This window comes from Talpa europaea (genome assembly GCF_964194135.1).
Source record: "Talpa europaea genome assembly, chromosome: 7".
Classification (NCBI taxonomy): Eukaryota; Metazoa; Chordata; class Mammalia; order Eulipotyphla; family Talpidae; genus Talpa; species Talpa europaea.
The window spans coordinates 42,180,223-42,324,401 of record NC_140074.1 but is presented as its reverse complement, the minus strand read 5'-3'; the positions used below and the strand labels follow the sequence as shown (position 1 = coordinate 42,324,401).

The 144,179-nt window shown below is 38.5% G+C and overlaps 2 protein-coding genes across 2 annotated transcripts; both read left to right on the top strand.

The window, feature by feature from the left end:
- Window positions 1–2,143: 2,143 nt before the first annotated feature.
- On the top strand, window positions 2,144–7,069 carry LOC311174129 (uncharacterized protein C9orf40; the record flags this gene model as incomplete). The annotated part of the gene is made up of 2 exons (XM_084238289.1): window positions 2,144–2,569; window positions 6,911–7,069. 2 exons carry the CDS (start codon window positions 2,144–2,146, stop codon window positions 7,067–7,069), a joined length of 585 nt encoding a protein of 194 aa, XP_084094415.1.
- Window positions 7,070–30,286: 23,217 nt separating this feature from the next.
- On the top strand, window positions 30,287–135,865 carry TRPM6 (transient receptor potential cation channel subfamily M member 6; the record flags this gene model as incomplete). The annotated part of the gene is made up of 39 exons (XM_084239203.1): window positions 30,287–30,319; window positions 48,995–49,074; window positions 51,857–51,895; window positions 56,588–56,765; window positions 60,163–60,376; window positions 62,585–62,709; window positions 64,289–64,460; window positions 65,562–65,730; window positions 67,050–67,173; window positions 68,603–68,675; window positions 68,791–68,891; window positions 72,120–72,254; window positions 73,022–73,075; window positions 75,236–75,376; window positions 77,635–77,769; window positions 79,335–79,612; window positions 80,676–80,904; window positions 83,769–83,921; window positions 84,945–85,091; window positions 87,534–87,662; window positions 89,008–89,259; window positions 90,848–91,022; window positions 91,211–91,325; window positions 95,283–95,476; window positions 98,525–98,657; window positions 103,112–104,241; window positions 104,345–104,457; window positions 105,484–105,604; window positions 107,316–107,407; window positions 109,172–109,230; window positions 110,761–110,786; window positions 116,449–116,499; window positions 117,991–118,056; window positions 120,070–120,356; window positions 120,635–120,717; window positions 121,483–121,688; window positions 128,483–128,534; window positions 133,113–133,219; window positions 135,732–135,865. 39 exons carry the CDS (start codon window positions 30,287–30,289, stop codon window positions 135,863–135,865), a joined length of 6,105 nt encoding a protein of 2,034 aa, XP_084095329.1.
- Window positions 135,866–144,179: the final 8,314 nt, after the last annotated feature.

Genomic DNA, 144,179 nt, shown 5'->3' with positions numbered 1-144,179 from the left:
CATATATGTTGTTTCAAAAAAACACATTAAGTATAAAGATAGACAGGTTTAAAGCAAGGGGGAAAAGATACAATATGCAAACAATAAAATAAGAGGGCTGGGGACAAGTATATTAATATCAAATTAAGACAACTTCAAAGTGCATTACCAGAGATAAAGAGGGGTAGTTTCTAAGGATTAAGTGTTGACACATCAAAGATATAGCAATCATAATGTGTGTCTAATAAGAGATTAAAAATACATAAATAGAAACTAATGGACTCAAAGAAAAACAGAAAAGTCCATCATCATAGTTGGAGATTTTAACATTCCTTTCTCAGCAATCAATAAGAACAATTATTTGTGTTGCTGGTTTGAAAAGAGCAAACTCTTCATTTGTTTGAGACAAATGGGTTGTCACTTTCATTGGAAATCCAATTTCATTAGATTGTTGGAAAAATCAAACAAAAGAGCTATTATTTACTGTCCTAACTTGTTACATTTTTGTGCATACTAAGTAGCTGCCCTATTCTCTCACAGTGACCTTGAGATGTGTAGGGGCCTGGGGTAATTAATATACACGCAGTACCTTACCAGTTAAGTTACAACTCTCTTCCTTGCACGCTTTTCTCCCTTCAAAGCACTATTTTTATGGTATAACTTTCCTCACATTATTTACTGTGTTTATCATACCATTAAAATGAAAGTGGTAGTAAGCGCACTGCCCTTGTTCCTTCTCATTTTGCCTTACAGCAAACACAATTCTGCTGTCAGAAAGGTCTTGGAATCTCACTTTTGGCCACAGGACAAAGCAGCAAGGGCCCCGTGCTTCCCACAAAATTTAAGAGCTAATTATAGGTTTCAGTTGTAAAAGAAACAAACTGTGCGCCAAACCTGGCTCCACAAACTACTCAGCTATCCGGGATGAGCAGGAAGTCTCTGCAACTTCACCAACGAATTTTTAATCAAAAAACCTTTGCGAAACGTGGACCCTACTTCACTATTCACAGCAACCTGAGCAAAACATATGCTTCCTTGGCTTTTTGCGATTTTGCGTGTTAGGTTTCGCTACTTCCTTCATCCTGTCTCGAATAATCACTTTACATAGTGCCTGATTCTTGTAACACTAGCTTATTAAAAGTTTGTGTGATCCTCAATGGAATATTATTCAGCAATCAAAAAGATAAACTCATGCCATTCGCAGCAACATGGATGGAGCTAGAAGGAATTGTGCTCAGTGAAATAAACCAGAAGGAAAAAGAAAAATATCGGATGGTTCCACTTATAACAGGAATATAGGGGAACCAAATCAGACATCAGTGTAAAAAAAAAAAAAAACAATAAACAGTACAAAACACAACAATGCATAAACAGACAGTTATAAACCAGAGACATACTGCAGGGGAGGAGGAAGAGGGATCAGAGGGAGGGAGGGAGGAGCACAAGGGACTGAGGTGATGGTGCACAGGTGCCTTGGAGAAGGAAATTTTCTATGGGGACTCAATCTGAGGGAATGGGCGGAAGCAAATAAAGTTTTTTTAAAAAGTATAAAATCTTAAAAAAATAAAAAAAATACTTTTGCAAAAAAAAAAAAAAAAGTTTGTGCAATCCTATGTCAGTCCTCTGGAGAAGCCCCAGTCGCCCCAGAACTTGAAGAAAATGTTAACACATACACTTTTAAGAGCTTAAACCACCGCTTTCCCGAACTCCAACTTTGCATAACCCCAGGGGCTCCTCAGGGCGCGCATCTCCTCGCTATGCGCGAGCAGCCCGACCGGACCTTTAATAAACCCGCCTCTGCCTTCCCACCGCCCCCCGGGAGGCGCACTTCCGGCCGCGGGGGCGCTCGGGAGCGCGCCCCGCGAGCCTCCACCAATCAGCGGCTCCGCTTGCCCCGCGCGAGTGCGCGCGCGCACACTTGTGCGCAGGTTCGAATCTCCGCAGCTTCGCGGTAGCTCCCCAACGTCCGGTCCCACTCCCGCGGAGGCCGAGGCACCCCGCGAGGACTCCGCCCGCCCCGCCGCCCCGCCCCCCTCACCTTCCCGCGGCCGCCGGGCCCCCGACCTGGTCCTCGCCCTCCCTGGCGCGCTCCGCCCTCCGCCCTCGCAGGTCCCCGCGCTCGGCCTCCCGCGCCGGGCGGGCTCCGCCCGAGTCTCCGGGGCCCATGGCCAAGCGGCGTGCGGCCGAACCGCTGACGTTCCACGTGCCGTGGAAGCGGCTCCTGCTCTGCGACTTCCCGGAGGAGCCGCCGCCGCCGCTCTGGATCCCGCCGCCGGTGGCTTCTCCCCCCGCGCAGCCCCTCGGCGTCCCGGAGCAGCCCCGAAAGCGCAAAATCGACGCGGGGGCCATGGCCGAGCCTTTGACTTCACCCAGCAAGCGCCGCGACGGCGGGGACACGGGCGCTCACCGGGGCGCGGAGCGTGAGAGCTGCGGCCTGGAGACGGGCGAGCCGCCGCTGCAGCCGCCGCCAGGGCGGCCCCCCGGAACCAGGGAGGAGCCCCGGGGCGCCCAGCCCCCGAGGGGAGGTGGCGACGACGGGGCGGGGCGCGCAGAGCCCCCGCGGGGAGACTGGGGGCCCTCACAGCGCCAGGTAGGGGCCGGCGGCGGGCGGGGCGATCTGCAGGACTGGCGGGGTCAGGGGGGGAGGGTCACGTTTGTCCCGGGCTCTGCGCGCCCCGGAAAGGAACAAATCGTCCCCCTGTGGACTCGTGTTGGTCTGGAAGCCCCCAAAGGCGAAAGCTGGGGTTCCGGCTGCAGAAACAGACGCCAGCCCCCAGGCCACACGCTGAGGGCCCCAGCGCCCACCCTTGGCAGCTTTGGGGGGAGCTTCCGTAGCACTTGGCTGCACTAGGGGGACAGACCTTAGGATGAGGTCTTAAAGCTGGAGGGAAGCTAAGGAAGAGGGGTGAAGAGGGGTGAGGGTCACGGCCCCGTGTAGATCAGTGAAGACGTTGACTGGGAACCGCTGTGGGCTCAGCAACCGACGAACGTCAGAGAAAGTTGTAGCGCGCTTTCCTTGGTTGGACCGTGATTCACCCTCCCTCCCCTCATCCCGAATTCGTGGTAGATTTCTCTTTCTGGAGAGTGTGACCAGTGTGGTAGCCATCAGGTGGAAGTCACTTGGGCAGGGCACAGGTCTTTGGTGAAGAGGAGCACCTCCTATATCTTGGTGAAAGGCAGTGTTGAAGCAGTTTAAGTGAAAGTATTAGCTCAGATCCAGTGGCAAAGGGTCGTTGTTGAAAATTAATTTGGGTCCTAAGGTAAAGCATGGATGATGTTCCTCCTTGGGAAATGATTTTTTTGCACATGAGAGCTAAGCCTGCCATGTGAAACAAGTGAACACTTGAAAGGTGACGAGACCAGATTAAGATGTACGTTAAGTGTGAAATACACGCTGGAGTTGGAAAAAAATCTCCAAAAATGTTTATGTGGATTACACGTTAAAATACTTTGGAGATACAGACTTCAATAAAATTGTAAAATTAACTACCTTCTTTCCCTTTTTTAAGTATGCCCAATAGAAAACTTAGGTTTGTGACTCGCTACATGTTTATTGGACAGCTTTGGTCTAGACTCAGAAATTCAAACTGTGTTTTGGCAGTTCTGGGTTGACTTAGTAAGAGATTTGGGTATGGAAGAATCAAATGTGGGGCTCAGAATTCACCAAACTTCAGTCACTACAGGATAGTATCCACCCCACATTTCTCCATAGTATCTTGCACTGGCTTCCCATTGCCAAAATTAAGGATTCTTTGTCATGGCTTTTGTTAATAAAAATCCGAGTTAAAAAAGTGAGAATGCTACCGTTGGGAAAGATTTTCCTGTGGTTCTGAGAAATTAGACTTCATCATGTTGAGCATTTCTGGGTGAAATTATAAATTGTAAGTAGTTTATTATACTTCCAATTTAGAAATTAGAAAGCATGAACCTTACTTAGACTTTCTTCTTCAGATTGCATTTAGAGGTTTAAAATCGACTTAAAAGAGAATGATAGTCATCCAGACTTACTTGATACCAAGATAAGTAGTTACTGGGGTAAGCAGTGCACACAGGTGGGCTCTTGAGTTTCCCATTCAGGAATGTAGTGAAAACTCAAGACATTGGGTAACAGTTGGAGCAGTGTAGTTTACTTAAAGCGAAAAAACTAGAGACAACACTAGGGGTGCCACTTTTAAGAGAAGAGGCTTCTTACCTGGGTTTTGAAGGCTGTAGAACTTTTGCCAGGTCTCTTCCTCCCTCTAATCTTCTGGTTTGTGGTCCCTCTTCCAATTAGGTGGTAGGTAGACCTGGGATAAACTAAAAATACACCACTAGCCCTCTAGCATCCTAGCAAAGATCTTAACAGGAACATTGCAGGCTATTAGTGGTAGGGCTATGCAGCTCCCCAATTCTAGGGGTGGGGGGGGTGTCTTTCCACTAGTGCCTACTGCTAGTGATTTGGTAGCTTCTCGACTTCTATCCTGTCTCTCACACCTGTCCTTTCCATACTGGGTACTCTGAAAACCTTTCTTTTTCAGGTCATTTTTCATTTGCCACCCATATATGGCCTTGGCTTCCCTACTGCTGCGATATGTTGCACATTGATAAGAGGGAAATATGGAAATGGCAGCTACTCAAAGAAGAGTTTTCTTAGTAGGCTAGTAAAAGTGCCTGCATAGAATCTTACAGACACACACATCTCTTACATTATAGCAGCGACTCCTGGTCTGGAACCTTTCTGCTTCCTGTAGTCACTTTAAGCCCAAGACAAGGGAATAGCAAGTACTAGGGGTTGTCCCACACCAAGACTAGTCCCCCATTCTATTTACTTGGCAAAAGCCCAGGAACTCTCATGTTCCTTTTATCAGGTCTGTTTCATGAGCTGCTTCTCTCCTGCAAACCAGAGTTAAACATGGTTTCTGCAGCTTCCCTCCTTCCTGCTTTATAGACACAGGTTTTTGTTCACATGTTTTACAGTTCATTACTATGGGTTACAACAAAAACATGCATGTCGAAGTTAAAAAGCTTTTTAAATTCATGCAGTAATTGTCTACCTGGTTGCTTTTGCCCTTATAAAACTTTAATTCATGCTCTCACCTTTGGGATCTCATGCAGGAAAAACATTTGTCAAATAACTCCTTTCTATGATGAAATCTAGATAGAATAATGCTACCTCTTTTCAGTCCTAGAACCTCAGAATATTTCCTGAATTGTTTCAGATGTTTTCTGGAAAACCAGATATTCATTAAATACGTTATTTTCTCAAGTTAGTGCCACTAGTCAGTGCTGACATTTAGATATATTTAATAGAAGGTAGGTAGAATGTGTTTCTGTTACTGGAAAGAAAATGATTTATAGACTTCTTGGGCTATAATAACTAGCAATATTGAGCAATATACTAAAGTTTAATTTGCACTACAGTCCTGCATTTTACTAAAAAGGAAACAGATCAAGAGTAGAGTTGGGTGGTAGCGTTATCATGTAAACCAAGTCTTTATGGTGGCTGTTTGTGATCTTAGCTACCAGATTACATTGGTGTCATTAGGGAGGTTTTTTTGGCCCATATTTATACTGGACTAACCAATTTTTCCGAAGGCATAAAAACAGATCCTTGTTTTTAACTTGATATTGTAACGGGGAGGTTCCAGGTTCCCTGCCCCACCCAAGAAGGAGGGTGGAGCTGAGCAGGGAACCTGGAACCTCCCCATTTCCTGGGGACCACCCTGTTACAATTTTACTTATGAAAGTGAAAGTTTTCTTGGCATCATTTGAAATACATTTTTATCCCAGTATTAAAGATTATTTATTCTTAATATCTTAGTGCCTAAGACACTGAATAAACTTCATTCCTTATAGATCTGTGCTTTGCAGTAAAGTAACACTGCAACTTGAGCATTGGCAGGTGTGGGTAGTACTGGCAGTTGCCAGATTTTGAAACTTCGTATGACAAGAAGAATGTAAAATATCTCTCATTACTTTTTAAAAATATTGACTGCATGTTGAAATACAATTTTTTACATATTTGGTCAAATAGGATGTTCAGATTAATTTCATCTCTTTATTTTGATTACTGGAAAATTTGAAATTACAAGTGGCTCCTGTTAGCTTTCTGTTGGAAAGTACTGGCATAGCAAGTATGAACCTAAAGTAGGATAGTAGAATAGTAGAATAGATATATAAGCATAGTAGAATAGATCTATAAACATCCATCTGGGAGGCGTGTTACCCTCCAAAATGATTATTGTGGAAGCGCCTGTATGTAATCCCAATGCTGGTCTTTTGCACAGGTATTTTTGAAGCTTTAGAAATTATTGTTTGCTTTGAATTTCATTGGGACATCAGCTTCACTTCATAATTACTTAAAACAATTTTATAGTTATTCAGAACAAGCTATTGAATTGTTAAGGGGCTGGTACTCAGATTTATGGATTTTGTTAGATTTTAAAGTTAGTTATGTGTTTTAGTCTTGCTACTTGCCATGTTTATACTTTAATATTTTATGAAAGGTTGTTAAAATGTAAAATTAATCTCTGAAAGTACTAAAACTCAAGGAAAAGACCAAAAAAATTAGTATGTATGTGTGCTTTTAGTTTTTCTACTTAAAAATAAATAAATAAAATTGTTTTGGGATTGAAAATAAAATAGCCAAAGGCTCTTTCTTTAGTTGAAAATAGGAACAATTTGTGGAAAGAGATGCTCTCGGAAAAATTTTTTTAAATTTAAACTACTTACAAGAAATATGCAGTTTAATGAATATGAAAAATATGAACATTTGATTGAATCCAAATAACTGATTAAGCACAATTAAAAATGTATTTGTTGATGATGAAAAGTAAAAGACTACAAAATCTTAAGTGAGTTTATTTTTAAAAAACTTTTCTTGAGAGGAAAAAAAAAACCAGTTTTTTCTATACTACTGATGTACTTTCATCTCTTTCCCCCACCCCTAAAGCTCAATGAAGAATTTTGGCAGTATAACACCTTCCAGTACTGGAGGAATCCTTTACCACCTCTGGATCTGGCAGACATTGAAGACATAAATGAAGATAACCTGACAAAACCAGCGCTCCAGGGCAAGAATGAAGTGGTTGAGATTGACATGGAATCCTGACAAAAGGAACTAAAGAAATGGGTTTTTCTGAAGCTGAGGAACCTCTTTAAATTTATGTATTCTTAAGGAAGAGTTATTTTCCATACCTAATGTGATATGGTTCCCAATCCTGAAAAATGAGGAAAGGTGGTTTTAAAGATAAATGCCTGCAGTCACTACTGAACTTCCCAGTAGGGATTTATCAAGAATATATAGTGCAGTTATAGAGGAAGTGTTCTATGTATGCATTCCTAAAGGAAAATTTTGTTCAGATTCTAGCTTTGAAGATTCTGATCTTATAAGAAGAATTCTGACAGTTTGAGAGATAGGGAAATACTCAAATATTCCTATCTGCACCAAAAAGTTAATGGTACATGAAGTAAATATTGTTTTATAACAATTGTTATTAATAAAATGCTTTCTAATACATTTTATTGACTTCTTAGTTAAATAGCTGATGTAAACATCTATGCAAACTTAAAATGTGAGGCATAAGAGTTTTCTAAATGTAAAGAATTTCAATTTGGGTAGCATGTTTGTGTAACTTTCAATATCTGGTGTTTGTTAAGCTCTAATAAGGGCAATCAAAAATGGATAAAAACAATGAGAAATGAATAGGTGCTTTCCCTTTCCCCAGGATAAGAGGAAAGATATTTATCATATTTAATTTCTTACTTTTGAGTTGCTTTAAGGGCATGATTTTTATTGCTCACTAGTTTAAACTTTTTAGTTTAAAGGAGAGAACTGATTTGAGCTGAAGCAATGCCTCTTAATTAGCTTTGTTTTTATTTGTTAATGGTTTTGTTACAACTAAATTATTGTGTTACTACATTTCATAAATAAAGTACACAGTTGTGTTTGAGTTATATGAGTATTGATGATTAAATTAACTTTTGTACTGCATTCAAAATGTTGACTTTGTAATTGAGTAACTCTACCTTGCTTTTATGTTTTTGTTAATGACATTAGATCTAAAATTCAGGAAGGTTGATAAATGCCAACTAGAGAAAAAAATACTGTGTGTGTACTGCAGCATTTAAGTATGGGTTGACATGAGAATAGAAGAAAAACTAGAATTGCTTTTAAGAGTCAAGACTTTGGAGTCAGAGTTCAACGTCTTGTGCTGCTGTTTTCTATGTATTAAGGAAGTTATTTTTCATCTCCAGGCCCCAGATTCCTCACTTGTAATATGAGAAAAAATAAATAGTATCTACCTCAGAAAGACTGTGTTGTCAAACAGTGTACTTTAGATGCATCATCTTGCTTAACTCTCAGAGGTTAAAAAAAATTAAGGGCCTCCCCTGGTGGCGCAGCGGTTGAGCGCTGGGTTGCGATGCTGCCTGCAGCCTCTGCAGCACCAGTTCAATCCCCGGCCACCGGCGAGGGTCCCACCCAAAAAAATTTTTAAATTTAATTAGGGGCCTCCCTGGTGGTGCAAGGGGTTAAGACGCAACTATGAAGCTGTCAGTAGCCACTGCAGCAGGAATTCGATCCCCAGCCAGGGAGCAACCCACATGGTGCAGCAGACCTCTCCTGACTTCAGCCACTGCTCCCCTCAGCAGTGTATTTCAGTCAGTCTGCCTTTTCTGTTCCCTACTCTGTCTCTGGTGAATCCTCTCACTCTGCACTTCTGACCTGTACCCCAGTTCCTGTATGCATAAATAAATCTTGGGAAAAAAAAGTTAATTAGAATATACGTGCTTGCTGTAGTTGTGCTTCATTTTGCTTTAAATTGCTATCAAATGCTTCAGGGTAAGAATTGGAATTAAATAGCAAGGATAGCAAGCAAGTGGTGGAAGCAGTAGTACTGTGCAAAATTGGCAAGCTTTTTATTTTTTTAATTTTTAAATGTACTATTTTCTTACATCATTGTTAATCTTTGGACAACACATGATTTCTCTCAGGTGTGGTTGCTGTAGTTCCCCCACCATGAAAGCACCCATAGTTCATCACTGTATTCCCTTGTGCTCTTCCTCCTTCTCCTCCCCTCCTGAATGCCTTATATCTATGGTCAGCTTTTAAGGTTTGCCTTTGACTCTTTGTTTTTTCTATATTCCCTTTGTTTTATTCTATATACCCTTTGCTTTTTCTATATTCACATAAGTGAAAACATTTGATATTTACCTTTTTCCTTCTGACATTTCACCCTTCCAGCTCCATCCATGTTGCCACAAATGACATGAGTTTATCATTTTTGATAGCTGAGTAGTAGTCCACTGTGTATACCCTATCTTCTTGATCCATTCATCTGCATTTAGGTAGTTTCCATTTCTTGGCTATTGTGAATAGTGCCGCAATAAACATAGGAGTGCAGGTTTCCTTTCAAGGAAACCTTTTTTCGTGTTCTTTGGCTAGATTCCTAGGACTGGAATAGCTAGGTCATATGGCAGAGCAATTTCTAGTGTTTAGAGGAAACTCCACATAGCTTTCTATAATCGCTTAATAGTTTACATTCCCACCAGCAGTGTAAAAGAGTTAAAATTGGCAAGCTTTTTTCCCCTTTCTGTTTATCCTTGAGTAGAAATATGCCCTTTTTAATTCATTCCCTTTCCTGGTGCCCAAAATAGTACCATCACACACTAGGCAAATATTGCATGGAAAAGTGATTTGCCATTGTTACCTGTTGATGGGAAGGTAATATCAGCAATTTTCTGGAAACATAACAAAGGCAATTTTCCCAAAGGTACACATACAAGTTTACTTAACAAATACCAATAATAAAACATTGGAGATATACTCAATGTATTATATAATGTAAAGATTAAGCCTTTATTTTTACCTTAAGATGTTTTATTTGAGGATTTCTAAGGTTCAATGAAACTTAAATGCTTGGAATTTTTATCATGCTCTATATAAATAGCTCAATATTTGTAATCAGCTCTTTTAAAAGGTGTTGGCTTGCCCTTTAGATGAAAGGTGGTAATTATCAGAATTACAAAGAAACATTGTCACATAATTCTGTAATACCTATTAAAATTCAAAGAGTATTTTTATTTTTAATACGACAGGTTTTCTAACTTGAGCATGTAAAACTGCAGGTGCATTTAATAAGGTGGGTGTATTCAATAATGTCTAATAACATTCTAATCCTAAGCTTTATTGGCATTATTTGATTACTGTGTTCATTGTTTAAAAAGCAGCTGCAAAGTCTTGGAGGCATAGGTGTTAAGCTAATACACAAATCTCTGCACATAAGTAAATCAGTTTTTAAAATAATGCATACTCTTTATAAGGCAATAGCCAGACAATATCCACCATGCAAGAACTGAAGGTCTGTAGCAACTGGGCACTCTTCAAAAATATTGCTCAATTAAATCAACAAAAAACTATGAACCAGAGACACTTTTTGGGGGGTGGGGGGCGGGAGGGGAGGGATTGGGGTCAGAATGGGGGGGGCTACAATTGTATGGGGAATATAAAAATAAAATTTATTATAAAAAAAATAAAAAATAAAATAAAAAAAAATCCATCACAACAGAAAAAAAAATATTGCTCAATTATTTTAAACAACGGAAAATGAAAGGAAGTGTTCTTGGTAATACACTTGAACACCAGTAAGTGCCACAGTGAAGCAATATCTGCATTGTTCTTAGGGAAAGATAGGCTAACTAGAAAATTTTATACCAACCAAGATGTAATACAAATATAAAATTAGGGCAAAGGCACTAAACAAGCAAACACATATAAACATGAACTTTTAAAATATAGAAGTATATATTAGCCAACCTGAACATACAATTTTAATCCCCTAAAATAGATGGGATATGGTTAAAAAAAAAGTTAACATTTATGTATAAAACTTAAAGTAAACATTGAAATTAGGATTACAGAGAGAACATTAATGTTTTTAAATCAACAAAGTAAAAATAACATACATATAGAAGGGAAATAGAAAAATGCATAAGAATGATAATTCCCTTGTCTTAATAAAGGATATGAATATGATCTGAAATTAAGACATCTATTTTACTGCAAATATTTAAAGAAAACCCCCTGGCAATTTATCCTGCACACACTTGTGTATATACAGGAGTCAAAAGTCAGGTGGGGCCCAACACTTGATGAGTAGTGTGTGCTTATGGAATCAATAGTACTAACAACAGGAAATTCAGACTCCCCTGAAAAAAAATCTTTCAACAAAATTTCTACAGATCTGTTAACTAGCTTTTCTTTAGACGTGTGCACTCACACCTCAACCTACACTTACCAAATTTACCAATCTTGAGCCTCAATCCAAGATGCAAATAAAAAAAAAAAATTCTCACTTGAGTCAGGGGTACTGTCTTGTACACAAATGAAGCATTTGCTTTCATTTACTTTCTAGACTTGAACATTTTCAATTCCTAACATCTACAGATTCAGAAGTATGAGAAGACTAACATTCACTTAGTATATGAATCTTGGTTTTTTTAGCTCATTTTTTGCTGCTCACCAAGTATTTCTCCAACTATGTCTCTATTATTATGGAGTAGTGATGGTTCTATGAAATAATTAGCTGTGTGCAAATGATCATCAAGTGACCAAGAATTATGGCTTCACTGAGCCAAAAGTCATTCAGTGGTGCCAAGTCAAAAGAATGCCTGAAGAAATGCTTTGGCAGCAGAAAATTCACTCATGTATTGCAGAATCATAATTATAGATTTTATTTACTCTAAGTAAATATTTGATAGTGTTGTATTCAATGACTTCTCAAGATTAAATGTGCCAAAGTACATCTCCCCTTTAGGGGGAAAAAAAAAACCTGAAAATATGACTGACATTATGAAAGAGTCATAAGTATTAAAGTATTCACAATTCTACTATTTTGCTACAAAGCCAGAATAGTGTTTCTAGTTGTAGACTCCAGACCCTTGCAATGATAAGTCTCTAGAATAGCTCACTTTATAGTATGTGTGTATAGGTTTTCCCTGCTACCCAAAATAGAGTGTTTTTGTGAAACTTCTTTTCAACTGAAATGGTATTAAGCAAAGCAACTATCAATAATACATGGAGAAACTGCTGAGTGTTCCTAGACCCCCAAAATTACCTATCAAATGATACCAAACAACACATAAAACCTAAAATGAAACTGTCATTTAGTAAAAGCAGGAATGACAGGATGGAAACCTATGAAGTCTATATAAAGTGGTTCCTGGGAATGAATTGGCAGTGCCATTCTCACTGCTGCTTCATGTTGCTGCTGTTTTAGTGTCACATAACATGCTGAATGCTATTTGTGCTTTTCATTGTAAAGGTAGAAGTACTCTTCAGCTCTCTTTAAGCTAGTGAAAACTGATAGGAATGTAGGCGTTTCATTAGAGTGAAGTGGTAGAGAAGAAAGTGGGGTATAGCCAACTCTTAAGGGATACCTGTATAACACAGTGCCAAATCAATCAAATGTAGGATAAGAGGATAAGAGAGCAGGTAGGTAGCTAGTCCAGTGGTTTAGAAATAAAGGTTTGTACCAAATGAAATCAAACAGAAGTTATAGGTAAGACGTTGCAAATTAGAAAGTTCTGGCATTCTTCCTAAGTGTACTATTTTGAGTCTGTGAAGATTTGGTCTGTCCTTTAGAGATAATTGTAGCGTTGTGAAAATGGATGTTCAGGCTGGGGTTTATCTGAACTGACTCCATCTCGTGCATCAGCCTCCATCATACTGAATTTTTAATCTAAAAAAAAAAAAATCCTGAAACTATTTACTGACTGACAAGAACCAGTTTCCAGATCGACATTTCTTTCCTGAAAACTGTGCAAACATAATTTTTCTTTTTCTTCTCTGCATAGTAACTAAAGCCAGTTTGATTAAAGCCAGTGGATTCTATGGAATATAATCTATAATCCATCCTAGTTCTCGACAAACAGCCTCTACAGTCCCTCATTTTTTCCCTTTAAAACCCCTGTAAACAAAGACCCCAGCGAGACACTGAACTAACACCTGAATTTGTACGCCCTAGTTTGCAAATATAAGAGCAAATATAAACACAATTATTTTGGCATCGGCATGTTTTCCTCAGTGAACAGTATCTACATTATAGTACTGTTGTGAGGAGAAAATAAGAAAATGAATGTAAAGCAAGTATATGTGTTTAATGGATGCTCCTTAAACAATGATAAGTAAGGTCCCTCTTACACATTCTCTCCAAAACATTTGCTGAAAATGTGCTTGCTTTAACTCATGCGGAAGGAATGTTAGATAGGATAGAAATTGATAAACCAGATGGAGTCTTTCTAGGAGGGAAGGAAGTATATAGAAAGAAAAAGGATTGATGCCCACCCGATCCCCACCCATCTCTTCCCCAGGCAGTTACCTCAGCTGTCTGTGAGGAGCTCAGCAGCTGCAAGGCTAAGGGAGCTAATATCCTTCCAGGAGCAGACAGTCCTTGCTTGAGTTCAGTTGTGAGTTCTAGGCCTTCATTCCCCAAGGGATGAAGATTTTCTGCCTTCCTGGTTTTCAGCCCTCCTGGTTTCTTCTGAACCTGAATTAGCTTCCTTCTCTCTGCCCAACTGCTGGTTACGCAAAGTTCATTTCTTTGGAAATTTCCTGCAATCCAGCATCAACTAACTAATATGAACAAGGATGACTCAGGTAGCATCTGAGAATGATGCCTAATGCTGACATTAGGATTATTGCATTTATCAATAAATTAAAGTACGAAGAGAGATATTTGATTTGACCATGAAAATTAATGCTAGCTTCAGGCACTTACTTTATCTCATCATTTGTCTAGTTAGCATATCAAAAGTATGGCTATCATTAACCAACTCTGATTTAGTTGAACATGCACAATGATCACTGCTCATGTGTTTTATGATGCTATAATGATAATAGCCTTGCAATATTATTAGCATGCAACCATGGAGTATGCAGGCCCCCTCCCCCAAACTTATTCTAAAGGGACCTGACTCTGTGGTGCAAGGGCAAAGCAGACTGTTAGTGTGATAGACCTTTAATGGTATTAGGGAGATAGTAGAAGAGGCAACACAAAATTACTTCTCTCTTGGACAAATGCCCAGTCAAACAGGGTTGGCCTGAAGAGTGGCCATGAGACCCAAAAGCTTGCCACCAGTCTAAGGCACCCTCTGGCACGGAACCATAGGAAAGGTGTTCTGAAGAGGGTCACAAAAAGTAGACAAAAAGAGATACCACAGCAAGATAACATCTGTTATTGTCAGCTTCCCCACATTTCTCATCTGCCTGTCTCTTCCAGGAGTCTCTACATGTCTCTCCCCTATGTAAACCCAGGGTGGAAATTGGGCCACAGGAGCAGAGCTCTCCCCTTCTTCTTTAACCTGCCTGCCTTCCATGTGCCTTAGCTTCACCTGGCTGCTCAGCTCCACCCCCAGGTGCCCAGTAGCTAGACCAAGGTGGCTGCATGTAAGTGAGGGTGGGGAACATGGTACCCCATTAACAATATCTGAACTGTTCTAACATGAAAATAATAGTAAATGAAAGAATATAGGAAAGCAATTGTTATTAAAAAAAAGGATTAGTGACATTGTATGCTATTCAAATATTTAATATTGTGCTTTGCCATATTATGGAGATAATATAATCCTTTCCCGAAAGTTTCTTTTTTTTTTTTTTTTTTTTACGATTTATTTATTTATTTATTTATTTATTTATACAAGCACTGAGTATGGGTACAGTCAGAAGAGCAGAAGGGTTAGAGAATTCACCAGAGCCAGAGCGGGGAACAGAACAGGTAGACTGACGAAATACACTGCTGAGGGGAGCAGTGGGCTCAGCAGGAGAGGTATGTGCACCATGTGGGACCCTCGCAGGTGGCCAGGTATTGAACCAGTGCTGCTGAGGCTGCAGGCAGCTTCTCAGCCCAGCGCTCAAATGCTGTGCCACCAGGGGAGGCCTTTTCCCTGAAAGTTTCAATTCAGAGAAGCCGGCTTTGTAAGTCTACCCCAGGAGACTACCTGTTTTTTACTACTTCTCAGGGGTAATGGATCTTGAAGTCCTTTTCTTTTTGTGTCATTAATCAATTCTCTTAAGAATTGATGAACCTAGATGGTATTTTCCCCAGAAAAAGGAACACCATGGTAAATTGTACATACAAGTTAAGGTGGTCACAGAAACACCACCCACTCTCCTCACCCCCATTCCCTTCAATTATGAGAGCTTCAATTACGAGAGATTATTTTTTTTTCATGTGCTTGTGGATACTATCCTTTCAGCAATTGAGTAACACTGGCAAGTGATTATTCAGTGCTTACTATGTGCCAGACACTGTTATAATGATAAACAACAAAGGTAATTCAAAGGATGTATGTGTGTGTGTGTGTGTGTGTTGTGCAGTCAAACAAAAGCGGTTAAGAATGTAAAGCACTCACCATTTTGGCCATGCAAAGAATATTTAAAGCTCACTCAGAGCATTTGTTAAGTTTCAGGGAAAAAATCAATATAGGGGTGCAGAGGAAAAAACGAGTTGAATTTAGTAATTATGCAGCACTGAGATATTTCAAACTTGCTTTTTTTATGGAGTGGGGGAGATGCAATTGAGTTATCAGAAAGGTTGATAAGAACACTGGAACTCTGAGTTATCAATTTACTTTGAAATCAGCAATCTAGGGGTTATGAGGAAAGTGAAGTTTATACCATAATAAACACAAGGAGCAGTTCTGAGGCACTTCACACAGCACCGTGTTTGAGACTTGGTTTGCTTTTCCTCAGCCATCTGATAGGATATGCACAATCTCCTTTGCCCTGTTGGTGGAGTGGAATTCCACCATAGAGAACCTTGCCTCTGCAGTATTATCTCAGTCTCCTGCCCACAAGACACTACACAGAAATTTATCTAACCTCTGCTATTTCTGTCTCATACTTTGATGAGATTTTTTTTAATTAAAAGCAACTTCTAGAAGTACTTATGAAGGACCAGTTATGTTGTTATTCATTACATAATAATAAAGAAAAAAACAATCCTTTGGTGACTTTCTAATGTCTCCAAGTTAGGTGCACTGATGAATCAATTCTCTATTTTTCCATGCTCCTGGTTTCCAGAAGAGAACTGGCACTTAGGACGCTGAAGTTTTTAGACATGGTTGGGAAAAACAGCTTCAGGACAAGACTGAAGAAACACAAATATCCTGCTAGCGTTGTTTATTAAACTTTGGAATTTTAAGAATAAGCATCTAAGTGATGATAATCCAAATTTTAAGGTGGGACACAGAAATGAACAGTAGAAATAAAATCTTTTATAACAATAGTTCAGTTAAAATAACTACTAAGGAAGTAAGCAGAGGTTTTAAATACATTTTTCATTTAAAATAACCTGACACCGAATTTGAATTCAATGTGTTAAACGCCAGCTGGGGAGCAAAGTATATTTACAACACACATACCTAGAATTGATAAGGCTCCCTCTGCCCATTTCCTATGACTGGGGAGCTCTAGCGGATGACGACACAAGTGTTAAGTGTTAATCATTTCCTAACTAGGCAATTTTAGTCACAAGTTCCTGCTGCAAGTGAAATCACCCCCTCAGGTTTTAAAAACAGCTAGAAATTTTTTACTCAGTTCACGTTGCAATTTCTGCCTTTTAGGTCAAGCACATGGAAATTTGTTCAGCAATTCTTTTTACGGTACTCTTTCCATTAGCTGCTCCCACAATTTGGGGTTTATCTGATTGTGTGGTAAATGGAAACTTCAGAATAAAATTCAATGGCCGAAGGCTGAGTGAGGTTTACCCAGGCTGTGGTTATGAAGAGGGTAAGTAAATGAACCTCTTTGTTACTCTTATGTTTACCTTTTCTTTTAATAGATTTTATATTCTTTAAAATGAAAAACGCATAATTTTGCAAGTACAACTAGCCACTTAGATTTGCTTGGTGATTGTAAAACAATTAAGCATACATGCCAACAAAGCTGCTTCAGTTTACTTTTGAAAAAAATTATTTTTTATTAATTAAACAGCTTTTGCAGTTAGTTGAACTGTTATAGAGATGTATTTCTGCATTCACGGAAGGGTAGAGTGCTCAGCTCAGCAAATAGACTGGGGACAATTTTAGGTGAAAAGATATAACATTATATTTCTTGTATTTTGAAACAGTCATAACAGTTTCATAAATGAATCCTATACTGATATTTCCCTTATATTCTTTTCTTAGAAAAATTATACTTGAGTGTACTAGAAAAACTTTCATGAGTAGAGCATTAATTCTGTTCTTGCATATTTCAATTGTGGTGACCTTTTATTTCCAGAAATACATAGCTGTCTTTTTTCTTTTTTTAAAGATTTAATTATTTCTTTATTCAAGAACCGGGGTACAGGCCAGATGCGCAAGAGGGTGAGAGGATTCACCAGAGACAGAGCAGGGAACAGAACAGGCAGACTGACGAAATACACTGCTGAGGGGAGCAGTGGGCGAGACAGGAGAGGTCTGCCCTGCCATGTGGGACCCTCACCAGCCGGCCGGGATCAAACCGGCGCTGCAGAGGCTGCGGACACATAGCTGTCTCTTTTTTAAGGCCTAGAACAGTCTTAGGCACATAAAAGCTACTGATTATTTGTGTTTGCACTCATAATAATAGATCTTAGAAGATATTTTCTAGTGATTTTTGTAAAATCATATTAAGCACTTAATAAGTCAGAGATGAATAGCAAAAGGAAGCAGGAAGGTTTAGATGGCCTGAGAACGGGAAGAACACAAAGGAGTTATTCATTGCAATGTATAGTGGGCTAACTTGAGAAGAGCAGCTCCGAAAGGAGCCTACTGCAGCAGGAAGCAAGAGCCAACAGGCTTGTGGTAAATTGGAAAGGACTGGTTCAGGTAAATTGGAAGGGACTGTGACCTCTTGAACCATAGAATTTCAGATTTCTTTCTATAAAGGCCCAAATATGAGGAAAAACTGCTGGAAGTAATATACAAATTGAGCAAGAATGGAAAATAGATAAAAGTCCAAAAATAAAAGGTTCAGATAAAAGTCAGGTAAGGGAGTAGAACCAGGCAATCTCAGAATGTGGTCACCATATTTCTTCATACTGCATGAGAAACCAGTGAACACATACACAAAAAAGCAATCCTGAACATCTCCTTGTAAAATCTCAGGAAAAATAATTTTATATAGAATGAGTGACAGAAGAGTATCGAATTCAAATCTCATACAAAATTACTCTAAGAAAAATAAGAGAATAAGGACCAGAATAACATCCCAAGAGACAAAGTCACCATTTCTAGGATACAATCAATATATTTTAACGTGTGAAGAGCAGTTTAAGTAAACTGGTACTTTTTTGGGAATATACTCTCTGAAGTCAGTAGCATATGTTTTTAATTTCTCAATGCAGAGAAACCATTTATACTGATTCGGAAGGAACATATTTCTCATAAAATTTAAAATTTACCTGTTCTTTTTCTTCACCCAAGTTTGCAACTTTAAACAAACCTGCTAACCATTATTCAGATAAGATTACCTGGGGGGAAATGTGGATTCTAGAATTAATAAAGTGTTTCTTCAGCATTTCTCTCCATGAGAGATATTTTATAGCAAGTGTTAAAACAACACACCTGTGACTAACCTTTGTTCTTACTTGATCACTGCCTGTTTATGGTGATAATAGAGATTAAAGCAGATAGATTTAAACTCTGATCTTGAGCTAGTAAATGTTTTCTGAGTGCCAAATTGTATCCTATAAAACAAAACAAAACAAAGCAAAAAAAAAAAAAAAACACCTGGCCAAGTGTTTTAACTAATCTCTTTATTTCCTTTAATATTTTTCAATTTTCAGTCACTTAATGATGCATTTATTGATACCTACCATCCTGCTAGCTGTGAGCACTGCCATGGGCTACCAAGGCAGGAGACACAAAGACAACATACTGTCTTTTTTTTTTTTAAAGAGGCATGTATATTTATTTATTTATTTGTTTGTACATGCACTGGGTACAGTCAGAAGCGCGGGAGGGTGAGAGAATTCACCAGAGCCAGAGGGGGGAGCAGAGCAGGCAGAAGGACCGAAGTACACTGCTGAGGGGAGCAGCGGGCGGCAGGAGAGGTCTGCGCGCCATGCGGGACCCTCCTCTGGTGGCCGGGGAGCAGCCGGGGATCGAACCGGCGCCGCAAAGGCCGCGGTTAGCTTCGCAACCCAGCGCTCAACCGCTGCGCCACCGGGGAAGCCTGACAACATACTGTCTTGATGGGGAATCTTAATGTAGACATTTGTGAAAAAATACAGTGACTAAGACAGCATTGTATGTATATAAGACTCAATGTATGTAAAAATGTGTAAATATACACTATATGTAAATATATATGTTATGTTAAGCAGTATGGTACAGATAACTAGGAAATAGGCAAGCTAACAGTATGGAAATTAAGTGAAGGGACAATTAGTTGAAAGGTGATGTAAATCCAGTTGTCAGTCAAGACTGCTGCAGAAAGTTCCAGAGCTTTGTTTTTCTTTCTCTTTTGGAATAATTATAGACTCAGAAGAATTTCTATAGTAGTATAAAACAGTCCCATGTACTTTTTCCGCACACCTTCCCCTAGTGGTAACTTTTTATTTTTAATCAAGGGAACACTGGCTTACAATAATGTATATGATTTAAGGGTATAGGGTTCACCTCTCTTCAGATCTAAGTTACCACACCACACCCATCACCTAAGCACATCTTCCACCTATTCCTGCCCTCCACCTTTCCTCACTCCCATTTTCTCCCTATAAAAAAATCCTCAATTTTATATTCATATTTCTAGGGTTTTGGGTTAGTTTTGCTTGTCCCTCTGTTTTGTTTCTTTATCTTCCACAACTGAGTGCCTAGTGGTAACATCTTACATAACCATAGTACAGCATCAAAACTAACATTTGACTTTGGGACAATCTACAGGTCTTGCTTGGATTTCACAAACTTTATATTCATATACTACAATGGAGCTGAGTGTTTATAACTCGGTTCAGACAAAGAGGAATGAGGAAAAATAGTTAAACTCACAGAGCAGTTACTTTGAAGGACTCTTCTCTTTTTTGTTCTTAACCATTCCACATAATCCTGTGTAAACTTACCACACTGCTTTCCTCACCAATAGTTTGTTGTTTCTTCTATGCAAGTGTTATCCAAGCACTATTCTTGTTCTCTTGTTTCATGGATTAAAACACAGGCAGTCTCCCTCCTAGAAAAAAATTGTTTTCTATTAACTAATGTGTAAATAGTTTGCAACCCACGACAGATTTTCCTGTGAAGAGAGAGATACCTAGTCTATGGGTTCTCCAGGTTATCTCCAGGCCTATGTAACTCATGAAGTAACTAAACTACACACAGCAATATTTATCATTGCTGTACATGATGCTAGTGGTGGGCTTGCTGGGAATTAGAGTCCCTGCTACGGCATAACAAGTACCATTCTATTAGTACAAACTTCCACTGCGCACAATGGCTAATATTAAAAAAGAAGCCCTTTTCTGATACTGTTAATTCCACAAAATAAAATCTTTTTGGGCCTCCCCTGGTGGCGCAGTGGTTGAGCACTGGGTTGCGAGGCTGCCGCAGCCTCTGCAGCACCAGTTGGATCCCTGGCCATCGGAGAGGGTCCCACAAAAAAAAAAAATCTTTTCAACTTCAAGCATTCAATCACGTAAAGGAGAAGGCAGAGGAATGCAAAATGGGGAGATGAGGAAAACTAGACAGTACGATACATAATAAGAGCTTCTAGAAGGAAACACACCGGAGTATACTGTGGTTTTTACTGGGAGGTAGAGTCACTAGGGATTCACTTCTCTCCCTCCCTCTCTCCATCCCTCCCTCTCTCTCCCCACTGTCCTTTTCCTTTTTTATTCACTCACTCCCCCCTTTCCCATTCTCTCTTCCTCATTGTCTCTTGCCTCTTTCTGATCTGTCAAATCACTACAACTAGGCTATATTGCTTTTATAATCAGAAAATCAGGCTGCTTATGGAATAAAGAGTTTTATTCTTTTGGAAGCAGTTCCTAGTGTGTCAGAGGGAGAGCAGGTTGAATACAGAGCCAAATACTCCTTAAGGCTGAAATGTTTCTAGGACCAGCAGTGTCACATGGGAAGCTGCTGAGGGAGCACAGGCATGTGCAAAATTCAGAGCTTTACAGAGAAGCACTAAGCACACAGAGAAGAACAAATGCCGACCTTTCCTTGGTTTCCCCAATAAGATAAGAAGCTGCTGCTGACACCTTTGGACCAGGTCCTGGTGGAGTCAAGAAATGTGCCTGTGGAGCCACTGGCCCTTGAAACCCTGGACTTACATTTACATTCCAGAAAATGTGATCCGGAGAACTTTAAACTTCTGTTAAGGGAATGTTTATAAAGCCTAGCTTTCTTACTCCCAGCTCTAAACCTGGTATCAGCAAGTACTCATCTATAACAAGGGAGAAAAGGGGGCAAGTATTCAAATATCGCTGAATAATATTTTCCTAAAATACTTTCCTTTTCCTGGTTGTTCCTGGGACTGATTTTAGTCCAATGATGGTGAGCACAGATCCTTTTCCATTTCTGCACAGAAATCAGTGATTGGGCTTCCTGGGTCCTCTCTATGATGTCCTTGATGGGACTTTAAGTCCATATGGTTTGGAGCCTACATGAAGTTCTTTTCTTTTCTTTTAAAGATTTATTTATTTATTTATACAAGCACTGGGTACAGTCAGAAGCGCAGAAGGGTGAGAGAATTCACCAGAGCCAGAGCGGGGAGCAGAGCAGGCAGAAGAACCGAAGTACACTGCTGAGGGGAGCAGCGGGCGGCAGGAGAGGTCTGCGCGCCATGTGGGACCCTCGCCCAGTGGCCGGGGAGCAGCCGGGGATCGAACCTGAGCTGCAGAGGCTGCTGGCAGCTTCGCAACCCAGCGCTCAACCACTGCGCCACCGGGGAGGCCCTACATAAAGGTGTTTTCTAATCTCTGCTTATCTCAGTGATGAGTTGCATTATTTGTAGTAATCATCCTCTGGTTTTGATTTCCATTATACTACTACAACTTTGTAAAATATTTTATGGAAATGTGATACTAAGATCTGTGCAATATGTCAACCTTCCCCCTGTAGATACAATCACACTTGTATAAGCACATTAAGGTTTAAAAAAAAAAAAAAAAAGGCTAAAATGCTTCCTCACCTTGCTTATTCTTCATACTTTAAAAAAATGACATGACCGAGTCCCAAAAAGTATAGATACTTAGAAATAACTTTTTAAAAAAGATTTATTTATTTATGCATATAAGAGCTGGGATACAGGCCAGAGATGTGGGGGGTGAGAGGATTCACCAGAGACAGAGTGGGGAACAGAACAGGCAGACTGACAGAAATACACTGCTGAGGGGAGCAGCGGGAGAGATAGGAGCTGTTTGCCTCGCCATCTGAGTTGCTCCTTGCCTGTCCGGGGATCAAACTTGTGCTGCAGAGGCTAGGGATTGGTTCATGGTGCGGTGCTTAACTCCTTGCGCCACCAGGGAGGCCCAGAAATAACTTTTTTTTAAAAAAAAAAGATTTATTTATTTATTTATACAAGCACTGGGTACAGTCAGAAGTGCGGGAGGGTGAGAGAATTCACCAGAGCAGGGAACAGAACAGGCAGACTGATGAAATACACTGCTGAGGGAGCAGCTGGCGCAGCAGGAGAATGTGGGACCCTCGCCAGCAGCTTGGGATTGAACCGGCACTGCAGAGGCTATGGGCAGCTTCCCAGCCCAGTGCTCAACCGCTGTGCAACCCAGGGGAGGCCCCCCAGAAATAACTTTTACTTCCCTGGTAACTCTTAAAGTAAGAGAGGACAGACTGATACTTCACTAAGGAGTAAAGTTAACATAGTGTCTACTTCAATTAAACTGGGTTAAATAATCATTTTCTTGTGTGATGGACATGTAAATGCTAGGTGATGCAAAAGTGAAAAAGAGCAATTTATATCTTTACAAGGTGTAGTCTAGTCAAAGCAAAGCAGAAATTGATGAAAGCTTTTAAACTGTCCCTTTTGTCATTGCACAAGGGAGGTCTGTAACATTCAAAGATATCAGAGTGCATTGTGAACATGTTGGGTGAACGGAAGTGTGTTGTGGTTAGTTTGTGGATAGCACGAGAGGTGTGGTGACTATATACATAGACACTCTTGAGAGTAAAAGAGGGTGCTATTAATATTTATGCTTATGCAAGAGGTAATTTGGATTTCTTTTAGGTCAATATGGAGTTATGGTGCCCTTCATTAAAAGAAAGGGTTTAGGTGAATTTCCATGAATCTAGCTAATAGGGAAGTGTGTTGGTTTGCGAGGGCTGCCATAACTGGATGACTTAAAGAATGGAAATTGTCTTCTAGTTCTGGAAGTTTGAACTCCAAAAACAAGGTGTTGGCAGGGTTGACATGCCAACAAAGACAATTCATTCTGACTATGATGGGAGAAGGCCTATCCTAGGCCTTCACTGTGGCTTGTAAATGGTTGTCTTTTGTCTTTTCACATCATCTCCCCTCTATGCATGTGTCCAAATTTCTCCTTTTCATAATGACACCTGTCATATTGGATGAGGGGCCTTCCTAATGACCTCATTTTACCTTTTTTTTTTTTTACCTCTATAAAGACCCTAACTCCAAACAAGGTCACATTTTAAAATAGTATGGATTAGGACACCAACATATCTATTTTTGGGGGGGAGTGATGAAGAGATAATTCACTTACAACAGGAAGGATGTTAGAAACTTGACAGGAACTCCAAAAATAGAAGAAATGTTTCATCTGGATGGTTAGTGGGTACATCGTGATCAGGACATAATTCTATCACGGACTTTAATAAGTTAAGATGGGTAGGGGAGAATAAACAAAATGGGGGCTCATTAGTGAAGTGGAGACTTTTAGTTTGAGAAATTGTTAGTGTTCCAGATGGACACTAAAGATTGGACACTGGCAACAGAGGGACTTCAAGTTGTAACTGACTAGAGTTTACGGAGCTGTGTTAGGGATGCCATGTCTGAGAGGGGCCACAAAAAAAAAAAAAAAAAAGCACTGGCCAGCTTTTAGCATATTAGTTGCTAATTTTGTGCTATGAGACATACTTTTTTTTTTTTTTTTTTTTAGCAATGTGGCTTTTTTTTTCTTTTCCTTACATCATTGTTCATTTTTGTACAATGTTTGATTTCTCCCCTCAGGTGTAAGCCCCATGGAACACCCACTACCACATCACCATGAACCATTTTCATGTATGATTTTAAGGCTATTTTTTTCTCCTCCCATCCTCAGGGATTTTATGATTGACAGAATAATAAAGACAATTCATTCTGAGCTTTCTGGAGGAAAGGCATTGAGTAATTCCAAAGTGTTTATAATAACAAAAGTTTTTGGACACATTCAAGAAATTGCATATGAAACCCAACACTTGCACTTTCAAAGAAGAATGTGGACAAGAAATTAGGAGAGGAATACATATGTTGTTTGATTTATGTATTTAAGGGATTGCATATAGAAATAGACAGTCTCCATATGCCCGCTAAGTGCAATCTGTGTCTTTGTGCTGGTACTGTGAAAGGTCACTGGGAAACTTCATATATTATGATTAATACATAGTTCATACATAGATAATACATAATTCACATAGAATGATTTTCTTTCTTATGTTGTTGCTCTTTCTTAATTAGTCTAGAGCCTCATAAGTGTAGATAAAATAGTGTTACACTCATTTCCTTGGCAAAAAAGATTTTGGTATCATGGTTGTGTGTTCAGTTAAACAGCTACAGCCAACAAAATTGTCCTAGATGATATGTCTAGGAAGCACCAGGTAATTCAGTGTCTTACATGAATCATAAAACATGAAAAAGTAACATCGGTACTGGACTTTTGGCTCCTAAGATCTAGGGAATTAGTAAAATACTAGTTTTATTAATCAAGAAGAATACTTGATAAAAAAACATAATAAGGGAATTTCAGGTATCTTATAAGTCAGTATAAGATATGTGGGATTTTTACTGTTTAATTTTAAACTTCTTTAAAAAAGAAATCACATTATAGAATACTTAAAAAAAAAAGACCTTTCTACTTTTTCCTATGTAGCTTTTGACATAGTTATAAAATATATACAATGTTCTTGCTCCTTTTAAAACTAACCTTCATTGTTAACATTTTCACTGCTATATATGATTACCCACTTATTACTTCTATAAAAATAGATTTTAAGCAAATTCTGAATGTATTTTGTAATTTTGATATAAATATCTTATGTAAACTTGCATTGTATGTAAGGAAGTTTTTTTTTTTTTTTTGGAGGAATTCTAGATGTGATCTCTCTGGGTCACAGGTTTATGAGGTCCATGTTCTTAGGTCAATAAACTAGTTTCCATTTTACCAGATTCTAAGGTGACTAAATAAATTTTGTGGTTGAATTGTAGCAAGTCTGAATTTAATAGCTAAACCTAATAACATCTCAAAAATGTTTGCATTATCGTACTGTCAAGGATACTACAGAAATGTTTTGCCATCAGGGAAATGACATGCAATTTATTTAGAGAAGGATGTAATCTAACACTCTCACCTTACTCTTTTGCTGTGAGGACACGCTAGTGTACTGAAAGGTGGTGAAGAAGAAAGGGGTCTTTGCCCAGTGTTTATAAACACTTACGTTGAAGTAATGTTTGAAAAAATTTTAATGAAAACCAAAATAAAACCTTACTAATAAATGAAAGTTGAGGTGATTTTATTTTATTATTATTTAAACAAATATTTATTTTATTTATTTATACACACAGATGTGGCCAAAGGTGTAGGCCAGAAGTGCAGGGGGTTGAGAGGATTCACCAGAGACAGAGTGGGGAGCAGAACAGGTGGATCTACTGAAATACACTGCTGAGGGGAGCAACAGGGGAAACAGGAGAGGTCTGCTATGCTATGTGGATTAGCTCTCAGGCCAGGGATCAAACTTGTGCTGCAGTGGCTAGCTGCCGATATCTTGATAGTGCTGAGACTTAACCCCTTGCACCACCAGGGAGGCCCTGAGGTGATTTTAGCTAGGAACTCTGATATGATGGACATACCATACCATGGGCCTTGGAGTCAAACTGTGTTTGTAATTCCAGCTCTGCCACTTTCGCAGTCTATGATCTTGGACAAGTTTTGACTTTTTGGAAACTCAGTTAATGTGTAACTGGTACTTAGTAAAGTGTTCCATAAAAAGACGGCTTGCTGAACAAGTTGAAGGCTGAAGCTGCAGGACCACTTCAGACCTAAGTTCAGGAACTTAAACCGTGTCACTTTGGCCACATTTATTGGCCATTAAGTCTATCTCAGATTTGAGGTTGTAAGGAAGAGACTGAAGCATAGGAGGGCTGCATAGGAGGGCTGTTGCAAAGTCATGGTTGCAAGATGGTAGGCTACAGGGATAATGGAGTTTGTGGTCATTAAAAAAGCTACAGTATTGGGCCTCCCCGGTGGCGCAGTGGTTGAGCGCTGGGTTGCGAAGCTGCCCGCGGCCTCTGCGGCGCCGGTTCGATCCCCGGCTACTCCCCGGCCACCAGAGGAGGGTCCCACATGGCGTGCAGACCTCTCCTGCCGCCCGCTGCTCCCCTCAGCAGTGTACTTCAGTCCTTCTGCCTGCTCTGCTCCCCGCTCTGGCTCTGGTGAATTCTCTCACCCTCCCGTGATTCTGACTATACCCAGTGCATGTATAAAGAAAACAAACAAACCAACCAATAAATAAATAAATAAATAAAAATGCCTCTAAAAAAATAAATAAATAAATAAATAAATAAATAAAGCTACAGTATAACTGTAGTGTTTGTTTTAAAGAACTTGAGGAAGACGTGTCTATAAGATTACACAGCCCTTTGTTAGAAACACTCAACCAATTTTAAAAACTCCCCATTTCCCCTTCATGAATCATTCAACATAGAATGTGAAGGTACAAGTTCTACAGGAACATAGGTTTGATGTCACTGTTTGAAATGCACATTTTCAAAGAGCACCCCCAGATGCCTGAAGCTACCAATGTAGGCTCATCTAACAATCTTGCATGATAAGGATGCTCAAATTAAATTTGAATTTCAGATAAGCAGTGAATAATTTGTTAGCATGACTTCTTTTGTTAAGAGTTGGCATATATTTCTCTAGAACTTCCTGTGAATATTCCAACCCACAAATATGCTTTTTCAATATTTGATTTTTTTATTTGCTATGAAATAGATTATTTATCCCGTTGAAAGAAATTTATTTAAAAACCAGAAGAGGGCCTCCCTGGTGGTGCAAGTGTTAAGACGCAGCCTGTGAAGCTGTCCACAGCCTCTGCAGCATAATAAATAAATCTTAAAAAAAAAAAAAAAATAGAAAGCAGAATAAAAGATATTGCTTCATTTCAAAAGGAAAATTAATTTGTAATTTTCCTTTGTACTTAAGAAGAATAAATGAATGGAATTAATATTCAACACATTGGATTTGAATAGGATGGTATGAAAACAGAAGGTTTTACAGGAATAGATGGGAAAGCTGAATTTCATCCCTCATCACTGACAGTATACCTTTAACTGACTTCTTAAATTAATAACCCATACCTTTAAACTTCCCTCACAGTTTCCATTATTCCTTTCAGAATTACCACATTTGTTTTATTTCCTTTATGTTTCTGAAAGGAAAGTGGGAGTGACCCAAAGTGAAGGCCACAAACCAGAAATAATATATCACAAGCTATCATGATATGTCATGATGGATTGGAAAAGAAGTTTCCTATGTCCTTGCTGCTTCTTGATGCAAGAAAGAAAGAGAAAAAGAAAAGAAAAGAAGAAAGACAAGAAAAGAAAGATACTTATTTCTCATTTTTTCATTGGGCTGTTTAAAGAGGCTGCAAAGTATCACCTTGCAAAACCCCCCAACAATCTCCACTCCAGGCCAAATAAAGCAAAATAAATCAAATCCAAGCTTGCAGTAGTTTTCTCCAGGGGAAGAGCATATGCACAGTAGTCCCCCCTTATCCACAGGTTCAGTTTCTACCCTTTCAGTTACCTGTGATTGACTGCAGCCCAAAAATATTGCTTAGAGTAAGATATTTTGAGTGAGAGAAGAGAGATGCCCCATTCACCTAATTTTTATTATAGTATACTATTATTGTTATTGGTAATCTCTTACTATGCCTAATTTAGAAATTAAAATATATGATAAATATGGGTGTATAGGCGAAAAACAGCTTATATATGATCCAGTGCATGGTTTGAGGCATCCCTGATAATGGCGGTTATTAGAAACCACCCCATGGTGGCCTCCAATAACTGGGTCTTAATAAGATTTTCACACATTAAAAATAATGTTGTACCCACTTTTCTCTGCTGAAGACTCAGTATTCCCCTTCATTTTGAAATAATTACATTGTGGTTAAAAGTTGGAGCATGTTAGGTGAATAATAAAACATTTACAAAGTCTAGGATAAAAAGGGAGGTCTGACAAGGAAAACATACAAGGAAAAGAATGAGAAGATGAAGAAAGGGATTAGGGAGGGCAACAGACTGAGAAAACAAAACCCTGTTTATTTTTGTGTTACCAATGGTAGCCCAGGTACTGTTTCATTTTTGATTGTTCCTCCTCCTACAAAGCTGAACTCCTTGTAGACTGGACAATGTCTTATTCATCTTTGTTTCCCAGCACCCAGCAGGATGCCTGACAAATAGTCTGTGTTCAGGAAATATTTGTTGGCTTGAAACAAAAACACACTAGTCTTCTAATAAACATTTGAAAATTTAAATTTCATAGCTAGCCTCTGGGCATAGGTATATTTGTGGGCAGAAGACTTTTATAGAAAAACCCTTCAGTTGATAGAGGTGATTGTGAAAGATACTGATTCCTGGGCCCCACCTTAGAAATTCTGACACAAGAGATCTGGGTGGGGCCTGGGAATCTGCACTTTCAACAAACGTCTCAGGTGCTTGAACCAAAGGCTGTTTGTAAACTAGCACATCAGATGCCTTAAGCCCTGGAATTTCCCAGGCATTTTAAACTCTATGTGCCTTTAAGTGCGATTTGAAAAGACTATATGACCATCCTAACAGGTAAATTTACCAGAGATTAAACTAAATGACAGGTAGGGTGCACTAAGACTCTTGGGTTCCAAATTTCCAAATGTCTAGTGTTTTCAATGGGCCTGCAAGACCTAACAGACCAGTTATTTGGCAGACCATCAATCAAGAGGTATTTCCCTTACAGGGGATTTTGAACTTGTTAATTATTTACACATTGTTAACCTTTAGTAGGAGATGGGTCAGAGAGAAGAAAGATTAAATGTGTTAACAGCAAAACAAAATATTAATTACATATAGGAGATGTTCAAATTTTCTAAAAAAACAAATAGTCATTAAAACCACATGAGATTGGAAAAAAATGTTAACTGTATCTACCAATATGAACTCACTGTGCAGAAATACAGAGTGCACTAAATGGATAGATGCCCTCAATTTTCAGGGATGAATGGTTAGCATTGTTAATTATAACACTTGTAATAAGTGAGCAGCACTTTGGCGTGCTTCATGTCACCTCTGTCAACACCCTGAGATCCACCTATATGACTGACAGCAGCTTCCCAGGTGGCGCAGGGGCTAAAGACACAGCGCCATCAAACTACTGCCTGCCAGCCAGGGGCCTGACCCACATGGCCAGCAGATCTGCCTGTTCTGCTCCCCACTCTGTCTCTGGTAAATCCTCTCTCTCTCTCTCTCTCTCTCTCTCTCTCTCTCTCTCTCTCTCTCTCTCTCTCTCTCTCACACACACACACACACACACACACACACACACACGCGCCCGCACCTCTGGCCTGTACCCCAATTCTTAGATGCATAAATAAATAAATCTTTACAAAAAATTAAAAAAAAAAAAGATTGCCTAGCCAGAGGAATTCACAAAAATAAGTTACATTTGCACGGTACTTCTGCACAGAAAGCACATTAAGTAATTTTGCTTGTTCAGTCCAGCCAATGAGGGTGGTGGGTTTATTTAACTACCATTCCCACACCCAGACAAGTAAACTCAGGCCCAGAAGGGTCACTTGACAAGTCCAGCACCTCCTAAATAGTAAAAACTGTTGGGTTTCATCTCCTGTGACCTTTCAATAGAACCTACACAATCTAGTAAAATAGGTCTGCGACGTGGGGAACAGTCCATTTCCCCTCACTACACTCCTTTGCCCTAGGTAAGGTCGGAATCACCTTCAAATACAAGAGATAACTGAGGCCAAAAGGAATCAGGACAAACCGACACGGCCGAAAAGGCTGCGTGTGGAGGTGGGGCCCAGATCTCATTCCACAAGTCAGAAGCTCACATCAGGCTTTGGTAGCAACACACCAACGATGAAAGCCCGACCTGGCGCGCAGCGCTCACAGGTAGGCTGCGCGTCCCGCTGCCGCCGAGCCAAGACCCCTGACGCTAATTACCCAAGCTGAGCCCGAGCCCGGAAGGGGTGGGTGGGGCCCGCCGCTCTGGGATCTACCTGGATCTCGAATACCTAGGCTTTGCGAAATACCTGCTCCAGGTGCTTTGGTCTGACCCCAGGCGGACTGCCCCGAGGTTTCGTCTAACGTAGGGCGACTACTAAAGGGCAGGTCCACAGCCCCCATCGCGGAGCTGGAAGGCGGCCAGCGCGGAGGTGGTGTCGGAGCGGACACCTAACGGGGCCGCGGGCTTAGCTCTGGACGGTGGGGACCCGGGGAGAGGAGGCGCGTTCAGGTTGCGCTCCCGTTCGCGGCGGGCTGCAGAGTAGCCCCGAGCTGGCGAGAGCCGGCAGCCGAGAAGAGGAGGCGCGCCTGGAAGCCGCCTGGGACGCGTCTGGCTGGCGGGAATCCGGAGGAGCCGGGTGCCGCACATCCCGGAGGCGGCGGGAGAAGCTGCCTGGCCGCCGTCTGCGCCGCTGGCGTCCCCGCGCGCCCCGCGCCGGAGTCCCGGAGCCATGAAAGTGCAGGTCAAAGTAAACGCCGCCCCGGGGCCGCGCCTGGCTGCCCCCATCACCGGCGCCCGCGCCCCGGCCGTCCCGGGGGCTTGGAGAGGGAGGGCGCCTCAGCAGCGCCGGACGCGGGGGGAAGGTGTGAGCTTGGGGTGCCGTGGAGGGGAGACCCGGGCGTGCCGCGTGCTCTCCTGTATGGCGGCCAAACGTCAAAGCGGCTGTCCTTGAGCTATTTTGTCTGGTCTGACGCGCACACGCGGCGTGAATGCCATTTTGGAGCGCACTGCAATGCGCGCTTAGTGCAGGAGGCTTGGGAAGGGTGAGTTCGTATCGGCGCACCCTGGTCGTGAAGAGCACTTTCTGGGGAGCCAGATCACCCTGGAGGTGTCAGGGATCTTCCCCTTGTGTGGATTTTCCAGCCCGCGGCGTGAACACTTAGCTCTCGTTGCCCTGCGCCTACCACTTAGCATCCTCCGTGTACCTTCCATCCATCCTAGGAATACGGTTATTTGACATTTTTAGTTTGTTCCAAGGGTCTTTTGCTACCGACGTAGTAGTAGGAGGGAGTTATATAGTATGTGATTACATTCCCTTTTTAACTTTTGTCCTCGCCTGGAATTGTCTTTCTCTGTGTTAGCAGGGGGTTCTAGGGCGCTCGCATTAGTTAATTACAAATTCGTTGCCAGTTGCCTACCTCTTTTCTTAAGATGTTCCATTGTGTTCACTATTTGAATTAATTTTCTCTTCTTGATTTCGGGTTTTCTGACCTGCTTTGCCTGACCGGACAGGTTACCCGAGGTGTTTGATTCAAGGCTTTTTGGGGGCTTCTTTTGCCATTATCCGGGTGATTCCTTTAGCATCTCTGTTATGCTGGGTCCTGTTTCCTTTACTTCTCCCTTCCCCTTCTCATATCTTTCTTACTTTTTGCCCATCATTTTGATGGGGTACATTTTCCAGTAGCTTTCTATGAAAGGGTACTTTTGAGGTATATTAAATCATCCCTGTCTTATAACAAAATTTCTTTTCAGAGGGTTTTTTCAATTAAAAATTTTCACTAAAAATACAAAAATAATTTTTTGTGGTAAATAATTAAAACACTACAAACAGAAATTCGAACAGACCGTTCCTGTTCTCTTATCCCCAGCGCCTTCAAAGTGAGAGGTGATCAAAATAGTGGATTTAGAGGATATTACTTAAGTGTAGTATTATATACAGATGAAATCATTGTTTTGTATTTATTTTTACCTAATGGAAATCACACTGTGTATGTTGATATGCAACCTAATTTCTTTAAAAGTAGTTCCTGGAGATCTTTCCATGTCCATAGGTATTGATGCTTTCTTAAAAATTATGTTCAGATGAGTTGGATTAATCAAGATCATATATCTAGCGTTTTTCGCACCATTGTCCTTTTCTATTCATGACCTATCACTCTGCTAGTGCCAGCTTTGTCCTATGTCCTGTTCCAGAACCTGGACTATACAGTGAGCAGGACTTTTAATTTTGAAATAGAGAGGGATAGTGAGATGTTTCTGGATGATGGAATTGAGCCTTTTTTCCTTTCTCTTGGAATACAAACGTCATATTGTCAAGTCAGTCTCCCTTTCCCTCTCTGCCTCTCCCTCTCTCTCTTTCTCTCCTTTGTACCCCTCCTACACCAAACCATTACAAATTGAGCTCCATAGCCTATGTGCCACCAGAACAACTATATATTTAGGAATATACTCAACAGTAATAAACTGCACACTTATAAATGGTTAAGATCATAAATTTTACATTATGTGTTTATTACCACAATTAAATTGACAGCAAAGAAAGATTTTTCACACAAGCTTGATTAATGTGATTTGGACTATACTTTGGTGTCTGTGATTGAATCTACTTTTTGCTGGGTTCAGCTTTTGCCTGGAACCCATGGCTCTTCTGGGTTGTGGAGAGGGGGTAGCCTCTCCCTGGAAACTTTCTTCTGGTGGACTTGGCACTAGGGAGTTTAGTATGTCCTGTTGTCAAGGGCAGCCCAATGCTGTTTTCCCTTATTCTGCACAGGTGTTGGTATTCCCACATCTCTGGGGAAGAGGTTCCTCAGTTATTTGTAGGGCAGATAAACTTTGAGAGTATTTCAGTGTTTCACAACCCACTGGAAGCAGTGAGGATTGGTTATTTTCTTTTCCTCAGAGGTTACATTCTTTCTCAGGGTTTGTAAGGCTGTGTCTCTACAATCCTGATCTATTTTGGTTGGAAACAAAGACAAAACATTTACTCCTTAGCACAGACCCTGAATTTCCCTGTATTTTCCCTGCTGGCTGGGGAGTGACCCTTTGCCATTTGCTGCCTGTGATTTTTGAAACAATACAGGCCAGCATCAGACATACCGGGGTTGCAACTGTGCTGTGTGTTTTGACTGGAGACATCAGACTGGTGAATTTGGTGGTTCTTTATTTTTCCATCTCTCTATAAACTATGTGCAGTCATTTTACAAAATTTTCTTTCAAGTAGACTCAAAACCCAGTGGGATAACTGAATGTGGGCAACCAAGTTTCTCTCATTTTATTGATTGTGGGCTGGGAGCTTCTTATAAATGGTCATTTTTTTTTTTTTTTTTAATGTAAGGAGACCATCTGACCCTAGGGAGGAAATACCCCTATTTGTCAGAAATTTGTTCTTTCTATAGCAGGTGTGCTGGGAGAAAACATACTTTATTATTATTATTATTTTAATTAATTAATTATATTCTTACATAGTTGTAGTCCCCATGATTTTCCTGCCATCATATCACCCATAAACCATCACCATATTCCCTTCTGTTCATCCCTCCCTTGTTTTACTTTTCTCTCTCCCTTTTCATTTGCTGTATGCCTCAGTTCTATGACCAGCTTGCTAGTTTTGACTTTTTTTTTTTTTTACCATTTGTTTGGTTTCTCTATATTCCACACATAAGTGAGACCATCCTGTATTTATCTTTTGCTTTCTGACTAATTTCAGCTAGCATAGTCCCTTCCAGCTCTATCCATATTGCTGCAAATGGCATCGTTTGTCTTTTTTGATCGCTCAGTTATATTCCATTGTAGAAATCTACCACAACTTTTTGATCCCTTTGTCTATTTTGGCCATTTGGGTTGAGAAAATACAATTTCTTGAGATTCCTCCTTCATCCCAACACCAGTGTTCAAGTTTAACACTCTCTTTATCTTCTCTACTGTCAGGGTGTATTGAGATATGGGCCAGGGAGTCAGGCTCAAACTGCTCACACGGGCAGTGACTTAGAGGTTGGCACAAGTTTCCTTGTGATTGGATGATCTCAGAAACTGAGAAGCAGATGCTATTTTTGAATCTGTAGTATCTTTTTTCCTTTCTTACTGATTTCACTCAGTTATAACTAAAGATAAAGGAGAATTTGGTAATTATAAATCCTTTAGAAATATTAACAAGGAGGGGAAATGGTGCCATTTAATGTCATCCTCCCCTTTTATGGAGATGCATTCTGTAACACTAAAACGTTATGTTCTTCTTTGTGAAAAGGAGATAATAATTACACCTATTTCCCTTATGCTTTTGGTCAGAGTTAATATAAGCAAAGTATATTGCCTTGTGCAGATGTGTACTTGGAAAGTGACCAATTAGTTGTTAACGTGCTGCTGTGGACAGAATACCCAAAATTCTTACATTGAAACCATAATCCCCAATGTGATGGTATTTGCAAGTGGAGTCTTTAGGAGGTAATTAGGTCTTGAGGGTGGAGCCTTCATGAATGGGATTAGTGCATGGAAATCTAGTATCTCTTTGGATTCTCCTAGGCTGACAAATAATCAAACAAGTATCTGAAAGATTATAAGAGAAAAAGTCAAAAAGAAGTTTTAATAACAACATGTAACCTCCTGTAAACATGGGAGAGACCCATCATAACTAAGTAACTAGCTCAAATTGCGTCAGAAGCATTTTAAATAGATGGGGGGATATGTAGGGTAGCAGGTGAGAATGAAAGGGAAGACACCCATTAAACAACCTTTTGTGGGTTTAGTTCTGTCTTCTCCATGGAAAAAGCATAAGGAAAATAGGACTTCTAGGAAAAAGTCTACAGAGAAGTTCACATGTAAATATCTTTTTCAAAAACAGTCTCCCCCCAAACTCAGAACCTCTCCCATCAAGTCAAACCCTCACCAAAAAGACATATTTAAGAGTGGGAGATTTTAATTCCTGGCAATCTCTCCGCCTGTGAAAAGCTGGAAAGTGACTGATGTAAATCAGGAAAAGTGTCCTACCATAATTTGATCATGCAGGTACTCTGATATTGGACTTTTAATTTATAAAACTTTGAGAAATAAATGTTTGTTGTTTAATTCTCCATTCTATGGCATTGTGTTAAAAGGCCCACACTAAAGCACCTGCTATAAGTATTATAGAATAAACCAGGTTATTATCTTACAGTGAACCGGGTTGGTCTTAGAGTTTGAAAATATCTTCCTTTCTGTAGAAAATAGATATCCTCCACTGATCTTTTAAAGAGCCAAGAGATTGTTGTTAATTGAATCTTGTAATCTTAGGAAAGAGAATTTCCCTCCCAGAAAGATTTAAGTCCATAGGGTATTTTCAGATTCTTGGCCTGGATCAGCTAATCCTCTATTACCTTTCTCACCACTGTTAAAGTGTCTGTTTTAAAGCGATTTGAAAAACAAAACAAAACCAATCGTCATTGTCTGGCTTAGAGAAACTAAATGTGGGACTTGCAGTTCCCACAGTAGGTTTTGTTGAATTAAAAGTGAAACATATGTCCAAAGTCTTAAAATCTTAACTCTTTGTAAAATTTGCTCAAGTTTTTAAGTCAGTCTTAAGAAAGGCTGAACTAGGAGGGAATTGTGAATTTACAGGTTGGATGTTTGTTCTTGAATGAAATACAGAGGCAAGCCACTCAGGCTTGTTTTGGTTTCTCCATCTTACAGCCACTGCCTTATGGAGGAAAATTGCATTCTTGAGAAACAACCATTAAGCAGAAATATTTCAGCGAGAAATTGCAGCTTGATAGCTGGTGTTTGGGTTCAGCAAATATGAAGTTATGAGTATAAGTATGAAGCACTTCATATGAGTGTGAAGAGCTGGGTGATAGATGAAGGACTAGGAGTCACGTGTCCCGAAGGAGTTCTTTAAGGTCCTTCTTTGTAGGTCTTCTTGATGCATATGTCTCTCCTTTTAGTTGAACTGAAGGGGAAAAAAAAAAAACAAACAACTACCAATAACCGATGGGAAGAGCTCTATAAAGTTCATATAAGAGATACAAGTGGATTTCTATGTGTTTCTGAGAATTCTGGTGTTTTTGGTTTTGTTCTTTGACTTACAGATAATAACTTTTGTGTATGTGTGGCCTGGGTTTTTTAGAGGAAATATTTTTATGATGCTTGTTAAAGATGGTAATGAAAATGTGACTCAAGAGGGGTTACTATGATGGGGGTTTGCATTTACAAGGTCCAGTGGAACTGTATAACCATGAGTGGGGGTCAGTAAATGGAAAGTGACTAAGAGGAGACTTGTAGATGTCATGGATTCCTGCTAGGCCAGTTCAACAGGATTGTTGCTGAAGGCAGGCTAGGGTGATCAGATGCCAAGGGTGGGCAATTTTTGCTAAAATTACTCAGGATTCTTGCTTATGCTCTACTAAATGGACCAAGGGCAGACTCCACAGTTGAGACCTGCTCAAAATGAGGACTCAAGTCAGAAAGTGTCTGATTGAAATTTGATCAATCAGAGAGGACTTTTAATTACTATAATTTTTCATTGAGGTAACATTGACTTATATACTGTATACGATTTAAGGGTATAAAGTCATACCACTTCAGATGCATGTCACCATACCCTCTCCCAAGCACCCATAAACGGAGAGTTAGAGGTTTTTTGGGTCAGTTTGCAACTTGAGGTAGCTGCGGTAGGATGTTCCTCTTTATTGTGAGCGTCTGAGTGGCACTTACTTAAAAGAGGAAAAGCTGCTTTTCTTTTTTTTATCCCTCTTACATAATTATCTTTTTGGGTCATTTCAAGGGCTCTTCCTTATAGTTAGGATATATCCTCTTTTTACAATCGCAGAAGAAATTAAATACAGAAGAAACATCTTAATAATCAAAACCTATGAAAATGGAAAGCTGTCCTGTTTGGCTTCTTGGTGACTTAGAGAAAGGCATTGTATGGTAGCTGTGTTCCCTTTTCCTTCCTGCATTGCGCTGAAAGTACAGTCCGTCTCTAAACAACATTAAAACTTTGAAAATCAAGTATAACAGCCAGAAACAGAAGTTGGAAAATTTTATTCTGGCAAATGCTAGGATATTTCACATCTGCCAAATGCTGTTACTCATGGAATTCCTGGCATCCCATTGGCAGACTTCTGCTTTTCAACTTCCTGGACCACCCTCTTTCTATTAAAACATTTTTCCTCCCAGAATATCAGAAGAATTTGTTGTGATTTGGGACATAAACTTTATTTTTCTGAAAAAAAAAAAAAGTACCCTTCCCTAAATCTTTTGACTTAAACGAAGATAAAAATCTCAGATTTCTGTCTTAAGTTAACGTCTCAAAGATTTTAAAATTAATTAAAAAATGTAAAGATGAAGATAAAAACCTTACATTAAAGTATAAGATTCAAGGGAGGAAATATTCTTAGTTGATAACTAGTAGCAACTTCTTGGGAAGAAAACTTCCCTAAACTGCATCCTATGAGAACAAGTGTGTGATACCCTCAGAGATGATCCGTGGTCAAATATATTTAGGGGAACAATGGATAGTTTATACCTTCTAGCTTGTTATAATACAGGTATAAGTTTATATGGCTACAGAACATTTCTTTTTTTTCCCATTTAATACATTTATATATGCCTAGAACTCAACTGCAATGAACAAGATAGTTCCCTGCATTCTGGGGCTTACAGAATAATGGCATTAGGGCAGACTGAGGGATTCCCTGGGACCCCAAAACCTGTATGCTCTAAAGAGGTTCTGCCATCTACCACATGAAGACAAAGCATATTCTTGGTATGAAATAAATTTAATAGAACAGTGTTTGTATTGAGAGAAAAGAAGGAAGGATAATAGTTTCCCAATGAAAGATCCAAAGTTATGCTTTCCCTCATGGGTAAATGTCCAGCCAAACGAGGTTGGCCCAAAGCCAGTTATCTGAAGTCCAAAAGCTTGCTACATGTCCAAGCACCTTCTGGCAGGGAATCATAGGAAAGGAGCAAAAGGGACCAGGCATGTCTGGGGAGAAAGGAGCAAAATCGAAGTATGAATCAAGATAATGGCTGCCATTGTCAACCTCTCCTTGGGTCTCTTACCCACGTAGTTCTACCATGTCCCCCAAGTCCCCAGGGCAAGTCCAAAGCTGAGAAGCAAGAATGCCCTCCTTCACATGTCACTGGGACACATGCCCCATGTGTTCGCCTTCCTGTGTATTCTTCCCATGTCTCTGCCAGTGTCTGTTCTCCAAGTGTTCCATATCTTCACCTAGCCACTCAGCTCCACCCCTCCTTAGGTGGGGAAAGAAATACAGAACCTCCCCCTTTCATGGAGATCACTCTCTAACTGTGGGTCTAAATAGTTCCTGACCATACAGGGCATGGGGGAAGTACAGAAGGTTCAGAAGCACACAGAAGGAGATGCTGATTCAGAGATGCAGAAAGTTCTCAGACAGGGATTCTAGAAGATGTGAAAGGAAACAAAATATGAACACAATGTGGGCAGAGAGTAAGCAGAGGCAGAGTCAGCGGATGTGGGCCTGCAGTGACAACCTGCACTGAGCCTTGTCATCACCCATCAGCCTGCACCTGAATTGTCACCTGAAGCCTCTCCCCTGGAGTGACCCACTGACACCTGACTGAAAGGCACTTTCCTTATGACAAAACCTTATATCTCCTAAATTTTTGCCTTTCTCATATGCCAATTGCCTACTGGAGATATATATTACAGATAGATATAGATATAGATATATAGATATAGATATAGATATAGATATAGATATAGATATGTCCCTGTCTGGGTATGCATATTGCCCTGTCATACCTTAGCAAAATAACGTAAGCCTTAAACAAAATGAAAGCCTAGGACAGGCTAAAGCACCTTCTGGCAGGGATACATAGAAAAGGGTCAGAAAGTCAGACAAACCTGGGAGGAAAAGAGCAAAATCAAAATCAAGATAAAAGCTGCCATTGTTAACCTCCCCACTGGTCTCTCACCGGCATCTGTTTCAACCAGTCCAGGACCAAAAAGCAAGGGCAGTTTCTTCACACATCCCTCTGCATCATGTGCCTTCTCCAGGTCTTCTTCTTGCTCTCCATCCTGCTTCCTTCCTTCCCCAGTCTTCTCTCCAGCTTCCTCTCCTCCCTGCTTAGCTCTGCCTTCTCTTGGGTGGGGCAGGAAACCCGGAATCTCCCCTTTTCCTGGGGGCCACCCTGTTATAAAACTAAAGGAATGTTTCAGAAAATTTCCAATGGGACAGCCGGAAATTATTCTTACAACCTTTGGGGTCAATCACCCAGAGAGAACAAAATCTCTCCAGTTTGTTGATAAATATTTCTTACAGGCTAGAGAAAAAGCAAAATTACCTTGATAGTCCTTCCCTCCTCCTTTCCTTCCATTATATTTTGCTCTGATTTATTCACTTGCCCACTGGTCCCCAGTTACATTCTTATTGTTTACCCCAAATTCCTGTTCTCTTAGCATAGTTGTCTGCAGACCCACGTGTTCTGAGACAGACATTTTTCAGTTGGCATATTAGGAACACTCCTGGAACACTATGTGGTAGCTTTCTCCATAGGGTGTCCAGTGGGATACTATTGTGCTTCCCATTGGTATATTAAGTTAGGCGGATTCTCTATTGAGAAAACAATGTGCTTATGTGCTTATATGCTTTGTGGCCCATAGAATGGACTTTGGGAAAAATGGTATTGTTCTGTAAAGTGCTGGTAATGAAAAGGGACCCTACGGCCACACAGATGCATCTCCTAAGTTTTTTTCTTTCTTGGGTAAGAGGAGTAATGATGATTGTTAAGATTTATAGCCTTCCAAGCTCAATGGGCTACCACCTTCCATAGAACATAGACAATAGGATCTTGGACAAAATTACAGAGAATGACAAGCGTCTCAGCTACTCCATTCCTTTGTAGTAGAAGTATTTTCTTCCAGGCTGTCTTCCTCTTTGGTTCTTATCATTTATTTCCCTTCCCTAACTCTCAAGGTCTCTGACATTTCATTCTCTTGTGAATTGTCTTTCTCTTTTTATTGACATCTCTTTTGTCTACAAACAAGGTACAAATTTTCTCAACATGAAAGAAACGTTCTCTCAACATTGCCTATTAAACTTAGCATGAAAGAGCTCTGGCAATTGTATTAGTTAGAACCTACTTAACTGTTCTTCTCTAAAGAGGTAATAACAATTGTATCAGTCACATAGCTGGCATATCTCTATCTTGAGCACATAAAGGATTTAGCATAGTCCTTGGTGTATATGAAAAGCTACATCAGGGCCTCCCCGGTGGCGCAAGCGGGTTGAGCACAGCTCTGTGAAGCTGTCTGCAGCCTCCGCAGCGTTGGTTCAATTCCCGGCCAGCCGGCGAGAATCCCACATGGCGAGGCAAACCTCTCTTGTCTCACCCGCTGCTCCCCTCAGCAGTGCTTTCAGTCTGTCTGCCTGTTCTGCTCTCTGCTCTGTCTCTGGTGAATCTCTCACCCTCCTGCCACTCTACCCCATCTCTTGTATAAATAAAAATAAATCTTAAAAAAAAAAAAATACAGTCTTAAAAAAAAAAAAAGCAACATCAGTGTTGACTTTTGCTCTTGTTGATACCGTTCATATTGTTGCTTTGTTGATATTTTTAATATTGTTTCTCCAGAGAGCATCTTATATTAGCCGTCTCTTCTGCTCTACATCCTATTTCTTGACTCTTTCTCAATCCGTTCATTCATTATCGACAAAATTACCACCCTCCTCTTTGCAGTATTAAACACACTTTCTCAGTTTTTCTTTGAAAAGTACTTTTGAAATAATGCAAACGTTTTTATTAAAGAGAGACACTTTCTCCCTTTGCTATGTGCATCCGGTGTCATGTGATCATCCTGATATGTAAATCTGTTCTTCTTTCTCTGAAGTCTCTTCCATAGCCTGGGCTCAGATGTTTGGGAAGGTTCTTGTCTCTTTGATCTTCCCAATTCTTTGTTGCCTAGTGACCTCAAGGCTTTACAATACCTTAATAAGGGTGTTCTCTGAATTCTGAAAGCCACAATCTTTCCATTTCTAACAAGATGAAATTCCATCACCACTTCTCAAAATCTTTGTCATATTTTAAGGACATTCCTAAAATTTCTCCTCCAGAGACCCCCACAGCCTGCTCTTGTGCCATACTTGATATCTGTTTGTAAAGTCAGTGTTTCCCATTTGGTGTTGTCTTTGGGACACGATTTTATTTATTTTTATTAGAATAAAATTATATGCTAATCAAATAATTTGTAAATGAATAAAGCTATTATTAGAGACATCAGTACTTTATTTTTTTTAAAGATTTATTTATTTATGTATACAAGAGCTGGGGTATAGGCCAGAGGTGTAGGGAGTGAGAGGATTCACCAGAGACAGAGTGGGGAGCAGAACAGGCAGACTGACTGAAATACACTGCTGAGGGGAGCAGCAGGCAAGACAGGAGAGGTCTGCTGCGCCATGTGGGCTGCTCCCTGGCTAGCCTGGATTTGAACTCGTTCTGCAATGGCTGCAGACAGCTTCATAGGTTGCATCTTAACCCCTTGTGCCACCAGGGAAGTCCCAAGACATCAGTATTTTAAAGGAAGAGTGAATGGACTACAGAAATTTATCTTGCTTGTGGTTTCTGAAGGACTGACCCCCTCCACCCCCAATCTTTATGCTTCACTGAAATCTTTGAGGTGGTAAATGTGATAGGTACCAAACTTGACTTTAAAGTTAAAAGTGGAATACAATAAAAGTTATCCTTCAGAAGACCTTTATGTTGCTTGTAATGTATAACATAAAGATAGGATCTCTGTTTGCTTTTTCTGTATGTTGGAACTTTCTTCAGTTGAATATCAGATAAAATAGGGGGTGTTGAGACACAACAGTGTGTTCACTGAGATGAGATGTACTAAGACATGCAAGTGGGACTGGAGACCAACTGGGCAGCAACTGGGCCTGTCTCTCACTCACCCTGGTGCCTACGTATAGTCGCTTGTGTGCTGTGGTGGTTCTGCACATGTGGTCCGCCAGTCCCCAGGAGCTTCTGGCATCCTTTCAAAGGTCCTTCCTCAAAGTAAAAATTATTTTTATAATACTGGTAAAACATTATTTGCCTTGTACTCATTCTCTCATGAGTGTACAGTGATGTTTTCCTAAGTTTAAATGATGCATCCACAATTAACTAAAAAGTCTGTTTTTCTTGGTATACGTATATTTTTCTATCATTCAAATACTTCAACCAAAATAGACATTATAGAAATTTACACAAATATGAGACAATGTTTTCATAAATATTCAAAACATTTTTTAATGATAATATATTACGTATGTTAACATGTAATAGGTTTATTAAATCTTTTTAAAAGTCTTGTTTTAACTTTTAATACATAAAGATACACTCACATAAATGAAAGCTTTTTGGAGGACCCTGGTAATTTTTATAAATATGAAAGGGTCCTAGGCCAAAACTGCTGCTCTTGGGCATGAGAAATTTCTGAAAGTAGAATGACATTAAAATTGTCCACGTTTAAATTTTTTTCTTTCTTCTCCCCTTTTGTCTTCGTATCCTCTTATTTTTTAACAAACATTTTGAATTTGTCTAAGTTAACCATGCTCTATATGTCTTCACTGAATTTTAAGCAGTAAAATCCTATTGCAGTATTCTTTCTGCTGTGTTTCCCGGAGAAAATCAAAAAAGTAATCTCCAAAGTATTTATAGACCTTATTATGCATGACATAAATAAAATTGTTTTTAACCTGTAATTTCTAATAAAGGGATTATTGTCCCAGAGGATGATGGGTTTCCCAAAAGTCAATAATTTAAGATATAAAAGAATATAACTTCATGACAAGAAAGTTTTGTTTTTTCTTTGTTAAAGTCTTTGTTCTGGGTAATTTAGCAAGATATTTAGAGAATAAATAAAGACCATATGTGTAATGGACAATGAATTTGTGGATATTTTGCTGCTTCAAAATTACAGATTACTGAGAATATCTAATTTGGAAATGTTAACTGAATAAAATGGTTAGACAACAAGCAGGCCAGCAATCAGTTACACTGTATTTACTACCGAGCTAAGACGACTCATAAAGGATTTTTCTGTTTTTTTTTTCCTTCTTATCAAAATAATTTAATAATATTTGAAATTGTAAACATATTGTTTGTACGTTGTACTCCCCTGGAGACTGGTCAGGGTTGAACTCTGTGAGAAGTCTCACTGCTATTTGAAATTGTGATTTTATATTGTCATAATGGGGGTTTTCTCTAATTTGACATCACTTTAGTTTGAAGCTTTGTAAATGTTTCACTTGTGGGTGGGATCACTCTTGAATACATCTATTTTCCCATTAGGCTCTGTGGAAAATTCATAAATGTTTCATTCATATATCACATGATTTTATATGATCCTAAAATTTATCCTGAACTTCTTAGCACCTTTGCTTAACAAAGTAGTATATGAAAATGTTAGTAAAATTCTTCACCTGAATGGCAGAAATGGCATTTTAAGAAATTGTGAGTTTTCTAGTTAACATACCAACTTAAAAGATGTTATAAAATATAATTGCATTATCACAAAATAGTGCTCATCTTTTACTATCAAAAAAGAAAAAAAAGTAAGGTTATTTTGTGTTCTTTAGGAAGTACTCCTAATGCTGACTTCTGGAAAAGTTTTCCAGTAACTAGAGCTTGGGGTTTTGGTTATTGTTGTTTGGCTATCCTTTGCCTGAGAGGGTTAATTTTGGATTGAGTCCTGGGAGATGTCTCTGCAGAGTGTGCATAGAACCTGTCAGCAGACCCTGAGCTGACTCTTTGAGTGGACAGGCGGACTTTGCACTGCTGCAGTTTCCCCTCAGTGGACAGATTGTGTGTGGTGGACAGTCCATCTGCCTGGCACTCGGTTTGAAGAGGCCTTTGCTCCAAGGCAGGACTGTGTAGTAAAAGTAGGGTGTTGATCTGGAGCATGAGACTATTTTCTATTTGATCAATCTGGTATTTTGCTGAGCGTTGTAGATGCCAGATACATAAGATACTGCCCTGTCTTGAAGTATATTATAATAATGTTAAGAGAAAAACAACTGAGTGTTATGCATGTGAATACAATGATGTGCGCATAAGATAGAATGGGGGAATAAAAATGGGAGTGAGTTGTCAGTTTTAGCTCAAGAAGTATTTGTTAGTAGTTAGTTTTTTTTTTTTTTTTTGTTATTTTTTAACTACAAGAAGCTTTAAAAAAAGAAATCCGCTCTCTATATTCCCCTTCACTCCCAATCACACAGCCCTCTGGATATTTAAAAAAATAATGCACATTTTTTTAAGTATTTTGAAATTCCATCTTTATTTATTTATTTATTTATTTATACATACATACATACATACATACATGCAAGCACTGGGTACAGTCAGAAGCGCGGGAGGGTGAGAGAATTCACCAGAGCCAGAGCGGGGAGCAGAGCAGGCAGAAGGACCGAAGTACACTGCTGAGGGGAGCAACAGGCGGCAGGAGAGGTCTGCGCGCCATGTGGGATCCTCCTCTGGTGGCCGGGGAGCTGCCGGGGATCGAACCGGCACTGCAGAGGCTGCGGGCAGCTTCACAACCCAGCGCTCAACCGCTGCGCCACCGGGGAGGCCCAATAATACACATATTTAGAATGATTTCTTTTTATTTATTTTTTTCTGGGCAAATTGCAACTCTCAGGCATCCCAAAAGTTAGCGGATCACCTTAGGCATGACCTTCACTGGCTCAAAACTTTGTCTTCATTACTAGTGAGGATATTGGGGTTACCCTGAATCAATATTTTCCTTACTCATAATTTTATGGCATAGAATTTCTTTTTAAACTGAAAGAATGTCTCTAAGGTGAGTTTGTTATTTTTCAAAGATTTCACAGAGAGAATCTGTTATCTGAAAATGCTGAAAACCTCAATGTAGAAATACTTTCCATGAGGCAAAGGATTAGTTCATGTGTACTGCTTATTGGAGTATAAGTCTTTGGATATTTCTTTGTAATTCCCCACCCTCACCTCAGACCTGAGATTGTGTGTAAAATCTGTAAATGTTTTAGGTGAAGCCAATTGTTTATAGCCAACACGAAGCCTGAGACTAATAACATAACATATCTCATCTTTGTCTTCTCCCTGTCCCTCTATCAAATCATAACAATTAAAAACAACCAAAGTATATTAAAAGCAACCAAAGTATATCCCCAAGTATATTAAAAAAAAAAAACAACCCAAAAACCCAGTTCATAAAGATGGTCAAGATAGCTGCAGAAATGGCTTCATCTCCATTGTCAACTACCACCTCCAGGAAAATTTCCTTATATAGTTTGGGGTAATTGAATCAGAACCAACAAACATTTGGTTCCTAATAGTTCTTTGTTGAACTGAACATGGGGGCCTCTTCCTTGTCTGAAGCACTGGATTTTGAAAGGTTACTGTTATGAGGTAGGGAGATAAAATTCTAAATTGAGAATTGTTGAAAACACTTGTAAATTAAGTCCACTTTTTGTTTTCTCATAATTTTGAGATAAGATATGGGTGTTGCAGGACAAGTTTCCTCTTTCTTATTATGGCAAAGGTTTCCTGTTTACACCTTTGGAGAGAAAATGCATACACAAGTCCCAAAGTTCTATTTTAAATGCGTTAATTTCCTTGCTTATTCAGCAAGCAAGGCGGTAGGCCCTAGGGCTACAGAAATGATAGGTAATGGGCCTGGAGGAGGTAGTCTAGTGAGGGAAAGTAGGCCTGTAAAAGGCATTTAATTTGTAGTTTGAGAGGTGCTGGAGGGAGATTTGGAGGTCATCTTTGTATGGAAAAAAAAAATCAAAGTAAGTTTCTAGGTCACCAACTGAAAGCCAATTTTTATCTTGGATACTACTGGTTATAATAGCTAAGCTTTGTTGTACCTTGGTAAGTCCCAGGGAGAATTCTAAGTCTTTAAATTATCAATTCCTTCCAACTGTCCAATGAGAGAGATTATTATTTCCATTTTTTATATATGATCAAATGAAGAAATTAAGTAATTTACCCAGATAGTCCTCCTCCTGGAGTTGGCTATCTACCATTCTAAAAGAAGGGAATGTTTGAAATACAGCTTGTTTAATTTGTATAGGAGTCTCTTTTGGAGCTTTTTTTTTTTTTAAAAAAGATTTATTTATTTATAGAAGAACAGGGGTACAGTCAGAGGTGTGGGAGGATAAAAAATTCAGCAGAGACAGAGCGGGGAACAGAACAGGCTGACGACCAAAGACACTGCTGAGGGGAGCAGCAGGAGAGGAGACAGGAGAGGTCTGCTGTGCCATGTGGGTTTCTCCCTGGCCAGCCAGGAATTGAACCCGCCATGCAGAGGCTGCGGACAGCTTCACAGTGCTGCACTCAACCCACTGCACTACCGGGGAGGCCCTGGAGCTGTTTTTAATAGCTAATTGGCACACAATAAATTTAATGTTATCAGTTTATTGTCTATTTTTTCCCTTTTGTATTAAGTTGCTTCAGAGCAAAAACCTTGTTTTTTTGGTAAGTACTTCCCAGCTTGCAGCATGAGGGCCTATCCTGAAATGTTTGTTGAATGAATTCAGATGTTTTGAAATTCAAATGAAGAAATATTTGAGACTCCTCCATAACATCTTTTTTAGTTTTTTTGCAAAAATTAGGTATTTAATACATACTCAGAGAATGCATAAATGAAATTATTAAGTTTCTTGAAGAGGGGCCAGGCTTACTGATTGTAAAAGATTGAGTCACTTATGTTATAATAGATTTTAAATTTAATGTTTAGTTCTAAGTTCTGAGTCTAGATTTTTCCTAGTTTTTAAAATTTTTAGTGAGTGGTTTAGTGAGTATCTTTCAACCCAAAAAAATTGCTGTCCACACAAAAGGGATAAGAGGGAAGGATGACTTAAGATGACTCTGGACTTGATCTGGGGAGTTTTTCTTGTATATAGGTAAGTTTAAAATGCACAGGAACCAACTTTTCTGTGTTCCTGTGCCTTTGTCCTCCTCTCCACCACACCATTTTTAATTAATTGTTTATTTATTTATTGAAGGATTTATTTATTTATTTACACATACATACATGCAAGCACTGGGTACAGTCAGAAGCGCAGGAGGGTGAGAGAATTCACCAGAGCCAGAGCGGGGAGCAGAGCAGGCAGAAGGACCGAAGTACACTGCTGAGGGGAGCAGCGGGCCGCAGGAGAGGTCTGCGTGCCATGTGGGACCCTCCTCTGGTGGCCGGGGAGCTGCCGGGAATCGAACCGGTGCTTCAGAGGCTGCGGGCAGCTTCCAACCCAGCGCTCAACCACTGTGCCACCGGGGAGGCCCCATTTTTAATTTTTAAACAAGATTTGTATTCTGAATATGTATTTAAAGTTGGTGCATAAAAGAAGATCCATGAATTTAATATTCAAGTATGTAAAGGACTCCATAAATGGCCTCTTTTGCATTTATAGTGGAAGAAAAATTTCCTCTGCCCTCTTAGGTTTGATAATTGAGTCTGTGAAATAAACTGACAAACCATAGGCAGAGTAGAAGAAAAAAATAGTATTTATTAATTTTTAATATTTTGTACATGGGGGCACTACAGGTAGGTGAAATATCCAAAACAGTTGAGCTTTGGGAACTAAATAGGGGAAGGAAAGAAGGCATGTAAGCACTTACAGGGAGAAAAAATATTTTTAGGAAAGATGTATGGGCCTTTTGAAGACCCATGGGAGATATGATGGTTTGTAACAAAGTTGTTTAGGTGGGGTATTAGCTTCTAATCTCCTTTCCTGTGATAAGAATCTAGCCTATCTGGTTGGTAAAACTCCCAGGAAGGGGATTTATAACAATTGAATTCCTTTTAGAAGTTCTGTCGTTAGGTAGATAAACTTTAGGGCAGTTTAGAAAAAGCTTCTCATATTTGCTGTTTTAAAGTTACTTTTAGCTCAAAATGAGCAACATACCAAAGAGGCAGATTTTGGGGTGGTATGTCCTGAACTCCTTCATAGTCATCTGGGTACCTGTTGAGTAGTAATGAGGTTTCACAGATGGCTTTGTAACATGTTTTCTGGTTCAATGCATTTCCTTCAATTGTAGACTGGGAGTAAATAGGAGTGTGAGAGGAAATGCATTAACATGGAGTTTGAAAAAAAGCGTCCCTGTAGATTTTGGTTCACTTGCCATTTCATTACTGTTCTAATACATATGTGTATATAGTTATGGCCACTTCATTTTTTATACCAGATACAGTTAAATTTTTTCATATTAGGAGAAAGCCAAGCTCATCAGTTGATTGGGTTCAACTGTGGACTCAAGAGTTCTCTGCTTCTAGACTTCTACAGCTTCTATAACAGCTCGGCTATGATTTGAGTTTGTAGAATGAGATAGACTATTAGGAGGACTGTGAGTATCAGTGTTCCACTTAGATTTAAAAATTGAGTTACAGGATGTGCAACATGGTGCAACATAGTTAAGGGTAGGCCATACTTAATAGGTGTATCAAATCTCCCTTATACTTTTTCCAGCTTCTTGTAATCTTAAAGTAGGGAATTTATGAGTGAGAATTTTGAAGTTTGATATTCACTTTGTAGGACTATGGTACAAGATATGAAAATGACTTTTAGCAGAATTAAGAGAAAACATCAATTATATCTTCTTTGGTAGATTTGTACATTTAGGGAGCTTTCATTTAAGATGAGATTATAGACCAATTAACTGTGAATATTTTTGTGTTCACATTTAGTTTATTTATGTCTATTATTATCTGTTAGAGAAGCCAGTAAATGCTTAGCATGTTTGGGGGTCATCTTGGCATTTTATTAATGTATATGATATTTAAATATATCATGCTTACCTCAACTACTGGTGGTTATACTACTTTTCCAATTAATTAGTATGTAAAAGTAACAACACTTTCTGTTCAGTCCCAGAAATCCTGGATTGAAGGAGTGTTTGACAAGAGAGAATGTAGCAAAATCATACCCAGCTCAAAAGGCCCTCACAGGTACAATTTTTAATTTTATATATATATATATTTTAAAGATTTATTTATTTATTTATACAAGCACTGGGTACAGTCAGAAGTGCGGGAGGGTGAGAGAATTCACCAGAGCCAGAAGGGAAAGCAGAGCAGGCAGACTGACGAAGTACACTGCTGAGGGGAGCAGCGGGCGGCAGGAGAGGTCTGCGCACCATGTGGGACCCTCTCCCAGTGGCCGGGGATCGAATCGGTGCTGCAGAGGCTGCGGGCAGCTTCGCAACCCAATGCTCAATTGCTGCACCACCAGGAAGGCCCTATGTTTTTCTTTTTAAAGCAGCACTGCTGGAAACTATTTGGGAAAACCTAGAGAATTTGGTAATATCTATGATATTAATATTTAAAATACATGTTCCTTTATTCATCTTCATAACAATAATGCATGACTTATAAGGACAGTATAAGAACAGGAACCTTGTAAATTTGTACCCCACTCCAAATCCAGCAGTAGGGCAGTGACTGCCATGTATAGTAGGCTCCTAATAAACCTCTGTTCAACAACTTAATACAATAAAAAGAATAAAAAGTTCATCATAATGACAGCACCCTGATGGATCCACTGTTAGTATTGGGGCAGTTTTCACACTGTTGTTGTATCTTTGATTCCCCTATTATTCTTAGTGGGAGGATAGATATTAGGGAAATATCAACAAGCATTTCACTGGGCTTGGATATACTTACAGCTTCTAAATATTGACTATTCAAAATATTGTGAAGCTTATCTCTAACAAAGGTGTCTATTGAAAATAGTGATTGGGATATTTCAGAATGCTGTGCTCACATTACTCAAGCTGTTAGTTTTAGGTCCATTTTTGTCTCATAGGCCTTTCATTTGAGGGGATAATGGACAACAAAATGGAATGATTTGAGTTTGGTTACTCTGAGTTCTTGACAACTCCTTGGAAGCTCTACTTACAGAACAAAGTTCAAAATAACAGCCAGTGAAAGACAGGGGAAGAAAGGGCTATGGAAAATTTCCCAGCATAATTGAATCCATGAAATGAAGACTGGGTGGCATTGCCCTTGGGGAAAAGAAATTAAAAGTAAAGGAATTCACCTTCATAGAATTACCTGTGGCTTGGAAGTCCTGTGATTGGAAATTCCCATTTTACTTGCTTATAAAATGTTTACAGAATACCAAGGTAACCTTGCTTTTACCCTTCATCTTTTATGGCATCTTTTAATGGGATGTGGTTGCAGTGGAAGGCAGAATGAGCTCTGTGAAGGAAAATCATCTTCACAATCACCTTGAACTTTACGAAGAGTGATAAACTATACATCATTCGCACTAGATTCAAGAAGAATATTAGTGATCATAATTTCATGAATGGTTCAAGATGATCCTAGTAAGATTATCAAAATTGTGGGTTTCATGAGGTTTTCTTCCTTATGATGCCTAGGAGAGAAGTGGTGATTTTCTATTTTAAATTTAATAAATTATCTCTTTGTAATTCCTGATAAATTAATCTGTAGGCTTCATTGAAATGTCTTTTTCTTCTTATTTTGAATTTATAGTTGAAATGAAATGTTCAAACAAAAAGGCAGGAGCAATTGAAAAGATTTATATTTGTTTCTGAAACATCTAGAATGACACAATTTTATAAGGGCTACCTTTCATTATTTTAGCTAGAGTTCTCTAATTAAAATTTCTGTACACCTAAAACATGATCATTGATGACCATATCCAACCCCCAAATCTGAAGGTTCTTTTGAATCATAAGAGAAAGATTAGTAAGGATAATATAGTCACAGTAACAGTTCCTTGATTTATTGGGGGGCTCTCTGGGCTCTCCTCCATACTGTCCTCTGCCACCCCATCCTCTGTGACACTGACCCTATCCATATTTCAGTCTCCAGACTCAGGTACACCCACTTACTCATGCCCACACCATGCTCCAGGTGTCCACCACCAGGCATTTGTAACCTGAGCCCACGCTCCCAAGCGCCTCCTGCATTCAAGGCTGCAGGTGATAGCCACAGAGGCCAATGGCACAAAAGCCTGAACCATCTTCATTTACCCTATAGTATCTATTTTCTTACTTGATCCTCAGAATTCTTAAGAATTGTCTTATTTTCATAGTGTGATAACACCAGCTGCCATTATTATACACACTGCAAGGTACCAGTGTGCAAAACAACATATACATCTCAGATACATATTCATATACATCTTTTTTTTTTAAAGATTTATTTATTTATGCATGCAAGAACTGGGGTACAGGCCAGAGGTGTGGGGGGTGAGAGGATTCACCAGAGACAGAGTGGGGAACAGAACAGGAAGATCGACTGAAATACACTGCTGAGGGGAGCAGTGGGCTAACCATGCGAGGTCTGCTGCCCCTTGTGGGTTGCTCCCTGGCCGGGGTTCAAACTCAAGCTGCAATGGCTGCGAATAGTTTCAGAGGCTACGTCTTAACCTTTTGCGCCACCAGGGAGGCCCAGATAATCTTTTTAAAAACCTTATAGGACACAATATTATTTTCATATGTGAGAACTGGGGCTTGGAAGAATCAATTAATGAAATTTAAAACCAGGTATTTTGACACCAAACGCAGTGTTTTGTCAATTAAGTCAAAGTTGCTGCAGCATAATTGTATTTGTTAAATGGCTATGGGGATATTTGGAAAGTGATAGATAAGTACTGAGAAAGCCCTGATTTCCAGCCCATTGAAAGTAACAGGTCCTTGTGTTAGTATAGATATTACGTATGCCTTCAAATACTAATAAAGTTTTTATTTTTTAAATTTAGATGTACTGCAGGATGCCAGGTCTGCCAGAATTTAATCAGGTAAGACTTAAATAAATAAATAAGATTTCTTTAAACTTTTAGTTCCTGTTTAAAATTCATTGGGGTAGTTTTCTCACGTATTGAATGAACCCATTGAAAGGGCTTTGTTGGTGTATCCTATATGCCTTTTCAAGGGAAGTTTTAAGAATAAAATGACTTTTTTTGAATGTAATAATTATTTTAATTACTGAAAGGTATAAATGGTTAAGGATCATGGCAAGAGTGTCTAACAGTTGAAATACTTGTAAAGCATTATATTTTCATTTTGCTTTGCTATAATGCTTTGCTAAAAATATAAAGCTTTGCTAAAAATGCTTCATGCTCATACAGCACTGTATTTGATCTATGACTTGCAAGTGGTAATGTGTGTATACCAAGCTCCAATTATGACAGCAATCCCAATCTGTGTTTTATTATAATACCATCAAATAATTAACTCAGTTCTGAGACTCTCTACCTGGAGAAAGCTCCAGATCCCACAGGGTAAGGGCTCGATTCTACAAGACTATGCTTTCACTCCTTTCTTTGGACTCCAACACAAATCCAAGTTGTCTTCCTGACTTTTGGGCCATAGTCCAGAGATTCCCATGGCCCCTTCCTCATGTTTGATTAATCTGCTAGAATGGCTCAAAAAACTCAGAAAAACATTTACTTACACTTCTCAGTTTATTGTAAGACATATTTATGAATAGTCAGATGAAAAGATGTATAGGGCAAGATATTTGGAAGGGGCCCAGAGCTTCCATGCCCTTTCCAGGATGTCACTCTCCTAGCACCTCAGTGGTCACCAACCTGAAGCTCTCTGAACCCCATCCTTTTGGGTTTTTATGTAAACTTCATTAAATAGGTATGCTTGGCTTGATTGAATCACTGGCATTTGTAATTTGACTTCCAGCACATTTATTACTCTTACTATTCAGGAAACCCCAAGGCTTTTTGGTGCCCAGTGAAGAAACAGAGATAAAGATCCAATGTATACTTGTTATAATTACAATATTATACAAACTTGTGGGCAAAATGAACTCTTTAGTGCAATATAACCTTTAATAGTGATTCAAATTTTAAACTTTGTTTAAGGCCTATCTGCAAATATAGTCACATTGGGGGTTAGAACTTTAACATAATTAATTTTTGGGTTCATGTTTCCGTGCTTAATACTGGGAGATGAGTTTCCACTTGGTTAACCTCTTTCACCTTTTCCTCGAATGCTTTTTTCTCTATAGCGATTATTTAAAATTTTGCTAAAATTCAAAACAAACATAAGACTATAATGAAAAAAGTGGTCTTTATTGTATTTTATTGAACTCCTGTATATCCTTTAGAGAAATCCTTTTGGTGATGAATTTTTTAGTTTTCTTCCCACTAGAAATGATCTATACTCAAGGATATTTTCATGATATAGAATTCTGGTTTGACAGTTCTTTAAATAAATTGTTCTAGTTTTCTATCCTCCATGATTTTTGAGGAGAAATCTCCAAAAATTCAAGACTAATATCTTATAAATAGTATATCATTTTCTCCAGCTTTTCTCTAACTTTTTTTTTTACCTTATCTTTTGCTTTCAGTGCCATGATTATGTTCTTTCTGCATGTGAAGTTCTTGTGTTTACCCTGGTTGGGGTACACTGATCTTCTTGGATCTATAGATACATCTTTCTTTGAATTTGGGGAGGTTTTGATCATTATTTCTTCAGATATATTTTCTTCACATATCTATACTTACCACAAATGTTAGATTTTGGATATTTTCCTGTAGGTTCCTTCCTGAGGTTCTGTTTATTTTTGTTTTATCTTTTTTTTTCCAGTCTATCTTCAGATTGAATAGTTTCTATTACTTTATCTTGAGGTTCATGAATGTTTTTCTTTATTGTCTTCATTCTAAAATTGAGATCATTCAGGATTTATTTATTTATTGGAGAAAATTTTCCTGGTTTTATTGTATCATGAGGCATTGAATCATCAGAACAATCAATATCTGGGTGACAAGGTGGCTTCTTTCCTCTTCACTTCATTCATTGAAAGGCATGGTTTTTATTTATTTTCTTAAATCTTTGTTAATTTTTGGGTAGTATTTGATTTCACCTGCAGGTGAAGTCCCCATAATTCTCCCACCACCACATCACCTGTATCCATCATCACAGTCCTTTGTGCTCTTTCCTCCCTCCTATGACCCCTCCCTCCTTTGACTCCCTTGCTGCATGCTTCGCATTTTGTCTTTTTCCTGGCCCTTGTTTCGGTTTCTCTATATTCCTCATATAAATGAAACCAGCGATATTCATCTTTTTTCTTCTGACTTATTTCGCTTAGCATAATCCCTTCTGGCTCCATCTATGTGAACAGAAATGTCAAATTTTATATTTAAATGTGATGCATTTCAATGCTAAAATTTCCTCTTGACTCTTTTTATATGCTTCTATTATTTACTGAGAATGATTTTTTAATTAATGTCAAATGTATTTACTTTTACCTCGTGGAGCATAGTTATAATAGCATTTTTAAAGTCTTTGATAATTCCCAGGGCTATCTCATCTCAGCTGTCTGTGTTTGTATGTTATTGATGCCTCCTGTCATTTATGGTGTTCTTTAAATCCATTCATTCTGTTTGAAACATTATCAATGTTTCTCTATCTTCGCTGTATTCTTTCTTTTGTTCATTCTTTGTTTTTCTTGTTTCCACAAGCATAGTGTCACTATCTTGAATTCCTCATCAAGCAAGTTATGCAAATCTGCTCGATTTGGATTTCTTTTATTTGTTTGTTCCATCATTTGTGATATTTTTCTCTAGCTGTTCATTTTAGTTTTTTATCAGTTGAAACAAAGAGCTTTATTTCTTTATCTAGGAAGTTGGCTTTAGGTGTCTTACTTCATAGTCTGACACCTCTGCATTTGTCTATGCTATAATGCTTGCAAGGGGAGGGAGATAGGAGCTGGGCAGCAGGGCATTAGATGGTATCACTAGTGAGTACCTAGAGTTCAATCCTCCTGAGGTTCTGCAGCTACTTGAGATTTTTTTTTTTTGGGGGGGGTACTGTTGTTAAGATAACCACCTCCTCTAGGCCAATTCCTCAGTTAAAGCTTTTCAAATAATTTTGGGCCAGTGTCAACCTCTCTACTGTTGTTCAGTTCTGGCTTACCAGATCTGTGACCAGTTTAGCTCTAGTTTACTGGACCTATGACCATGGAGCAGGCAGGAGGAGGATGAACTGAGAGAACTGAGAGCTGCTGGTTCCCACTGTGAACAGGCTGCTGCCCAGGTTCTGATTACAGGCAAATGGAGACTGTGGGGGGAGTATATTTCTCAAGGTTTATGCTAGTGACTTTATACAAAAAGCAGCATCCCCTGCAGACTTCTCTCAATCATCACTCAATTATTGTAATGCCTGGAGGGGGTTACCGTCTTCCTGGTGTGCTTGCTCCTATTGTTAAAAGTCTACCTGCATTAAACTCTGGTTAATGTCAGTATTCACTGTATGGAGTTGCTATCTTGGCTTTAGCCCCCAGTTGGAGTGAGACTTGGAGATACAAGCTCAAGCTGACAATCATTCCTTATATAGATATTACACTGACGATTACCAAGACTATCAGCTGCCTTCAAACTCCTCTGTTTAGGGGTGTTTAACTGTTTAACTCTGGATGCCCGATTACTATGTGGCAATATAACATCTACCTGGTGTTCTACTTCAAGTCTCTGCTCCCCTACTCCTACTATTCTCTGGAGGTAGATCTTTGTCCTGTATACTGACTATGTGTGCCTCCCCACTCCCAGGTCTGTTCCTGGCTTCTCACATCCCTGATGCAGCCATGGACACTTCATTCAACAACCACAGAGAGGCAGATTTCCGTTTTTTCCTACCCTCTCTGCTATATTGTCCCTCTTCGTGTATACAATAGTCATCTGGTTATCCTCCAGGGATTGTTGTCTTTATTTCATATCATTTATTGTAAATGTGTGGAAAAAGGGAGCTGGCATTTTTACTTTTACTCTATTTTGCCAGACTCCTTCTTAATGACTTTATTGAAGCATAACTGACATAAAGTAAATGGCACATACTTAAGTGTCTAGATCTATAGTGTTAAGTATATAGTCTAGATCTATAGTGTTAAGTATAATCACATTTTAGTGCAACTTTTTCATCTTGAAAAACTGTCTAATTAACAATAACTCCTCATTGGCCCCCTCCTTCCCAGCTCCTGTCTACCACCATTCGATTCTCAGTCTTTGCTGATTTGACTACACTAGTACAACATATTGGTGGGATTCTGTAATATTGTCTTTTACAACTATCATATTTCATTTAGCATAATGTCCTCAAGGTTCATCCATGTTTTAGCTTATCACAGAGTTTTCTAACTTTATTAAGATGGAATAATATTCCTTTGTATGTATATGCCACATTGGTTTATCCATTTGTCTTTTGAACACTTGGGTTGCTTCTGTTATTGATGATTGTAAATAATGCTGCTATGGACATGGGTGTGGAAGGGATTTTTAGTGTTTTTAAAAAGCATTCCTGAAATGGTTCTAATGTACTGCCAAGGGAGAGAACTACTTGAAGGGTTTCTAAACTTAGAGGAAACCCATATTATAAATCGTAATGTGAAATTTAAAAACTTTTAGATTATGTCATCTATATACTACCATTGAAAACTGAAATGTTTTCTCTTTGAAATTGTTTTTTATCCCAAATTTAAGGTGTAGCTGTGGGCGATTTATTGGAGACCATCATGGGATAGATCATGCTTGGACTACCTCAGCTGCCAATGGTAATGAAAATGAACAATGGTCTGTCGAAAAACACACAAGAAAAAGCCCTACAGATACCTTTGGCACTATTAATTTCCAAGATGGAGAACACACCTACCACTCCAAGGTTTGTCTACCACCCCATTATTTCATTGGTTTTTAAGAAAAGATGAAATGTATCTCCAAATTGTATCATGTGCAGGGCATTGTACCTTTCCTAAGTATGATGCAGATTGTTCTTTATTTGACTGACCTTTTCCCCTTAACTTTGGACCTCTGCAAAAGATAATCAATGACTTACTGAACTTTGCGAAAGTTGCTGAAGGGCTGCCTTTTCTTAAGGAATGTAAAAAAGTTATCACCTTACAGCATGCTTTAGCTGAAGCATGGCCACAGCAATAACCAGTAGATTGTGGCTGTTTGACTCTCTTGTGGGAAGAGACTCTCGTGTGGATCAGTTTTTCTTCTGTGTCTGATATGATAATATTGGGGTGAGTTGTATTGTATTGACTGGTAAACTATTTTTGGGGTGTTTTCTTTTGAGCATGTTAGTCACCTACTACTGCTTTATTATGGCAACTTTTCCTGAGAAAATTCTGGGTACTTACCATAGGAAAGCTTAGAACCTGTTACATTCTAGAGTTTGGCCATTAGTTTGATGGATTTGAAGCAACATTTCCTAGTAGTGTAATCATAACAGAAGTTCATCATACAGTGTTCTTTGTAATCTAGATTTCCTACTATTAATTCTCTCACAATGAACTTTGTGTGATGCTTTCTTTAGTTGGCAGAATAACAGTCTTCACTTCTCTTCCGTTTCTTTTGGAAACTCTTTTTTTTTTTTTTAAAGATTTATTTATTTATACAAGCACTGGGTACAGTCAGAAGCGCGGGAGGGTGAGAGAATTCACCAGAGCCAGAGCGGGGAGCAGAGCAGGCAGAAGGACCGAAGTACACTGCCGAGGGGAGCAGCGGGCGGCAGGAGAGGTCTGCGCGCCATGTGGGACCCTCCTCCGGTGGCCGGGGAGCAGCCGGGGATCGAACCTGCGCCGCAGAGGCCGCGGGCAGCTTCGCAACTCAGCGCGCAACCGCTGCGCCACCGGGGAGGCCCTCTTTTGGAAACTCTTATAGAACGCTTGATGTAATTTTTTCCCCTGAGGTTTTAGTCTTCTTTTGATTTTATGTCCTTCATAATCATCTTCATTTACTCACTTTCCATCTATTAAAAAAATAGTTACTGGGTGCCCACACTTTGCTGTGCCCCAAAGAGTATATGTTCATGTGCTTGGCTTATAGACTGGTGAGGAAAATAGGACATATATTACCACAGGAGGTAGGGGTACTTTGAAAAGGGAAAACAAGGTTCTTGGAGAGAATGAAAAGGCTAACTCCTCATGGTGGTGGTGGTGGTGGTGGTGTGTGTATTAAGGAAGCCATCTTCCTTTAGGTATCATTAAAAAGAGATTGGAAAGATGAATGATGTGAGGTATCTGGTGAGGAAGAAGGGAAAGTTTGCATTCTGGGCATTAAGGACAGCTTGTGTGATGGTCAAAGAGAATATGGTGCATTTAGGAGAGCTGAAAATGTGGTTAGACAGATCAGATCAGTAATACATTTTATGTTCAGCACTGGGTTCCTGTTACCTCCTATGTACCTGAATGCATTTTATTTGAGTGCTGAGAAAGGAAGAGACTATCCTTTAATTTAAGACCAGAATTGTGTATCAGGTTTACAGTGGAGTAGGAAGGCTTGTGGGAGCTGATTGTTCTTCTTCCTCCACTGTCTTTTCCTTCTCAGTTGTTTATCCCTCCTACCTCATTTCATAAAGAATTGGGAGATGAATCTTTGCCAGCAGGATTCTAAGGGAGTTAGTTTAAAATAAGGGGGAAGGGAAAGAATCATTAACCTTTAGCTGTGTCTGCTTTTAGCCTTTGGGAGAAAAGACTCTAGTGCCAATAATTTAGTTAATCAGGTTTGTTTATCCTAAAATCTTAAGGAGAAATGTCTTTGAGGACTAAAAGATTTGTATTTGAAAGAGGGAGATTTGGGAGAAAGATTTTGGGTAGAAAGAAGGTGAGCTAAACCATAATTGCCTCCTGTGTCCTTATTCATTATTCAGAGCAAAGCAAATCAGTTCACAAATGTCAACTTGTACTTTTTCCTGCTTCTTTAACTTGCTATAAGTCTGTGGTGGCAGCACTGTCTCCTCCCTTGTGAAGTGAATCCTAGTTATCCCTCCATTCACAGTTTTTTTTTTTAAGATTTATTTATGCATACAAGAACTGGGGTACAGGCCAGAGATGTGGGGGGTGAGAGGATTCACCAGAGACAGAGTGGGGAACAGAACAGGCGGACTGACTGAAATACACTGCTGAGGGGAGCAATGGGCAAGACAGGAGAGGTCTGCTGTGCCATGTGGGTTGCTCCCTGGATGGCTGGGGATCAAACTCATGCTGCAGAGGCTGCAGATTGCTTCATAGTGTGGTGCTTAACCCCTTGCACCACCAGGGAGGCCCTCTGTTCGCTGTTACTCCCTTTCCCCATGGCTGCACCATCCTTATGTTCAGGAATTCTATTTTAATTATGAATTAGAGTGATTATGTTTTAAGAAGTTCAAAGATAGACTGTTATTGTTTTAAAATTGTTAATCAGATTCTGGAGCATACAGATCGTGCAGATAATTTCTATTTGCCTATGTTCAGAGATCTTTACCTTTAGTTATTTTTAGTCAAGTTTTACAGTTTTTGGATTCTATTGTCCTTATTTCTTCCTGTAAATTCAACTTATTTTTGCTGTTTGTTGGCTTGTGTTTGAGGAAGGCAAACTAATCTCAGTGTGATTTTCATGGTTTGTATGTGGCTGTGGTGGCAGCACTATCTCCTTCCTTGTGAATTGAATCTTGCTAGAAAAAGAAAGCTAGTCATATTGCAATTTTAGGCAAAAGGCAGAATGACTCTGAGGTTGCCTGCTGGCATGGGTCTCCCTCATCTTTCCTTTGGTCACATTAACTAGTCAAAGATGATCTGTTGTGAAAAGTATTTACTTTTAGGGAAAAAATTACATTGTTTTTCTAAATGCATGTAGAGGAATCATTATATAAAGGAAGGTAAAATTTATAATAATTTAAATTATGAAACACACAACATGGTCAAGTAAGTTAAAGCCATAGTATTTGTAAAAAAAAACAAACAAACCCATTTTACCTATATATCAAAACCTTTTAAAATGGCTTTGCTGGCGTAGTGATTTTTGCCATTTTGAAGTATTTCTACCTCATGTCATACCTTCTAGAGTACATTGGGGGGCAACCTTGAAAGCCAGAGGAAGTCTTCCTGCTGTGACTTGTAATTCCCAGAAGGAACTTAAAGAGGGGTGTGGGATCCTTTTAAAGTAAATATTTCCATTATTTTGAAAAAGATTTCTGATTCTTCTTTCAAGTTTTGGTTATTGTTACTGTCCTGCTGTGTTCTCTCTGGAGTGTTTTCCCTATGTTATAAACATGTGTCAATGTGCCTGTCTTCCAGTATATTAGAACTTCTTACGATACAAAGTTGGATCATCTGTTACATTTAATGTTGAAAGAATGGAAGATGGAACTGCCAAAGCTGGTGATCTCTGTCCATGGGGGTATCCAGAACTTTAAAATGCTCTCCAAACTTAAAGAGATCTTCAGCCAAGGTTTAGTTAAAGCTGCAAAGACAACAGGAGCATGGATAATAACTGAAGGCATTAACACAGGTAAAGCACAATTCTTAATTCACTTTTTTCTTTTAAATTCCCTCTTCCTAAGTGTGAACCAGGCAGTGCAGCACCTGATCTCTGCTCTCTAGCACCCTGGGATGTGTTGGGGTGAAGCAGAAAGATGAAGAGTATCATGACTGGAAAACAAACCCAGAAGAGTCACAGGCCTTCCCTGAAATGTTTTTACCTTAATCAAAATACACTCCATCTGGCAACGGAAATAGTCTTTTATGAGCTTCTGACTGCAGGAGGTTATAAAGGGCACTGAGTCCATTTAAGTGTGCAGTTCAGGGTCATGGGCATTAACTAAACTCTTGTAGCCATGGTCCAGTGCCCTGACATTGGAAGGCAGTGACTAGTGCAACAGTTGTGTTGGGCAGATTGGCCTTGAGGAGATAATTAACTACATAATTGCCATTCCACTTACTCTATCACTGACTTTTCTCTTTCATGAACCTTAGATAGCTTCTGAATTCCTAACCCTGCTCCTTGAATCAGTGTTTATGAACTGATTACATGTTAAGAATCACTTGGGGAGCTATTAAAAAATACTTATGCATTAGGTCCACACCTGATTAAGTAGGAGTTTCTTAAGGTTGTTTAATGGCAGCTAGGGTTGAGATACAGTGGCACTACAAACCCTCCTCTTTTACCAATCTGTTATTAACCTGTAGTTTGCCATCTTCCTTTCACCACTCCCTCTTTTGATTTGGAATGTCCTAGTTAATATGTCCTATGAAATTCTGCCCATCCTTTAAGGTCTACATTCTATGCCGATACACCATGAATCACTCTCATCAGAGTAAAATTGCTCACTTTTGTTTCTCAATGTCTATAACATTTACTGTCTGTGGCACTTGTAGCATGTCTATATTTTGCCTTCCAGGTACGGTTAGTTTGTTTATGAACTCTGTCTGTGAGCTCAGGGTGTTCACATCTGCCTCAGCATTGACCAGCACACGCAGCAGTACCTATCAAATTATTGACCAAATAATTCCTTTTGACTGAAAAGGCATAAAGGAAGCAAATGATTGAAAAAACAAAGCAAAATAAAACCTATGGTATTTGGTTTGTCACTAATAGATAACCTCAGAGTTCTCCTTGTACATTTGGTAAGATAATTATTGCTTCACATTCTTGGAAGAAAGGGAAGGTAGCAGAGTCCTAAGTCCAATGTACAATACTTAGTTTACTTCCAGTTGAAAAAGAGGCAGAAATTTTGCAGAGTTCAGAAAAAGGTAGATCTGGCCAAGGCCTTTTCTTTGAATAACTAACTATCACATGTTTTATATTACTTATTGTTTAATTAAGGAACACAAATATAATAATAATAATATAAAGACTACTGAAATAGTTTATGTGAACAAAAAAAAATGAGAAATGAGACATACTTGGAACGTCCTTAAATAATAATCTGCATCTGCCTTATTCAGCCACATTTCCTTAGCATTTAACTACTCAAGAGTGGTCTCTGGACTAGCAGCATCAGTCTCCTCTGTCAGCTTATTGGGAATATAGGTTTCAGGTCCTACCCTAGACTGGTGGGATCAGAATCTGTATTTTGACAACATCCACTGATGACTCTTGTGTATACTTAAATTTGAGAAGCCCTGCTTACCAGCTTCTGCCTATTCTTGAGATGCTTCTCAACTCTAATGAAACAATTTTTGGCATGAATTTTTGACATTTCTTAAATTGAATGCCACAAACCTTAAAATCTACTCTGTATAAAGCATTTGGATAGATGTTGTGGATGAAAGGGTGAGTAAGCAAAGTATATTAACTCTTGAAAATGTGTGTATATAAAGCTGTTAATTTGCCCCACTGAAGCAAAGGACGTACTACAGAATGCTGTGCTGGAACAGTAGAGAAGGTTAGAGAAAAAAAAAAAATTCAGTATGATGATGATGTTAGTGCTGGGCTTGCAGGATGTTCTGGTCAGGCCAAATGTCCCAGAACTGAGGTTGTAAGCAGACATTTGGAGGAGAGAATTGTTCAGGTAGAGAGGTCAAGCACAAGAGGAAGAGAAGTTAGCGGGGAGTAGAGGAGCCAAGTTATCAGAACTGATTCTACTGGGTCAGCAACTTTTTCTAATAATGGCCTTTTGCATACATTTGTTTACTTGCCTACTTCTGTCTTTCCGGCAGTTTTGGTGTTTTGCATGATTTGTGAGTTAAATTTGACTTCTAAATTGATCATTCATAGGAGTGTCCAAACATGTTGGGGATGCCCTGAAAGCTCACTCTTCCCAGACCTTGAGAAAAATCTCAACAGTTGGAATCCCTCCTTGGGGTGTCATTGAGAACCAGAAAGATCTTATTGGAAAAGATGTAAGTAGAAAATCCTTTCATAACAAAAGGAAATGAACATGTATCTGATTGCCAAAACTTAGCATTTTCTGTGGCTATCTAATAGACATCTCAAAACCAGCTGCTTACTCCCTTCTACCTCCTGTACTGTGTCTTAGAGGATGACAATCCCATCCTTACACTTGCACAAGCCCCAAACCCTGAACTAATCCTGGAGTAATCTCTGTCTCATGCCTCAAAACCAATCCATCAGTAAATTATCTCAGCTTTACTTTAAAAATATGCCCAGAATCTGACCTCTACTCATGAACTCCACTATTTCTGAATAGGACTAAGCCACCACTTTCTATCACCCAAATGATTGTAATAACCTTCCATACTCCCATCCTTTTTTTTATTATTATTATATATAGTCTGTTCTCACACAATAGCCAGAATGATTCTTATAAATTAAAATTTGATCATGCTACTCTCTGTGAAAATTCCAAGCTTCTTGGCATGGTTTCCAAGTAGTAAAAAAAGGGACACTTGTGGTTTGGCCCTTTCTTTCTCTCTTCCCTCATCCCTCTTTGCTTTGTTTATTCCTGTGTATTGATTCTTTGATCTGATCTTCCCGTGTTTCTAAGGAAATGGACATGTCTAAGAATGTTTATAAGAAGAATGTGTATTTTTGGGCCTCCCCTGGTGGTACAGGCTTGAGCACCATGCTGTGAAGCTGCCCGCAGCCTCTGCAGCACTGGCTCGATCCTGGCCAGTCGGCAAGGGTCCCAGATGGCATGGCAGACCTCTCCTGTCATGCCCGCTGCTCCCCTCAGCAGTGTATTTCATCAGTCTGCCTGTTCTGTTCCCTGCTCTGTCTCTGATGAATCCTCTTACCCTCCCATGCATCTGGCCTGTACCCTGGTTCTTGTATAAATAAAAAATAAATAAATCTTTAAAAAAAATTGTTTTAAAAATAGAAGAATGTGTATTTTTTATAAAAATCTCAGCTATTACATAAAAGTATGAAAGAAGAAAGCTGCTATTAATATTTGGGTGTATATCACTCCAGAATATTTTCTATGTATAGTAAAACAGAAGTTTGTTGTGTTAAAAAAAAAAAAGGTAATAATGGAAGCCCTCAGATATGAATCTGCTTCTAAGCTTACTTATTTAACATAGTTATTTCTTGATGTCAATTGATATACGCACCCTTGTGGCTTATTTTAATGTTCTTTTGGAAAATTTCAAACATAGTAGAGAATAGAGAAAGAATCATAATTACCTGTGTACCTCTTCCAGTTTCAACAGATACAAACTCAGAGCCAATTTTATTTCACCTATTCCCTTATATGTTCCCCACTCTCTGCCCCATTTGAAGCAAATTCTATGTATGTATATAGCCCAGCCACATACTAGACCACATGTTGATCCACAACAAAAGGGAAATTGAAGAAACCCAACCGATCATCACACCTAGCTTGAGAAGCGCTGCTTTAGGTAGCAAGTCAGAGGCCTTAACCCTGAGCAGAGCACTCTAGCACACAGAGTTGCCCATGGAGCAGCTGAGCTTGTGGAGGATCTTGAGCTCTGACTCTTCCTTTTCCTGGCTGTCTCGCAGGTGGTGTGCCTGTACCAGACTCTGGGCAACCCCCTGAGCAAGCTCACCACTCTCAACAGCATGCACTCCCACTTCATCTTGTCTGATGATGGAACTGTGGGCAAGTATGGAAATGAGATGAAGCTCAGGAGGAACCTGGAAAAATACCTCTCTCTGCAGAAAATACACAGCTGTGAGTACTATATGGCTTAGCCAACAGAACCTGGCTTGGGGCCTGCTGTGAGGCAAGGTCCTCTGTTGCTATCTGTACAGAGTAGGGGGTTTAGCCGATCCCTGCTGTAAGTTAACATATGTGAACCCATGGGTGGAAGAAAACAGGATGTAAGGTGATGTGGAGTTGAGGGTGATAGTGGGGAAAGAGGAAGAAATCTTCAAGGGACAGTGTGGTGAGGGGGAGGTTTCCTGGAAGAGTGGAGAATATAGCAGAACCTGCAGAGTCCCTAGGGTTGGATAGAGGGAGGAAGGAGGGGAAATAAGGTTGTGGGAATTTAAATGACTGAGAAGCAGCAAGGAGGCTAGCCTGAGGGCCATAGGGATATGAACATTGACAGTCAGGCAAGACATTTCAAAGGTGGTTGGGTTGGCCACAGGGGGCTTTCAGAAATAGGGGATTTGGAGGAATCGATGTTGTGTTATGCTGGGAGTGGTACCTTGAGATGGCCATGTTGGTCTTCTCTGTAGATGAAAGAGAAGAGGAGGTGCAGAATGGATGGTCATTTTTATAACATGCTAGTCATATTGATCTTTGCTTACATTTATATAAAAAGTATACTTATGTATATGATTTTAAATATCATGAATAGGAGTATAGTATGTGTATCACTCTATGACTTTTTAAACTTAATACTTTAAAAAAGTATGACTCCATGGTCTTTCTCTTTTGTCTTCCTTACTTTAATAAAGTAGTATATAGTTATGATAACAAATTCAAAAAGCGAAAGGTGAAATAAATTGAAATGTAAAGTCTTTGAGGATTGGTCACCCCCTCCCCTCCCATTGGTTATAGAAATAACCACTAGAAGTTGATTGCTTTGACAAAAGTTGAGCATTTTTGGAGAACAGTGATGGCTACATTGGGAGTTGTTGTATCATTTTGTTTTCTTTGAGATGGCTTCTTGGTCTTGAGATAGCTTCTTGGGTCAATGAGGAAAAAGGGGGCTAGTGTAAGTAACGCACCCATGGTAATTAAAGTTTGTGCCTGGCAATCAAAATGGCTGATCTGCCAAGATAGGAATCTTTGTAACAATTTGATACCATTTATCATCTGAAATAGGCTCAAGACAAGGTGTGCCTGTAGTGGGGCTGGTGGTGGAAGGAGGTCCCAATGTCATCATCTCAGTGTGGGAGATCGTGAAGGACAAAGATCCAGTGGTGGTTTGTGAAGGGACAGGCAGGGCTGCTGACCTCCTGGCCTTCACTCACAAACACCTAGCTGATGAAGGGTGAGTTTTGACTTTTGATATATGAAACTATGGTGACTATTTGTTTCTCGATTTTAGTATGTTAAGCTGTGCCTTTGAATGGGCCAGGTATGCTTGGAGGACAGGGTTTGAGAATCTTTAATATACCATTAATGTATCATCAAAGATATGCAAGTTACTATTTCCTTAGCTGCCTCTATCAAGGACACTTGGCCTTGTTTGAGCTTCAGGAAAAAAACATTTCCAGGGGATAGTGAGGGAGATGTTTGTGCAATTGGCCATTATAGCTACAAGAACCCTTCAGTGAGGAAGGTTGCCAGTGTTGACCCTGGGTTACCTTCAAATTTGCTTGCCAGTGATAAAAAAAAAAAAGCAAAAACAGGAGTTGGGGAAATTGAAGTTTACATAGTGTATGATCCCCTTTTTGAGGTTTTAATGATTTCTGCTTCTCAGATAGGAAGGTAGTTTTTTTCTTGCCATGCCTATATCCAGTGTATATCTCCCAATTTAAATTAAAGCATGATATTTTTGGGCCTCCCCTGGTGGCGCAGTGGTTGAGCACTGGGCTATGAAGCTGCCCCCAACCTCTGCAGCACCAGTTCGATCCCCGGCCGCTGGTGAGGGTCCCACGTGGCATGCAGACCTCTCCTGCCGCGCCCACTGCTCCCCTCGGCAGTGTATTTCTTCGGTCTGCCTGTTCTGTTCCCCGCTCTGGCTCTGGTGAATTCTCTCACCCTCCCACGCTTCCGACTGTACCCAGTGCTTGTATAAATACATAAATAAATAAATAAAAATCTTAAAAAAAAAAGCATGATATTTTTACTGTGAGTAAATACAGTGTCTATGGGCTAAAATGTGGACCCCTCTAGTTACTTAATAAACATTTACAAACTACTTAGGTTACACTGCTCTGTGATGTTTCCTACCTTATAAGTTTTCTCCCCTGTAGCACTCTGCCCTCTACTTTCATGCTCTGCCCTCCTTCCTTATCCTTTCAAACCCATCGATTCCCTAATATCACCCTAGGTGAGTGATTTTTAAACATTTTTGGGTTTTATATCCTTTTGATAATGTAATATCCATAATTCACAGTCCCACCCTGAAAATCTGTCAGCTCAAGAACCTGGCCCCTTGCTTTCTCTCCAGCATCATGACAGATCAGTCAAATTCAGACTTCTCTTGAGACTGCTGCTTTCCTTTGCTTTCTGCTCTTTTGCTCTCTTAGCAGAACTGCCCAAAGATAGCTTATTACATGGGTAAAAGGGTTTTCTTGTCCTGTTGTTGCTGGTTTGTTCCCTTTTCTGCATGTGTCAAGTCACAACCATTTATCTTTCTCTCAGGACCCTCCGTCCTCAGGTGAAGGAGGAGATCATATGCATGATTCAGAAAACTTTCAACTTTAGTCTTAAACAGTCCAAGCACCTTTTTCAAATTTTGATGGAATGCATGGTGCATAGGGATTCTGTGAGTATGATGAATTGATGACTCAACTAACTTAAATCCTAATTTTCAACAAGTATAATATTATTTTCATAATTTTAAAAAGAATGGCACTTTGCATTTTTTGTCTTGATTGTATTTAGCTAGCTCTGCAGAATTTTATCCTTAGTTGAATAAATTTACTTCTTATAAATAAATTTGCCTTATAAATAAATTCCCAACTGTATCTGGGAAAAAGCATTTCAATTCAGAAAAAGATTTTAGTGTTTTGAGATACTTCATCAAAAACTTTTTCCAAATTATGTTTATTGAGGTAAAGTAGGTTTATATCTTTATATCTCTTCTGGCTGATTTTTAATCAATATTGTCAATGACCACGATGATCTAAAGCTGAAAATTATAGTAAGTATGCAGATATGCCGTTGTTTACAGTGATTTTTCTAGAACTTAAAAACTGAACTAAATCATACAAGATTTGGTACTATATAGTCATTTGCCTTCAAAAAAACCATTGGAGCAAGTTTTGGCAAAACATGGCTCAGTATGTGAAAAACCCTTTGGGAATTTTAGTTCATTTAATAACAACAATAGTAACAACAGACATATCTACAAGTAACAGTGTGATTTCAAATATTTGTTTTCTTATCAAAATAGCCCCATGTGTGAGTTCAATATGGCATTGATTGGTTATTTCACTTTTGGTGAGGACAAAACTGAAACATAGAGAATTTAAGTGATTTACTAGTAGGGTCATTCCAAAATAGTAGAACTAAAACTTGAGTTCTGAAATTTTGAAATTTTGTCCATAGTCTACTCCATTTTATATTTTTACAATATTCAGTGAATTAAGAAAAGAGCATGATAAAATGATCACCCTTATGTTTGCCTCCTCCTGTCTCTAAGCAGAGTAGCTGGTGAGTGATGCGATGGTCAGGCTTAAACTGGAGGCAGCAGCTAAGGGTTTGTGTATTTCAGGAATTAGCTCCTTAGCTACTGTACAATTGAAGGTTGATTTTACTCATGCACATAGGCTGTAGGGGAGGGAACAAACATGTGAAGTTGTAGAAGCATAATATTTTAAAAATGTTTATGTGAACTTAGAGATTATTTAATGGGTTCCCTTCTCCTTTGAGTGAGGAACCTGAGACTCAGTGGCCATATAATATTTACCCAAGAACGATGAGTTAGTGACATATCTAGGGCTAGAACTTGCTAGTCTTGGCTCTTTTGTATTGAATAGTATATTATTATTTGGAAAGACTAGAATCTATTCATTATAACAGGTGACCTTTTAAAATAATAAAGTCCTTACTTGTCTTAAAAATTAAATCTGTGTGTATTTTGATGAATATTTTTCTCAATTCACTAGCTCAAGAGTGAATTTTGTTGGTACTTTAAAACATTTCATTGCTAGTACCCAAAATGTATGGCTTTCTGTTTTGAACTGTTATAGATTACCATATTTGATGCTGATTCAGAGGAATCACAAGATCTTGATTTGGCAATCCTAACAGCTCTGCTAAAGGGTGAGTGTCAGAATAGGGTCACTATTGTGCCTCTCTTTTCACATTCCATGGCTCTTTGTGCTTTTATGTTGATGTTTTGAAAATAATATGTGGTTGTTCCTTTTGTATATCCTAGGTACAAATTTATCAGCATCGGAACAATTAAATCTGGCAATGGCTTGGGACAGAGTGGACATTGCCAAGAAACATATCCTAATTTATGGGCAACATTGGCAGGTATAAATGAAATGAAGTTATTTGGGAACAATATTTTGTGTTTCGGTTTTTTAGGAAGGATAGAAAGAGGAAGTTGGAGGAGGAATAGAGTGGCTTAGGAGGGGTACAGAGTGGCAACTATGGCTGGGTGCCGAGGGATAGCTAAGACATTTCTCTCATCTACTTTGCCTTCTTGAAAATATGTTTTTTCTTCTGACTCTGCAGCCTAATTGAAGCTGACAGAGGACATTGGAAAAAAAAAAAAGCCAAAATGGAAGGGTTTTTTTTTATTTTTTGAATGGGCATATTTTTATATTGCTGTTTAAAATTTTTCTTTTTTTTGCATTAGAATGTAATACATGCTCACAATAGAAATAAATGGAAACAGAAGAGAGATGACCCATAGTACTAAGGATAATCACACTTAAACTTTCATTAAAAAAATTTACAGTCATGACCATACTGTATGCAGATTATTTTTGAGTCAAATGAATACATTCACTTTTTTTTAAAAAAGATTTATTTACTTATACAAGCACTGGGGTACCAGCCAGAGGAGTGGGAGGGTGAGAGGATTCATCAGAGAAAGAGCAGGGAGCAGAACAGGCAGAAGGATCTAAATACACTGCTGAGGAGAGCAGGGGGCAAGACAGGAGAGGTCTGCTGCGCCATGTGGATAGCTCCTTGGCCGGCCAGGATTTGAACTGACGCTGCAGAGGCTGCGGACAGCTTCACAGCCCTGTGCTCAACCCGCTGCGCCACTGGGGAGGCCCCATTCACATTGTTTAAAAGAACAAATGTGATGCTGAAAGACTACTAAAGACACAGTGGTACCCAGTCTTGTAACAGCCTAATACTTTTGATAATTTCTGGAAAGTGCTAACAATTACAAATTTCTGTATTTCTAAATAATAAGTCACATAGTTATGTGATTCACCAGTTTTGGAGACCTCTCAATATGTCTGTCTCTGGTCCTCCCTGCTGCAGTCTGGACTGGTCATAGACTATTCCTATTGCTGGAATGTCATTCCTCATCTTCTTGGGGTTCCTTCCTGTTAAGAGTGTTTTCTGTACCTCCTATCCTCCCCTTTCTTGGTTTACTCCTTTTTTTGATGACATACGTCTTTCAGTAAACTCCTAAGAAAGGGAATATGAGAGGTAAGCCATTTTGATTTATTTGTTTGGATAGATTTTAATTCAAGATTGGAGCTAATTCTCCTTAAGGGTTTTGAATGCCTCACTTCTAATGTTACTGTTGGGAAGCAAAAGTCTTTTTATTTTTGGATCCTTTGTTTGCCACTATTTTTTTTTCTGGAAGTTCTAAAAATATTCTCTTTTTCGCATGTTCTGAGATTTCACAATGATGTGTGAGGTTGTGAATCTCTATACCCATTATACTGTTGACCAACTTTCCTTTTTTTTTTTTAAAGGCCATTTTTTAAAAAAGATTTATTTGTTTATTTATACAAGTACTGGGTACAGTCAGAAGCTCAGGAGGGTGAGAGAATTCACCAGAGCCAGAGTGGGGAGTAGAACAGGCAGAAAGACCAAAGTACACTGCTGAGGGGAGCAGCGGACGGCAGGAGAGGTCTGCGCGCCATGTGGGACCCTCGCCTGGTGGCCGGGGATCGAACTGGTGCTGCAGAGGCTGCAGGCAATTTTGCAGCCCAGCGCTCAACCGCTGCACCACGAGGGGAGGCCCATGTTGACCAACTTTCAACTTGGCAATCATGTATTTCCATTCTGGGGAATTTCTTGCGCTGTTTTCTCTATACCTTCTCTGAAATTCCAATTATTTAATAGTTGGTCCTATGGACTACTACCCCCATCTTATCTTTGTCCTCTTATCTTCCATAACTTTACTTTGGTAGATTTTCTTGGCTTTAATCTTCATATCTTTTTTTTTTTTTTTTAACAAGAACCGGGGTACAGGCCAGATGTGCGGGAGGGTGAGAGGACTCACCAGAGACAGAGCAGGGAACAGAACAGACAGACTGATGAAATACACTGCTGAGGGGAGCAGTGGGCGAGACAGGAGAGGTCTGCCTCGTCATGTGGGATTCTTGCCGGGCTGGCCGGGATTGAACCTGTGCTGCAGAGGCTGAGGATAGCTTCACAGCGCAATGCTCAACAGCCTGTGCCACCAGGGAGGCCCCTAATCTTCATATCTTTTATATAGATTTTTGTTTCTGGTAGCATCCTGGATTTCTAAGAGCAATTTCTTTGATCCTAATCTCCCACTTCCACCTTTTAAAAAAATAGTGTCCTGAACACAATATCTTCTTTTATGTTGCTGATGATTTTAATCATCACTCTCTTGACATTTTCTACCTGCACTGATTTCTCCTAGTTGAGATTTGATCTGTTCTGGACTTTGTACTTAAGGATGGGCAATAGAGAGCTCATTAGAAACTCTGAGCCTTTCAGACTAACAGTAGGGTGATCTGGACGCCCTTTGTTTGGGGACCTAAGACATATGCATATTTCTGCCTTTTCTCCTGGATTAGACATATTAATGCAAAGTCCTTTTTGCTTTTACCAGCAAGGAAAAAGCCTTCCTGCAAGTGTTATGAAAGTCAAATGGGGGAAGATGGACGATCCTACAGGGTTTCAGCATGTATACATTTATTTCCTCCTGATACTGCCAGAATTCTAGGTCATAGATTTATTTTATTTTTTTGATTCCAGTCTTTTTCCAGGTTCATTTTCTAGGGCCTGCTCAATCAATTACCACTTGACCATCTGCTTTCCAACTTCCAAAATATTGCACTCTTGATCTCCTTGTTCTTGTGGATTCATTTCTTAAAAAAAAAAAAAAAAATCCCTTTGCTACAAGTTTAGTGCAGTTTTAGATTAAAAAAGATAAGCATGATTAACTTGCTATTTATACCCATTAATCAGTTATAGTTTGAATGGAAACATGCTAAATTATTAAAACAAAGCCCAAACACCTTAGGTTTTTATTAGAATTACATTAAACCTATTGACTGATTTGAGAAGAATTGAGATTTTTATAATAGTCAGCTTTTTATCACATAACAAATTCATCCCAGATATCTTTAATGCCTTCAGGTTTACTTTTTATTTTTTCACTCAGATCCTGAGTATATATTAATAAGATTATATTTTATGGTTATTGTGTCTATAGATTTTACTTCAAATAAATGCAATCCTTTATTATTTCTACTTTGATGTTATTTCTTCTTTCTTTGTTGTCTCTGTGCTCTTATTTATTTCTACCTCTTAAAGCCTGGCTCACTGGAACAAGCAATGTTAGATGCTTTGATGATGGATCGGGTAGATTTTGTGAAGCTCTTAATAGAATATGGAGTAAACCTCCATCGCTTTCTTACTATTCCTCGACTGGAAGAGCTGTATAATACAGTGAGTATTGGAACACTTCATCAGTCACCTCCCTATTTATTAATTAGCTTAAGGTTTAGTTTAAGCTAAATCTTGAATGTTGAGTTCTCTTTGAATGTTCCTGTGCAAAGATCGGTTACAGAGAGACAAATTTTAAAACCAAAGAAGAACTATTCTTACTAATTTCATTTTATCGTATGGTCATTGCTGTGTTTTCCATTAATAATTACATAAAATAAAAGCACAAACCAATTTAAAATATAGTAAGTTCACCATGGTTAAAATTCTTCCACGGCACATTAAAAAAAAGCTTTTCTCTCATGTTTTCTGAGTTCTAATCTTCTGTTTTTGTTTGCTTTTTCATCTAAGAGTGCACTCTTTTCTGTTATAAGAGCTCTGCAAATAAAATTCTTTTATTCTTTATTGAATTACTTAAGGACTTGATTGAACATAGTGTTCTGTAGATATTTGTTTATGGAATCATGTGATAGGTTTTATAGTTGTCCAATTTATGATAAGGATAGTTATAAATTACTTGAAATTTATTTCTGCCCTCTAAACAAAATCCTTACTACTAACTTATATACATCTTTCTTTGAAAAATAATTCAAACTGTATCTTATCTTAGGAAATAGTTTCCTTAGAAGTAAGATGGCTTAAGCACCATTACTAAAGATACTAATGAAAAATTTCAATATGCTGAGTTTTTTATGCATTCTGAAAAAACATTTCTTTTCCAGCACATAGTAATTGAGATGAGTAATTCTTCCTTTTGTTCTTTACTATAGAAACAGGGGCCTACTAATATGCTCTTGCATCATCTTGTCCGAGATGTAAAACAGGTAACCTTATTACAAAGGTGTGCAATTTTCTTTGTGTATTGCCTTAGCTTTGCGCTGGAGATGTTGTCAGTTTATAAAATGTAGATTTGGGTTTTCTAGTGAATTATTCTTTATCTGCTACTCTGAACAGTTTCATCACCACACCATACTCTCAATTTTTCCTGTAATTTACTTTGTGCTTTTAAAGATTTGATCTCTCAAATAAATGGCATTAGCTAATAATTTTTTTTCTTATAAAACATGAATTGGAAATATACAAAACTTCCCACCAGAAGCTAATCTCAACATCAGACAACAGTAGGATGATGAAATAATTATACCTGCTGAAAATAGAGACATCTTATCAGTGTCTATTGGAGGATTAACATGATATCCATTGTTTTTGTTATCACTGTTTTGAATACTAGTGATAGTTTGGGGGCTTTATCACTTCTTTTGTGAATCTAAGCATTGTTCTAAGGAGTCAGATGGACCATTGCTTTGTATCCTTGCTCATATTTGTTCATGCTGTTCCCAATGAACTTTGTTTTTTGTTTTTTTTTTAAATGTAGTATTTTTTTTAAAAGATTTATTTATTTATTTATTTATACAAGCACTGGGTGCAGTCAGAAGCGTGGGAGGGTGAGAGAATTCACCAGAGCCAGAGCGGGGAGCAGAGCAGGCAGAAGGACTGAAGTACACTGCTGAGGGGAGCAGCGGGTGGCAGGAGAGGTCTGAGCGACATGCGGCACCCTCCTCCGGTAGCTTGGGAGCATCCAGGGATCTAACTGACTCCTCAGAGGCTGCGGGCAGCTTCGCAATCCAGCGCTCAACCGCGGTGCCAATGGGGAGGCCCTCCCAATGAACTTTGAACTAAGTTAGACTTAATATAAAATTGTCTCATCCCTCATTAGTTACCCAAAATTTCCAGCTTTTTCAGACTTTGTGCCTTAATTTTTTCTCTTTTAATTACTGAGAAATTTTATTCAGAGCACCTAGAAAATTAAGAATGTATTTTATTTGCCAAAATAGTTAAATTCTTCCACAGTGTGTTAAAAAAAGCTTTTCTCTCACTTTTTCCTGAGTTCTAATATCCTGATGGAGAGAGTATGACTTAATGGATATGTTGACAGAGTGTGAAAGGGTTTGGAAGGAATGCATTTAGTTGGCAAATTAGTAGTAAACAAAAGTGTCTTGTTGATGTAAACTTAGTTTACATTAATTTTATGCTAGATCAAAATGATTGTCCTTAAATTATTTCTCTAAAAACTGATTCTATCATGGTGAACTGAAGAAGGAGCTAAATAGATTAAATATGCTCCTAATTGGGAACAAATAAGTACTTTATTTTTGATTTTTTAAAAAAGAGTAAATAAAAAATATAAAAAAGAGAAATTAAGTTTTTATATTTATTTAACTTTATTTCTTGCTTAAAGCTTTGTGAATATGTCACAATATGTTCATTTCAAAGTTGTTGGTCAGTAGTCAGTATGTCTTTAAAAGTTTATTATAAGTTTAGAAATGCACAGCTGTGAAAAGGTACTAAAGAGGGTTTTCAGAGGTGAAAATAGTTTTTATTTAGACTATGATACATGGACTTAGATGTTAACTGCTCATAACATTTATCTTGGCACAGGCTCATATCATGATATCTCATTTGAGCCACTCCATATACCTTATTTCTGGTAGCTCTACCTCCTATTTTTTTTCCTTTGGGGGTATGATGTAGTCAACACAGTGTGAAGTGTTATAGGCATTGTAATAAAGAGAGAAGCTAAAGAGTGAACCCAATGTTAATTTTGGGTCACATACATTATTTTTATTCTTCATTGATTTTTACTTTTGTTGTAGTTATATCCAGTTAAAAATAACCTTTTATACTATATTTAAATGTATGTTATTCTAAAATGTGTGTGTGCATGAATGAGAGAAAGAGAAAGAATGAGTAGATAGAAGCAGATATTCTATGCCCATGAAATTAAAAACATATTTAAGCTGAGTATTTTTTCTAATCTGAAGAGTAGATTATATCAGTAACTGCGTATTAACTGATCAGTTTGCAAAAGTGATTGAAAAATAATGATTCTGTCTCTTTGCAGTTGATTTGGTTGTGTCCTGATGGCATGACCACAGAGAAAAAGAGAACTGCAAGCTATAATTCGTTATGTGTCTTTCTTGCAGCATGCCCTTCTCTCAGGCTACAAAATAACACTAGTTGACATTGGATTGGTAATAGAATACCTCATTGGTGGAGCTTATCGAAGCAGCTATACTAGAAAAAATTTCAGAGCCCTCTACAACAACCTCTTCAGAAAACACAAGGTACCATAATTGAAAAGTACCTTGTAAAATTAAGGATAAGTAGGAGTTATACTTTTACGTTAATGGCTTGGGAATTTCAATGGGAATAGCTCCTAAAATGGACATCCTCTTTATAGACACTTATTGAGGGTTTGTGACATGTGAATACTGTGCTTAGTGCGGACATGCTGACCTGGGATGAACATAAAGATCAAGAATTTAGAAACTGTTAGAGGAAATATATTTGTGAATAACCAGCCATAATGCAAAAGAGGATGCAATATGTGCTATAGTGACAAAGAAGGAATGAGATGAGAAAGGTTAGTGGAGAGATGATGAGTTCGTTCTTTCTTTTTTTTTTTTTGGTGGGACCCTTGCCGGTGGCCAGGGATCAAACTGGCGCTGCAGAGGCTGCCGGCAGCCTCGCAACCCAGCGCTCAACCGCTGCGCCACCTGACGAGTTCTTTCTTTTAAAAGCAAAAATACAGAACTCAAAAACTTAATGGGTTCAGATCTATAAACTCATCATATTCCATATATAATCTAGAAGATATATTGGAAGATATATGCAGAATGTACTTAAAATCATACCTGATGTACACATTCTATTTTCCATCGTATTTTTGAAAGTCTAGGAATGTATAATGAGGTTACTAATGGCTAACCTAGTGGGGAACTTGCATGGAAAGTTAGAAGTGGGTATGAAATTACTTATTTTTTTGATTTTTTTTTTTAGTGAAGGAGTACAGTTTATAGTTTCGTAACTATAGTTTTACAAAGTAAATTAGATTGTAGCTTGGTTTGTAGTCAGAGAGATCTGGGGCTACATCATTGGAAGCTATGTACTTTTCAGTAAGAAACTTAATCAGTTTCCTCATGTATAAGATGGGTATACTAATACCATTTTCATAAATTTATAAAAAGAATTGCACAAAATAATATCTGAAAAACCCATACTGCTGGTGCAAAGAGTCTGTAAAGTAACTGTTAATAATAACCATTAAGTTATCACTAATGATACCATTAATTCTATATCATAATAATAATAATGTATTAATAATGTATTTTAGTATTATCTTTATAGTCTTTTTTTTTTTTTTAAAGATTTATTTATTTATTTATTTATACAAGCACTGGGTACAGTCAGAAGCTCGGGAGGGTGAGAGAATTCACCAGAGCCAGAGCGGGGAGCAGAGCAGGCAGAAGGACCCAAGTACACTGCTGAGGGGAGCAGCGGGCGGCAGGAGAGGCCTGCGCGCCATGTGGGACCCTCGCCCAGTGGCCGGGGAGCAGCCGGGGATCGAACCGGCGCTGCAGAGGCTGCGGGCAGCTTCGTAACCCAGCGCTCAACCGCTGCGCCACCGGGGAGGCCCTCTTTATAGTCTTGACCCCTACTATGTCTAATTTATATCAATAAAACGCACACTAAAAATAAATATAATTCAAAACCTATGGTTTGTCTTGAAATTTTTTTTTAAAGATTTATTTATTTATACAAGAACTGGGGTACAGGCCAGATGCGCGGGAGGGAAAGAAGATTCACCAGAAACAGAGCAGGGAACAGAGCTATCAGACTGATGAAATACACTGCTGAGGGGAGCAGTGGGCAAGGCAGGAGAGGTCTACTGCACCATGTGGGTATCTCCCTGGCCAGCCTGGAATCAAATCCATGCTGTGGAGGCTGCTACTGGGGAGGCCCTTGTTTTGAAATTTTTATATCAGTCCGTTTAAGGGTGCTTTTTTTTGTTGTTTCTCATTCTCAATGATGAAAGCTTCATGCAGATAAGCATTGATTTATATTGTTATTGGACCTATTGGTATGCCAGTGGATACACTTTGTAACACCTTGGAGAAATTCCGTAACTTTCCAACTTAACCTTGGAACTGTTTGTGAATGGGAACTTTTTCTTATCAGAGCTGTGAATCTTTATTGCCCATTCTGAACTTGTTCCAGGTATAGAACATCCATTGAATCTAATGAAATTTCCACATAGAGAAGGAATGCAGATATATAATAGGGAACAAAAGTGCGTGTTCTCTAAGATGTCAGTAAATAGCAGTGTGCTTAATAATAATAAGGAGCTCATGAAAGGCTTTTGTTGGGTGAGTGATTAATAACTTTATTACTGATCAGGATGAAAGGCAGAACCACTGGATATTTGTAGAACCCAGCATTATATTTGGTTTTCATTATTGTCTAGAAATAAAATGTTAATCACTACCACTTTAATCTTCTTTTTCCCTTTTTGTTTTATTTAAAAAATAAAATAACATGCCAGCGAGTTTCCACCATTGCTCAAAGCCTTTCGCAGCACCCACTTCACCAGAGACGCCCCTCAGGAAATAGAAATGAATCTGCAGAAAACACGCTGCATTCCCAGTTCATTAGAACTGCCCAGCCTTACAAATTCAAGGTACTACTTACTTATTGTTAAACTTGAAAATGAAATAGTTCTTGCAGACTGAGATTGTTTCTTCGTTAAACTTAGAGAAAGGGAGTTATGAACAGCAGGACCATTTTGACAGATGGCACAAGTCAAAAGCATAGCACAGTTGTCAGCTAACGACAATGAGAAAAAGCCCAGGACAGCTCATTGGCAACTAAATGATTGCTGGGCCTTGCACTTCAGTTTCTGTTCTTTGTTCCTACCTCCCACCTTGTCCATACAAATGGTGGCTCAGGAAGGCCATTCATGGGATGGTACTAAGAAAACAAATCATTAGTCCAACTCTGCCACATTCACCCCCCTTTTCCCAAGGCTAATTCGATGTGATAATTTCCTTCCCCTTTCCCGCTTCCTCAGACAACCACTCTGCATCTTATTTTTTCCTTTCTGATGCTTTCTTGAAATAAATTGTAGCCTAGTGTTATAGTATGACAGTGATCAATGATAAGGTATTTGTGTCTGTGTGAACAATGTTATTATTAACAAAATCTCATTTTCCTCTGGTGATTAATATTTTTGCTCAAGAATTTCCATATAAATGGTTACCATATAGGCTGAAGGGGGTTTAATTTCCAGAGCTCCGAGAATGGAAAAATATTTTATAAAATTACCCTTAGTCATATCAATACACGCCAACTCTATTTATGGAAATAGAGGAAGCTTATTACAATTTCAATGACCGCCTTTAATGGAAAAGAATAACTTTTGAATCTTATTATTTGCCAGGCATTATGTTGGGTTCTTGGTGGAATTTGAGAGATAGATTGGAGATGATATGATGATGATGAAGAAATGGTTTCACCTTTCTAAAAGTCACAACTATGGTAAAATATGATGAGAATTGAAGCAGGCATACTATACAAAGTGATATAGAAGAACATGGTGGTGGTGGTGTTGCAGGGGAGGTTAGAGGTCAATAGTAAAGTATAAGCTTACCAGGTAGAGAATAGTATTTGTTACTTATCATCATCACTAGAGGAATGAAATCAGAATCAAGAAAACTTAAAGCCAGCCTATTGAGATGTATGTTGACAACATTAGTGATGTTTTTCTAATGGGAAGATAGTGAATCTATTTCTAAGGTGAAATTAGAGGCTTTTTTTTTATAGTTCTCCTTTAACCATTGTTATTTAAACCCATTTCTTCAGGAAATTGCAAGTTGTCGTTTATAGTTAGTGCTCTTACTCCAAAGATGTAATGTTGAATTATTTATTCTCTTCCTTAGACTTTAAAATATTTTTTAAATTTCTTTTTCCTTCTTTTAAAAATTCCCTCCACCAAACCACTGGTGCTCATACCCCACATACATAATGTTTTCAGTTATGTTAAATGAAATTATTTCAGCTTATGGTCCCTATATTGAATAGCTACAATAAGAAATAGATTACTTTCAAAGGCCAAAAAGTTTCTGGTTTTCTATATAAAGTTTTATTTAAAAAAATATCTTTAGGATGTATAAGATATTTTTCATTAGGTAGAATATCATGCATCTGAGTATTTGAAAATTCAATTCCTATTTTATTTTTCAACAGGAAAAGTCTGTTGTCCACAAATCAAGGAAGAAGTCAAAAGAAGAACAAAAATTATCTGATGACCCTGATTCTACTGGTTTTATTTACCCTTACAATGATCTGCTGGTGTGGGCTGTACTAATGAAAAGGCAGAAGATGGCAATGTTCTTCTGGCAGCATGGAGAGGAAGCCACGGCTAAGGCGGTGATTGCTTGTATACTCTACCGAGCAATGGCCCGTGAAGCTAAGCAGAGCAACATGGTGGATGATGCCTCAGACGAATTGAAAAATTACTCAAAGTAGGAGTTCTCTCTTCACTTCATACTAAACATCGACAGTTCTTAGAATGGTTAGACACTTTTATCTCCCTCCCCTTAGACCTTGTATGATAAGTAAATATGTTGCCATGCATTTCATGCATTCCAGCGAGTCTCCTATAAAAACGATGCTCTTTAGACATTTTACAGAGCTTTGTGAAATGAAAGTAGGAGAGATGGCCTTCAAATTAAGAGACTTGGGTCTAGTCCTGTTGCTTACAAGTTGGGCAAGTCAGTTGGCCAGATTTTAGGACTTTAGTTTACTAACTATAAAATGTTTAATTAACGATTTTGAAGGTTCCTTCCAACTCTCAAGCTCTGTTACTAAGTTATGTTAAACCTCTTGTTTACTTTAAGTATCACTTAGGCAAAAAAAAAAAATATATATATATATATTATGTGTTAAAGAGCCAGACAGTGATAGTAGAAGATAGAAAACTTAGAAATGTTTTTGATTTTTTGATCACTAAAGTGTTATAGTGGTGAGGAAAGATGGGAAACTAGAATTAATAGTAACTAATTTATAATAATTAATTTATAATTTTGATTTAAAAATTATTCCAGAGAATGACTGAATCTACTTTGCTAAGAAAACCTTTTGGAAAATCACACAAGGGTGGCTCTAGTTGTAGCTTCTTATTTAGGAAATATACTTAATTTTTTTTTAAAAAAAGAAGATTCTTATTTTCCTTGCTAGGTTAGCTTGGAACAGTCGTCTGTCAAAACATTCTCTATTAGGGCTATCAGGGGGGCCCAAATCAAGTGATATATAGTTTGTTTTGTGGTGTGGATAGCTCATGTGCTCCTGGATAAACCAAATTCTATAAAATGCAGTCTAAATCCTCTACTTCAGTCCCCTCAGGAGAGGGAGAACAATCCATTTTCTGAGAAGCAATCCCTTTAAAACAACTTCTGCAAGCAGATTGTGAAGTTGCTGTTAGCTCTTTTGTATCAGTCTTTTCGGGATCTCCTATCTAATCTTTTTGAATGTTTCTGGGTCCCTCAGCTGCATTTGTTTTCGCCATTCACCATTGTGTTGTTACAGACAGTTTGGCCAGCTTGCCCTGGACGTGTTGGAGAAGGCATTTAAGCAGAATGAGAGAATGGCCATGAAATTGTTGACCTATGAACTCAAGAACTGGAGCAATTCTACCTGTTTAAAACTAGCTGTGTCTGGAGGAGTGCGACCTTTTGTTTCACATACTTGTACCCAAATGCTATTGACAGACATGTGGATGGGGCGCCTGAAGATGAGGAAGAACTCTTGGTTAAAGGTGAAATTTACTTGTTTTACAGAATTTCATTTTTGTTTAGTGTAAAGGTTCGTATTCTTGAGTTAACTTTTTCACTTGTTCCAGAAGAGTATTTTCAGAAAAACTAATTAATAACTTTGATTGTCATAGTGAGCTAAATCTTCCCAGTGAAACCTCTGACAGCTACTCTATTTTCTCTACTACAGTTTCTTTTTAAATATGGGGATGATATTACCTGTTGTGTCCATCACAAAACATATTCGTGTGAAGGGTTAGAAGTTAAAAACATGTACAGACTTGTTTAAGATTTCATTATTAGTTAGTCCTATTGCCTCTGAAATGAGACTTTTAAGTGAAATTTTTCTCATTTTAAGAAAGCATATATATTTATAAGACTAACAACTTCCATCGCTTTGTTCATCCATTGTGTTGTTTCAGGGAATAAGTGGCTGTTTTATAAGGCTGCCCTCAAACATTGTTCACACCACTGACTATCTCCAAATTCTATTATTCCGTTGCAGTTTAGCCTCATATTTCACCCCTAATTTTCAAGAGTAGCTTTGTTAACTACTAAAGACGTTTAACTAAGCCTAACACTTCAGGTTGTAATCAAGCCTAAGAAATATGCAGGGCCTCCCTGGTGGCCCAGGCGGTTGAGCACAGCGCCATGAAGCTGTCCGCAGCCTTTGTAGTGCTGGTTCAATCCCACTGCCGCCCACATGGCAAGGCAGACCTCTCCTGTTTCTCCCACTGCTCCTCTCAGCAGTGTATTTCATCAGGCTGCCTGTTCTGTTCCCCATTCATTCTCTGGTGAATTCTCTCACCCTCCCGCACATCTGGCCTGTACCCAGTTTTTATATAAATAAATAAATCTTTAAAAAAAAAGAAAAAAAAAGAAATACATATGCGTATGAAATGAAATAAAAAGGGAGAAAGCATCAGTGATGATGTAACTATGAGTTACATAGAAAAGGATTTCTATTTTAATTTTATTCTTCATAGATTTTTTTTTTAAGTGCAAGTTTATTGGAAAAAGGAGATACCTGCATAGACATCGGTGGGCAAATAGTTGCATTTTGAAAGGGACAGATTTATTGAGACAAGGAGATGTCTCCATAGGTATAGGAAGGCAGTCTTAGAGCAAGATTTGCCCCTTTATAGATTTTTAAAGAATATGTTGTGCCCCTAGTAAATGACTATCTAAAAATATATTTTTGGTGAGCACAGTATAGAAAGCACAAATAAAGATAAATAAAGTATATAAAAGTGGTTGCCCTTTTTAATTCCCACTAATGAGGATACAGAAATGAGAAATGTCAACCAAAAATTATCTCAAGTTGGAGTTCATATTATAGATTCCTTTTTAACAAAATATCAGAGAAACATTCATTGTTTGCAGCCTCAGAAATGATGAAGTAGAGATTGAATGGGTCCATCTCTGCTTTACAAACTCTGGCAATAACTCTTTAAATGTCCATAGAGTGAGATGGAGTGTAGATAACTGGAAGTTTGAAAAATGGTTTCCTCTATGGCTGTGTCTGTATATACTTTAGTTCTTTCCTAGAAATCCTTAATTAATGATAATTTAACAACTTCTTGCTCCACATATACTTTATATTAAAAAAGAGACTTACATGAAACAAGATTAAATGTTTTGCTTCCAAATATAGTGAATTGACAAAGACTGAGTTAGCTACTTAAAGTCTCTATACTGCAGAAAACCACAATATTTTCTAGTGCTTAGAGCCCACGTAGGGTTATGAGGAAGGGAAAGCTCATTTAAATGTTTTAGGATAACAGGCTCCAATCTGTCCCTTGAAAATAGAATCTTGCTGTCATTAAATATTATTTCACATGTTTCTTTTTCTGTACTACATGAGAAGTGGGTTTAAAATTAATTGCTATATTATCATTGTACCTGGTAACTGTGATATTTCTAGACCTAGGTTGATTGCATATATTTGACAAATAACTAAGCAAAACCATATGAGAACTAGGGAGAGTTCAGAAAACCTTCACAAGAGATTAAGTTTTAAAACAAAACAAGAAAATTTCATTTCAGCATAAAAAATGAAATAGACAAAGGTATGACTTCAGTTTATTTAATTATGGATGATATAAATTCAGGGTTAATTTTATTTTTATCTCCTGAATCCCAGAACATTAAGACCTAGTTTTAGTTTGAAAGATGTCGTGTTCAGTTAATTGATTTTCAGAACATTTGGTAAATCTTCAAAACATTTAACCTTGAAAACCATACAATTTAAATATTAAAATTCTTTCAAAAAGATTATAAATAAATTAAAAATGGGAGCAATATGAAAAATTATAGCTGTCTGGATCTATAACTTTCTTGGGTTTTGCTGGCAGAGAAAATAATTGTGTAGCATGGGAGATTAATCTAATAGAAGGTGACACTTGATATGTTTTTATGGTTTTGATTTTAAAAAGATGAATAAATTTTAATGTGTTTTATTTGATAGTATCTATTTATTGGCTTTAAAGAATTATTAAAGCCTTATGCTCACTAAAACATAATACCTTTCCTCTTCTGCCCCTAGGGATAAATAATAACAGTGTATTATGCATAGTTTCAAACTTTTAAATGTAAACATATATGTGTATGTGTATATACTGAAAAAATTTTTATTACAAAAAATGGGATCACACTGTATATATTGTATTATAACTTGATTTTTCTCATCTAACAATATAACTTGGATAGCTTTTCATTATATTCAAAATTACTTTTGGTTTATTTAATGATTGCATAGTGTACCATAGTATACCCTAAAATATGCACTAAAATTTTAATTATGTTATTTGAATAATACTTGTGTCTTGTATAACCCTTATTACTTATTTTGCTTTGTTTTCTTTTAAAGATCATCATAAGCATTCTTTTACCAACCACCATTTTGACATTGGAATTTAAAAGCAAAGCGGAGATGTCACATGTCCCCCAGGCCCAGGACTTCCAGTTTACATGGTATTATGGTGACCAGAACCCCAGCAATGCCAAAGAAAATGCTTCTACGGTTAGTGTAACATCACAGTGAAACATGTTCTTTTTTTTTTTTTTTTTAAGATTTATTTATTTATTTATATAAGCACTGGGTACAGTCAGAAGCGCATGAGGGTGAGAGAATTGACCAGAGCCAGAGCAGAGAGCAGAACAGGCAGACTAATGAAGTACACTGCTGAGGGGAGCAGCGGGCGGCAGGAGAGGTCTGCGGGCCATGTGGGACCCTTGCCCCCGGCAGCCGGGGATCAAACCGGCACTGCAGAGCTTTGCAGCCCAGCACTCAACCACTGCGCCACCAGGGAGGCCCTGAAACATGTTCTTATGGTACTGATTGCATACTTTCATTTGTTATATCCAGTGACTAGGAATCACTAATTGAGTTCCCAGATGTATGTCTTTCATGGTAACTTCTCTTGCAACCCATTTCACTGGAAAGTCTCCCATATGTTGTCTGTGGATATATCTTTTGCTTTTTAGATTATTGCTTATAAAGTTGTCATATACTGTGAAGTGTAGTAAACATTTTCTCTGGCATTAAATATTTCAATGAGGCATCCTTAGCTAGGATCTTGTCTGATTTAATTTTGCAACCATTTTTGTTCAACTAGGTTTAATTGTTGGAGTCTCAACTTGCATTTCAGAAATATCCTGTGGACTTTACCCTGTCAAAAATGTATATAGAAAACTTAAATAAGGGACCAGGAAAAAGAATAACTATAAGAAAGAAAATATCAAAATCAACAAACAACTATGAACCAGAGACACTCTATGGGGGGTGGGGGGCGGGGAAAGGAGGGATTGGGGTCAAAATAAGGGGGTTGTAATTGTATGGGGAATATAAAAATAAAATTTAAATTAAAAAAATGTATATAATACCTGTGATTTTCTTTTCTTTCAGAGTTAAAACTTTAATTTATCATGTGGATGCCTAATTAATTTCTAATATATCTATTATATTTATATGTTTATTATATTTTGGAAATTTGCAAGTATAAATATTTTAGCTGAGCCCCTGACAATAATGACTGTTTTACAGAAAGACAGTGATTTGGAAAAGGGCCCTGAGGAGAAACTTGATGAAAATCAGCACTTTGATTTTAAGGCTGGGCCCAAAAGCCTTCCATGGACCAGGAAAGTCTACGAGTTCTACAATGCTCCAATTGTCAAGTTTTGGTTTTACACGGTGAGTGTGTGTGTGTGTGTGTGTGTGTGTGTGAAAGGCAGTGGAGGTAGGAATAAGATTGGAGAAGGTGAGGGAATGTTGGAACAGGTCTCTCCTAATGTAGGAGCAAAGAATAAGTTTTTTCTTCTTTCTCAGGTGTTTCCCATTATCACTCCTGGGATTGAACATTTGAAACTTTGTGGAACAATAAAATGAACAACAATGGTTATAGAAATAAGTGATGCAAGTAGACTCTTTTCTTACTTTGGGCCAAAAAATAAGCAGTTGAATCAGTGTTTTTTCTTTATAAGAATATGTATAATATAGACTGAAAAATGCAAGTGTTTGATTTTTTTTCTCTTCATTATCATAGACATAAATATATAGAGGACAATAGAAATTTTAGGAATTGAATTGTAGAAACAAATATTAAATCTAACTATGGATTGTAGAGATACAGAGGAGCTATACTGTAATATATTAAATGTTTTTCACATTTATTTAGTATTTTTCTAATGTTTATTTATACTTAAATCACTCATGGTCAAGATTTTCTCCATCTAAAATACGTGAGGTGAGACAACAAAAGGATGTTTATCTAAGTGTGTGACATTTCAAAATATTTACCTAACCAACCACATAGTCATTTCATGTACTTATTGAATAAGGAGTCTGATCTGTTTTTAAAATCAAATCTCTGTTCAAATGATCAGGTTTCATCATTTTTGTGAATGTGCAACAACATCCCAAAGAGTCTTGATAGTAAGTGTGAGAGAATTATAATCATAGCCACTCCATTGGAAAGAGTATTAAAATATTTCTCTTCCTAGAAATGTCCAATTTACAAACACTTAGAGATAGGAACAAAGTCAAGCAAAAGTAACAATAACAATAACAAAAATAGCTAACAAACAGAACAAATAAACCAGACAGATCTGCCCACCACAGTCAACAGTGTTAGAAGTGAAAACTAGCATAATCTTAGGTATCACATTGTTAGGTTTTGGTGTGTACTTTATTGAAGTAGTGTCTTGCTATACATGTCCTGATGGAAAAATGGAAATGTAAACATTCTTGGTCTTTTATAAAAATTGGAAAAAATAAAAAAGAATCAGAAGCAACAGTACCAATATCTGTAGTATTTTACAGTGTGGTAACCATGAAACTAATAACAAAAATTTTTTAAATGATTTCTCAATAAAATGAATCTTTTTAAATTATATCCCCAATGGATCATTAAATATACCCAGACTTTGAGGCACAGACCAAGCAAAGTATAGAATTAATTTTTACTTGAGCTTTTTTTTATATGCTTCTTTGCTACAACTCTGATTCATTGGCAGTAATGTCCATTATGTGCATCTGAAATACATTATCATAACTAATATCACGATTATATGATCAGAGTGGTTTACACCATATTTTATGTTATCTTTATGTAGAGTTAAACCCAGAAAAAGACTTATGAAACTTAGGTAGTGCTCAAAAATATATGAGAAATAGAAATTAATGATAAAAAAGTGAGTCTTTTGAACATGGAAACATAAGCGCACACACACACATTTTTCTCTTGACTGATCTGGGATTTTTTAACACAAGTGTCAGTTATTTAGTACTTGTGTATTGCCCCTGAAGCTATTTAAGGAACTATGTCATCTCATGCATTGTCAATGATAGTGGAAACTGATAAAACCTTTCTGGTGGCCTATTTAGTGACATCACAGCTTAAATGTGTGTGCCCAGCTATTCTATTCCTGGTAATATATCTTAAAAAAGATAAGAAAATTAAATAAGATTACAAATTTATCACTAAGTATAAATGTATGTGCATTAACTTTGCTTTCATTCTATGAAAAGACTGACGACTCAGTTTCATATACACAGTGATTAAGCATGCATTTATTGAATGTTAACTAAGTGACAGGCAATGTGCTGAGAGTTGGTGATGAGAACATCAACAGTCTTTTTTTTTTTTTAATTACAAGGACTCAGAGTTAGATAATACTTTTCCATTGACCAAATGTTTCAGTCAACATAAAATAAAATTTATAGCAGTAAGTAAATGCCATGATTTGTTATATTTGAAAATAGGCAACTACTGACATTTCTCATAGTATAGACAGCACACTCATCTTCCATTTTAAGTGGAGGGGAAGGTGAATGATTCACTTTGGCTTCCTGTTGCTCTTACAGCGTCCATGCTGTACTGTTCAGGGTTCTGAAAAATTTCTGGTCAGGAGTTCCCAAGATGAGAGTGTTCCCTTCCATTGATTTGAGAACAAATCTAAATCCAGAATTAGAAAACTGTGGATTCTTTTGCTTTGATATTAAGTCATCAATAATATTTTCATGTTATCACATTGAAGTTCATGTGTGTGTTTTGGTGTGACTCAGTCCATGTTTCCTTGGCATGCTCCATTATGACTCTCATTCACATCCAGGGAATGTGTGTCCCCCTCACAGATGGTGTATTTGGCATTCCTCATGCTGTTCACTTACACTGTGTTGGTGGAGATGCAGCCCCAGCCCAGTGTGCAAGAGTGGCTTGTTATCATTTACATTTTCACCAATGCCATTGAGAAAATCAGGGAGGTGAGTTATCCTTTCTACCTTTGACTTCTGCACACCTCTGCTAGAGATGTTTTGAACTCTGGTGGTGAAAATGACCTGGTCAAGAGTGGGTGTGAGGCAGGCCACATTGTTTTTGATTTGCATGCTACAGAAGGGGAATATCTCTGATCTTAATCCTTTATCCTTGCCAAATACTTTCTAGTTGCTGCTCTCTGAAAGCAGTTATTTTCAAAGAAGGTATGTTAGTATGTTTAGTAATCCTAGAGTGATGCCATTTAATTATTATTAACCCCTATCCCACTATTTGATTTCCCAGGAGTGTTTTTTTTTTAAATTAAGTTGGTTTTTACAAACTAGCATCACTTCATATTATTAGTTTTATCTCACAGATTGGCACATATATGGCCAAAGTCGTGGGATGTGTAAACAATTTACATATAGTTTTTGAAATATCCTATTTTTGCAAATTGAAGCTGAAAATCCTGTTGGGGCAAATAGTCCAAGAAACACTACAAAACATTTTATTTTTCATTTGCAATCATTAAAAAAATTAATAGTCCAAGCAGACTAAACTACAAACTCATATGGCTATAACTTACATTGTTTTAGATGTCAGTGTCTGTGTATTTCTATGTCTTTGCATTTACATACATTAATTTTGTCCTAGAGCTAATATGAATGACATTATATATTAAGTAAATATAGTCTTAGTAATTGTACCTGTATTTTCTGCTAGTTACTATTGTGGAGTTTATAGATTATAGAAAACAATTCAGGAGAAAAGCATTATCTGAATTTTACCAATTTTTATGTTTTGAGAAGAATAGTTTTACTATTTTGCATTTCAATTTGTCTGCTATTCTATTGCAGGAATAATTTCTTGTATTAGAGATTTCTAATACCACCTTATTAGTAATTTGCAGCAACTCAATAAATATCAGTAGTAGGACCTGATTATAAAATTCCTTGATTTCAAATCAGTCTTCTTTGCACTCAGCTGTATCTCATGAAATCGAATTGTAGTTACATAGATCCATTGAAATACTGATTTTTAAAATGTCTTAGATCAGTGGTAGTTAGAAAAACTAAACAATTCTTTTGATTGGGTTTTCAAATGGCTGGCTATCACTAGCAGTGACATTAAAATATATTTGTTGAACTGTTTAAATAATTGATTGCCCAAGGATAATTTAAGTCTACAAAATCCTCCTGTGATCTAAGGTTTGTTAGGATACTAAGGACTCTTTAAATGAGCACTTGATGTATTGAAGATCATACTGATGAGACTCAGACTTTACCTTTTTTCCCTTATTAATGTTTTGAAAGTCCCATTATTTGAATTTCTCTCCTTTTTTTCTTATTGTAGGTTTGTATTTCAGAACCTGGGAAATTTACTCAAAAGGTGAAGGTATGGATTAGTGAGTACTGGAACCTAATGGAAACTTTGGCTATTGGCCTGTTTTCAGTTGGTTTTGGCCTTCGGTTGGGTGACCCTCCTTTTCACACAGCAGGAAGACTCATATACTGCATAGACATCATATTCTGGTTTTCACGTCTCCTGGACTTCTTTGCTGTCAATCAACATGCAGGTCAATATGTGACCATGATTGCAAAAATGGTAAGTATGGTTTTTATATTCTTCTGTCCTTTTTAATGGTGCTACTATTTTAATGGTTCATATCCACGAACCCATTAAAAAAATGTCTTTGAATGGCTAATTGTGTAGTTAATTAAGATACTCAGCTTTTCCTTTTGGTTAGGGTCAGTTGACATGATTGAGTCAAATTTGTCTCTGAGCACAGTAATTCCTGAAGGCCATATTTGTGTGAGATGACCAGTCATTTTTATGCTAAAATATTGATTTATCTCTATATCTTTCTCCAACCCTAGTCAACTCTTAAATAGTGCTTACAATGAGCCACACACTGTCTCAAGTACTTTGTATGTATTAATCCATTTACTCTTTAAAATAACTTTATTAGATAGGAACTATTATTATTAGCCACATTTGGCATACAAGATTAGGAAGATTTCCCAGAGCATAAGAAGGGAAGCTGAGATTCAAATACGGGCCACTTGGCTCTGCCTGTCATCTGAGCTCACTGTGTAGCTGTGTTAACTTTGTCCAATTGACTTTGCACAAGGACCTAAGACCTACCCTCTAGGAATTGCAGCCCCTCAAAGTCATCTTGGCTTTTCTTTATAGAATGTTCTTTGGTTGTGAAGGGATAAGTTTTTGAGAAAAAAGGGTAGTGCTGAGACCAAGGAAGAGAACAGAAAATGGAGAGCATCCAGGACTCAAAAAAACATTTTTCTTATTTTTTATTTCTCTTGGGCTAGCAGTATTTTCTCTGGTCGTGATGACATTTTTCTTATTTTTTATTTCTCTTGGGCTAGCAGTATTTTCTCTGGTTTTACCTAGAAAATTCTGCTAAGGTAACCAATTCATCTTAGTTACTACTAAGTACTAACAGTTTATTTCTCCTTAATGCAACATTTGATAGGCGGTGATGTATTCGAATCTACTGTCCTTACGTCTTGTGATATAGTCATGTCAACAATGACTTTCAAAGTCTCCCATAGCAGGAACTGAAAGGATGGAGAAATTCTAACAATATTTAACTATTTTGGACAAAAAGTGAACAAGTCACTATTATTCTGTTATCTAGAGTAGTTCACATGACCCTGTCTCATGAGAGGGAGGCTAAAAAATATAGATCTGATCATGGAATATTTATGGAATAATTGCTGTGCCTCAGTGAATAAGTGGGATTGAGTTGAGATACATTTAGTAAGTGAAGTGAACCTGGATTATCAAATTCTCAGACATGAATAAATTCCTAAATATAATCCTGGAAACTCGGAATCATTTAATCAAGTAATTTCAAAACACTCCTATTTCCCCCCACTTTCCTAACCAATTGATGATAAGTTGGACATGAACAAATTGAAAGTTCTTCACCGTTTATTATTTCTAAAGAAAGAAGCACACATTCTCACCCTTTAGCAAATTCTATTATGAAACACATATTGTGCAGAGAAAACAAAATAATTTAGCCAAAGGAAGTCCAGGTATTCATGGACTTGTGTTGGTCAGTGACTGCCTTGGTCTTATTATTGGCATAAGGTACAGTTAATGCTCTAGTGATTGATTTGAATTAAGTTTCAAGCCTGTAGTGAACTTATTGTCCTGTGCTGTTTTGCAGACAGCAAACATGTTCTACATTGTCATCATAATGGCCATAGTCTTGCTGAGCTTTGGAGTGGCACGCAAGGCCATTCTTTCACCAGAGGAGCCTCCATCTTGGAGCCTAGCTCGAGATATTGTATTTGAACCATATTGGATGATGTATGGAGAAGTCTACGCTGGAGACATAGATGGTGTGTAGGGAATTTTGCCATCATGCAGAAATCAAACCTTTGTAGATGCTCAGAGCAAAAATAGGTTGGAAAATAACCTTAAAATGTCACAAGTTTAAGATATTCTGTTAAATTATGTGCTAATTTTTGTCGAGTCACAGCGTTGTGATTTATCTTATCACTTACCCTTTAAAATTCTTTATTTACAGTTTGTTCAAAAATGTCACCTTGCCCTCCTGGTTCTTTTATTACTCCATTTCTCCAAGCTGTCTACCTCTTTGTGCAATATATCATCATGGTGAACCTGCTAATTGCTTTCTTCAAGTATGTATTTTAATTAAATATGGTTATTTTGTTTAAATCCAAATAGGAGCAGATATTTTAAGTGGATTCACATGTATTTTGAGTTTATTATCTTTGGTGTGTTCTATGTTTTATTACTAAGGTTTTAAAATATGGGCATGAAACTACTGATTGGAAGGAAGTAGAACATAAGAAAAGAGAAAAAACTATAAGTGGAGAGAAAGTATACTAAAAGCAGGATGACAGGGAGTCTGGTCAGTGGGGAACAAAGCAGGAAGGAAGCCCAGTTGTCTACAGCAGAGGATTATGGGTGCCTTGGTGGTGGGTGTGGTGTGGTAACCCTATATCTAAATTGGTGTGCACCTAGATCCCTAAATCATATACATTGTTGTAAACCAGTGTTACCTAAAAAAAAAAGTTACAAAAAAAAATGAGTGAACTTACAGTAAATAAAAGACTGAATATACTTGTTAATATACTTATCTTAGAATAGCTAAGACCTCTTGATTTGCAATTTGTAGTTTTAAATTTTGTTTCTCTATCTCTTAAGGATAACTGATCACAGGAAATAATTAGTAAGCTTCTTGTTAAATTTTTATTTGTGTTTAACTTTAAAAGTTGATTTTGAGATAGTATTGAACATCATAGAACGAAATATATATTATTTGCAAAATACATATTTTTCTTCTTGTTAGACTAGAACTAAAAAAAAATAAAAGCATTGTAATTAAACAGTAAGTTGGAATCATCAAAGAATAGGAGTTGATGTGTTTAACGTTTGGCTTAGGAGTTCTTAATATCCTTTCTTGAACTGTTTTCCAGTAGATCTCATTCACCTCTGCTGCCTAGCTCACTTTTTACTTCTTTTGGTTTACTCTTTTGGATCATCTTCTTCTCTCAACTTTTTAATACTGGAATGTTCCTGAGCCCAGACCTTGTTCACATTTATTTACATTGTACTTGGTGATCTTGTTCAGTTTTCTGTACATGCTGATAAATCCCAATTTTTATCTCCAACTCCAGTCTCTTCCTTGAACTCCAGTTTTGTAGGTCCAGCTGCCCCCTTCCATCATTAGTCAGATGTATAATTTCTAAAATTTAAAACATCCAAATTCTTATCTCTCCTCTTTCCCAGCAATTACTTATTCTTAGTCTTTCCCAAATCTATGGGGAACACTGTATATTTTTGTCAAAGTTCCATCTTTCCCATTGTTCAGACCAAAACCCATTTTAACGCCTCTCACGTTCCTTTATCTCTACATTGTCAGGAACTCTTCTTGACTCTGATTTCAATCTGGTCATCAATTCAACCTCCTTTCACCATTCTACTTCTACCATACAGCCTCCTAATTTATTTTTCTGCTTCTGTCTTTGATCGCTATCTTTGATTTTCTGTCCTCAACACAGTTGCTCTGATGATCCTTTACAAACATGTTAGATGATGTCCTCCTTTGCTTCAAACTCTGCAAGTTTCCTCATTTTTCTCTGGGTAGAAGTCAAAGCTCCTAGAGTGACCTATAGAGCCACAAGTGGTTTGGCTTTCCTGCTACTTCTCAAATCACACATCATGCTACTCTTTCCCTAACCATCCTCTCAACAAGGCGGACCCTCTGCAAGTGTGTTTGCCCTTGTTTCTCTGCCTGGAATGGTCTTTCCCCATTCTTTTACCCCCTTCAAGTCTTTGCTCAAAATTCCCCCTTTTAACTTAATCTCTAGGGATGATATTTAAAAGTTGCCCCCTTTCCTTAGTCATCTCCTTTTTCTTAATATTCACTTTTATTATATATACAAATATATTTTATAATATATGCATATTTCTGTTTTCTGGCTTTTCTACTGGAAAAACTATTGGTTCTATAATGACTGTTTTTCCCCTATCATTTTGTTCATGATTTTATCTTAAATGACAAAATTTCCTAGCATTTATATGTTTAATAGAGAAAAGAAATCAAGTGAGGAGAAACTAGTATATTCTGCATGTCTCTTATATGCCTCACACTGTACTATTTTACTCACTAATTATCTCACCAAAGAGAGAAAGATAGGAAAAGAGAAATCAGTGGAATCTAAATAAATGGAGACAATAAGTGTTGAAGGGGAGCAAAATAAAATCAGAACACACAAAAAAATGACTTGTTGCACATCTATGGGAAGGACATATCTTCCTGCTCATTACAGGGTATTATGATAGCTATCATTTCTATCATTTAAAATAATATTTTCTGTAATATTAAGAGAGGGTGAGATTTTTGTTTTGCAAAAATGGTGTCAGAGAGAGGTTGAGAAATCCTCTTACAGGTCAGCCTTCTCACTTTAGAGATGAACTCACTTTAGAGATGAGGACAAAGAAAGCTAAGAAACTCCAGGTCTGACTGTCCAGGAGCCCTTTGTAGCTTCTTTATAGCATTAATGATAAAGGACTTAGAATACACTGTGCAGATTGCCACCTGCTGGTCACAAGCTGTAGTCCCACTTGGAGTGGCAATAGCATGTTAACTTGGTGGTTCTCAAATAGTTGTTCAGGGGCATCACCTCGAGGCTTGCTGAGAACACAGATTGTTCCAATGGCCCTGCTAGACTTTGTAATTGGTAGCTTGAAATAGGGTCCAAGATTTTGCATTTCTGACATGTTCTCAGGGGAGCAGATGCTGGTGGGTCAGAGACCACATTTTGAGAACCACTGTTAAAACCCAGTTGTCCATGTTTCTTTCGTCAGCTTTATGGACTCAGTGGAACTTCTCCCCACCCATTTTCCTAAGATAGCCTTCTCCAGAATAGTTCTGTTTCTTTATGTTTATCGTTACCCCAGTTTAAAATTGCGTGTATTTTTATTTATTGAATTTGGCTTCTCCACTCAAGTATTGCCATCTTTTTCTACAAAACCTCAACTTTATATTAAACAATATGGTAAAATGGACATTTCATTGTGCTCTCCCCCTGTATCATGTTATAGAAGAAAAATTAAGTATTTAAAGATGATATGTTGTTTTAGAGTATCTCTACCACACATCATAACTTCCCATCGCAAGTTCTGTGATCTCAATATTTATTGTCCCACTTGCATATTGTAATTGGTGTAATTAAAGGGAAAATCCCAAATAAGCCAGTCAGGGGGTTATTTTTTTTGAAAAATTAATGTAAATAATATATTGAGCTTCTAAATAGAAACTCCACTTATTTATTTTAGGATGAATTAGTTCTTTTTCCTCTTAATACTCTTTAGTTTGGGCATTTTAAGTAACATTGTTCTAGCATTTCTTACACTGAACATTAGGAGGATCTCTATGAGGTTAATGATACAGAGGAACGTTAAAGTTGTTTACCATAAAGAATTAGTTATGGACTGAAAGGAGCTTTTGGGTTTTTTTTGAAGATTTTTTTTTTTTTTATTTATACAGTAGCTGGTGTACAAGCCAGAGGTGGGGGGGGGGCGGCTGAGAGGATTCACCAGAGACAAAGTGGGGAACAGAACAGGCAGACTGACTGAAATACATTGCTGAGAAGAGCAGCGGGTGAGACAGGAGAGGTCTGCAGCCCCAGGTGGGAATCTCTGGCCGGCCGGGAATCGAACCCGTGCTGCAGAGGCTGCGGACAGCTTCACAGCGCTGTGCTCAACCTGCTGCGCCACCAGGGAGACCCGGAAAGGAGCTTTTATGTGAGAAAGGATAGTAAACCAAAAATAGTGTTAAGTTCCAGAGGGCAGTTTCTGTTCATTACATGAAAAATATGAACATTTCTTTGCTCTCATTGTAATTTCTAGATTTTGCTTTTTTATTCTGATTATTATATTTTATTGTAGAAGGTGATTGATGTATTTTGTTTGCTGAGAGAAGAACCGTAAATGCAATGGATATTTTTTTTATTGGTTAACTACCAGTAATGTCAGGGGAATCAATCATAGAAGCTGGAAAATAAAGAATCTATTTGCTAAGTTTCGTGATTTCTTATTATTTTTCCCCCTCTTACTACAACTTACAGTAACGTTTATGTCGATATGAAATCCATTTCAAATAACCTGTGGAAATATAATCGCTATCGTTACATCATGACCTACCACGAGAAGCCTTGGTTGCCCCCACCTTTTATCCTACTGAGCCATGTGGGTCTTCTCCTTCGCCGACTATGGCATCACCGAGCTCCAAATGACCAAGAAGAGGGTGATGTTGGATTAAGTAAGTTTGATTTTTATTTTGTTTTTGGGCAGGGGCCATGGCAGGAAGAAGACAGTGAAGAGTGGAGGCATTAGTATTGTCAGTTGAATTAAGGGCACAGGAAGACTCTGGGAGTTAACTGACATTAGGGTATCCACTGCGCACCTGGTTCTAAGTGAATGCATTGATCTCATTATGTGCGGTTATGGTATCTTTGGCCAAAATTAACTGATACTTTGAGAGAAAGGAATAAGTAGGGGCAAAAACCGATGCTGGAATGTGTAAAGGCTTTAAAAAAAAAGATTTATTTATGCATATAAGAGCTGGGGTGTAGACCAGAGGTGCCAGGGGTGAGAGGGATGGTGAGAGGATTCACCAAAGACAGAGTGGGGAGCAGATGAGGCAGATTGACTGAAATACACTGAAATACACTGCTGAGGGGAGCAGCGGGTGGGACAGGAGAGTTCTGCTGCACCATATGGGCCCACTCCCTGGCCGGGGATTGAACTCATGTCTCAGTGCCTGCCCGTAGCTTCACAGTGCTGAGACTTAACCAGAGAGGCCCTGAATGTGTAAAGACTTTATGCTACCTGGATAACCTGTGTTTTACTGTCTACCTAGGAACCAGAAGAATAACTCCTAGAGAATAGTCAGAGAGATGCATACTCAATAGTTACAGGAGGTCTGTGGACTAAAAGGAGCCAGACTTTGCTAAACTTACTAACCAGTAACACTCTTCTCTGGTTTTCTAATCTACTGAGTATGGAGGTGATTCTGTATGAATGTTTCAAATTTTCAAGAATATTAATTCAGGGTGCAGAAATGTAGATTCTATTTTTTTTGTGTGCAAAGCTTAAGTCTGTATGTTTTGGGATTTTCCTAGTTATTTTTGCTTAGCCGTATCTTGACTGCATGATATAATTGTCATAAGAGACTGTTCCTTACTGTGGTTTTGCATATCTTCAAGTGTTCTCTTAAGCAATTCCACAGTTGGTATGTGGCACATTGCCTAGATATAAAGAAAATGGATTGTATAAATCCACAACATTTTGTCTCAATTCTTTTTTTTTTTTTTTTTTTGTGGGACCCTCACCAGCTGCCGGGGAATGAACCGGCGCTGCAGAGGCTGCGGGCAGCCCAGCGCTCAACCGCTGCGCCACCAGGGGAGGCCCTGTCTCAATTCTTAAATCCAAAATATTTCTGAAAATTGTGAGTGTTTTTCCTTCTTAAGTTGGGAAAGACTCATTGGACGCAAGAGGCTGATAGATCTAAGGTGAAGCCATTTACACTATCTCTCATCAATTTTGCTGCTGAAATGATGTATTTGATTAGAGTCCCCCCTAGCTCTAGCTAGGGATTTTACTTCAATTATGGTATATGCACTATATTACCTTCCTAAAACTAGAAAAGTTCTGAATCCTAGAACACACCCAGAGTCTCAGATAAGGGATTGTAGATTATGTATTTTGATGAGCTACAACAGTCATTACAAGACTGACAGGGTGATATGTTTTTACTTCTTGGAAGTTAGTTCACTTTGTGTTGTGTTTTTCACCTCTTGGGTCCCTTTGAAGATTATTATTCTTTTACATTTTCTCCTTTCAAGAGATTCAGCCTTATTAAGGCTGCCAAAGCACAACTGAAATTAATTTAAAGACTTGCAACTATAATATAACTTTTAGGCTTCTAATACAGAGTCATCCCAGGCACTGTCTGTAGAACCACTGCAACTTAATAGAGTATAAACCACTTGAGAGATCCTGGAATTAATTATGGTTTGATTAGATTTCTTAGCACCAAAGCAAACCTTTCCAGGTATCACCTTATTTTGGGCTTATAGGTGATCCTGGTATGAAACTCAAGTTGATTTTCTCATGTATAGAGATGTGTTCACCCTGAAATCAGGAAAATTCTTGAATTTTCTCTGTGTTGAGGATTAAGATGTTTGCATATGGGGCAGTAGTGCCACCTGGTGGAAAGTCTCAAGAACACCCCATATTCTGCAAGCTGCACTTAATGGGTTATTGGTGTTTCTCTTTGAGTTATTTGCTCTTTCGAATCCACAGGAGGTTCACATTGTGATCACATAAACTGTCTTGATATAAAAGATTCTTTAATGCAAACAGACATTTAAGTTGAGGGAGAGGATATTGGATTTTTTTTTGAGCAGCTGAAAGATTCTTATACATAATGAAATGCAAGCAGAAAACATTGTGCACTTGAATTGTAAACATATCTTGTGACTTGAATATTGTTTTCTGTTAGTCATGTTTTTGAACTTTAAAATATTTTTGTCTTTCATTTAATTATAAAATAATGGAATATTGCATTCCTAATCAATTCAGGAGAATGCCAATCCCCCCCCTCAGTTTAATTGAAATGATTAAAGGAAGATAATTTTCCAATTTTTACCTTTTTGTAACACCACTGATATATTTTTCAAATATTAGACTTGAAAAAAAAACTTGATCAAGAGTTTATGTATTTTTCTGTTATGTCAGAGTGAGAGCTAAGATCAAATGTGACTGCTAAGTTTTGACATAGATATTGCATCAGCTTCATAATGTCTGGAAATGATCTCTTTAATGAGTTAGTTAAAATCATTAGATTAAATGGATAGTCTTGATTGAGTGGCAATAATGTCTTTTTTCAGTAGAAGAACCTAATATATACAAACTCTGCGTTACAAGGTAAATCTTTCTTATGCTTCCCATATGGATTCCAAAAGATTTTGATTTTGTCTAACCTTGATTTTAACCTACAGGTTACTTACTGTCATTTTGATAGATAAACCATTTGGCAGAGGGGAAAAAAGACAATTTGAGTCACCTTCAAATCCCCATCCCTGTTTATTGAAGAAATAGAAAAGACCCAAATTGTGCTTCCAGTTGTTTTCTGTACTGATTCCCCACCAATATTAGGAAGACTGTGTGACAGGCAGCAAAGTTTTATCACATGTGCTACAGTTTATCTATTTTCAACACAAGTAGAAAAGTCACTCATATACTGTATTATCTTCCTATTACAGGTAAATAAATATTCTTTTTATGTGCCTTCCTATTTCCACAGAACTCTATCTGAGTAAGGAGGATCTGAAAAAACTCCACGATTTTGAAGAGCAGTGTGTGGAAAAATATTTCCATGAGAAGATGGAGGGTCTGAATTATAGTTATGAGGAACGGATCCGAGTGACATCAGAAAGGTAGAAGATGTATATTTCTACCTTCAATCTGCTACTCAAAATGGATTCTACTAGAATGTCTGAAACAATACAACTAATTTCAAAATCCAGTGCTGCTTTGGGTTCTCTAAAACTTTCTCTAGTATCATATAATATAAATGCAATCATTGCATGTTTGCTGAGCATCTGCTATGTCTCAGGCTTTCTTGTAGTTACTAGAGATCGATGGCCAATGATATGAGAGTTCCTCCCTTTATAGGACTTACATTCTAGTGTGTGGATGTGGAGGGGTGAGAGGGCGAAGGTCAAAAATTAAATAAGGAACCATATAAAGATGGTAGATACTAAAGGAGCAATGAAGAAAAATAAAGTAGTGTACAAGAACAGAAAAAGGATGGTAGTTTGAAACCAGAGCATCTTGATGTGGGGTTGGGCTATTTGAATTGGCCAGTACAGAAAGGTTGCTCTGAAGGATTTGAGGAAGAATGGTCTGAAGGAAGTGAAAGAGATGGGTTAGGCAGAGACTTCTGGTTGGGTGGCGCACCTGGCAGAAGAAACAGCCAGCATAGACACATGAAGCAGTAAGGTATGTCCCGGAACAGCAGGTGGATCTGGAGGAGGCTGAGTGCTGCATACTAGTTACATTGGGGGTTCTTGGGCAGTGGAGTTGATGGGGCTTCACTTAAGTGGGGAAGAGTGATTAAAGGTGGAGTCAGCTATTGCAGGCAGTTTTTGTGAGAAGTTTTACTGCCTGGAAATGAGCATGAGCAAGAAAGAACTGCAGGAGCAGGAGAGAGGAGGTGATTTGCTGAAGTGAAATTCTCCAGGGGTGGGGCAGATTAATGGAGTATCTCTGCATTCTACTCAAGCAGGGGTTACAAAAGGAATATAACCAGAGCACAAGAAGATAAAGCTTGGATGTTGGAAGACTTGTGGTTATGCATGATATTGGCGAGTGTGGGGTAGTGCAGTGTGGACTTTCAGAGGTTTGAGGAAAGAGAAGATGTATTGGAGAAAATGAATATGTGTAGGTACATTCTGTTTGGGAAATGCTGCATTTTAGGAAACATAAAACACTTTAAACATTAAATACTTTAACATCATGTGCATGTGATTCTGGAGAGAGTTGTAGTTTAAGCAGTTTCTGTCATTATTTAGTCACGAAGCCCTGTTGAGGAATATTTGTGATCACCTCCCAAATAATTCATTTAGCACTTCAGGGGACTCTAGGACTCCCAAAAGAACTTCACCTAGATCTCTTAGGAGTTGCTGAGTGGAGCTAGAGTTCCGTGGTTCATGCCGCTGATTATGGAATCATATTGCTTGAGCCTTCAGTCTCTCACTTAGCATGTGACTGGCATGTAACCTTTTTATGAAAGGCATAATAGCCTGTACCTTATAGGGTTGTTTTGTGGATGAAATAAAATAATAATGTAGAGCCTTTCTAAAATACCTGATCATAGTGAACACTTAGCAATTATGATTATCAGAGTGATTATTTTTATTATAATATTTAAAATATCTTATCCAAAGACCCACAATAAAACAATAACCATATTGGTCTCCCTTTCACCCTCAAACATTGCATAGAGGAAATTAAAACGATAAGAATTTATTCTTATGTCAGAATGACTGAAAGGCTAGATTAAATTAATGTAGCTTTTGGTTGAGGAATATAATTAAAATGTTCCGTAGGACTTTGAGTTTTAGAAATAAATATCTATAAAATGAAGAGGACTGGATTTGCAGGTGATCAGGTTATTTATCACTATTATAGCATGCTATCTGTGGCTGTGAATAGTTGCTGGTTTCTATTGTATCCATTTGGATGTGACTGCTGCTAATGGAACTTAATGAGTCTCCATTACTGCTGTTCAGACTGTACTGTTTTCAGATTAGATGAAACAGTGCACTAGTTGAAGAGGCTCTAATTAAGCACATTTGCAAAGGGAATATATATGTATTTTGTGTTCTTTCTCTCACCATCCCTGTCAATTCTAGTTTTGTGGGCTCCAGAAGGTCAGGAAGTATTTATTAAGCCTCTGTTGAGTTACCAAAGTTGAGTTCTATAGCAGAAGCAAGAAAGAGAGGGTCCCACCCATAGAGACTGTAATAAAAATGGAAAATATCTCTTTATTCTTTATTTTTTTTATTTTTTTTAAAGATTTATTTATTTATTATTTATACAAGCACTGGGTACAGTCAGAAGTGCGGGAGGGTGAGAGAATTCACCAGAGCCAGAGCGGAGAGCAGAGCAGGCAGAAGGACCGAAGTACACTGCTGAGGGGAGCAGTGGGTGGCAGGAGAGGTCTGCGTGCCATGTGGGACCCTCCTCCGGTGGCCAGGGAGCAGCCGGGGATCGAACCTGTGCTGCAGAGGCTGCAGGCAGGTTCGCAACTCGGCACTCAACTGCTGCGCCACCGGGGAGGCCCTCTCTTTATTCTTTAATTCTATTTGCGAAGCTCCCTGTAAAAAGAAGTGAACGATTTCTCAAGCCTTGTGATTTGATATATATTGCAAAGAGGGGATGTCTAAATCTATTTGGGGCTTGCTTGGTACACTGAGAGCTAAACTCTTAATGGTACAATCACTACTTCTTACACCCCTAAATAAGACTGGGTATTTTTTATTTTTCATATGGTTGTGTTAGCCATGAAACTGTTGATTAATTAACTGTTTTTTCACTTTATTCCTCTTTATCAAGATTTATATTTTTGAGAAATTGAAAAATATTCCCCCTCCTCCAGTAAAAGACTAAAATAGGGGAAATAAGGAAAGAAAGCTATGACATAAGCCAGAGCCCACTAGAAAAATACTGGCCTTTTTCCTGTTAATGTTCTATATAATTTTAGTTAAAATGTTTGTATATTCTTTTCCCACCTTCACCTTTCAAATATTTTAAAAATATTTCTTCAAATGTTTACAAAACCAATCTTTTAAAGAACTGTGTTAGTTTCCTAGGGCTGATATAACAAAGTACCAAAGACTGGTATCAAAAATCTCACAACAGTGGAAATGTGTTGTTTTAAGTCCAAAATCAAGATCTCAGGAGGGCCATGCTTTATCTAATGGCCCTAGGGGAGAATCTTTCTTTGCCTCTTTAAGCCTCTGATGTTGCTGGCAATCCTTAGTGATCCATCACTCCAGCACAGCAACTTTCTCCAAGTATATCTTCATATTGTTTCCCTTCTATGCCCAAATTTTCCCTTTTTATAAGGTTTCCAGTATTACTGGCTTAAGACCCACCCTAATAGCCTTACTTTAACCTTATTACCTTTGTAAAGAGCCCATTTCTAAATATTCTGGGAATACTATGGATTAGGAATTCAGCATATTGCCTTTGGGAGACACAAAGCAAAACCTATCCTCACACAGAGATATTTAGAGATATATACAGATGAATATTTATCAATATAGTTCTTCATTCTTTCTCTGTAATTCTCTAAATGAAATAAATGCCTTTAATTTGACTCTACTTGTGATTTACATTTTTTCTTGCATAGTTGAAGATGTCTTGTGTTGCTTTTCTATGAATCAAGGGCTGGACATCATAATTTTGAGTTAGATTATTGAAGATAATTAAAAAAAATTTCCTGGGGCCTCCCTGGTGGTGCAGGCAGTTGAGTGTAGCACTGTGAAGCTGTCCACAGCCTTTGCAGTGCTGGTTCGATCCCCGTCGGCCTTGGAGCAACCCACATGGCGAGGCAGACCTCATCTGTCTCCCCCGCTGTTCCCCTCAGCAGTTTATTTCGTCAGTCTGCCTGTTCTGTTCCCCACTCTGTCTCTGGTGAATCCTCTCACCCCCCTGTATCTCTGGCCTGTACCCTGGTTCTTGTATAAATAAAATAAATCTTTTTTTTTTTTAAGAAAAGAACATATACTTAAAAAAATATAAAAAAAAATTTCCATAATGTTTTTCTGCATTAGCTTTGTTTGAAACTTGGGAGACCTGTTTGAACTTAGAATTTTTTAAAAAGGTCTGTACGTTTTTTCCAGTTATATATTTGACTAGTGACTATATTTCTATCCTTTTGATTTCTTCTTCAGAACCTTCTTTCCCTACCAAAAATAGCATGGTACATGCCAATAGAAGATATTCAAATGTTTGTTATATAACTTGACGAGTACATTCATTTATGAGTCTATCAATGACTACAAATGGGCTTACTGATGAGATGGGGTATGAGGTATAATTAGCAGGAAGCTGAGATGTGGTTCTGAAAAATTAGAGAGAAATAAATTCTGGAAATTAGCTTTGTAATTTTTCCTCATTGTAGTGATATTGGGAATTATAAGAGGGGACAGAGTCACCTGATATGAGAATATATATTGGAGGGAAAAGACAGATCACAGACCCAACTTTGGGAAGCCGTTTAAGCTGAGAAGCCACCTAAATATGGAAATAGACAGGAAGAGAGTGAGCAAATCCCTGTTGACTTAATGTGTTTATTGGCTTTTCTCCTCCTCACCTCTAGGGTTACAGAGATGTACTTCCAGCTGAAAGAAATGAATGAAAAGGTGTCTTTTATCAAGGATTCCTTACTGTCTTTGGACAGTCAGGTGGGACATCTGCAGGACCTCTCTGCCCTGACAGTGGATACACTAAAAGTCCTTTCTGCTGTTGACACCTTACAAGAGGATGAGGCTCTCCTGGACAACAGAAAACATTCTATTTGCAGGAAACTTCCACACAGCTGGAGTAATGTCATGTGTGCAGAGGTTCTAGACAGCATGGAGAACTCAGGACAGAAGAAATACCAGTATTATAGCACACCCCCTTCTTTGCTTCGGAGCCTGGCTAGAGGTCGGCATTCCCCAAGAGGACAGAAGGGGACTCTGGAGATAACAACCACTCAGAGGAAGGCTTTAAACAGAAGAGATGACCATGAAGAACAAGAAACAGAAAATAGTATGGTTGCATCTGGGGTGTCCACTAACAAGCAAGCACATTCAAAGTATGGTCAATTTCTCCTGGTTCCTACTTGTCAAAAGCAATTACCTTTTCCTGGAGAATCTGATTTGCCTCTGTCCAGACCATCTGTGGACACATGTATAGATGAGCTGGCAATTAAAAAAATCACCCAGAATCAAGTCTCTGCTCATCTGACTTGGAAAATTCCAGTTGTCTCAGTCCAAGGCTCAGTGACTGAACCCAAGGAGCCATTTGAGCACCTTCCTGACATACCAGCCAGACAAGACAAGGGGGAGCAAGTTTCACCCACATTGAGTTGCAAACCTGAACCCACAAAAGTGACCTCTCTCCCTTCCCAAGCTGAGAACATGCAAACTGGTGGTGGATATGTGAACTGGGCATTTTCAGAAGGTGATGAAATTGGTGTATTTGACATTAAGAAAAAATGGCAAACCTGCTTGGCCTCCACGCATAGTAGTGAGTCCAATCACAATGGACAACGCCAGATGCAGACCCGAGGCCGGTCCATATCTGACAACTGCACAAGATTGGCCCGAAGTAGTGGTTGCTCAGAGGTGGGGCCAGGACTCCAACCAAACACATCATTTTGGATCAATCCTCTCCGCAGAGACAGGCCCTTTATTAGGAGTCATAGTTTGAGATTCCACAAGGAGGAGAAATTGAATAACGAAAGTAAGAAGCAAATATTTTAAAAACTTGGTACTAAATCCTTTGCATTGCTACAACTTACTGTAGCAATGTAACCCATTGTCTCATGTAACCCATTTCCTTACAGATCTTTCAAGATCCTCAGAGATAGGGCAGTCAGTGTGGATCAAAGCAAAAATGCTAACCAAGGGTAGGAAATTGTCGAAGAAAAAGAAGAAAACACAAGAACTACAGGTGCCAGTAAGTGTATTATATATATATATTTTTAAAGATTTATTTATTTATTTATTTATTTATTTATTTATTTATTTATGCAAGAGCTGGGGTACAGGCCAGATGCGCATGAGGGTGAGAGGATTCACCAGAGACAGAACAGGGAACAGAACAGGCAGACTGACGAAATACACTGCTGAGGGGAGCAGCGACAGGAGAGGTCTGTGGCACCATGTGGGACCCTTGCTGGCCGGCCGGGAATGAACCTGTGCTGCAGAGGCTGTAGACAGCTTCTTAGCGCGGTACATGCATACAAGAGCTGGGGCACAGGCCAGAGGTGCGGGGGTGAGAGGATTCACCAGAGACAGAGTGGGAAACAGAACTGTCAGACTGACTGAAATACACTGCTGAGGGGAGCAGCAGGCAATGGCGAGTCAGGAGAGGTCTACTGCACCATATGGGCTGCCGGGGGATTGAACTCGTGCTGCAGTAGCTGCGGACAGCCCCACAGGTTGTGTCTCAACCCCTTGTACCACCAGGGAGGCCCAAAAGATTTATTTATTTATATGTAGAAGAACTGGGGTGTAGGCCAAAGGTGCAGCGTGGGTGACAAGATTCACCAGAGACAGAGTGGGGAGCAGTACACATGGATCTATTGAGATACACTGATGAGGGGAACAGCAGGCGAGACAGGAGAGGTCTGCTGTGCCATGGGGATTAGCTCCCAGGCTGAGGATCAAACTCATGCCACAGTGGCTAGTGATAGCTTGATAGCGCTGAGACAAACCCCTGTGCCACAAGGGAGGCCCACTATATATATATATATATATATATATATATATATATTTAGATTAACATAACATTGCATCATAGCATCATAAGTTTCAGGAGTCAGGTATGCATCGTTATGAACCAACATATGTCTATACCACATGAAGTTTGCCAGTGAAAGGTGAAAGAACTTCTACTCTTCATCATAGTGCCTTAATTGATGTGACTCAAAATGTTTTCAGATTAATCTTATTGTGTTCCAACAAGTGTCTTTCTCTCCAGGTCATAACAGTCAACACCTGCTCTCAAAGTGGTCAGTTGAATTCAGAGTCAGAAGAAAATAACATTTCAGAAGAGGAGGGCAGCCATAACTGGCTCACGGTGTCCAAATTTAGTCAGATAAGTATGTAATAGTCTATACTCTTAGATTTCTCAGAACTCTGGTGTGTAGTTGTCCTTTTTTGTGTTATCTTTGACTCTTTCTGTATCAGAGTAATGTTGGCCTCATAAAATTTGTTTGGAAGTATTCCCTCTTCCTCAGTTTTTTTGGGGGAATCTGAGGGGTATATGTATTGGTTCATCATTAAATGTTTGGTCGAATTCACTAATGAAACTGGTCCGGTCCTGGAGGTTTGCTTTTTTTGTGGGAGGGGACTTTTGATTACTGTTTCAATTTCATTGCTTTATTGGTCTGTTCAAGTTTTCTGTTTCTTCCTGATTCATTCTCAGACAGGTGTATACTTCTTAGCATTTATCTGTTTGTTCTAGGTAATTCAATTTATTGGTATATAGATGTTTGAGGTAGTCTCTTAGGAACATCTGTATTTCCAAGATGTCTATTGTTACTGCTACTCTTTCATTTCTGATTCTATTTATTTGCGTCCGCCCCCCCCCCTTTTTTTTTGTTTATAAGCCCAGATAGATTACCTTTTTTTCTTTTTTACTTTTTTGAAGAACTAACTTTTGGTTTCATTGATCATTTGTACCCTATTTTTTTTCTTTCTATTTCATGTATTTCTGCTCTAAATTTTGTTTTTTCCTTCCTTCTCCTGGCTTTTGGCTTTGTTTTTTCTTTTTCTTTTTCTATTTTTAAAGGTATAAGTTTAGTTTATTTATTTGGTACTGACATGTTTCTTGATATGGTTAGCTTAGAGTTGAACTACTTTTGCTTTTCATGTAAATTGTGCTGTGGTTTCATTTCATTTGATTTTATTTTTTGGTCTTTGCTGGCTTCTTGGTTTTTGCAGTTGCTGAGTCAGCATGGTGGGGGTGGTGGAACTAGAGGGGTTAAGTCACTGGTTTGATCTTGCCTGGGGAGAAGTGCTTGCTTGTCTTTGTTGTACCACCAATCTCCATGCTCTCTGTGGTTTCTGATCTCAGACTCTGCTGTCAGTGCATTTCATGAGATCAGTACCAGTCCTTAGGGGCCAGGGAGGGGGTGTGCTGCGAGTGCACGCGCTCTCACTCTGAATCAGGGCCCAACCTGCGGGGATCACACCAATTCCTTCATACTTGTTTCCCTTTGGTCAAGAGTGTATACATCCACTCTGTTTATTTCTCCCTTCTCCAGCATCTCTGACTGAATCAGCATCCCTACCATCTGTAACACCTACCCCTCCATCCCCTATAATCCCTACCCCAGGCCATAGTCTCCAGGTGTTTCTCTCCACCCACCTCCTATTTGATGAATCATGACTCTGTTCTGTATCTTCTCTGGGCTTTTTGTATTGATTTCTAGTGCCCAGGTAGTATATAAAGTATGCCTCAAGAAAGAGGATTCTGCATGTAGTGTCCTCTGATTAACTGTTAGATACTCCTTTTGGGAACAAAGCAAGGAACTATCACCATCTTGGTCAGTCTCAGTAATTTAATTATTGACTTTGATGGAGAAATATAAATTGTTATAAATGTAAAAGTAGCTATAGAAGAATAAGAATAGAATACATAGCTTTCATTCACTTGAGAGAGAAAAAGGACAAAGGAATATTGGTAAATTTTCTAAATAGAGGAAACCAAACTTAGGCGAATCCACTGTGTTTAGACCTTTCTTTTTGGAACTGTGACTTGCACACATTTCCATGTATTCTCTAATATTTTCCTTTCCTTTTCACAAGGTCTAGAACCTTATATGTATCAGAAAATGAAAACTAAAGAAGTTGAATGGCATTCAGTACAAGTCAATGATTATCTGAAGCAGTCTCAAGAGGTAAAAGTATTTCATCTGATAGTTTTAAAAATGATAATGCACACAATACTTGTCCAACTCTTTGAAAGTGTCTGCTTTACTTTTATGTCCCTTAATTGACTTCTATTTTGTGTTGGTAATATATTTAAATTTCTATTTTAAATCTGAGCTAAGTTGAATCCCTTACCTATTTTTTCCACAATTCTCCTGCCCATTTTATTCTTTTCTTATTGTTCTTCTTTATATAATTTACTTATGTGCCCATTATTTTTTTCTGGGTATTTTTAGCTTGAGAGAGAAAGAATTCAGGAATTTTTGAAGCTGTTTTTCAGATACATGCAAATTGCCTTGTGGAAGAAATATAAAGTTTTTTTTTAAAGATTTATTTATGTGTACAAGAACTGGGGTACAGGCCAGAGGTGCGGGGGGCAAGATAATTCACCAGAGACAGAGCAGGGAACAGAACAGGCAGACTGACTGAAATACACTGCTGAGGGGAGCAGCGGGTGAGTCAGGAGAGGTCTGCTGCACCATATGGGTTGCTCCCTGGCTGGCCGGGGATCGAACTCGTGCTGCAGAGGCTGCAGATTGCTTCATAGTGCGGTGCTTAACCTTGAGCCACCAGGGAGGTCCCAGAAATATAAAATATTTTAATATGTTTTTAAGAGGTAGAACTAGAAAAAAAAGATATATAAACTACAGCCAAACAGATTGCAGTACAATTTGAGGAGGAAATGTTAGCAAGTAGAACTTTGCAAGCATGGAATGGCTTATTTCTGGAAGTAGTAAGTTCCTCAGTGTGGTTAGTCAAACAGACTGAGAAAACCTCTTTTCAGATGTGATAGAGAGGGTTTGGGCATTGCAGGGTAAAAGGACTTTTTTTCTCCAGTGCTGAGATTCTCTGACTTTAAAACCCTTTTTTCTTAATTTCTACTAATATATGCCTGTGTAATTGCCGTTTATCATATGGGCAGTGTGGTCTAGTTAGACTAACCCAAGAAACCTAATTTTGGTGTTGGTGTGAATATTATTTGTATGAACTTGGGAACTGTATGTAAATCCCCTGTGTGAATGTATACCATATTAAAATCCTTAGATGTTATGAGAATGTAGTATGTGAAAGGTAATGAAAGTAAAATATATGACTGCTTGAGGTTGAGGTAGGAACCTGTGTTCAAATCCTGACACTGCCGCTTCCTAGGTTTCAAAGCTATATACATCACCTAACCTGTGAACGTCATTGTCTGTGTCTCTTAAGTGGAGCTATTGCTATCCTTATGAGATAATTGATAGTGGATAGTAAAAATGACAACCAAATAGAGTAGTCCCTGGAATGTACTAGATTTCAAAAAATAATAGTTGAATATAAATAGGCAATAGAATGAGATATATTCAAGGCAATGTTATTTTAAATAATAATCAACTGAAATGATAATATGTTAATGATGTAATTGTCATTTTTGTCTGTCAACTTTGACATTCATTTCTTATCATGAACTGATTTCATGTTTACTCTCATTGCTGTAAAACCTTTATATATTATATTTATTCTTTAGTGTCCCCATAAAAGTAATTTCATTCTATTAAAAGCCCAGCAGCACATGGAGTTACTCTGATATTGTGCTACGGTTATCCATCTTTCTAGCTTCAGTTTGGTATGTTTATTAGAGGAGAAATATCAAGGGAGGGGAAAAAAAGAAATATATCCTCTAAGGAGTACATACTCTGGAAATTTGGGGTGGGAGAATGTTGGGTGAAGATGTGATGACCTTCCTTTCTGTACAGGATCTGAGCAAAAACTCTCTGTGGAATCCTCAGAGCGCCAAACTCAGTAGAGACTCCCCGTGAGTATTTCTAAATGTGTATCTTTAACATCTTTGGCTTCTTCTTCTTTTATTTTTAATATTTTATTTAATTTTGCATAGAAGAAGTGGGATGCAGGCCAGAGGTACAGGGGGTGAGAGCATTCACCAGAGACAGTGGGGAGCAGAACAGACAGATCTACTGAAATACACTGCCGAGGGGAGCAGCAGGGAGACAGGAGAGGTCTGCTGCACTATGTAGTTTAGCTCTCTGGCTGAAGATCGAACTTAGGCCATTGTGGTGGTAGTGCTGACACTTAACCCTTAGGCCACCATGGAACCCCTGGTTTCTATATTTTTTAACCTGATTGGAATAAAGTTTCAATTTGGTCAGAAAATGAGAAAAAAAGTGTGTGTCCAATGACGATATTTTCCTTTTCTTAGCAGTAACAAAAATAATTTATTATATAAGTTTTCCTGTAAACTTTTGGTTAACATCATAGGTATTTGTCAAAGCAGCAATTCTTTGAGTAGTATTGAGACAGAGGGACAAGGGAAGATAGGGATGAAGAGAAAGGAGATAGAGAACTCACAAGGATGTGGAGTTGCGTTTCCTCCTGCAATTTTACTTATTCAGAGAAATAAAAATTGAAAACCAAGAAAACAAAGATTATTACATTTTGCTTGTCATGTTTTCCAAACTTGCCAAGTTACATCATCAGGTTAACTGTCCATACAGCTATAGGAGTAGAAATCAGACTGCCTACACTACAGAGGGCCAGCTGATAAACAAGCAGGTAGAAGGTGACTTTCGGTTTGCAGTTCGCTCTATTTGAGATGGCCTTTTTTTTTTTTTCCTGGAGCTCCCTCCCATCAAGGTCTCTCCATGCAAGCCTGCCTCTAGACTTAAAGTGCACATGACTTTTTTTCTCCCAAAGGTTCAGTAGTTTGTGCTCATGCAGAGTAGTGGGTTATTGCAGCATGAAATTAAACAATAATTGTAATTGTACTTTGTTCCCCAAGGACCTTAAATACTGGAGATATTCTTTGAATGCATTTATTCAGAGATGCCTGTGGCCACTTGTGCACTTGAGCAGGGCAAGTAACAATTTAAAGAGAACTAATTTCAGCCTGTGAACATTTAGGGGCCACGTGGGCTAATGAAACTGATTTGTAGACTTGTCCGGAGACATTCATAGACTCATTTGTAGGCATCTACTTTGCATAGTTCAGGAAACCCTTTAGTTTAATTGATCCAGAACAACACAAACACAGTTAAATCTTATATATGTTGTGTGATCACATTGCTAATTGAAAACAAAAACCAACAACTGCTTTGCAGTTAGCTTAGGGCATGTATAGTAAATGGATTACATGCATACTGGGTACTATTTTTTTTTTTATGAAAATAACTGTAAGACTGTAAACTGCTTCTGTCATGATAACGATATGAGTCAGATATAACTGATGGTTTTCTTTCAAAGAATTATATACATAGACTGCATGTTGCTGTCTTACATATTTTTTTAATCATTACAAGATTTAAAGCATTACTTTTAATTTTTCAAACAGGATGAGAAGTTCAAGTGGAGTTGACAGTAAGTTTTTATATTTAAACATTTTAATTTTTTCATCTTATTAATTGTAAGGTTCACATTCCTCCTGAGAGTTTGTAGTCCTTGAAATTCTATTTATGATTTTTGTCTACCATACAAAGTAAAGAGTTCAGTAGAAAAATAGAAAGTTGAAGATAACCAGGACTTATTTCTGGTTTAAAATTTCTTGAATCACCTGTTTTTATGATTTTCCATTTTTCTCTGTGAGTGAGGGCAAAATCACTGAACTCATTTTAGACTTTCAACAACTCTTACTGTCACTTTTTTACATGTTGCTCACTAAGTCATTCATAAGATTGTATGTAAATGCCTTTTCCTTTATGGTTTCAGTAGGACACTATGGCTCAAATGGCTAAGTTCGGCTAAGCTACGCGAGACAACTTCCTGCTAATGCCACTCTCAACTACTCTTAACCATAGCCACAATTTATTAGCTCTCACTCATATTCTTGACCCTTTGATGAAGACTGGGCACCTTCTCTTTCTTTGTTTTCTTTTTTTTTCCATTGAGGTAACAATGATTTACATTGTTTGTGTTTTATAAGTACAGCCATCTCCCCCCTTAGGTGTGGATGCCACATTGCACTTGCCACAGGACACCTATGGTTCTCCACCATAGTCCATAGTCCTCCTTCTCCCACTTTAGTCTTGCCCCACTGACTCCCCTCTCATACAGACTCAGTTCTACAGTGAACTTTCTTGTGTTAATTCTTAGCTTGACTTTATCTGACACTTTATTTGGTTTCTCTGTATTCCACATATAAGTAATACCAGCTGGTATCTGTCTTTCTCCTTCTAATTTATTTGATTTATTTGCTTAGCAAAATCCCACCATTTTCTTTTCTTTTCTTTTCTTTTTTTAAAGATTTATTTATTTATTTATACAAGCACTGGGTACAGTCTGAGGTGCGGGAGGGTGAGAGAATTCACCAGAGCCAGAGCGGAGAGCAGAACAGGCAGAATGGTGAAGTACACTGCTGAGGGGAGCAGCGGGCGGCAGGAGAGGTCTGCGCGCCATGTGGGACCCTTGCCTGGCGGCTGGGGATCAAACCGGCACTGCAGAGGCTGCTGGCAGCTTCGCAAACCAGCGCTCAACTGCTGCGCCACCAGGGAGCCCCAAATCCCCCCCATTTTCATCCATGTTGCCACATTTGGCAGGAGTTTATCTTTTTTTTTTTTTTTTAATAGAGGCATGTTTTTCTTTCTTTATTTGTTTGCTTGTTTGTTTTGTTTATACATGCACTGGGTACAGTCAGAAGCGCGGGAGGGTGAGAGAATTCACCAGAGCCAGAGCGAGGGGCAGAGCAGGCAGAAGGACCGAAGTACACTGCTGAGGGGAGCAGCGGGCGGCAGGAGAGGTCTGCGCGCCATGTGGGACCCTCCTCCGGTGGCCGGGGAGCAGCCGGGGATTGAACCGGCACCGCAGAGGCCGCGGGCAGCTTCGCAACCCAGCGCTCTACCGCTGCGCCACCGGGGAGGCCCAGGAGTTTATCTTTTTGATAGCAAAGTAGTATTAGACTTTGAGAGCAAAGTAGAATTCCATGAGTCCTGATTGACTCATCCATATTTGGGCACTTAGGCTGTTTCCCTAGCATGGCTATTGTAAAAAGTGCTGCAGTTAACAAAGAAGTGCATGTTTTCATTAGAATTAGTATTTTTGTATTCTTTAAGTAAATACCTAGGAGTGGGACTGCTGAGTCATATGGCAGATCCATTTTTAATCTTTTGATAAATCTCCATCCTGTTTTCCACAAGGAGTGGACCGGTCTACATTTCTATCAACAGTGTATGAGGGCTTCTTTTAGGCTTTGTTGTTTTTTGATCTTTTTGATATGGGTCATTCTTACAGCTATAAGGTAGTATCTCACTGTGGTTTTGATTTTCATCTCCCTGACCGTCAGTGATGATGAACATTTTTTATGTCTGTTGGCCATCTGTATATCTTCTTTGGAGACGTGCCTGTTTATCTCTCCTGCTCATCTTTTGGTTGGGTTATTTGTTTTCTTTTTGTTGAGTTGTGTGAGCTTTTTGTAGGTCTTCGATATCAGTCCCTTATCAGAGGTATGGTATGCAAATATTTTCTCCCATTCAGTCCTTTTATCTCAACAACAGTTACTTTCCCTGGCATCTTCCTTTTCTGTGGTCTTATTCCATTCCGTGTTCATAGCTTTTCAGTTCCTTTGTAGTTCTTCTCTTTCAACTACAAACTTGTCATTTTGTATAAAAACGAAAAATAGTATTTTTCTACTTTATAAACAGCTGTTCTTAGACCTCACCTCTAATTTAATTGAAAAAATATTCGTATTTGCTCTTTGGCTCATGGCGTCTGTCCCCACGATGCTACTGAAATGCCAATAAAACTGCTAAATCACATGACCTCTTCCTAGTTCTCATTGAACTTGTTTTGATGTTGATCTGTTTTCTAGGTTTCCATGCAGCCTTTCTTTTCTGGCACTCTTGTATTTCTGTTTTGACTGCTCTTGTTCCCACAAGCCTCCTCTTCCTTCACCCAAACTGGAAATTTTAGTTGTTGACAATATTTCATTCTTATCTATCAATTTTGCCTCTTAACTCCACATTACCTTGAGCCTCATCTTTAAATAACACTGCTTAAAAAAAAAAAGACTAATTTTATTTTGTGATCTGTGTCAAGTTGTCTCATTCTCAGTGCAGGGGGTCCTTCCTCCCCAGGAAAACAGAATGGGAGGAAGGGGCTTTGTGACTTTAGCGCCTCCACAAAGCCCCTAAAAACTGTGTTTTTCTCTATCCTGCTTCTCCTGCCTTAAAGCTGTCATTTGTTTTCCTAAAATAAATGTATACTTTCTTTTGTCCTTGATTTTGTGTCAGCATTGTGGTTGGTTTCTCTCTTTTTAATCTTTCCTATGTTCCTATTGGAATTATCTTTCTGAACAGTAAATTTTCACCTACATATATAGAAATCTTCAATGGTTTTCCATTTCCTACTGGATAGACTAAAATTCCAAGTCTTTTCTCAATGCTTTTGACAGTCCTGCCTCAATCCAAATTTCCAGAATCATTCTCATGAGATTTTTCATCTGATACCTCTGTCATGCAGAACACAGCCACTTACCTATTAACAACATATGGGTGTTTAGAGGCATTTAAAACAAAATGTTCCATCTCCCTCTCACCCATGTCAGCAAATGGCAACTCCGCCCCTCTAGTTGCTGAAGCCAAAGTCTTGTGATCATACTTTACTACCATTTTCTCACACTCCTTCATCCAACAAACCAGTAAATCCTTTGAAATATATCTAGAATCTGATTATTTTTCTACCTCCACATACCAGTCTTCATCTCTTTGCTGACCTCCAAACTATTGCCCTCTAAAAGCCTGTTTTCAGAGAGCAGCCAGAATAATGCTTTTAAACTGAAAGCCAAATAGCCTCTCTTCTGTTCAAATGATCTTTCATCGCACTCTGTAACAGTGAAGTTCAAACACAGTCTACAAGATCCTGTTGATTTGCTCGCCCTCCTCTAGCTCTTTAACCTCATTTCTTCTCAGCGTGATCCACACCATCCACATCCTCCTCCTTAGCACAGCGACCTGCCTCAGGGTGTTTGCATTTGCTGTTGCTTCTGCCTGGCATAGTCATTTATCCACACTGCTCACCTGTCTCTTCCCTCCGGTGTATGCTCAAATTTTACTTTATCAAAGAGACCTTGGCTAGTCATGCTACAGAAGGTCATAACCTCCCTGTTCCCCATACATCATAACCTCTTAGCTTGATATATATGTAATCTATATGCATCACACCCGCTAAGTATGGATAGGTAATGTTCCATTTCATTTTAGTAGCATGTAGCCAGAGAATGTTTCATTACTGTTTTTTCTCTCTAGCATAGACCAATGTGTATCACATAGGTATGTTCAATGAGTATATGTTGAGTGAATATGAACAAGATTTTACTGTCTCCTTCAATGATGATGCCAGGATAGAAATTCAGCTTTATCGGATTGAAATACTGCATTCTTGAAGTATTTCATATTATTTGTTTATGAAGGTTTTTATAAGCATCTCTGTATATCACCAGTATAGTAGATCGCAGCATCACAAAAGGAATTGTGATTATGTTTACATGTCTTTTTTTTTTTTAAAGATTTATTTATTATGTATACAAGAGCTGGGGTACAGGCCAGAGGTGTGGGGGAGGGGTGAGAGGATTCACCAGAGACAGAGTGGGGAACCGAACTGGCAGATTGACCAAAGTACACTGCTGAGGGGAGGAGCGGGCGCGACAGGAGAGGTCTGCGGTGCCATCTGGTTTGCTCCCTGGCCGGCCGGGGATCAAACTCGTGCTGCAGAGGCTGTGGACAGCTTCACAGGCTGTGTCTTTACCCTTGTGCCACCAGGGAGACGCTTACATATCTTTCTTTTTTTTTTAAAAGATTTTTATTTATTTATGCATACAAGAGCTGGGGTGCAGGCCAGCGATGAGGGGGGTGAGAGGATTCACCAGAGACAGAGTAGGGAACAGAACAGGCAGATTGGGTGAAGTACACTGCTGAGGGGAGCAGCAGATGAGGCAGGAGATGTCTGCCTCTCCATGTGGGTTGCTCCCTGGCCAGCTCGGGATCGAACTCATGCTGCCGAGGCTGTGTATTGCTTCATAGCGTGGTGCTTTAACCCCTTGCACCACCAGGGAGGCCCCTTACATATCTTTCTTTCCCAGTATTTCATATTTACTTTTTTAGAATGTAAGTCACATCATATTCATATCCGTCACACCTTGCCTGACCTATAACAGGAACTGAAAACTTTATTTTTTGTTATTGAATGAATTTATAAAGGAAGAGTCTTTTTTTCTGGTTTTACTATGAACCAAGCACCCCCAAAGGAAGGGATTTTTGTTCCTTTCCTTATTCAGCATCAAGAAGCTGGAGAGATCTGTGAAAACGGGCTCATTATGCTGCTTACTCGCTGCTTACTCTACTAGGCATCAAGCAGTAACCATCATGAGACTAAACTTCTCCACTTTAATTTTGATTTTATGAAATGGCATAACTGTTGCAAGGATTTCTCTGGAGCCTTGTAATTTAGGACTTGAGAAGATAGAAGAGAACCAGTTAAACTTGCAGAATGTGTTCCCAACACACAGTCCTTCTGTAACCAACCAAACTCCTTGGCGTCCTATTCTCCTCCTACTCCTTTGTTTTGGGTACATAGATCTTAATGTGTTTTCATCATTTTGTTGTCATTTTAGGTCAGTGAAGTAGTCTGCTAATAACTTGGTATTAATAATGTGTTTATATATGTGCCGCATCTTGGTAGGGAAGTCAGAGAATTGTGCTTCTGGGATGTTGTGAAATGTGATGGGCAGCTGAGTGCCTTCTGCAGCCCAGAGGTATAATTGGTTCAGAGGAAATACATCTTTGCGGCTAATATTACCTGTCTTTCTTCAATTCCCTATATAAATATGTTTGGAGATATTACATTGATGATTGGAAGCTGTCAGGATACGATGCACAATAATGTGGTTAAAGGATATTAGGCAATCTTTTTCAAATACCGAGGAGCCAATCTGATTAACCTGTTCAATAATAACTTTGAAGGCAATATATTCACAAGCATGTATTTATCTCTAGCCAAGTAATTAAAATGCCAATCTTCTCTATAATTTCAGAAATCTCAGCCTCTTTAAAAAGCCCTCAAGAACCTCACCATCACTATTCAGGTAGGATGCACGTGCACATGGACATGTCAGCTGAGCTGAGCATCTGTGATTCTGCATTTGTGAAGAGAAACATTGATGAATTCTATAGTATCAACATGACCCCCACCTTGAAAAGTTTTCATTCAATCTGATAAGAACATTCAGATGTCTTACCTTGCTATCAGTTTGAGAAAATAAGTTTGTTAGGATATAAGAGAATCTGGATTAAAACATGTTTGTTTGTTTGTTTGTTTTGGCAAGTTCCAAATTGTAAAGGAAAACTATGACTGTGAGATCTAAAAATTCCTTACAAGTTCAAAATAGGCCCAAAGCCAGAGGTCTCAGATTTTTTGGAAAGGGAAAGAGACAGGCCTGACTCCAGCTCTTTAAGGAAGGATTTTGTACCCTCATCGGACCCTCTGAACATATAGTTGCTTAATGAATGCCAACCCCACTGAGAAAGTTCAACAAAGACACTTTACAAGGATGTTATTAAACAAAGATGTCAAGGGTCTTTCTCTTAAGCAGCATCACTTCAGAGTGCTTCAGTTGTTTTTCTTTCAATGTGGGAATAATTGTACTTACCCTTCCTGAGGAACAATTTGCCAAAGGGCTAGTGGAGAATTGAGAGGAAAACACTTTGAAATGCAAAGTAAGATGGCAACCCCTGGACTCATGCCATTGGGTGGTCTTTTGGGTGTCATTGCTCTCAGCATTGGGTGAGATATACACGGACAAGCTTTTTACACAGTCTAAATCTTGGCACATGAGTCAGTGTTTATTGGCAAGTGATTACCATTATTATTATATCAAGGTCATGTGTTCAGGGTCCAGTAACAGACTGCCTTACCCTGAATTTTCCTCTGTAGTGAATAGTGTTTCAGTGGCTTCCAGACTCCGCATTCCAGATTCTTGTAAACGGTATTTCAGCTCGGCAGTAATCTATTATTTTGACTCCAGCTGTCAACTTAAGAAAGTCTCTGGTGAGGAATACTGTAACTCATATTGACTCTCATCTGTTCGGATCCGGCTCTTAACAGGAAAATGCAGATCACTTGCTTCTAATTAAAATTGGTCTTCAACTCTCTCTGGGAAAAGGTGAACTGTGCAAAGTCAACAGTAGATGTCCCCACAGTCCACCGTGCATGAGATTTGCTCTGGGAAAGAAAAACCAGAGACGGAAGATCACAGATTAAAATGCCTTTTGAAAGGAAAGTCCACATATGTATGGATTAGTATGTGATTTGATATTCAGGAGAGTGGAGGTGAAAGTCAGACCTCAGACCATGTTACTCATGTAATCTGTTACTAAGACTGGGATATCCTCCCTGCTTAAGACATAATTTATTTAAAAAACTGTATTGTAGATAATACTTTTGGTAAAGGCAAATATAAAAGGTCTTTGAATTGAAATATTTTAGCATTATATAAATATATTGTTGTTGGGGAGGTTTTCTGTAAATTCAACTCACTGATGCATAATTAAAATAGTAAATCTGTTTGTGTTTGCAGCCATTGAAAGGAACAATTTAATGAGGCTTTCTCAGACCATACCATTTACACCAGTCCAGCTGTTTGGTGAGTGCTGTCCCCACCTCTGTTGAGGCTGTGCCAGGAAGGAGGCATAACATGAGAGTAAATCACAGGAGAAAATATTTTAGTTGAAATTTTTGTTTTGCTAATGGTTGCACTTTAATGAGATAATTTCCTAAAATGGAAACTCTTGAAACTTCCCATCCAAAATCTAGGGTCAAAATTTATTTCTTTGGGAATGGGATCTATAATGAGCAGCAGTTAGGAAGAAAGCAATACTGCACCTGACTTTCACTGACTTAGCCTGGAAGTAAATAGGAAAGTAAAAAAATCAACCAGCCATATGTAATGAACACAGAAGAAAGTGATAAATGTCAACATGATGAAAGCTAACTGGTCTCTGAAGAGAAACACTTTGTATATTGTTTTTTGTTTGTTTTGTTTTGTGTAAACTACTTGTATAGTGCAGACAGCAGATGCCTTTTTAACGAGTCAGTAGTGAGCTAAAGAAGATTGTATTAGCTAAGGCTACCAGGGTTTCTTTGATCTGTGAGATTATAACAAGGGTCCCCACAAATGTCTTAGGCTGTGATTCTTCTCACACTCCTCACGTGGGGAGATCGGGTGGCTTCTGACAGTTGCAAGTGTCTTCTGTTTCTGCTGGGCTCCGTGGCTGGTTTTGTTACTCAGTAGTTCCACTCAGTAAATCCTCTAGGTATTTAGAACTCTACAGAGATCTTCAGTGTCATTTATCTGGGTATAGAAAAGAATTTTTTTTTAAAGGAATTTACTTATTTATGCATGCAAGAGCTGGGGTGTAGATCAGCGGTGCTGGGGTGGGGGTGAGAGGATTCACCAGAGACAGAGTGGGGAGCAGGTCAGGCAGACAGACTGAAATACACTGCTGAGGGGAGCAGTGGGCAAGACAGGAAAGGTCTGCTGCACCATGTGGGTTAACTCCCTGGCCAGGATCCAGCTTATGCTGTAGTGGCTGGGATAGCTTCATAGTGCTGAGACTTAATTAACCCTTTGTGCCATCAGGGAGGCCCAAAAAGAAATTTTTGAAAATATTTCACCTAGCATAACTGATAATGTTTGTGAGTAAAAATTAAATGCGTGACTGAGTGAATAGATTCCTCGGTAAACTAGTACATGTGAAACAGTGCTCATATAAAAAGCTATTTGAAGCAGAGGTAAAAGAAGAAAATTAAATGCAATCTCAACAGAAGTTGTGTGTAGGATTTATTTGTTATGAAGCATTAAATACTGAATTAGGTGCAGGCTAAGCTAAATAAGAATCGTTCCCTGCATTTCTTTAATGGGGAAGCTTTCTAGTAGTTTAAGAACATTTTGTGTCTAAAGTAGTTTAAGTGGGATTGAGTTTGTATCCGAGGTTCTAGTTTCCTACAGCTAAGTTAACATATTTAATCTTTACAAAAACTCAGTGAAATGAGTGTTATTTTTATCTCCAAATGCTGATGAGGACAGTGAGGCTTTAAGTAACTTGTCCAAAGAATAAGGAAGGAGAAGGTATGATCCTGCTTCCATCTAATCCCATCTGTTAAACCATCGATTTAACCATGCATTCTGCATGAGAGTGATATCACCCCCATAGGAGCAAAAATGTGTGTGTGTGTGTGTGTCTGTATACATACACACATACACACCTAGAATAAGCGAGTACCTAACAGATATACAGTATGTCTTGGCTTATTGAAAAATAATGGGAGGGACTATTAGGGACAAAAGTTTCCTTAGGGACATAAATAGCATTATGCAAAACATAGGGGTAAACTATCTCTTTAGAAGTATTTGTCCTTAACAAAAGAAGCACATCCTTACTGCTTTCATTTTGTTGTCCAGTTATAGTCTATAAGAAGAACAACTTAATTCTTGTATAGCATCTGATGTTTTGTTCCTCTTCCCCTCTCTTTACTGGACAAAAAATAGCCTGAAAACTTTCCTTCTCACTGTCTGATTCTAAATTGATGTTTAGGATGCGGTCCGTGTCCCAGGCACAGGAGCTCACTGAGTTCCTTACCTGCACTTCTCTTTCAGCAGGAGAAGAGGTAACTGTCTACAGACTAGAAGAGAGTTCCCCTTTGAACCTTGATAAAAGCATGTCTTCTTGGTCCCAGCATGGGAGATCTGCAATGATTCAGGTGTTGTCCCGAGAGGAGATGGATGGCGGCCTCCGCAAAGCCATGAAAGTCATCAGCACCTGGTCAGAGGATGACCTTCTCAAGCCGGGGCAGGTTTTCATTGTGAAGTCCTTTCTTCCTGAGGTTGTGCAGGCATGGCATAAAATCTTCCAGGAGAATACTGTGCTTCATCTTTGCCTCAGGGTAAGTCAGAGACCTAGAGCCCAGATGGACAGATCTAAGAAAACAGATCTGACTACATCTTGATCGAAGGCCATTATCTTCAACCCTAAGGGAAACCTGTTCTTTTTTGGCGGTGGCAGTATTATGTTATTTTTGTTTTGTAGAGATTTGGTCTTGAGTGTGAAGTGGTGGAATTTAAATAGGATAAAATATCACATCTGGGAAGCTTCTAGTAATTTTATGATTATTAATTAGTAGCTAGCAAACCAATATTTTCCCCAATGTTCCCTATTTTGTAGGAAATTCAACAACAAAGAGCTGCTCAGAAACTGATTTATACCTTCAACCAAGTGAAACCACAAACCATTCCCTATATGCCCAGGTGAGGAAATACTGGCATCCTGGCCCTTCATTTTAAGTAGGAATTTCTATCAATCTCTTCTCAGCCCCAGTAGTCAGAAGAAATACTTGACCCATGAGGAATTTATCCATGATCTTATTTCTTACCTCAGTTTTGGGTTCTTACTCCCACAGTTCTGGAGGTTGGTAAAAAGAGAATAAGATATCCCAGAGATATCATAGCTTAAATTACTGAGTTTATGTAACTAGAGAAGGGAAGGTCAAGCAGAGACCTTGACTAAATCTTAATTATGTTAAACAAGCAGATAAATCCTGACTGTAGTTACTAATGTCCAGGAACATGATGGTAGAATAACATTTCTATTTTAAGCACAGTTTCTTCCCTCAATATCTTATAGAAATTAGAGCTTTATAAGATCAAAATCTTGTTACTTTCACTTGAGTGTTTTCCCATACTTGCATTCATTCATTCATTCATTCACTCAGTAAGACTGAACATAATTTGGACTTACAGTAAGGTTTTATTGTTTCCTTTACAAGGAACTTTATAGAGCATGGTAAGAAGAGTTGGGAGTGGTATGCAAAGACTTAGAAAATTTCCCCAAAGTTGAGAGGCAGGTAAGCATGAGAAAAACTCCCAATTTTTGCTTCTGGTAGAAGCCAAAGAACAAGGGCATCAAGGCTGTGTAAGATGAGAGTTAGGTAATCTCACCTGTGACTCTTCAGTAAGGTGAGTCCCAATTTTGCTGCCTTGTGAGAGATCAATGACCAATTGTTTCCCTCATAGGTTCCTGGAAGTTTTCTTAATATACTATCATTCAGCCAACCAATGGCTGACCATTGAGAAGTATATGACAGGAGAGTTCCAGAAGTACAACAACAACAATGGTGATGAAATTGCCCCCAGCAACACCCTGGAGGAGCTAATGTTGGCTTTCTCTCACTGGACCTATGAGTATACTCGGGGAGAGCTGCTGGTTTTGGATTTGCAAGGTGATTGATAGCCAGAACTTGACTTTAACAACTGTGAGGCAAAGCTCAGGAAACTGACCGGGGTTGCTTTTCTCTTTACCATTGTCACCTACATTTGACCCCAGTTCGTTCTTCATCCAATGCTGTAGTTAGGACCTTTAGTGGAGACAGCCCTTGACAGTGTATGCTTTTTTTTTTTTAAAGATTTATTTATTTAAGGCCTTCCCAGTGGCACAGCGGTTGAGTGCTGGGCTGCGAAACTGCCCGCAGCCTCTGAAGCACCAGTTCGATCCCTGGCCACTGGCGAGGGTCCCACATGGCGTGCAGACCTCTCCTGCCGTGCCCTCTGCTTCCCTCAGCAGTGTACTTCGTCAGTCTGCCTGTTCTGCTCCCTGCTCTGGCTCTGGTGAATTCTCTCATCCTCCCATGCTTCTCATTGTACCCAGTATAAATAAATAAATCTTAAAAAAAATTAAAAAAATAAAGATAGATTTATTTATTTATACAAGAACTGGAGTACAGGCCAGATGCGTGAGAGAGTGAGAAGATTCATCAGAGACAGAGCAGGGAACAGAACAGGCAGGCTGACGAAATACACTGCTGAGGGGAGCAGTGGGAGCAACAGGAGAGGTCTGTCATGCCACTGGGACCCTTGCTGGCTGGCCAGGATTGAACTGGCACTGCAGAGGCTGCAGACAGCTTCACAGCGCAGCGCTCAACCACCTGCGCCACCAGGGGAGGCCTGACAGTGTATGCTTTTAAAATTTTAAATCTGAAACCTGAAAGATGGTATCTGTTTTCTAAACTTACTTATTATTTGTGAAACTGTCTTTAGTGGGAGTAACCAGACAGGTGTCCTGAGAGATCTTGTAGGACACAGAAGGGGCAATGTGTAGAGTTATGCTCTAGCTTTCAGGAAAGGTGGGTTATTGATTTCAGATACCTGGTACAGTGGTGATCACCACCACCTCTCTGTTTGCTGTTGAGATGAAGGGGAAAATATAGACAAGTGATTAACTGCTTAAAATGTAAAGGCATGTATAACTTTGACCCAAATGGGAAATAATTTTTCCAGTTTTACCTTGAACTTAAGTCCACAATAACAGGTAAACACTTACACATATAAGAAAGTTTAAACTCTGTGTATTTTTTTCCATGACTTTGAGTACATTTCTTTAGCAATTTATGTTTTAGTTTGCTCTTTGCTATGTACCTTGATATGACAGTTCATGAAAGTACAAACTCAGTCTGAGAGAGGAGACATGGTGCATTCTTATTTAATAGAAGCCTTTGATCAGTGCATCTCCCCACTATCAACACCTCACATGTGATTTATAATCCTGTAGCACAAAACAGAGCATCTCTAGCAGGCTTTCCTTGCAGGAACTGAACGTAATGTGTATTAAGGTCAAAGTTTAGTCCCTGGGCTCACTGACTGTGGCTTTGGTTTTAAATAAGGGATTTAGCCCAGGAACTTTCATAGAAGTTATCTCATTTAATCCCAGGAGCAGCACCTCTAGGTAGATTTTATGGGGAATTTAGGCCCAGAAAGCTTAAATAACTTGCCCAAGGTTGCACAGCTACTTAATGGGGAACCAGGAAGCAGACTTAAGCTATTTTGACCATCCATGGTCTTTCCTTCTCACTGTGCTGTCCTTTATTCTTTATACATTCCATACCCGAAGGACATAACCATGTTCTGGTTCATTTAAAAAGATCGAGACTTTTCCTCGTTCTCTCTTAATTTCCCATCTCTCCAGTCCTGGGATTCTGTGCTGAAAGTCAGGCATAGAGGTTGGGGACAGTACATACAGGGATCCTGGGGTTTCATGATCAGTGTCCAGTAAGAGTATAAAGCCATTTTGATTGAAATTTGTGCCACGTGCTGAAGGATGTACGTGTATGTTATAACTACACATGAGGACTTGTGTCCTTTCAAATCTGTGCTGTTCACAATGTTGAATTACATTTCAAGCCCTCAAACACAATGTTTTAGGATGCAATATAAAGTTAAAACAGTTGGGATGATTCAGCTTTTAAACTAGCAAGTACTTGATCCATGTAAATCCAGCCTGCTGCTGCCCAAGGCATCTGCTTTTGCAGCTCATGTTGTGGAGAGGTTGATTGTTTTCATCTGTACTTGAGTGTGTGCTTTGAATTTTGGGTGGAGTTGTTTAAAAAGCAAAATCAGAAACAAACAAACAACACACATACAAAAAAAAAAAAACAACCAAAGAAAAACTTTAAGGAATTAATGACGACTCTTCAGTGTGTTTTGTATTCTACTTGAATAGGTTTTTGTTTAATGATGTTTATGTTTGGGGATTTTTATGTCTCTTAGTAATCCAAAGTGACATTAAACAGAACAAATGCTGCATTGATAGTCTTGGGGGGGGGAAAGGGAATTAACTTTATTCTTTTACTGGGTAATTATGTGAATTGCAGAAATAGGCCACTCCAAGTAAACTCTGTCAAAACATTGGCCTTCAAAGAAGGCAAGAATGGACATCATAGAATGAGCTTGAAGAAGTTGAGATAGTCATTGGAGAATTTTGACCAGTTGGTTAGACACGAGTTTATGGAAGGACATGAACCATATAATAGCAATTATAAGCAGTTATGTGTTATTATTACTACTAGCTAATATTTATTAGGTACTTAATCTATGCCAGGCACTTGGTTAAAGGCTTATGTGCATTATCATATTTAATCCAAACCAGATTGGCAAAGAAAAATGGGAGAATATAATATATTCTTAAAGGTTCAGTTATATGATATTTAAATGATTATTATTTCTAGTCTTTGGGGAGATGACATACATCATCTGGGTGGTAGGAGTGGAGATTTAGAAGCCAGTTAACAGCAGTTAGGAGGAATACTCCGGAATTACAAGCTGGGGTCTGACTCCTGGCTCCACTATGAAATTAGCTTGTCACCAGGGGGTGACCACTTTAGTCCCACCCCTCATTTGTAAGTGGAGAAAATAATATTATGCCCTTAACTCATAGAGTTGTGAAAGGGCTAAAATGAGTCAAGTTCCTGATATGGAATAAGCCCTTAATAAATATTCGTTAATATTAAACCTCTGATGATTCTTTAAAGTGGAGGTTAACCTTGAGTTGTGGGGAGTCTCCTCTTAACTGTGTGGTCCTGGTGGTAACTTCAGGGAAACCTCAGCTTTGGCATCACTAGAATGAGTGCCTGATCAGCTTGCTGTCACTCCCTATTACTAGGGAAAGAAGGAATGAGAAATGAGGTAGTTTTGTTCTTTCTGTTTCTTTTCTCCTCCTCTTTACTTTCTTCCTAGGGAGTACCAATTATTATACCCGGATCTGCCACACCAGGCCAGGAGGCTAAACTCTAAGGAGAGATTTGACCAATTTTGCTCACTTATAATTATTCTGTAGTTTTCCAGTCTCTTTCCTTTTAAGAATGTGAGAGCCTGAATCATCGTCATTACACTTGAAATCCAACATTCAATTCCCAGCAATGGGAATTAAAAACAAATGCATTTCAAATTACAGTGGTCTGTAGCATTTAAAAAGAGGTCATAATTTTTCAAAGAACTTTTGGAGATATTAATTTTTTATTCAACTAAACAATTTTTAAAATAAGTCAGCATTTGCATCAGTATCATCATCATGATGAATTCTTCTGCTACAAAGAAATAACTTTTTTCCATAGATGTAGGAGTTCATTGATGTACCCCACAGTGATTGGGATCAAATGTAAGTCTCTGGGTTTCCCATGGGGGCATGCTACTTATTGTCTGTTGGTGAGCACTTACTCCTTTAAAGCAGGTAAAGAGATGTCACTGGGATTTTTAGAAGTTAAAATGCCTTATTTCCTTCCATATTTTCTAAATATCTGGTAGAACATATGGGTAGGATGGGCTCCAAGGTTGAAATTTGCTTGTGAAGCTGGGAGGGGTTGGGGTGTATGAATGATTGGGTCTCTACGCTGCTTTCTATTTTTCACATATTAGAATGCCCCTCTGCCAGTAGAGGACCCCTACATATATATTTAGTAGTTAGTCTCTGCACTGTCAGATTGGATTTAGGGATACCCTCATTTTTATGGGGGGGGGGTCTACTCATTAGGAATCACAGGGAATGACATTATCAGAATATGACTTCAACAGTGGTAAGAGAATAGAATTTTATTTCACAAAAGATCTTGACTGATCAAAGTTAATAAAAATGGCAGTTGACATTTTTTAGCTTCTGCTAGGTCAGCCACTTTGCTAAGCAGTTTGCATATAATAGTTCATTTAGCACTCACAGTAACTCCTTAAGATAAAGTCCCATATTATTTATATTTTCAGATGACAACACTGAGATTTGGAAAGGTCAAATAATTAGAAGGTGAAGGGACATGAAAGGACCCATGAATTCAGCCTATGTAATAAGCAATAAGATTTAAAGTAAATGGGAGCTAATATGATTTTGGTCAACTTCCCCCCTCTAATAAAACTTCCTTTTCTCAATTGACATGACCTGTTTAGGTGCTGTCACATCCCTGATTTTACAATTTACTCAGGCATTAGCCTCAAGCTTTCATCATTGCTGGACACTTGATGCTCAAATTTGGGTCTGAGCTTAAACATATGGAGGATTGTTCAGCCTCTTTATTGAAAGCACGTGGCTGTCTTTTGGTTTGCTGTTCTGCTTATATAGTGCATAGTTAGAAAAGTATTGCCTCTCTAGGATTTTCCTTCTTGTATCTGTAAGGAAAATAACACAGACAAGCTTCTTCTTCTTTTGACTTTTTCTTTAAAACAAGTAAAGTTTGAGTAGTGCTCATCTATCTGCACCCTTCTCCCTGAGACTGTGTTTCTGTCTTACTTTCCTCTTCCCTGTTCAAGTCAGTGTGAAAAGAGATTCTAAGTGAGGGGTTCTTTTTTTTTTTTAAGATTTTATTTTTTTTTAAAAGATTATTTAAACAAGAACAGGGTACAGTCCAGATGCGCGGGAGGGTGAGAGGATTCTCCAGAGACAGAGCGGAGAACAGAACAGGCAGACTGACGAAATACACTGCTGAGGGGAGCAGCGGGAGAGGCAGGAGAGGTCTGCCCCGCCATGTGGGATTCTTGCTGGCCGGCTGTGATGGAACCCACGCTGCAGAGGCTGCGGACAGCTTCACAGTGCAGTGCTCAACCACCTGCGCCACCGGGGAGGCCCCTAAGTGAGGGGTTCTTAAATAGAATTCAGAGCATCTGTGTCTGTGTACTTTTGATCAGAAAAAAACATACCTGTACTTTCACTAACCCGTAACTGAAATTCATCATTCCTTTCAATTATGATGGAGACTGCAAACCATAGGGGTAGTAGCAATACCTGTGACTTTTCATAACAGCAATACAGGTGTTAACATATACTTTACAGGGTTGAAAGATAGGTCAAAATATTGTTTATAATTATTGCTGGATGTTAATGTAGTTATTAGAGCATGTTTTAAAGCCTGTTATATAACATATTAGTAAAGAAGCACATATATTGCAATATAATAATGAAACATGTTTTTTATCACTCTATTTTAGTTTTGTTGGTTTCTTCTGTGTTTAAATTGTGCATTTTAAACTTCTGAGAAGTCTCACCAGACTGACAAAAAGGATCATGACATTTTATGAAATGGTTGAAAATCCCTACTCTAAACAACTATTTTCCTTAGAAAGTCAGTTTCTTAGGGGAAAGATCTATACATGATCAGGGTTACACTTAGCATGTAGGTTTGGCATACAGTAAAATATACAGAAAAAAGCAAATTAAATTTTAATATTGGTTAGAAAACTATTTTTTTTAACCAAATAGAAATATAAACCAATGGTATAAATTGTGTATGGCTTTTAAATAGTGTTCCCCACAAGGTTGGTCTCTTCCAAGCAAAGAGAACCATTGCTGAATAGAAAGTGATTTCAGAAATTGTTGGGTTATACTCTGATAGCATGTTCTCTTGCCTAACAGGCTGGCCTGGGAAAAGTTATTGCCAGGGGAGGTCAGTCTCTTTGCCACCAGTGTTTCATAACAGAGATTCACTTTGGTGTAAATCCCTATTTTGATACATGTTCACTTGAGATTGTATTTATCCTTTTGTGCTTTGGTGTCATTTTTTTAAAAGTCCATTTTATTGAAGAAGAGCATACATTCAAGAAAGTGCACTAAGCACACATCTCAAAAAAAAAAAAATTCACAACTGATTATCTCTGTGTAACCAGCACTCAGATGAAGACTTTGGGGGACATTTGTATTCTACTGCAGAATCTATTGCAGAGTCACACAGCACGCAGTGCCTTGCTCAGTACTCATGGACTCCATTCAAGGAAACTGTGGACTAATGGGAGGGAGTTTTGACTCTGCTTGAATTCTGTTATCATCACTTGTGATACAGAGGATTGTGCATCCTCTGAAAAATTGCTTTATCTCTTTGAACATCAATATACTCATCAGTAAAATGAGGATTTGAGGATGTTAATACTTTTTTATGATCATTCAGAATTAGAGAAAATAAAATCAGACTGTCTAATATATGTGAGTGGCAAATGAATGATGAATGACACTATCAGTAAGTGTGAACATGCAACTAAACATTCATTTGTAGCCTGGAAGTTTATTATAGCATACTAGAAGGGTTTTGGGAAGCAGTTCATTAACTAAAATTGTCAAACACATCTGGACAATTTTTATAGCACACTTATTTCTTATGATGTTTAATTTACTATAGGGTGGATGTAGGTTTAAAATTTGATTTTTATTTTCTTGAATTTCTGAGAAAATTCAATCCCTATTTGCTAAATGCATTTTCTTTTTTCTTTGGAGGTGTTGGAGAAAATTTGACAGATCCATCTGTTATAAAACCTGAAGACAAACAGTAAGTTAATGTATGATGTTATCATTTAGAAAATTGAATTTAACACACTGTACATGGTTCTTCCAAAATAATTTTTAAACATTTACATTTCTTATCTAGATTCTAGAAAGGTTTGAGGCAACTTATATTTATATCCAAATAAAAGACAATAAGATTTAAAATACAATAAAATGTTAAAGAACACATGGATTTGGAAATAGGAGGGCAAATATGAAAATAAAACAAGATTAAATCTCAAATTAAGTTAGTACATATGGGTGGAGATTATAAAGAGCAATGTAATAGCCCAACCTGTGTGGTAAGTTAGACTCTGCATTTTTTAAAAAAGATTTATTTATTTATGCATACAAGAACTGGGGTACAGGTGAGAGGTGGGGGGGGGGGAGCGGTGAGAGGATTCACCAGAGACAGAGTGGAGAACAGAACAGGCAGAATGACTGAAATACACTGCTGAGGGGAGCAGCGGGTGAGACAGGAGAGGTCTGTTGCACCATGTGGGTTCCCCCATGGCTGGTGGGATCGAACCGGCACTGCAGAGGCTGCGGACAGCTTCACAGCGCTGTGCTCAACTGCCTGCACCACGAGGGAGGCCCAGACTCTGCATTTTTTAGTGACCCAAACAAAAGGAAATATGGGTAAGTTCAGTATCTATAGGTTTTGGCATGAAAACAGTGTCACAGGGAAGCCCACTTTCCTTTGATGTCTTCACGATAGGGTCATTACATCTTCTTACATGCAGTATCTTCCATTACACCCCTATAAAATGATAGCTGAGGGCATTAAGTGTGCTATTCAATAATATCAAATCCATGTGCAGCCAAAACAATGGGGCATATATATGAAACATCAGATGGTCTGTCTTAATTAAGAAATGAGATTTCAAGTATATGGAGGGATGAATCATTTGCCTGTCCTTTGAATCCACATTGTAATTTTATAAACAGATGTTTGGCAAGTCTTTTGGGATTAGAGATCTGAGGTTGTATGCTGTTAAATGTCAAGTAGAAGGAAAGAAGTGATGGGCTCATTTAGGACTAACCAGTAGGTAGAAGATAGTGGTTCTCAAACATGAGCTTTCATCATAATCTCTAATAATATAACAAATTTCCAGGTGGTTCTGATGCTACTGGTCCAGAGACCACACTTGTGAGAACTTCTGGCATACATCTTTATTTCTTAGTTGTCCTAAGTGTTAATACTTGACACCTAGTTTGTAGCAAAAATATATTAATTACCTAAGAGAGTAACTCCTAGTCAATAAAATCTGAGATTTTTACATTTCCTTTCATGGAACCCAAAGTGTAAATATTGACTGCTTTAGTGTTTTATTCTTTTACTGGAAGACTTACTTTAAGTATGGTCTCATCTGTAGGTTTCTGTGCAAAGAGTTCCATCCAAAAATGTCATAGCCATTTTTTTTGGACTAGGTAAGCTGCAGAAGATATAGGAGATCTTTGTGGCTCCTATGCATCTAATTCCTATGACATTAGACCATGGAGTTCATGTTCTAACCATTCAGGTACAGATAGGCTTTATCATTTTTGAGAGCTAAAATGTTTTTAGCTAGGAATATTATTTCTTTAGTTTCTCTGTGTACCCAAGAATCTGTAGTAAGAAGTTTGTACTTCAATTATCTCCTTTATAATTTTGAAGTGAAAATTTTTTGCATATATAATAAACTAAGTTTATTTATACTCTATCATCTATCAAATTTTGATCTTGGCATACATCATTTAATATGACCTGAATATTTCCAACTTTTGGGATTCTGAGTTATATTATTCCATTTGACAGTAGAGCATTTAATTACATTCTGTAGGTCAGTATGTCTCAATTTCTATTAAGCTCACCTAGGGAAATAAATGCTCACAATAGGTATCACTTCAGAATCTCTGCCCTCAGGTTCTTGGTGAAAAGTTCTTCATGTGATTCTAATGGGCAACCAAGGATAGGAACTTCTATCTTATAGGAAACTTTATTTTTTATGACTTAAAAATAGGAACTCTGGAAACACTGCTTTTGTGAGATCACTTAATTTTGGGTGCTGCTGGTTTCACGATGAAGGTAATAAGATATACTCTTTTCTCACAACGGTGATGAATTATATCTAATTCATCAGTGCAGCTCACATTTTTGTGTTAAACCTTTGCTCCACAAAGCCTGGGCATGGCTCATGCACATTGCATGGGAGAGTGTCAGAAATGCAGAATCTCCAGAATCTCCCTATCCCTGCTGAATCAGAACCCAAATTTTCACCAGCTCCTAAGGTAATTTGATGTAAATGAAAGTTAGAGAAATACCAGTCTGGTTAAGTGGTTTTACATGTTTATTTTACCCTTAGTGTTGGAAGCAAGTATCTCACAAATGAGCAAATGAAAACTCAGTTAAGATGGCAACTTGCCTACAAGAAGAAGGGGACAGTGAAGGGGAATTAGCCTCTACCCAAAGAGAAGATGGTTTGGGGATGCAAATTCTGATACTATCTCTTGTGCCTGAGGCCTCTTAAATTCCCCAAACCTTGTACATGTGAAGACTAAGTCCCAGGCCTTTTCCTCCAAGTCCTCTCTGGCCACTGAGTTCCTCAGGCCATTGGCCTCAGTGGAGGCTGTCTCCATTCATGGTAGTTTGGTGTTGTATCTTTTCACTTGCTACCTTGGTGAATTTGGGCATTTGACAAGTATCAAATGATGATGACGATAATGGCAGTGATGATGATGATGATATGTTCTTTAGCAAATCTCTGTTTATAAGGCAATTATTAGCATTTCCTCAAATGTAGAGCCAGGCTACCACCTGCATACCCTGTGCTGTAAAATATCTGGAAAACAGTTGCATCTTTGTTTCTTGAATGTGGTTCTCCGAGATTGCAAGACTGTAGGTGAGCTGTAGGGGTAGACGCCTGTGACTGTCCCTTTTACCCTCCTCTACTCCCCTCTGAACAGACCCCTTCTATATACATGTTATACTAATTTTGATTCTCTTGTTTTAACTTTCATAAAACTCATAGAGGCAAATGATTTAGCTTACAACTTTTATCTAAAATCAATGTTATATCTAAGTTGAGGGTTTTCATGCAGTAGTAGGAGGAAGAAATAGGGATGGAATGCCAAGAGTAAAATATTCCAACAGGGTCATGCTATAGAGACTATAAAAGGGATCCTTCAGTTTTAATAATTGAAATAACACTTTTCATTTTCCACTTTATCGGCATCATAGAGTTCTGGTAGTAAATATTGAGTGTTTCTTCTTCTTCTTTTTTTTTTTTGCCACATTTGGTTTCACCTTATTGAAGTGGTTACTTACCAGCTGGACGGAAAGAGAGGAATAGTTAACAAGAAGCAGCTTAAGCAGCCGGGTAAATACCACCAGAGCCGTACTTTGTAAGGGCGATTGAGTGACCAGGAAAGTTAATCCTGGGTGTCTGTTCACTTTGTCTTCCCAAGAGATTTATTCTACCTACTTTCCTTGGAGCAAAGAGGCAATCTGAGATCAAACTGACATCAGCCCTCATTCCAAGCTTGGCACATCTTCAGAGCAGCTACTGTTATTCAGCCAAAAGGAAGTGGAAATTGAGATAAATGTTTCAATACTCAGATGGAAAAAAGTCCATTTTTACACCACGTCCCTTTTGAAAAACCGCATTCCTTAGAAGCAAAGTTTATTGTTTCCTTTTGTGATAGTTTGCTTTTCTTTTCTTAAGACGTGGTATTTAAGAGCAGTAATTGAGTTCAGATTTTAAAATGTGCTGTTTCCACTCTGCATGTCATTAAAATAAAATATTAGCTTTCATAGTTTCTGGTGTGCTGTGTTCCATGATGTGTGGAGTGTCAGTCTGAAGAGTAATGGTTGTGGGTGATCTGATAATGGATAAACATTGATCCTAGTTCTTCTAAGGATCTTTTATAATTGCAGCCTACCCCAAATGTGGCTAGTGTAGACTGACTCTAATTGTGACTGTCTCACCTACTTTTGGCATATGTAGTTTGCTTTGTAAAAACAGTGTCTAATGGTAGTCTTGACTTTGGCAAAAAGTTCAGTTACAGGACTTTACAGAGAAGAAAGAGTTGCGAGTGGTACATTAGGGTTTTTTTTTTTTTTTTTGACTTTTGTGTCTGAGGATATGTTGATATTTAGAAAAGTATTTGGGTTTGAAACAATGTATGCACATTTTTTTTAAGAAAATGTGTTCCAATAGCACATTAATTTTACTTTGTACCTTATCTTCTGGGTATTCTAGTAGAACATTTGGTAATGAATGTCATTCTCTCACCCCATATGCATTAAAAAGGGTCTCACTGTATTTTGTTTTAATGTGGTACATAGAAAATTCCCTCTTCTATCAGATTAGTGTTGAAATGAGTTTCACAGTAGGTCTTGGAGTTGGGTACAAAGATTTAAGTGCATTTGAATTTTAAATTTGCAAACCTAACATTGTTGCTTCCCCAGAGTGCTCTGTTCTTTGTTGGCTCCTTCAAGTTTACTGGGTTACTATGGGATACTGTTCGGTATCTCAGAGAATCCTAGTAGAGCTCCTTTTTCTTAACTGTGATCTAATTGATATTCTGATATTTCCTCTAGATCAAGAGGAATGGTGTTTGGACCAGCCAATTTAGGGGAAGATGCAATTAGAAACTTCATTGCTAAGCATCATTGCAACTCCTGCTGCCGGAAGCTCAAACTGCTGGGTATGCCCCAAACAATTCTATTTTTCTCTAAGTAAATCTTTTCTAGAACAACATCCATTGTAACCTGGGATAGAGTAGAAAATCTTAATCACATTTTTATCTCATTCGAAGTCGAGGCTTGACTTTCTGACTGCAAATTTTTCAAGTCTCTAAAGGGATTAAAAGGACAGGGATTTACTTCAGGTTCTGCCAAAATGTGATAAAACAACATTGGACCTAAAACGCGTCGCAGTCTCTCCAAGGGAAAAGTTCCACTGACTTAATTGGGGTTAAATTGGACAGAAGCAGGTCCCTTCCCCCAGTCCCCTTTTGGTCTTGCGTGGTACCTACAGAATTTCTATTCTTACTCATTCGACACTTGGGAGAGTGGGGTGGGGTGTGGAAGGAAACAACAGCTGTCATTTAAAGCAGTGCTTTTCACTGCAAAAACATGCCACTTTAAACTTTGCTTTGCAATATATTAATTTGATAATATGCCATACTCTCTCTGAAACTAGTATAATCACTGCAGAATATATTCCTTTCAATAAAAGCAAACAGGTGGAGGTCTGTGTCCCCAAATTGGCAGTCCCAGCTCAGTCAAATTTTTTTTTCATCTCAGAAGGAATGCCTGATTTCTAAGCTTGCTTGCTTCTTTTCTTAGGTCATACCAAATTGCCTGTAGAATGGAATTCCACATGTTTTATAACAGAGTAGCCCTTTCTGCTTTATAAATCAGTGACCACACCCTGAATTGGAAGTCAGTGCAACATCATTATCTGTTGTAACTTGGCATGGACTAGGTGTAAGTTTAAAACAGAGGCAGACAATTTCTAATCTTGCTTAAGTTAGAGGTAAGAAGAACTTTTGTGGGCACTTGGTAAAAGACTGGGATTTGGAGCAGGCTTCCAGTTCCATCAGGAATGGCCTATTAGCCGAGGTGTTAGTGGTGGTAGGTATGTGTGTTAGGGATGTCAGGCTGGAGTCACCAGAAGAGGAGGCTGTCTCTCACATGTAGGTGCCCAGGACTCACTCTCAGAGACCATGCGGCAGACTTGGGTGTAGACATCAGTCCACAACACATTGGCTGAGTCACCACTGGCCTTTTGTCTGGTCAGAAGGATCCCAGGAAGGAGCATGGACTGGATTGAGAGGCAGTGGGTCTTCCAGATAGGGTGCTATGGAGGGCAGGAACTGATGCCTATTTGAGTTGGGCCTTGATTACAAACTGGAGTTCATTGCATTAACTCATGTCCTCAGGCACCATCCTCTTCCCAGGCTGAGTCATCTACCTTGGAAAAGGCAACTTTCCATTCTTGAAGACACAGGGACTGCAGCTCATCAGCCAGGAGAAAGGGAATGTTGAGGTATAACTCACTGCCTCCATCCTTGATGCCAGTTGGCAGTCAGTTCTATGTGATTAAAGTCGAGTTTATTATTTTGTTTAACACACACTGGTGGATTTTGAGTCAGTAATTCAGTACTTCCTCCATCTCTAGACCCAATCCATGTTTCCTTTCAAAACCTTAACACATGGAAATAAGAAATACCCTTATTCATCTGGTAATCTGGATTAAAAAGTAGTTTAGTCTGGAATGTGGAATTAGTGATTTTTCTTTTTCTGTTTGATTGTATTGTATTTTATTATTTTTATTTAAGAGGGGAAGTTTAGGATTGCATATAGATCGAGAAGCGGAGTGATTGAGCTCTCATTTCAGTTCTGCTTTTCACTGCCTAAGTGACCTTGGGGCTGAGGTTTTCTCATCAGTGAACTGGAGACAAGTGTACCTATTTCATAAATTCGGTGTGAAGATTGAAGAAATATTTGGATATGTGCAATAAATATTTGTTATTATTAAACTATAACCTGTATTAGTTTAGTCCAAATAATTTCCATTTAATATTAAAAAAGATAACATAAGGAACATATGTAAGGTTAACAAATTTAGCAAGAGAATATAAAATGTACACAAATATTAAAAAAACACCCTCCTCTGTTTGTTTCTTCCTGAAGGTTACCCCTATTAATATTTTCTTTTGATAACTTCCTTTTAAATGTAAGAAGGAGATTTTAGGAACCAATATTTGGATGAAACTCTCATAGGTGGGGCCAACCCTGAGGTACAACTTAATTTGAGAAAACTGACTACCAACTCCTCAAGTCCACCATTTTGGTGAACTCACTGGTCCTGTCCATGATTCAAGAGAGAAAATGCCTTGTTTCCAGTTTGACCTCACCAAACTCTGGCCTCGTCCTGCCTGATAGGGCACTGCATATTGGACCAAGCACCCCACTCTTTTCTCTCTCGCTCCAGTGAATACACTTAAAGCAGTACAAGGGTGTTATAGTCACACATGGGCAGGGGGAAGCTGGAGGTTCAGACGTAGTTGAGGGTTTGAGTTTTATATGTAAGTGTCTTGGGGGAACAGAGACCTCTCTGAGCACTTGGAGAAAACCCAAAGTCCTACTATCTGTGTGAATAATATGTTCTTAAGGATCCCCTGTAACCATCTTAATTGGTCTTTCTTGCAGACCTAAAAAGAAATGACTATTCCCCTGGAAGAATAAATTCTACTTTTGGACTTGAAATCAATATAGAACCAGTGGAGGGACCTGAAGCTAGAGAAAGGAGTAGTAATTCTCCAGAAGATCTCACACGATTGTAAGAAGGGGAGGAGTAAGAAGATGGCAGCCTGCGCTCCACGAACCCTATGGTAACGTAGATTGATGGACACGCTGATTATGTCAGAGCCTCTGTCAGGGTGGCCTCATTCTTTGAGCCTCCTTGGGACACGGCTTCTATGTAGCATGTCTCCCCCTACCATAGACTTCACTGGTATATAAAGGACAGGTGCTTTGCATGCGTTCTTCATCCTCAAGTTCCATAGGAAGCCACTGGCAGGGGGCAACTGGGAATCCTTCATACCTCATTGCTTTAGCTGGGCTTGTAGACCCATGGAGCAGAATGCCAAGAGCTAAAGAACCGGGGAGAGGAAATTATTTCTCACTATTTTTGTGCAGCCTCTAGTCCCCCCCCCTGCTATTCATCACCTCACCCACATTTTGTATTTATGTATAGGTGTACATAGAAATATTTTTGACTTCCTCTGCTCTCCTTTCCAGCAGCACATGATTTCAAATAGCAACAATAAGGAAAATAATGCAAGGAGGGTGTTTTTACACAGACTGAAGCACACTCCTGTACAGGCTCTCCATTAAACAGTTAGTATCCTGGTGAAATCTAGATGGGTTTGAGGTTTTGTCAGTGAATCATGACACCTGGGCATTTCAGGTTTCTCGAAAGAAAGGAACAGGGAGATCTAAAACAAATGTTCTTGCTTCTTTTTTTTTTTAAAAAGGTAACGAGGATAGGTAAAACTAGAAATTATTAAGAAATGTTTTTCCTTCTCCTAAGTTCAGTTATCAATTAGAGAGCGAACTTTAAAACAGCTGTTCTCTTTCCAAAGCTACATAAATAAAATTACGGGCTAAATTATTCTATGTCAGGTCCTGTGGGGAAAGATGAGTTTCTGGCTGAAAACATGGTTCAAAGGTGTTTGCTTCATTTTAATGCCAGTTCTGGTAGCTTCAAGAGTGCTGGAGTATATACTTTCAGCACAGCCTGAGAATGTGTGATCAGTTTTGGGGGCTTCAAGGAAGGCTTCCTGGAAGCCACACTATACAGCCCCTTGGGGACTGGACATCCCCTTCTGCACTTGTTGGGGCCTCTCTACCTCAGAACCAGCATAACTTTTCACATATGGTGGAAATGGAGATCAGGGAATCCTCTCCCTTTGTCCTTTCCATCACCTTTCCTTATTATCAGGTGTTCCAATCTACCAGCAACAAATGTCCTCAGTTGGAAAAATTTCCACTCTTCTGTATCTTTATTTTTATTTTTCTCTATCTTTAGCCCTTACATTAGGTGACTTTTTTTTTTAAAGTCAGCACTCTGCAATCTTACATTGCAGGAGTAACCCAGATATAGGGGGACAGAAAACTAAGGATTTAGAATGCCAAGGAAGATGTCTGGTTACTGAATGTATTGCATAAGTGTGAATTTATACCCCTTTTACTTTGGACTTGGGGGTGGTGGGAGGTAGGAAATGTGGGTGATTTCTTGATTGACAATGAAGATAAAATGTGCATGCATTTCTGGGTCTTAACTGCTATATCTGAGTCTATAAATCAATAAAGGATCTGTCAGTACCTACTTCAGTGCTGTGATCAACTATGGAAAAAGCAGTTTGCTTGTCCAAGGACCAAACAAAGGACATTAATTCACTGGCTATATATTTGTTACTTGGAATGGAACTTGAAAACAAATACATTTGATTTCACATTTTTGTGTCATGCCTTTTTCTTTCTTAAAAAACAAAAAACAAAAACAAATCACCAGAACATTTTAAAAAGATGAACTGCTAGGCCAAGTTCGCTGTGGGCTTGCCGACATGCAAATACCCATGAAACAGTCTTGACTTTGAGTGATTCATTACCTTAAAATGGTACTGTGTTCATACATTCATTGATAGTTTTATTCAACAGCTATTTAATGCCTTCTGGGAACCATATAAATGATGGAGGATCCAGATAAAAAAAATCTCATTTTTTTTTCTTTTCTTTTTCTTTTTCTTTTTTTTTTTTTCTTCCAAATTTGGATTTCAGATTATTGCTGAAACATTTATATTCTGGGCAAATGTTGAATCTGGAGAAGAGTCCCTTACCTTATCTGCCTGCAGGCAGTAGGTTCAGACTGATTAAGAGAATTAGGGAAATAAGAATATATAGCCAGAAATGCATTTCAGAACCCCTGAGGAAAAACTGACTGCATAATCCTTGCATGAGTATATTCTGAATCTCACAGGTGGAATCCGAACTTGGGGTCCAGACAAGCAACCAGGTTCCCAGAAGTTCTTCCCTGAGGCATGTTTTGCACAAACATTCCTTTCCAGATGTTATTTATTAGAGCTATGTTCCCCACCCCACTGACAAGCAGTTGCCTTGGACTAGCTGCTGGCTGTGAGGGGCAGAGCTTGAGTAGTCAGGTGACACTGTTTAACACAGCTCTGGGCTCTAGGAGACACCTCTTGCTTCTGCAACCCATCTTACATCCTGGTATTTCTGGGAAGGAGACATGGAAGTTGATGAACGGAGAGATCTGTAGAAAAAATTGAAAGGGACAATGGCCGCTGTTATCTTGATGTGGTATCCTCTTGTCCTGCCTTTCTGAGACCTGCCTCAGAACCCTTTTCTTTTCCTATAGTTCCTGCCCAGAAGGAACCTTTGACCTGTGGCAAGCTTTCAGGTCCCACTTTAGGTTGAATCTGATTGGTTGGGCATTTGCCCATGAGGGGATGGGTAGTTTTGGGTGTTTTATTGGGAAATTCTTATTGGGAATATTCTCTCTTCTCTCTATGAACACAATTTTATTAAAGTTCTTAACCCCTAAGAGCATTCTTTGCCTTTGTATGCACAAATGTCTGGACTCTTTTAGAGCATGCAAGTTTGGAAGTGGGGGGTTCTCAGGGTATCCTTCGGTCTTGCACTAACACAGAGGCCGTGTTTCCTGGAGTGATTTCTGCCCTGTTGATACCTGAAGCTTTTGACAACCATGAGGAATGAGAGCAGATAGGATTTGGGGGATTTCTCACCCTGTTGTTATTTTCCGTGACTGCAAAATAAGTAATGTGTGACTTAGAGTCACCAAATAACCAAATTCCATGTTACAGTAACTGGTTTTGATTACTGTTGTTTATTACTGTCTTAGATGACTGCTCAGTTTCTATAAGTCATGACACAAAGTTCCCTGTCATGACTTGTCTGTCTCCATCAGTCACCAGCCTCCAGCACAAAGCGTGGCACATACTGTGCTTTCAACATTATTTGTTGCATGAAATAATAAAACCTTCAAATGATAATGGATTTAATTCACTAAATAATAAATCAGATGTTCATTTTTAATCTAGAAGGGAATGATTACCAATTCCTTAAGAACCAACACAATTCTTTTGATCTGTCTGTTTTAATTTTCCAGGAAATAGCTTTTAACAACTTACACCTTGTCTGTTGAATTCTCAACCAGTTCTCGCCCTTGTCATCATCATGATAATACCAGTGTATGGTCCTTCTTACTAGTGACTACTGAAATGAGATAACTTCTCAGAAACCGCCTAGAAATAATCATCACTTTATTACCCTTTGAAAAGAAGATTGAGAGAAAAGTCATTTGAAGGATGGTTCATTACCATGCCCTAGTATGATTTCCTTACTCACATCTCTCCAAAGCACGAAAAAGGGAGGATTATTCTCTGAGGTCAGAGTTTGAAGGCTGTGTGTTTGCCTCTTTGAAGTCTTGGTATTTAATTTTCTGTAGTCATTTGTTGGGCAATTTTCTAAGAAACTAGTTGAAGCTAATTTATCATAAGTTAAAGTCAAATGACAGAAAGACTTTTTCCCCCTTAACAGCATTTTATTCCACAGAGGTTAGCTTCTGAAGGGAAATGAGACTTAAATAGCATTTCAAATATCCAGCCACATGGGTGGGTATACAGAATAGAAAAGGTTCTGGAAGTCATACTGATTTTTTATTTAGCACATTTATTATTTTGTGACTTTTCTTTCTAGACCAAGATATACACACATAAAATATTTTTGTGAAATACCCTCCTAAAAATAGTTAAGTTGCTTAACTTTTCAAAGAGAAGCTTTTTGTCCTGAAGGTATAATAAACCTTGGTCTGGTCTCTATTGTTGAGAGACTTTGTTACAACTTTATATAATTCATTTAACCTTTCTCTTAGCTCTCAATGCTGAAATGGAGATGAGATACTTACCTTTTAAAATGAAGGCGAACAATAATGACAGATCATTTATATAGTCCTTTGAGAATCTCACTTAAAAGACTTCTTGTGAGCGCAGGCTCCAGTTAAATAATAAGGAGTTTTATTTTTGATATTATGTGATCATTATTTAATGTTTACAGAGGATACTCAGTGGACCTGCTTCAATATAAACACAAAAGTGTTTTTGCTATTTCTCCCTTCCCAAAGGGAAAAGCTCATTGCTCCCTTTTTATTTTGAAGTTTAATTAAATAGTTCAAAAATCAGGAAGTTCATCATTTCATAGTGTCTTCTAATATTTTGCTTCTTGATGGATTTGGGTTTTCCCAGCTAATTTCTTTTGCCATCTTTTGTTCAAAGAAAATCTCCCAGAAAAATTAAAGACCAAAACTGGTATACTCGGTAATATTTTTGTGTATGGAAAGAAAGCAGGTTTAGAATCTTGATGCTTGTCAAAGCTGGTGGTTCACAAAACTTATAATTAATTGTGATTTACATCTCGTTGGTATAGGACTCTTTAGTAATAAGAAAATTCTGGGCTGCAACTTGTTAATGTCTCCTTTAAGTGATTAACTTCCTTAGCATTCTCATGTTCTGGCGATTTATTTATTTTTTCTTTTTTTAAAAAAAAAAAGATTTATTTATTTATGCACACAAGAGCTGGGGCATAGACCAGAGGTGTGAGGATGACAAGATTCACCAGAGACAGGGTGGGGAACAGAACAGGTGGATCCACTGAAATGCACTGCTGAGGGGAGCGTCAGGAGAGACAGGAGAAGGTCTGCTGTGCCATGTGGGTCAGTTCCCTGGCCAGGGGACTGCTGATAGCTTGATAATGCTAAGACTTAACCCCTTGCGCCAAAAGGGAGGCCTCTGGCGATTTTTTTCATGTGAACCTTTAGAAATTCCATCTGCTCAATTAGTCACAAAGTCCTTGCAAATAGAATCTTTTGATTAATGATTGATCAAATGTAGATGTAACAGTTGCCTTTTATTGGCCAAATTTGGAAGTCATGTCGTTGTGCTTTGGCTTCTAATCAGTCTTTTACTTGGTTCTATTAGTCAGCAAGTAAGAGATCACAGAGCCTCAAGATGCTTTGATAACCTATTATGTTGTGGGTTGAACTGTATTTCTCCCCGCTCCTCCCAATTAACATATTGAAATTCTGATTCCCTACCTCAGTATATTTGGACACAAGGTCTTTAGATAGGTAGTTAAGGTTAAAAGAGGTCATTACTGTGGACCCTGATTCAATGTGACTGGTGTCCTTATCAGATCCTTGGGGATCATTCAGAACACACCACTCTTAGGTCCCTCAATAAAACAGATCTCCATTTTGCCATCATCATGGAACTTTGTCCTCACCTGCAGCAAGTTGAAAATGCTGCTCATAAGAAATTTGGTTAAGTTAGATACCCAAGGAGGAATCAAGATTTAAAATGAGATCAAATCAATGACATGGAAGGCTAGCCAGTACTAACCAGCACACTTAAAATTAGAAAAACATGAAATGTTATAATAGTTTGAAACACAGATTTGAAAGTCAAGACCTAATTTAGGTCACTGGAAGAGAAAATCCCACTGGCATCTGTAGCATGTTACCCTTTGTCCTCTCTGCATCTGTCAATGTCTAGGAAATATTTTCTGAATAGTTAATGGCCATTTATAGACTCCGAGTCCATGGTAAATCTACTCCCTCTTGAGGTTATCACAAGGTTAGTGCAAAGACAATGAATGGGTTCTTTTGTATCTGGCTCTGGGTCTGCCAGGGACCATTTCTGCCCCTACCTTCATTCCCCCCCGCCAACCCCTTCTTTCTGCCTTCTTAGGCATTTGGATATTTGTTGGTCAAATAACAACTATTTGGTAGTGTCTAGTGATGTTCCAGCTTATCAATTTATAGTGAAAAATAGAATCTATGCAAGCTACAAAACATTTATTAGCCTGACCATCACACTGTGTCCCTGCAGGTCTTAGAAAATGGATTACAATCAGAGTGCATGGAGTCAGAACAAAGAGAATTAGATGAATCAAATATTTAATGATGTTAAGCTAAGACATCCTGTTTCATCCCATCTCCTCCAGAGGGATGAGCCTGCCAGTGGGAGTGGATACCCAAAGTCAACTGTACTCCAGATTGATTCCAAAGGCTGCACAGAATTTCAGGTGACTTAGATGAGCCTTGAAAAATATGGATCATAATAAGAAAATACTTCTTTTCTCCTATTTCATTTTTCATCCTCACACCCCTCTGTCTCACCCTGCTTCCTTACTCCCATCTTTTCTTTCTCTGATTCCTTATTTCTGTTACACCTTTTTATACTACACTGGCTGCAGATATGGAGCAAATAGCATCATTAATTTTACAAGATACTAGAGCTGTAGAGTTAGAAAATATGAAAGATAAAAGAATGGGAGAATGTAATGAGATCCAAAGAGATTGTGCTTCATTCACAGTTTATATAACTATTGCTGGAGGAAGGAATAGAACTCAAGATTTCTAAGCACCATCATTTATCTTAGTGATGACTGAATTTGTGTCTTAAGGCAAGTAAATGTTGCCTTATTTTATTAAAACCCTGTTTTTCCCCAAAATACTTAGCTATTTCTGTGACTAAAATTTTAATTTGGAAATCATTCTTAGGCTACCAGTAAGATGGGTCAAATGAGACTTAATTGTCTATGCTCTTCAATGAAGATAATTCATTAGATACATGATTTCAGAATTCTAGTCACAAAATTATATTGCAAATTAATGATTTTAACGATTCTCTTTGATTATTTTTTATGTGCATATGTATGCATGTGCATTTGTGAAAAAATGGAAAGTAACTATTTGAATGTCAGGCTTAGGCAAAGATTGAAGATTTCAAATGAAAAGACTCCAAGATTTGGATTTCAATGAGCTTGTCAAATATTTCATTTTAGTTAGTATGATTTATAATTATTTCCTAGTGTCTTATTAGGCCTCTTAGGCTTGTGGCATGCCTTAAATTTTCCAGAAGGGGGTATATGGGATGGTAGAAAATTCTCTAGACCTTGGAGCCAGATGTACTTATGGTTCTGCCTCAAAGTTTGTGACCTTGAGCAACTTGTTTAACCTCTCTGAATTCATTTTGTCATCTGAATATTGCTGAAAAATTTGTTTACATACTGACTTGTGTTTCTTCTTGCTGTTCTCTATCCTAAAAAAGGAAGGTGTATGTATGACTTTACCTCAGGATGTTAATAATTTACTGCATGAGTTGCAAGGTTCCTGGATGACAGGCTCCCACCAGGACTTCTAGAAAATCAGTGGGGACTAGAACTTGGAGTTGACGAGGCAGAGGAAGCCTTCCATGGGAAAGAGAAGAGAGATTCATTCCTGGAGAGAGGGAAAATGATGGTATTTTGGGTAAGAGTCATAGGACTTATGAAGGGCTAGTTCATTGATAGGTATTTATTTCTTGCTTACTTACCCATTCGGACAGTCATAGTGTGTGGTTGGGTTCTCGACTCCACACAGTCTTTCTGGGGCCCAGACTGACAATGGTTCTAGCATTTTTAACAGAGGAGTACCACAGATGTTTGGGGATCTGGAGCCCAGTTGTCAGAAGGGTAGACAAACATGAAGAGGAAGAGAACCCTGGTAGGTTTTAGAAGTGGCACATATCCTTTTGTTCACATATTATTAACTAGAAGTCAGTCAGTCACACTGTCATGCCTATCTGTAAAAACAGGTAGGAAATGCAGTATAGCAAGAAAAGGGGGAAAAAAGTTTAATGGACAGCTAACAATCTCTGTGAAATTAGGGACCATCTATTCTGGTTGAATTCTTCACTTGATGAATGTAGTTCTGAAAGGTAGACTTTGATATGTTCATTGGTATGACTTTGGAAAGTGGGTTTTTTTTCTTTCTACAGAAATGTTTAATAAGGGGTTCATTCTCCTTAGATCAAATATGGCACACTTTTGACTAGCTCTCCATGTCTTTCTCTATAATTAATCAAATATATTTTCTTTTACTTTCCCATAATTAATTTATAATGGCAAAAGTTACCGGACACAGGAAGAAAAATATAATTGGAATAAGAATCAGCTTTACTGAGCATAGTTAGATTGGTGATAGCTGTAAAATATGTCTATTGTAACTTTCTTTTT